Source organism: Pagrus pagrus, assembly GCF_965226575.1.
Source record: "Pagrus pagrus genome assembly, chromosome: 17".
Lineage (NCBI taxonomy): Eukaryota > Metazoa > Chordata > Actinopteri > Spariformes > Sparidae > Pagrus > Pagrus pagrus.
Window position 1 is genome coordinate 18,684,181 of NC_140201.1, and position 134,581 is coordinate 18,818,761.

Below are 134,581 nucleotides of genomic sequence, written 5' to 3' on the forward strand. Positions count from 1 at the left end.
TGTTAAGCTAGCAGTGCAGTCACTGTTTTGATAGGTTTTCACTTTAAAATAATGCCAACCTGTAATCCTCCCACCTCCCCCCAAGTGGAATCTAGTCTGTCCTCTGAATGAAAAGCTCTCGCCTTTCCCTCTGACTGCACCTGCCTGGAAAAGCTGGCTAAATATCTTTCACTGGGCTTCGAATTATTACTCAAATAAGCAAGATCGCATGGTTGGGAAATATTGAAGTTACAGAAAGATAGAGGAGGACTGACATTGATAGATACAAGCTGTCCAGGCACAATCAGTACACAGACTAGAATATGAAATGATCCTTGACAAATCTGTGGCTGCTTTGATGTGGAACAAAGTCTGTGTCGGTGCGGACGGGAGCGCTTGAAAAACAAAGGACTTTACCCGACATGAACCTGCAGCAAACGTTACAGTCCACATGCATTTTGTTAAAATACTTGGTCTGTGGCAAGTTTTGATTGAACCTAACAGGACCAATAAAACCCAAACAACACCCTGAACAAATTACTGGATTTAATTTGGCTTTATTGTAGAGAGTTGTGGATTTCTACTTACCCAGCAGGTGTCTTTCTCCTTATCCTGTTAGTTGTATGAGCACATGTTTTGCGTAGGAAAACTGGGTTGAGATAATTCAATTTATGCGAGTGCAAGTATTATCCAAGTAAAATATGTTCATATCCAAACTGGGGATGGAGGAAAATCCTCATTGGGTAGCTGACTGAAGTTTATTCATTCAACTTCTTCTGTAAATAGTTCTCTTATTTATGTGATCAAAAACATCCACCTGAAGCTAAAAGAGGCTTACAAGTAAATAGTTTTCTAAAAAATCGAATTAGAGTAACTAAACTAGAAATTCTGGGCTTAAATAAACAACTTTCTGCTTGTCCAAGCCACTTCTGGTCCTAACCCTGCCAATTCCAGGTACAGTTACAGATCATTTAGTTGGCTAAACTCCAGATCTAGCAGACGTAAATATGTTTTATTTGATATTGGTGCTCTAGTGCCCATTCTAGTTTCTACATTAAGTTCACCCATGGTTTTCCGTGTCTTTACAATTTTCAAACAAACAAAACTTGAACCCTCTCGGTTCAAACAAACATAACAATGTTCAGTATGTTGAAGAAAACATGTATGTAACACTGTGATCCTACCCTCTCACTGAAGTTACAGTGGGAAACGGGTGATAGGGGGTCGGAGTGGCTGAGACAGAGACACCATTCACCCTATAACAAAACACTGAACCATTAAAATGATTTTGAAACTGTTATTTTAAAGTAAAAAAGCTACATAATGTTGCTTTGAAGTGATTGATCATTTTCAATGATGGTCCTTGAGCAACACCAAATGTGATGTTCGAGGAACAACACCAACACCTGGATATCACATTGTGCTTGGTTGAACAGACAGAGACGTTGGATTACCCCAAATGGTCGTTTTCTTTCCCCAGTCTGACCAACAGATTCGATAAGAGGCTGAGATGGACCCAGCTGTTGCTGCATGAAATCTCAATCTGTGTAGGCACGGATGCCTACATAGTGTGTAAAACCCCAATGAAATGGGACTTAAAATGCTGCCTTCCACAACATTAGCTAAATGGTACCATTACTGTTTCGCTGTGCTGCCATACCAGAACACCCACGACTCTGCAAAAGGAAGGAAATGGAGCCAGAGGAGAGCCTAAAAACTGTAGGGTTTCAGAATCACTGGAGTCAGATTTATGATGCAATTTAGGTGTAAGAAATCTTAAAATATGAAACTGTATAAACACCACAGAGGAGCTTGAATTTCTATGTTTATCCATTGGCCTGCACGCTGAAATGTGTACGGCTTCGCTAAAAGGCTTTCCTTTCAGCATCCCTCGACCTGACTGACATGAGATAGCCTGTACTGAGTGGTTATCAGCTTGTGGAAAGAAAGAGAAAGAACTGGGAGACATGTAACCAAGATGGATTTGTTTACAGAGCTCTTGTGATTGGCACTGCTTTGTTAGAATTGTCAGTTTAGGCCTCAATCCAGCAATTGTAAGTTCAGGCTTAAACCTGTAGTCCCGTGGCATTTTCTGGTTTGATGGAAATGGAAACGTGCCACTGGTCATCACAGTGAAAGCTATTCCAAGGTGCTTGGATGGCGCTCCAGGGTGAAACAACAGCACACATACCCCCCAACCCACCCCCACCTGGCCCTGTTCTCTCTGAGAGACAGGCAATATGGTAATGAGAGGAATGAATAGTGAGTCTCTGGGAAGACTTTCCTCTTGTCTCTCTGTGTGTGTATGTGTGAGCATGTGTGTGTGTGTCCAGCTGCTCTCTTGGCCACTGCGGCCATTACTGAGCAGTACCAAGCAGCAGAGCATGACACACACCAGCTGGATGTGCACACACCTCCACTGAGAGACGAGGCCTGTGCCAATGAGACAAGGGGGGGAAGAGAGAAAGTGAGAGAGGAGGGAGGAAGGCAAGAGACAATGAGAGACAGAGGTGCCACGGCCAAGGAGACATGAGGAGGCCAGGAGAGATCCATCCTCAAGGTAAGATGAAATGGATTTAACACCGTGAGAATGACACGGACAAAGTCGCCAACGCCAGCGAGCCCCCCCTCACGCGCTCTGCGAGGGAACACACATGTAATTTCGCTCACAAATATATTATCCTGACCTCAATGTCAGATCGGGTGTGTGCGCTATACGTGTGACAAATTGTGTGGGTTTGTGCATATGTGTGTGTAGGTGGCCAGCTCCGAGGAAGAAAAATCTTCACCGTGTGTCATATTGTCATGGTGACCATCAGAAGAGCCATAAATACAACTCTGATCTGCCGCATTAGGGGCTGTCCAGATGTGTGTGTGTGTGTGTGTGTGTGTGTGTGTGTGTGTGTGTGTGTGCTGTATCTCCTAGACATATTGAGGCTGCCACCTACATCTGCAAGGCATTTTCTCTTACCCCTTCTCCCTTTTACTTTCTTTGCATCTTGCACAGATTTTCACAGGCACCTTTGCAAGTCATGAAGAAAAACATTATGCACGGTGGGATTGGAGGGTAGGGATGGTAAAAAAGATTATTCATATGCCAGAAGATAAATGTATTTTCTCTACTTGCCTCATTCCCTGCCCTCACTCTCAGCCCCTCTACCATCTCTCCCTCTTACCTCATTTCGTATTCCTCAGTCCAGCCACATTATTCCTGCTCCCTCTCTCCTCCTCGCCGCTGTCTGGCCGGCTGACACGAAACGATAGAGCATTCTGTCATGGTGTTTGGAACACACCGAACATCACTTGTCAGCTGAGGGACGACAATGGCTGGCAAGGAGCGGAGTGTACGCAGGCAATGCGAGACGTTCTCTCCTCAACCCACTTCCGTCTTTGTTTAAATCCCATTATAGGCGGACTGGAGTCTTCTTTTCTTGGCTGGGAGTCAATGAGTGCCTCACTCTGTGTTCAAAATGTTTTTGTGCAAGAGGCCAAAGATGCTAATTCACTAAAGTCTCTGCTATTAAAAAGCATCAAATGCATCCAATATTGTTTGGCAATAAAAACTTCCAAAAGCCTCTTAGAGAAGCTACTTACATCAATTAACTTTACGTGCAAGGAAAACAGCAACATATGATTTTTTTTTGCAAGGAAAGAAGAAGTATCAAGGCAGTTAAAAAACTAATAATGAAGCTTACACTGATCCTGAATGCCTCCCTCATATGAACTGTTTAACATGGTGTCTAATACATTTCTGGGAATTTTGCGAGATTGTTCCCAATGTTCCTAAAGATGGTCACGCATTAGTTTGACAGCTTATATAGTTCCTACACTGTCAGAAAAGAAGATTTATATTTGTACCTTGGGGGATACATTGGCTTGCTACCGGGGCAGTACCCTCGAAGGTACATCTGTTGTACTTATTTGTACCCTTGTGGTTTATATCTTTAAGAGCCCAGACTTGGACCTCTGGTGGCAAGTTTGTACCCTCATTAAAGGAGACATTTAAAAAAGGGTACATTTAGAAAACTTTTACTGCTTTGGCACTCAAAAGGTACACATGGTTACCCTGAGGTCCAATGTTTAGCCCTAGGGGGTACATTAGTGAAGATTGTACCTTGAGGGACAGAAATGAACTCCTACTGTGCACCTATTTCTGATCTACAGAACTTGATCTGCTGTTTTCTGTCGAGTTCGTGTCCATGTGTTCCTTGGATATGTCCAGTTTATTCAAGTATATTCAACTTTATTTTATCTTTGTAGAAAATGGCTTCAATAATAGGGTTCTGAACCTCAATCACCAGCACGTACATTGGTTATTAAAAATACAATTTCAGATTTTATGAAAATGTTTTCATGACTAAAAGAAATGACAAGGCTCCCATACTTTTAGACAAGGCTTTTCTGTTTTTCTCACATGAATGTGCAGTACACGACTGAAGGTTGCTCAATAAAACATCATCTTTAATACTATTTGCACCATTTGCTTTCTTCATAGTTTTGCTGCCGCACAAAGTTTCTTTATAAAGCGTAAATAATTCACTTCTAGCATAAACTGCCCTTGTTGCTAGTCCATTTTCCCCTCATATTTAAAGCTGCTTTACAGACTTGTTTTGAGAAAAAGCACAGCATTGCTAGTAACATCAATGATGGTTCCATTGTGGTCAAGTTTCCCTGTAAGCCAAGACATTACAAGGACCATGAAACAATAACAGCCAAATTAATTATTACAACCATTAATTTTATTACTTACACGTGTGTTTTTCCAAAGACATTATAGACGAGACCCCCAAAAGCCAATCTTGTTCTTTATCACAGCCAAACCGGAAAGATATCAGCCAGTCGCGTTGTTGCATTGATGGGGGCACACAGTTTGGATTCACAGCAGTTCCCACCACTTTGGTGCTGCTGCAGAGGGACTTCTAATGAGCATGGAAGAGGTGCATATCACGGGAACACACAGGATTACCAAGAAAGGTGAGGTTATTTAAAGATTAGACACTGAACTCGCAGTCGTTTAAGTTCTCCGGTGGGCTGAGCTGTCAGCTGTTAGTGTAGATAGGTAGGAACCTGTTCTTGTTAGCCTAAGATAACTACCCAGTGGCATTGCCAAGATGCCTAAAAGAACTTTGGTTTTTCCCACTGCAACATTGGATGGAATAATTTTCCATTGGCATGTTGTAGCATTAGAAAGCTGACATGGCTAACGCGGTAGCAAACTGTCGCCTGTTTACACACCTAGGAGACACGAGCAACATCGGCGATCATTTTGGAGTTGTGTTTTTGGCAGCCTGACTAATGTAAGTCCAACATTCACCCTCCTTTTAGCTCTGCTGTTGTCTTCGCTGAGCCTTGCAAAAATATCTAAGTTTTGTAGCTGCTAAAGGTTAGCCAACTAGCTACTAATTTACCTGTTTGGTTCTCTAGGCACGTACTCAGACTCAACCCAAATCATCTCTGAAATGTTGGGCTGTAGCAATACCTTCGGACTCTAAATCTATCCCATGTGAAGAGAATTTCAGGCTGTAACTCCAGGAATGTGTGGGCACTAGCCACATTTGAACCACATCTGCCTCTCTACTCACTGTATTCCCAGTTTCAATTTATTTTCTCATCTCCCTCTTACCTATTTACCTGTTCCGATATGTTGCAGCCAGTCTAGTGGTGGCTGGTGCCAACATCTGTGTCAGTCAGGACTGGCCTATTTAGGGCAGCTAATTCATCATGGCCTGAGAGCTTACATACGGTACATATAATTACCCCCCAACGCAAACAAGACCCTCTCGGTCCGTGTGATTTATAGTCGTGTCAAGGGAGAGGAGACATGGAAACAAGGAGGAGATAGGCACGAGGCGGGGGATAAGAGAGAAAGAAAGGAGGGAGGCACAGAGGTGAGTCTTGTGCAATAGGTGGAAATGAAGAAGAGGATTTTCTAAGAGGACAGGTGAAGCACGAGGGGCACAGAGAAGTATGAGACATCCGAGTCGGGATGTGGCTCAACAAATCCTCGGGTTAGACAATATTAATACTAGCTCTGCATGTCAAAGTCAAGGATTTCTCCTTACTTCCTTTTTCATTTTTATCCCTCTCAAACTATTTGTGAAGAATCCTCAAGGCTTCACACTTCTCATTTCAGAGTCATATCCACTTTGACTCTCGGAGACAAGTGGGGCTTCGCCATCGCTGCCAGGAAGACAAAGGTTCACCCTTTGTTTTCACAGATGCCCCCCAGGGGGCTTATTTTAAAATGCATCACTGGCCTGTTTCAACCGTGGCGGTTGTATTGTACGGCTGAAGGCCGATGAGGTGGCTATACGAGTGAAATGAAAAAAGAGGGGAGATGGAGGATACGAGCGTAACAATGAAAGATTTATGACAGGCATTGAGAGCAGGCGGTGGTTTTATCAGCCTATTATCAACCAAATCGCCCCCACTGAGATGTAGCACGCATCTACTCTGTTCTGCACTCTCTCTGTTCTGTATCCTCACTCACTCTCTTTCCAGATCAATGCTCACCCCTGCTGCCATCACCATACATAACCTGACTTCCCCAACCTTACCTTTTACCTCTGCTTTAGTATTTACTCGCCTCCCATCTTCCCCCTCGTCTTCCTCCTCGTCTCTTTGACTTTGTGTCTCTTGCTCAGTCGACCCCTCTTGCCTCTCTTTTTCTCTAGCTCATTCTTGTTTCTCTGCTTTATTGCTCTCACTACCCCCCTCCTCCTCCACTCCATCCCTCCTGTCCCCCCAGCCACTGGAGTATTTTCTGTCTACTTTGCTTACGCCGTCTGTTTTCCCCCTACAGCCTGCCTGTATGTCTGCCTGCTCTTCGTAATCCATGAGGGTTCTTAATAAAAAGGCAGTTCGCTCTCCCTACCTCCTTTTTGCCACGTCCCCCTCCCATTTTAACCCAACCCCCCCACCCTGAGCAAAGCAAGGCACCTAAGGGTGAACAGGTTAATGTTCTGGCAGTTTGAGATACACTTGTGACATTTCAATCCGGCATCTGTTTTTATCGCAGCTGATTTAAGAAGTGCGAGGGAGTGTGAGGGGGTAATGGAGGGATGAAAGGAGGGATGGAGAGAAGGAGAAGGAGGAGGAGGAGGAGGGAGCCCATGGGATGGTGCAGCTACCCAGAGACTGTGGACTGTGTATAAGGCGCAGCAGGGGCTGTGGACCTGCAGTTGCAGATCAGTTAATAAATGGAAGCATATGGCCATGTCGCCCCCAAGTGGCAGGTTGCAGAACTCTTGGAGCAGGGACAAACTGCGGCAGTGCAACAGACAAAATAACAGCATGTATTCTTGAGGTGCCGGAGATAGAGTGAGCAAAAATGCAAGCAAGCCTGAAATAACTTCCTATTATGTTGGCAGAGCACTACGGTGCAATCTGTATCCTCCCTGGCGTCGATCATGACCTTTGAAAGGAATACAAATATCTGCGAAGAGTTGATAAAGGCTGTTGGATGCAGACATATGATTACAGACGGAGGCAGAGATCATCATGTGAGCAAAATAGCCAGTGGCAGAGCGAGAGGCCAGGTGAGGACAAAAGCAGAGCGGTGGTGGAACCGCAGACCCCAGCTTTCAGGAGAGTAAAGCAGCCAGAGAATCCGATAAAGAAATTGAAACAGAACTCCAGAGGTTTGACCAAGTGAAAAGAAACGGATGAAGGGAAACTGTGTGTGAGAGAGAGAGAGAGCAGCCAGACTTCCAATGAGCAGAAATTGAGGGTGGTAGAAAAGAGTCGGCAAGTCAGAGAGAGGGAGCAGATATGACAAAATAAGTGAATTAGCAGAAACCGGGCTGTAGATGTGAGAGGGAGAAAGGAAGGACAGACGGGTTATGGTGCGGAGGGTGGTTGGATGGCTGGATTGCCACACGGCGCCGTCAGCCAGCGCTTTCTCCGAAGTTTTATTTGATATGAATTCAATAAGCAGCAGCCCATCTCCGTGCCCCGGGTGTAATTACCGGCAGAACAGCGGAGGCATTGTGGGCTTCGCCATCGCCTAAACGCCTCCCCGCTCGCTTCCAGGTCAGCACTGATCTTGTCTGAGAATGTCAATTATCGTCTTAAACGCCGTCTGAGGAGCAAGAGGAGGAGGGGGTGGGTGAGGGGGTTAGAACGATGGAGAAAGGCGAGTTAGGGTGGAAATATTTGCCCAACGTCACAGCTTAAGAAAAAGTGGAGGAAGTGTACAAAAGATAAGGCTACAGGCTAGAATACTAATGGGTTCCTCTTCATTGTTTGATATGAGATAGAAGGCAAGAGGGGAAGGCATGCTGTATTCCCTGTGCCACTTCACTTAATGTCCCATCATCTTGTTCCCTTTGCACAATTCATGGCACAGTGGAGGTGAAATGAGGCCGAGGTGGAGGGGGTAACGTGTGGTCTGTTTGCAACCCAGCAGGAATTATATCCATTCTGGATGATTCGCCACAATGCAAGTCTAATCCTGTGCCTACATTAAGTGCCAATGCAGGAAGTGTTGTGTACTTTATGTAGCAGGAGCGAAGGTAAGAGTGTGAAGGTCAGGGTGGTCGATAGGCATGTGGTGCATCAGATTTTCACATACTTGATTGGAGTCTGGGTCTCATCACAGTCAACACTTCATAGTGTTTTGATCTGCAGTGCGGGACTTGACAAAGATGGTTAACTATTGACATCCTTGTCTGGAAATAGCGTTAATGTATGTTGTACTTTGCTTTTAGCAACTAACCATGTCAGTACGCCACAAAACTGCTTGTCAGCTGGTTGGACACTGTCTCAAACTCCCTTGCAGCACATCTTTTTAACAGTGGAATTGAGGAAACCGTGTCTGACAATATTTCCGAGACTGACAATTCAAATTCACAGCCACCTTTCGCCGCAAGTTCCTCCCATATAGTCAGATTTGTTTAGCTCTCATCAGGTATGTTTACCCTCCTTCTCCAGCAGTAGGCAGATTTCGTATGTATACCTGAATCCTTCCAACCGTCCATTCATCTTTCATCTATAAACTATCCATCAAAGATTACTATTCATGGCCTCTGACAGAGCACTTTCACCCAGCAGTGCCTGTCAGCCTTGATGTTTTCTTCAAATGATTTGTGTTTACTCTGATTGCGCTGTTTAAATTCACCGCTGTGCGTCCTGATAATTCTTAGCATATGCACTGATAATGCATGCACATACTGAATATTGTTTGGCCCTGTATGAGGCCACCTGTCGGTAAGGTTTTTCATAATGAAAACGTGATCAATAACCACATCTAATGAATGTTATTTCACTTCGCTCAAGCAACGCGATCTCGGAGTAGCTTTCCGCCCGTACCCTAAATGGCAGCAACACATATGCATTACAGATTAGGTGTGATCCTGGGGTAATGCATGTCTGTATCCATCCCTCTGAGCATCCATTACCGAATCCATCCATCCATTCCAACACCAGTCCAGCTTTATAGAAACTCATTCATCCACCTCTGTTCCCTTCCCTTGCCTCCTTTGCCCCCGCCATCGCCCAACCCCCCCACCCACCCACCCTCCCCTTTGGTGGGTGCCAGTGGGAGTGGTCCGTCCTTGATCTGCTCTCAGAACAAACAGCCTGGTAAACATCATGAAACATTTAAAGGAGGCAGAGCAGCCTTCTCTCTAATTCACACAGGCAACCCGGAGATGCACAAAAACAGCTGCTCCCATAGCTCGCCCCTGCGGAGAGGTTTCACTGCGTGTGTGCTCGCATGCACTGTATATGCCTTTACATATGTGGAAGTTTAGATGTGTGCACGAGGATTAAGCATGCCTGTTTGTGCATATGTGACAGTGAAATGTATGTGTGTTTATATAGGAAGGCGCTTTTCTTTTCATACCACAAGTATCTAGGACTAAGTCGGGGGTCTTAACTGGAGAAAATCACACCCAGGCACTGTAGAATAAGTTGGCATATGTGGGCCGATTAACATATTTGGCAAGTGCCTCGTTGGGCGGGTGAGAAAACAAATGAACGGATTAGAATCACAACTCACTCAGCTGGAGGTCTGCGTCAAAGCCTTGTACAAGACAAAACCCTTTTCGCTGATTCCTTCTAACTCTGGCACAGGAGACTGTCTTGTGTTCAACATTTATAGTTATTTGTAGAGCTGGATTGCCTCGGTGGCTGGGCAAAATGGAGCGAAGCTGCTATGAGATCTCACCTGTAAACATCTCGCAATTTTGTACCTCCCTTAAGCCCATAGACGTTTACATCTTGTCAAAGTGTGATGTCCCGATAACACCATCCCTCGCCTTTTGCTGTACAGTATAGTTCCAAATGTGCTCTTGCCGGTCTCCCAAAACATCAGATTTTGTTGTCGTTTTTCCTGAAAATCAATAAGTTGATTACCGGGAAATACAGGTTTTCTGAAGGCCACATTTTGAGCCAGTGGACAGGTTCTCTGCTCTTTCCTCTCCTGTCTTTTCACTGTGAAATATCCATTAAAATCAATGAATAATGAATTAAGGCGTGCAGCCTCTTACTCCCTTTAATAAAATGTAGCAAGCGGAACAGCTTATTCAGTAATGTCACGCATAATTAGCCGTGCTGCCTAGACCACCTTCATGCAGTAATCTTTCGAGGCCTGACCTGCATTCTGTTTCCCCTCTTTTTTTCCCCGCTCTCATCCTTCGCTCATCTCCATCTCCTCTGTCACAGATCTCCCTATGTATTTCTCCATCTCTCTCTTTCTCTCTCAGTCTTTCCTTCTTTTTAGCTCGTTTGGATTTTGTGCTGAGATCATAAACCAAGAAAATCCCTTCAAGTGTGCGGCTCAGACGACATTCACGCGGGCACACTGCTCAGATGAAAACAACAAACAAGCGTGAGTGGGTGAGCACTTGCAATGATAATAGGCCCCCCGTGTTGTGCAGACTCCCATGTGGTGTGGCAAACTATTTACTCAGTAAATTTGTGAAAGTGTACATATGAGGGCATACGTTCCATATCAAGGCTGTGAAATCTCTTTTCAGTCTAAACATATGAACATTTCACGAAGCCAGAATGAAACAGTAGGTATTAAAACACCATCTCTATTGTGTATCAGTAGACCATTGCAGCAGTGCTGTGTGGGCTTCAGTGTAAGCCACAGCGCGGCAGCTACTTACACTACGATCAATACTACTAGGCCCTGTTAGGAGGGGATCGATCAGCTTAGGACTTGATGTGGAACAGTCTCTTTCTCCCTATATCTCTCTGTTTCTCTGTCTGTCCTTCTCTATTTTCCCTGACTCTGTTCTCTGTCTCACACCATCATTGATCTCGGGGCGATGATAGCGAGCATATCTTCTCTGTAGGGGTGAAGAGGTCAATGCTAAACCGGCCGAGACTCCTAATGATCGGGACACCGTGAGGAAAGAAGGATGGCAGAGAGGAACCTCCAACCTGAACGAATCTGCATGAGCAAGAAAGCACGCCATCTCTTTGTTGAGACGAGCTCCCGTTCACCGCTGACACTGCGGAGTCTTCAAGTTGAGAATATCGCCTGCTGCACAGGGTTGGGCTGAGGCCGGCTTCCCTCACAGCGGGGTCTGGTTAGTCTAAACTAATTGCAAGGACCACTGATGCATATGAAAGAGAGAGAGAGGGTACACACAGACAGATGCCAAATGAAAGGCACCATCTCCTGCTGCTGCTGCTGCTGGCCGGCACCTGGATAAGAGAATTTAAATCGCATTCTCTGACATTCATGGGTTTGAAGAATGATGTGGAGTGTTTACAACTGAACAAAAGCTGAAAGTACAACATGGCATCAGTTGCGTTTTTAAACTGAAAACCCTTCTCAAAACCGACAGACTTTACATGTGTTCGAAAGTGTCCGACTGGCAAAACACACACCTCAGGACTGGTGCAGCATGAATAGCATTCACTCAAGAAAGCAATACAATTTTGCTCAACGTTATTTTGATGTTTCAAGCCAGACAGCCAACATCACCACCACTACTGAAATAAAGTGTTCAATTTCTTTTCCTACCTCTCTGCTTCTACTTTCTGACATCCATTCAAAAATCACAGTAAAAAAAAAAAAAAAAAAGAAGAAATACAAGTAGAAAGGTCTTTGTCTGTCTGTCTCTATGAAGGAATGTAGCCCCGGTATTAACATCCATCCTGAGTGATCCAGTCACAAGTGGACAGCTTTAGGCCTGACAGTTCACACATGGCTCTATAGGCAAATAAACATATACATTAATGGGATAATAAAGAACTGTCCTCATGTATAATGTTTGCCGAATTAACAAGAAGGCCCGACAGCTAAGAATTTATTGCAGACGGCGTTTCACAAAGTGTAAAGCTTCTTCCAACTCCATAACTTGCAAAATTAAGCGATTTTTAAAGGAAGTCTGGGGACTTTCTCCACGGGCATCAAAGTAGTTGCCTATATTGGTTACAGTTAACTGTATTTGTAAAATTTGACATGTTAACTTCATTTTTACAGTCAGTGAAATGTTGTCTGCCTTCAATAATTAAGTGTAAATGATGAAATTAGTTTAAACAGCTTGTTCAAACAGCAGCTAAATGTTGGCAGGCAAGACACACTTCTGCACAACTCTCAAAATCACACAATTTGTAAGGGAGTCTGGGGATATTGCGTTTACAAGTTCAATGCCTAGTTGAAGCAGTGTGGAATCGATCCTGCCTGTTGTTGTGGTTTCTTCCTCATTTCACAGAGGCCTTCAGTGAAGTAAGTGGTCATTCAGTGTGGCGTACACACACTCGCGGTCACGTGGCCCAGACTATCTCCGAATGAGGTCTGAGTGATGGGATCTCAAATGTGTCCTCAATGCGCCACATCTGTACAGCACTTGCAGCCTCCATCTAAACATTAGTTCCAAAGGGACAGGCAGAAAAGGGTCCATCCACTCGCACTGGTCGCAACTAGCAGCTGTAACGTATACCTTATACCTTACAGTATTTTATCTTAAAAGATCCATGATGCACTGCTGCTATTGACGTAGCTCAACCTTCCTCTATGAATCAGATGTATTGTTAAGCATATTACAAGGTAACTCAAAAGTAGTGTAGAGTAAAAAGGAAACTCCACCATGACCTTCTTGGGATGGCGTATTGTGTCATCTCACTACATAGAATCACTGAATACCCTGTATATAGAGGATCCAACACAGCGAGATGTCCTTGACTGTGCTTTACTAGCATATCTACAACCCAAGGTATCATTATGGCTTCTGGTCTGTTTTGTCCTAACTTGTAGGTGATGTTACTTGATATTTCTATTGGACTGTGAGCTCAGTCAAACTCCTGCTGAGCACACAGAGGTACTATGAATTAACCCATCGAGTGTCGACACTGCCGGAGGACAGGCTGCTCCCGTTCTTCCGCTTAAGTGTGTGCAGATGTAGTGTGTCGCATTTTCTATTTCATTTTCTTCTCCTTCAAGGTTCTTGAGACAAACTAACAAAGACCATGCTTACAAAGTTATGAATTTGTTGAGTTTACTGCATGCCATGGATGGAGGAGAGCTAAGGTAATGTAGGAGGGATGGATTGAGGAGGGAGGGTAGTGGGATAAAAGGATGAAGGTTGAGGGATGAGGGGGGGATGGATAAGGGATGAAGGGGATGAAGGGTGAGGGATGAAGGTCGCTTGTTGAGGGATGGGCGCAGAGGAAGTCGAGTCGTGGAGGATGGATGATGGACAGGTGTCGGCTAGTAATCGGAAGACAGAAGGGAACCAGTGGGGTAGAGTCTCAGAGTCTATTCTCTCACACCAGATTTTCCTTTGGATGTGCCCCCATGGTTTCTGTATTCGGATGAGAGAGCAATCAGTGGGGGCAGAAAGAGTGGAGGCCTGTCACGTCTATCATTGGCTAACTTCAAACCATCAGCTCAACAAACCATAAGACATAGCCAAGGGTACAGTTCCATCCACAAAAGTCCACTTTGCTCTTCCTTCAGAAAGAACAAATACACTCTGATATAACTGATGTTATAGCAGCATCCATGTTCACCTCTTTTGGAGCCGCCATTGTTGTTTTCAAACAAACAGTTGCTTCTATCGCCGTCGCACACCTAAACCCAAGCCCGTAGCTTCCAGTAGTTCCTCATACGATGCTGGTTGGTCAGACCCACTGTGTTTCAGACACAAATGCACAACTTCTAGCCATGCAAGATTGTTTCTTTAAGGGATCTCTTGACCTTGCATGATCTCGTGCATCCAGTTGCCTCGAAATGTAACCATTGTTTAGGATAGTTTAGATTGTTTGTTTAGAACGACCAATATGGTCACCACTAAGTAGACACTGGCTATAGGATGATGGGTTCAACAATGGTGAAGTCACCAGATCTAAGGGCAGGTTATGGGATGAGGTACCTTATTGTGGCATTGTCCCGAAAATGCCTTCAAACAAACAACAGTCAGCGCTTTTCATCCAACATTCTGTAGATGCAGTGAGTGTATCCACAATCTGTTGAGGGACATAACTAATTTACATTGAAAAACATTAAGAGTGCTTATGTAACTAATCCTGACAGTTTGAATCATTACTGCCATGTCTTCTTAGCAGCACAAGTGCAACTGTCCAATAATCAGAGGTGAAGAAAGATGAATTAGAAGATCAGAGAGAGACAGTGGCTTACCAGATGTATAAATAAACTCTCGCCACACAGGCATGATATTTTGGGGGTTATGTAAAGGGGCTAATCATGGGTATGTCTGTGTTTTCACTGACCACTGACGAAAAATCTAAAAGCCTGAGGCTGAGGCAGAATGATACCTTAGCTTCCTTGGTCTGCAGGCTCCCCTTGACTGCTGTTGCAGATTTAGTCAACAGTTTGTCAGTCAGAAAAATAGCTGCAGCTCTTTCTCTTGTTTTCATTTTGGCCATTATTTACTTGTAAAATGAAAGGAAAGGAGAGGAAATATAGCGTGCTCCTCTGTCGAACCCATTTTCAAATCCTGTCTGTTATGCTCTGACACTCACAGCAGTCTAACAGAAATGAAAAGACACGGTAACATGAGTTTTGCTTTCCTGACAACAGCGAGCAGCTAAACAAATGTCTGACAAGTAGCTTACTTTGATGCAATTTTAGTCTACTTCTGAACACATGTATTTACTAAGACACATGTTTCCTGAACATGAAATAGTGTTTACATTGCATTACCAATTTTGAGTTGACTTACAGCAAGGTAGGACTTTTTCTTTTCACGTTTGCAGGTATTAGTACAGACGCAGAAAAGTGCCTGTGAGAGCCTGGGCAACATGGTGACAAGAGAGACGCTGCTGTATTGTAACCTCAGCAGAGTGCATTGTGTTTAGCTCTATTAATACTGCAGTCGACGAATTTCATGAACATAATGTACGGTTTTTGAGGAGGACGGCCGTACTCCCTCCTGTTTGTGTTCCCATCACTATCCAACTCAAACTTTCGCCCTTGCGCGAGCTTCATCATTAGGGTGGAGAAATTAGGTGAACCTGCGGCCATCTGATGCTTTGTATCGGCAGACCTGCTGATAACATGGTAGCGAGCTCCAAAAACAAACCCGCTCTAATGATCTCTCAAAATGTTAGAAGTGTTATTGCGCACTGAAGCCAATTAACCATGGATGTGGCGGATTGCTGTTGAGATAACGAGCCTGGAAGGGACAGCACAGGGCCACCGTCTGAGCCCTATGTTAATGAGCCAACGCTTTCATTAAACCTGCCACCATCGGCTGTCAGAAGTATCCTGAACTCCTGGTGTGCTTCGTTTACCTGGCGGACAGTTCGATTAGCCTAAAAGCCTCCGACTCAGGGCTGATTTACATTTCCACTGTCTGGTTTTTGGAAACGCAGCCCAAGATTAAACTTCTCAGAGATGTACAGTTGCTGAGTGTGGTCGTAAATCTACCCAGCCTGACTTACACTGACGTGCATTAGCCCGTTCCATGCGTACACACTTCTCTACCAAACTTTTTCATAGCCATTCAAGAGGAGTTTTGGGTCCCTATAGGGTTAAAAGAGTCGATATAACAGACAAGCGTATGGCAGACGGAGCACTGCGGTTACAGCTGAGATACACAGTGCTGATATTGCTCATATTGATTAGATTATAAACACCCGTGAGTGTGTGGGTGCAAGCATGTGTGTGTGAGCATGCTCATATTGATTGAGTCAGACACTTGCTGTGGTGTGTGTGTCGTATGTGCTTTATGACCCGCTGTAATTAGCTACAGAGCCACTGGAGGACATGCAGATGCCTCTATTTCCTCTTTATATTGGCCTGTAAAACTCCTCTTCATGGTGATGTTGTTTTGCCTCTGCTGGTGCATTCCAAGGTGTTTACCTGCATGCTCTGCTGTTACAGTGTGTGTGTGTTTGTTTGGGACGTGTGTGCACACATTTTCCAGGATGAGCTATCTGAGCTGATAAACGGAGGGAAAAGTCATGGGTGATGCTAACTGGTAATATGTATTCCAGGTGTGTCTCTGTAATCTCTTAAAGTGCAGTTTTGCATTTGAAAGCAGATTGCATGCCCGTGCAGCCCCTGGGCAATTACAAGGCAAGTGTCAACAGTCGACCTTGGCCAAGTCTTAATGCTCCTTTGGCCGTCTCCAGCCCTTGAACTAACGACATCACTTCCTGAGTCTTAAGAGACACCAAAGTGAAGAGTTTTTAGTTTGTTTTTCTTCCTTAAGCTGCTCCCAATAATAAATCGATTAACTAAATTAAGCAATACTCCTCACAGGAAGAAGTTTGTTTGCTCCTGTGACAATGAGCCAGTATTAATGATAATGATCCTGGAACTAACTTGCGTTTCTGTTGAAACACAACAGGCCCTCACACGCTATCCAATTGAAGTTGGATGTGGAAACAGACACATAACAAAGGTTCAGTTCCAACAGACATATTAACAGATTCCGACAAAAAAGCAATTTCATATGAGCTCCTTTTTATAAGAGTTAAGTTGTAGCAGCTGAAAGCTATAATTATTCACACTCCCTGATTCCCCTCGCTCAGAATTATTTAATATTCTCTTACAGAACGAAAAAGAAGGAGAAAGAAAAATAGAAAAAGACACCATTAATTCTGAGTATTACATGGGAATGCCAATGTCAGTCTGTTGGATTGAAGGTGTGCTACTTTGGCTCCCAGACAATAGATCCTAATGACTTTGTAGATCCCCTGACGTTTTATCAAGCCTAGTTAAGAGGTTTACATTTGTTGAGAGTGAAATGTCCCAATAACAAATGGATGGATTACCATAAATTGTGAAAATGCATTGTTTCATCCAACGGCATCATCAGGTCATCACTTTAAAGCTCCCCAATACCTGAATTTATGAAATTCCCATCAGCCTCAGTTGTAGTTGGTGTTTAGCGCTAATTAGCAAATGTTATGTTTTTAAAACCCTAAAATAAGATGGTATACATGGTAAACACTACATCTGTGAAACACCAGCTGTTTAAGGGCTCATTTGCCCAGGGCAAGTAAAATGTTGTTCACATCTATGACACACTGTGTTCTTGCTCTGATTCAGTTACTCAAATAAAGATTAAACATGACAATTATGTTTAGTCTTTGTTGATATTTGATAACCACTAAATATAAATAAAACAATTTGTAGAGCGCAAGTAAAAATTGACGTGTCAAAGACGATTTCTGACCCACTTGCCTGACCACGCAAATGAAAAGAAACACTAACGTTTAAACCCGATTTTCATTTTCACTGTGAGCACTTTGCCATGCTGGCATTAGCATTTAGCTCACAGCACTGTTGTGACCACTTTCACGCTCAACGAGCTGCTAGCATGCCGGATTTGTCTTGTTTTAGGTTGACTGCCATGATAAGAAAAAACAATGTGATTCCTAGTGAATGCAGCTGTAACTCAATTGAAAAAGGAATGCAAAGTATGGAAAATATGTTACAAATGGAGATATGTAATATATTTAATATTAAAGATTTCACAATTCTGTTGTGTCAGGAAGAGTAATGCTGTGTATTCTTTCAACTGTGGTGGTTACCTCCGGAATATGAATGAGCCGATAAGCCGCCTCACTCTGCCATAATTGTGTGTTTTGGACGGCACAATGTTGACACAGTGTTGTCGAGACTCAGGTAGAGGCTTGTTGGCTTCGCGGCTGCACAGGTGTGATCAGATACAAATTTGGATGGGTGCCTTAATGTGAGCATCAGAACATCAAGAATGAAACATATTACTCAGACATATGTGCACTCACATCCTGTGCATGTAAAAACGGGTCGTCGGAAATTAGACATCTAATTATAAAGCAAGGAATCTCTGTCTGTCTGTATCAAGAACTGTTCAGTCCACATCACACTTGGCAGGTTTGTTGCTGAGCACTCATGGAAGTGCAGTGTCAAATTTGATGCAATTCAATAAATCTTGAATAAACAACTAACTAACTAATAAACAACAGGAACAGCACTGTTACTCTATAATTATACACGTTTGCCACACTATCTTATAACACCAATAATCTTACTGAAAAAACACCTCTGATGATCTAGCCGACTTTATAATGACGGCTAAATCAACGAAAGCGACTAATACGCTAAATTTTTTAATTACTAACTTTTGCTAACTGTGTGCAGTTCACTTTGACAAATGTTTTTGTCCAAAATGAGTGTTTGGCTTCAGCTTCTAACAAGGTTTGTCAGCCAATAGTATAACACTGTTGGTATCACGCAGTATCTGTGTTTGTCAGCATCAAGAGTCTTGGTAGTTGCCAGTTTGTGGGGGAAAAAAACGTAAAAATGTGTGAGTTCTACAGAATGCAGTAGCTAGTCCGTGTTAGGGACGTTACCGGTAGCAACATTAGCGTTAGGTAGCGCAACAAACTGGCAACCACTTCAGGGGGCAGGTGATTGGAACAACAGCTGTGTTCGAACAGCTGTGGATGCAATGGTAGGGGAGAGATGGAGTGCCACATAGCGCCTTTAAATATACAACATTCACCCCCGCTAGCTCAAAGGAAGCAGCATCTGAACACACACTGTCCACCAGACTCAGACACTGTCAAATTAAGGATTCTGATCAAATATGAATCAAGGCTTTGTTACTACATGGCCTCGCTGTACTACATTTGTTGCTTCAAGTGTTATTGAATCATATCTCATATATCAAATGTTTATAAGACGAGTCGATCGCTTTTGGTTCTTTGTACGTCTTGGGTGAGTTGTTCAGGGGTGGATTGTTGAAGTCAAATGTCTGTTCGAGGTGGAGTTTTAGTCTTAATGTAATTCTGAATAGTTTTAATGAATAATAATGCATCACATTTGATATTTCTGACAGGCAGCGCACTAATGTAAAATAAATAGAGGAAATGTTCTAGGGCAAGCAGGACCACCGCTACTTCTGATTCAGGAAATAAGCTGAACAAGACGGTCATCTGTGTTACATTTGATGTGGAAAATACATTTGGCACGCTGCGAGACTCGTGTTAACTTTAAGCAGCATGTTTGAAAAAAAGGACTTCTCTTCCCTCCAGTTTTTCCAAAGTCCTGGAAGCAGCGAGCTCCCATAAACTTCTGAATAACGTGGCCTGCTGATCATGTGACCGCGCAGGCTCCAAGTGAGAGGAGCACACCAACTCTTTCCAGACTCCGATGGAAAACTACTGCCGCATGCAGCTACTGTATTACCTCCACAACTTTTCTTGGACTCTCGCCTTCTTTGTGTCGCTTTGTATGTCTCCCCCCCTCTTTCCCTCTTTCTAATTAGCCTGTGTCAGCATATTCCACAGAAAACCATCCCCCGTGTCTGCCTTTTGAACCTTTCTTCTGGATGGAAAGACTGAAAAGAGAGAGAGAAGGCTGTTGTTGGAATATGTGTCAGTTGGCCAACCAAATAGGCTCCACATGCTTGTAGTCATGGTGGAGGATGTGGCAGACTTAATCTACTCCCTCATCATCTCATTTTTTTCGCCTTCTCAAACCTCCTCTCCCGTCTCCCTCAGTAACTATCCTTCGCTCTTTTCTTTATGGATCCCATTTCTTCTCTTTATTGTGCTCTATTTCGTGCTTCCCCATCCCCCCCCCCCCAATGTCACGGCAGGCAAATTAGACTTTCATGACGTATTGCGGCGTCTCGCTCGGGCTTTAAATCCGAAGTGCGCTCGGTGTGTGGTGATGTTGTAACTTAAGTTGCCGGTTTGCTGCAGCGGTGGGAGCGTTTCAGCTCAATGCCTGGCAGTTTGACTTTATTCCATGGCTTATTGAAGCAATAACGCAGACCAGCAAACTGAGGAGCACACACACACACACACACACACAAACTGTTTTATTCATGCTGAAGCTGAAGCCTCGGTTACATTATCAGTCAACAAGAGTCAGTGCTGGATATTAAGCCAATTTACTAGTACACACCAGTGTACCAAGGCCTTTAATGACTATCAAAACAGGAGTCCCTCACACTAATTCACCGCTGTGTGCTGGAATCTGCTGTTTTGTGCTACTGCCCCTCTATAAGCATTTGTGGCTACCTCTTTCCTCATTGATTGACTGATTTATATCGGCACTCATGCCTGAAATAGAATCCACTCTGTCTGCAGCAGGGACGCAGGGACTCGCCGAGTGCAGCGACTGTATCCTCTCCACCGCCGTGTGTGTGTGTGTGTGTGTGCCAGATTTTCACCATGCATGTGCAAAGGTTCACCGATTGCAACTCTTAAGGTGAACGCAAAAAAAACAAACAAACAAAAAAAAAAATGACGAGAAGATGAAATACGCTTCTTGTTTCCCGTCCTCCCTCCTCATTCCCTCGTCTGCTCCCCTCTTTCAGAGCTCCCTCGCTCCCCCATCCCTCATCCTCTTAGGGGAGCACGGGAGCATGCAGTGGAAAAAACTGAGCCAATAAAGACACTGCCAGAATCCATCCACTCCCCGCGCCTCACATAGTTACTGAGGGAGAGAAAGAGTGGTGGTGGGGCTGCTGGAGAATAAGGCTGGATGAGAGAAGTCCACCTCTAACGTGACTACAGTTACGGATGGTGGCGGGGGATAGGACCAGGAGGGGTTGGCTCGGGAGAAGATGGATGAGGGAGGGTGGAGCGGAAGGGCAGCGTAGAATGAAGATGGAGAGACTTGGATTGTGGGGAGGATGGTTCTAGGAAGGAACATGTGGACACACATATGGACGCCCCTTTCCCTCGATGCCTCTTTCTTACAGAGGGGTACCTGTGATGGAGAGTCTGGCCGGTCCTGGAGTACCCCCTAGAGGGCATTGCAACAGGTGCAATCCTTTCAGCAAACACGTGAGACTTTTATGTTTGCGAGCAACAGAAAGCTCAAGAGTCCTCTGCTGCAATCAGACTGAATTGCCTTCCTGCTCATTTTTAATTAGAGGGACTTGAGAGCGCTTAAATTGCGGAGACCTACTTAATTTGAAAAGGTGCGTCCTATGAGCAAATATGGAACAGGTGCGTTCAAAAAAAGAAGGGCAGAGAATAGTTAAAGTTGAACAGAAGGTGGGCGAAACTTCCACTGCTGACAGAATAAAGCTAGTTAGAGCGAGGCCTCGCATCTCGTAAATCATGGAACGGTTTTGGACCACCATACGATGCCGGTTGACTAGCTCATTGATCCTCCTTTTCAGAGATGCTCCCCTGCTGAGAGCTGGAAGTGAGCCAAACCCACCCACCACGCACAGTATGTCTGATTGTAATGGTTCACACCATCATGTACGTGCGCACACAGCAAGCCTGTGAAACTTGGACCAGTCGAACCAGGCCACATTCAGAAGCCTTGTGTTCCCTGTCAATTTGTTTAACAACAGCACAGACTGATTTGAGAAGAGGCCAATTTCGCTGCAACCCGTACCTCCCCCAAGGCTCTGACTTTGATGAAAATGATATTTCAGCCGCCGATCCTTCACGGCAATCTATTATTTTGTTTTACTGTTTTTTGTTTCCCCTTTTTTATGATGAAGCATTTATGATCCCGTCTCTTAGGGTTGTCATCACAATTTAGTCCCACCAGGCGAGCATATGAATGGCTCATATGCATGTGAACTGGAGCATTTACATCAATTCTCATTGAAATTGTAGTCGCATGCTGCTGCGTGGCCTGATTTTCTTGTACGCGTAGAGGAGCTGTGAAGAATTGGAAGAGAAGACAAATCTGTTACCCGTATGTAGCTCTCATGAGGCCTCTGAAACAGCAGCCTTTCATGTATAATACAGAGACCTTCAAAATAATTGCATCTTTCTTGTCAATCCTGTCTCTCTTTCTCCCTCTCACGCACACAATCACTCACGGAAGCTTTGAAAGAAAGGTCGAGTAATTATTATGTGCTATTTTCCTCTTTGAACTGAGCGCTATGTGGAGGAAAACCTTGGCGGAGAAGTTTATTCTTGCTTCTTGATCAATGACATTTATCGATGACGGCAAGTGGATCAGGCAAATAGCTTCAAGTCGATTATGATGAAAGAGTGTTTTCTGCAGCAGCAAAGAGGAAGTTTACCTGAGAAAGTGTTTGTGCGTGAGACGGGAAACACGTTATCGTACAATAGGTGCCTGTAATAACTGTACCCATGGCAGCTATGAAGTGTCTCTCACATTAGCATGTCGTCTTGGAGATGCACTCAAGGGACTTTTATCATGAGGTGGAAAGATGAGGCACCTTATCCTTTTCATTCTATCTTTTCGCAGTAACAAAGTAATATAAGGCGTTACAAATAAGCTTTGGTCTTTTTCAGGTTTATTACATTTGAATGTCAACAAATGCATTACCGCCCAACCTCGTTGGTCATATGTCATATAGCCTTCTATGTCAAAATATGTTGTATACAACAACCTATATATCTCTGGAAAGCCACATATTAGTGACCTACCCCTAAATTCCACCAGATCCATGTACACTGGACAGCCAAAATCATTAGGCTACATCCTCTGAGGACCATGAATCTAGGAAAATTGCACTAAAGTTCTATTTAATTCAATTTTCCATTTAGCAGACACTTTTGTCCAAAGGGACTTACAGTAATTCATACATTCATACACTGATGGCAGTGGCTGCCATGCAAGGTGCTAACCAGCACATCAGGAGCAGTTTTTGGGTTCAGTATCTTGCCCAAGGACACTTCGACATGCAGAGCAGGGGAATCAACCCAGCGACCTTCTGATAACAAGACACTGGGTTTACTCCTGAGCCACAGCCGCCTCCAAACTGTATGCAAAATCCAAAAGTTGGATCCAAAAGTTCTGCTCAAGTTAAAGTGAAGCGATGAGTTTTTAACTGTATTGTTTAACTATATCATAGTTATACTGTTTCATTTTCATTGTATATTATATGTTTTGTTGTATTGTTAAGCACCTCGTGTTGCAATTGTGCACGTGAGGTGCTAGATAAACAAATAAACCTGAAAGTTGACGTTGAAGGTACACTGAAATTGTCATAATTTCATGTGGAGTCGATAACATACTTTGAGCATTGCTTTGCACAAACAAGTAATGAAAGCAGAGGTTGGTGGTGCAGGGTGGGATGAGGAGTAGACGACACACCAGGTGTAAAAAAAAAAAAAAAATGAGGAAGAAAGAAGGCCATTGCCAGTTTAAAGGAAATAAATAATAAATCAAGGTTGTCAAATTGGTTTGGTGAAATTCAGACGCATTAGGAATTCATTTTTTCTCAACCTGGCTGCCAAGGATAAGCAACGACCTCCGAATTTTCGATCAGAATTGGTGAACGGAAAAGTGAGATCCAATTTTTGAATTTGCATTTGACGCGACCCGCTGCACTGGAACTTTCAGAGAGGAGATTTCAAACCACATGAATTCAAATTGATTGTTTTTAAAGCGAACAATTTTGCTGCTTTTAATTCAGCGGTATTTAAATTTCAACACTAAGTATTCAGTAGTTGGAATATTTCAAAACAAGGCGTCCAGGTGCTCATAAAATTCAAATGATCTTTCTTTGCTTCCGTATTTGTGCGACCAGCTCGGCGCACGCTCTTTTCCAGATGTCCCGCAGACTGTGATCCAATGTCTTGGTTTCCACCAATGGTGTTAGGTCAAAAAGTTCACATCCGGGTGAACGTGCAGTTCAAAGGTCGCAGCTGTAAAATCCATTGATGGGGCAAGTCAAGAGAAGCTTTGCTGGGGTTCACCAAGTTGTTGTCGTGCCTTCTCTTATTATACTGTTTGCACTTAGCTAGAGGTTAAAGCTAATGAGAAAGGGAAAGATAATGACGTGGCAGAGGAGTTGACCTCTGAGCAGAGGACGGAAATAAATATCTTGAAGATGGGAGCACTCCTCAGTACCTATCCGGCCGCAGCAGCGGGGGAGGCACACATAAATCAAACGCCAAAGTGATATTTATTCGCCTCCTGAACTATTTGCTTACTGACAATAAAGGTGGAATTTATGTGGCTATTACGACGAGTGTTTCTGAATGGTCAGGGGCTGCAACCGAGGGCCACTTTATGGATTGGATGCAATAAAACCCAAGTGATAAAACAATATGGAAGCTGTGCGCCCGGGCCGTCAATCAAAGGTAAGTATGATGAGTAAGTTCATTAATTTTAATGGAGTAAATTCCTCTCAATAACGCACCAGGCCTCGCTGCCATTATCCCCATTTCTTGTCTTAATACAGCGCTTTAACCCAGACGGAGTGGAGGAGAAACTCACCTCGCCCTCAAGTTAGCCATGAATCAAACAGCGAGGGGGAAGGGATGGAGGGAGGATGAGGAGGCGATGGTGATGGTGATGGTGGGGGGTAGAGGGCAAACGGAGAGTGTGGAGGCCCTGGAAGAGAGATTGGAGAGATGGCCCCGGGGCTCCTTCTCCAGCACTGTGTGGACAAGGTGATGTCACTGCACTTCACTGGGGAGGGAGGAGGGGGGGGGGGATCTCCCATAGAGAGGGAGAGGAGTTAAGAAAGAGACAGGAAGAGAGGCAGACACAGAGAGAGAGAGGTACAGGGAAAGGGGAGAGAGAGAAAGGGGAAAAGGAGAGAGAGACAGAGAGGGGAAAAGGGGAGAGAGAGAAAGAGGGGGAAGGGGGAGAGAGAGGGAAAAGGGGAGAGAGAAAAGGGAAAAGGGGAGACACAGAGAGAGAGAGAGAGAGAGAAACTGGGGATTTCAATTGTGCAGCTGCGGGAGAGAGAGAGAGAGAGAGAGAGAGGGGAGGGGAAAAGTTGGACACGAACAATCCTGCAGTAACTTTTTTTTTTTCTCTTCTTCTTCTTCTTTCCTTTCTCTCCGTGGAAGAAGCCTCCAGAAGTCAAGGGGGACCAAAAAAAAAAAGCAGACAGACTCACACTGGATTTACATTTGCATCGCAACACAAGATTCCCCAGCCCGGTCCCTGGATACAAACACGCATTTACTGACGGACTAATGTGGTCGCATATTTGTGGATTCACCAGTAGTTGAAGGTATGTCTTTTATGGGCTTTGTTAGCGATGGTTGAAGAGGTCGCAGTGAATGCAGATCGTGTGGGAGTGAAACTTTGTGGCGAAACTTTTTGCAGTGGGTTTTATCTCGCAACAGGCTCGGACTGCATGGGGTTATCAGAGGCGTTTTTGCACAGCGGATGATGAAATAAACACCACAAAGTCAGTGTAAAGTCACCACTGGGCATCATGCAGCAGACGGAGTGCAGCTCCCTATGGGGTGATCATAGTGATGCTAAAGAAAAGTGTAATGATTTTAAGTGAGCATGACAAACTCACTCTCTCCCACTGGAGAGCATTAAAGCTGAATCTGCTGAGTTAGCAGTGCTGCATGTCTTTATTGGGTTTTGTGAGTAACTTTAAAAACCACAAATACCCTATTTGGTATAGCTGCTGGGCTCAAGTGATGCTTATTTTCCCCTCGCATCCAAGCCAGGCCTCTCTATACGACACATTATGGGGCTGAGTTGTCACTGTAAACCTCTGTGGCTTGCATCCAACATCCAACCCCCTGTGGCATGGAAAAGCCTCCCCTGAGCAGCCATGTGTTTGGATCTCCTACACGTCATTCTGGTGGAGTAATGTCTGAGCGTGGGATTTGCGCTGAGTCGATCAGAAAAATTAACCAACTTTGATCCTCTACCTGGGAATAAGAGGGAAAATGCTGGGGAAGGAAGCTCGAGTGCCACGGTCACATCTGTTTTCCTCATGACTCAGCCATCCCATGTTTGAGAAAGCCACAAGGGGTTCTTGAAAGTTCTCTGTGAGCCACCCCCCACTGCCCCCCCTCCAAATGTGGAACAGCTTAGTGATGCATCTGTTTAAAGGGGCCTCTATGTAGTTTTTGGGGAAAAAGCTCAAACTCAGAACTTTAATATTAAGAGGAAAATAAGGTCCCAAGAACACTGTTTGAAGCTAGAAAGGTGGCAGGGTCCGCCACATATAAACACAGTCAAACAGTATTGTGTTGTCCTTTGAGGTCAGTTTGTTTATTCAGTGTATTCATGAAAACAAAGGCAGTTTGTTTATTTAGTTTGTTAAGGCATAATAAAAAAACAGTCAATGAAGATCTTTCTCTTCTGAGGAAAATTTCTTAGTGCACCTTTAATTCATGGCAGAGGTGCTGCCTCTTTATTTCTCTGATTACAGGTGTCATTCTCTCTTCAGTACACAACATCTTTGCTTACGGGGTTATATTAAGGCAAACATGACGTAAGGACCCCGGTCATTAATAAGTGTGGAAGCCCTTGTACGGTGCAGTATCTCCAGGGATGCTTCGCTCCCCTGCAGTAACAGGATCCACTCCCTCTCCGGACTCTGGGGAATAACCCTGTAAATGTTACGGATCGGTCTCCTTGAATTTTAAGTGCATATTAAAGCAACACTTAACCTGTTGCAGAGAACACATGCAGTGTTTAGCTGTGGGCTTAGTCGTATCTGTTTCACCCGCTGTTTCCGAGCCTGTGCTGTGGGCCCGCAGCAAAGTGCATCACCCACTTGACTCTTTGCCATTTTCGGGTCAGCGGTGACCTGAACGTGTAGCTCATCAGAAATCCGGAGCTAAAGAAAGGAAGCAGGTCATCTCCCTGCTGAAGGATGAGTCAGCCATGCACAGCATGGGCTTGAGGCCAGTCTGTTCATGTCATCAGAGTAGGCTTCACTTTATATCATAAATGACCAAAAGCTCCCATCTCAGTGAAGCTGGCCCTGAGCAGAGATATGTTTGTATCTATTCAACACTCCCTCCTGTTGTTCACAGTCTGTAACTGTTTTGACCTGTTTCTCATTCGCAGACGTTCGAGCCAAACACTCCACAGAATGTAAGACTAGTAAAAACTTGCCTCAGTCTGCATTGAGTGTCGTGCAGTTTCCAAGTTTCCATTACTCTCGGTCAGTGGATATCTGGAGTGTCTATCAAAGCCTGAGGGCATCTTTAGATACTTTTATCCACTCCTAGTTCCCCGTTGCAACAGGCCTGCAGTGCACTCACAAGGTTTGGCCTGAAGCGCACCCCAAGTTCCAGGAGCCAAGAGTGTATTTGTACATATTGTTGTGTTCATGATGACATAACAGGAGTGCAGTGAAGGGAAGTATCTGACTGTCAGAAACATGCAACTGAAAGGTTTGAGACTTCCCACTCAATCTGGCAAAAGGAAGTCCATCTTTTTATTCCATTTTGGCAGCACAGCTCTGTCTGTCTGTGCTCTCTATGACCGTCAGAGCTCTCAGAGAACAAATCCTAATAACTTTTGCGATTGCGTAACTTTTCCAGGGCCACTAGCAGGCCAAATTGTTCACTTGTTATCTGCAATATCTCCGGAACTATTAGATGGATTGGCACAGGATTTGGCACCACCATTCATGGTTCCCAGAGTCCCACTGACTTGATCCCCTGACTTTGCCTCTAGCGCTATTATGAAGGTTCACGTTTGTGGAATTCAACAACTATTGGATGGTTTGCTATGAAATTTGGATCCAACACTAATGTTTGCCTCTGGATTCATTGCAATTAAAACATTTTTGTGATCCCCTGACATTTCTTCCAATGACACCATCAGGTCAGAATTTTAACTTCTTATAGTTAAATACCAGCAATCAAACATAACATTACCCTCTGTATCAAATGTACTGTGGTACTGAGGTAGGTGCTTATTACTACATACTGTACATGCTAACGTGCTAAACTACATTATACCTGCTAAACATCATTATATTCATGTCATTTTGACCATGTTAGCATGCTGGTGTGAGCACTTAGCTCCCATTGGGGATCCATCCAGATGCTCAGATACTTGGGCAGATGACAACATTTACGCCACAGACCCTAGCGACCAATGCCTATGCAGAAAATGTTACCCCGTTCACACTGGACACAAAACCCACTGACACCCACTAACATCTGGCTTTGTCTTTAATGCAAATGGGTGTAATCGACATTCACTCCCGCAACAGATGATCTGCTCAAGCTCCAATCGGCTGTGATGAAACCGCAACACCAGGGTGGATACGCTATTTTTGGCCCATTGCCAGGTGCGATGCCATGACATGCATTGAACCTATGGACTCTGGCTTGTCAATACTTTTCCATCTGTCTCTGTTCAGGCAGTGCTTAATCATTGCTCAGGCACAGAGTTTGAGTTCCCTACTTAACACAAACTTTAAAAAGTAGACTTTTAATCATATTGTAAAAGACAAGAATTGGCTTTGTGATTCAACACAACCTGTCCTGTAAATTAATGTGTCAATGTATGCATGCCTGCATGTCCATTTACTAATGATGCAGGTCTTCTGTCCTAGTGCTGCATCTCAGTCAACTTTTAGTGCACTTCTCTGCTGAGAAAGTACTTTCTCTGGAGGCTTCAGTCAGGGTCACAACCTCACAGACAGATCAGGAGATTGTTTTCACAGCCCAGCACTGAAACTGCTCTTGACTGTGTGTGTTTGTATGTGTGAGATAGAACGGGGTAGATTGGAAGCGGGATAGCCTGTGAGTGAGCTGTCCATCAATCTTGTTGCTGCAGTGTGTTGAGAGCGACAGCTGGAAGGGCATGACTGACACATTTACGCCGGGTACTCCCATTTAAACAGATGCAAAGTAGACTAAACAGTGGGCTTCTGGTTCACTGTTATTTAATCATCCGTGTCCGGGTGGCTAATAAGCAATTCTCTTGTCAGGCCATAGAGAGGACATGTTTCATTTAACTCTGTCAGAGTGTGTTCCTCTAAACATGCCTGTGCCGGGGCTGCTGTTCCATCTGTAAGCGGCGGCAATGATGATGAAATGCGTGACAACAAAAATTGCTCAGCACTGAACACAAATTACCTCCATTGTTGTGTACCACAGTATCAGTGCAGCTTTTGTTTGTCTATTCGAGCCACAGAAATGGCTGGAACTGATAGCTGTACTAGAAATAGAAAGCAGGCAATAGGTCTGGACCCAGAACCGAAGCATCTTCAAGAGAGACAAATAAACATAGATGTCGGTCAACACTTTTGTTCTGCTCCGGTCTTCAGGCTTGTTGTGCTGGAAGATGTTCAAATATGTCATTGTTTTCCTTCCTGTATTGACTTCATACTCAGTGACCCGGTGAATCGCAGGCCTGCTTACCGGGCTCATGGCCAGCCCAACAGCCAAACCCAATGGCCTAACCCCGTACTTCCTTTATCTGCTATAGCCAGCCGGGTGGCCGCGAAGCTGCAGATGGAGTGCAAAAAGAGAAGGAGGAAGAGAGACATCCATGGCAACACATATTAGGAAGCCTATTAAATTGTTTTGGATTATGGCCAGACAATAATAGCAATGAGCTGTAACTTTTCCCTCAGCCTGTGTTTTCTGGACTGTGATGCATTATGTATTATGTACTGTGTGAACTTTCTTATTATTGTGATCATGTGGCATGAAGCCTATAATAATGGCTGCAGCTTCAGAGTGCTCAAACCCAGCCGTCTAAGGCTTTGATTAACCTTCCACCCATCCAACTGCGGGGGGAAACTTTTTTCCTTGATGTGTAGCTCCCAGCTACTTTTAAATGAGAAGTGTCCATGTTGTCAAGATTTGTGAACACAGATAAATTGGACCCTGGCATGATTATACGGTATCTTACAAAGTCCTTTTCCTAGAATGACCCAGCCTTCTCAGAATGTAAGAAAACAAGGGAAGCGACTAAGCCCCGAAAATTGAATGCATAATTCACTATGTGGGTCATGTCAAGCCGTCCCGGTTATTTCAGAACATAATGTGAAACATTGTCCTCCACCACATTGCCTGTTAGCAACCCAGTCAGGTCAGGCTAGATGGTATTCATGCCGTGTCCTCGGCCGGGCAGGAGCACCACATTGTGTACCCCTCTGGGGAGCGTGGGGGTCATTTCTCCTGGCAGACAGGACAGGTGTATGCACGGAGACACAGTCTGCTCGCTGCCTGCCTTCAGGGCCCTGCTGTACCTGTAAACACTGCAGAGTTATCGGGTCCTCACACATGCTGAGGGCAGGTCCAGGTCAGCTGGGATGTGTTTATGCAAGTCAGAGTGGGAGGGTGTGTTTATGTGCGTGCATTCTTGCGTGTGTTCATGAATAGGAGCTGTAGTAAGAGAGAGGAACTGAATATAATGATTATTTAGACGTGGCACACATTTTAATCTCTGCATGATTGTGAGTGTATGTGTGTGTGTGTGTGTGTGTGTGTGTGTGTGTGTGTGTGTGTGTGTGTGTGTGTGTGTGTGTGTGTGTGTGTGTGTGTGTGTGTGTGTGTGTGTGTGTGTGTGTGTGCTTGTTGTTGGGCCACGTGGAAGCATCTGGTGCAGCACAACTATGGCTCCATCGGAATAGTCTCCAGATGTGTTTGTGTGTTTTGGCCCCACAGTCTGTTTGACTCCGGACCAACCAGCCTGCGTGTAAATCATCTGCATTGTGCATTTTGCTTTGCTGTCTTGCACGTGTGTGCATTAGGTATTTGTTTGAAGCCGTATGTGTACTTTCTTTTTGACTCCAAGAATGGTTTTCTAAATAAAGTCATCATGAGTGTGTGCGCAGTTAAGTGTACTTTCTAAGATATATTTACGTGCGTGCGTGCTTGTGTGTGTGTGTGTGTGTGTGTGTGTGTGTAGCAGCTGCCCAGTCAAAGGCCAACCAGATGGACAGGATAATGACTATGATCAGACTTTATAGAGTTACACTCCTTAATGAGGGACATTCTGGTTAATTCATATGCCACTAACAAAGCCCGCATCATACCACATAATTAACACATCAACTGTGACTGACTCATAAATATACATCAACGTCTATTTAGGAGTCAAGCATAATGCACAGCTGTCGGCAGAGTGAGCAGACTGGGTGGCACGCTGACAGAATGTTGGGAGGATTTGACTTTTTTGACTTTCCCTTTTTCTGTTTGTTCATCCATCAGTTGGTGGCTGTGGCGAGGTGAGGCGAGGTGAGGCGTTTTCGGAGGAGTGAAACCATGTGGCTTCTCTGCTCCTCTCTGACTCTGTTGGCCCTCAGCTTTGGATCATGTGACGAGCTGACATCAGAGCAAGGTGAGTTTTCCGATAAATGTGTTATTTAGACGTGCTCACCCTCGTTTCCAGTTTTGCAAGAAAAGCATGTTCCCCATGTAGCACCATTATAAAAGAAACATCTGTGAAGGACACCGCGTGCTGCAAACAAAGTCAATTATGACTCATTTTATTATGAACTTTTGAGCCATGTGGATTTTATAGTTGATTAAAAATCTGTGAAGTCATCACAATGTTAAGTCTATGGGCTCTTGGAGTCGTGTGCCAGTGGGAGAAACACATCTGCACATATTGGTGGGCCACATTTCCAGGAAATAAACCTGGCAGCCTGAGAAGTTTTTGGTGTAATGTATAGCATGTGTGCATGGCGAGAAAATCTAAACAGGCACTATCCTCATACCTGGTATCTAGTTGTATTATAAATCTATGGAGTTTCCTCTGTCATGCCAGTTTTTATAAATGTCAATTCCATTAGTGGTTATGCATGATATAAAAAATAAGTCATGTTCAGAACAAACAAAATGTTTTTTGCAAAGAGAAAGATGAGATGATGCACTCTCATAGCTCTCCTTTCAGTTAACTCCAACAACGTTATCCAGTAATGGCATTTTTATGCAAAAAAGTTACCGTTTTATCTGTAATGTTAATGCACAACTCAACTCAAACAAATTTGCTTAATATGTCTGCTTGGCTGATTAGACAGTGACCAGTGAGCTGACGTCAGAAAAACAGAATTACCTCTTTGATTTGTATTATTTCTGTTAATTCACCCGTCAGTCCACAATTGCCACATTAAGCTAGGACTGTCTGAATAACCGAATGGTAAAGCGCTCTGAGTTTACGAAAGGTCTAGTTTACACAAGAGCGACTCTTTACGAACACACCCCAAGTCTCATGCTAATGTACCTTAGCTATCTACCACACAGACGCTAGGGTCAAAGATGTCAGAATTTTATGTCAAAGCTTTATCAACTAAGATTTAAAATAAATTAAGTTGAACATTTATTCCAAATTGGATTCAAGAAAAGAAACTCACTTTCTTACAACCAAAGCGGCTCTAGAGCTCTGTTGAACTCGTTTGTTCATCCAATATCACTTCTGCCCACCACTAAGGCTGTGGATACAAAATCTTAATGGTAAAGGCCACAAATGACTAATTGCTTCTCAGGACAGAACACCTTCATTTAAATGCTAACACAGTCACAAAGCCATTAAAACCGCTAAGAGACTTCGGTTCAATGTGGAGTTGTATGCTTGACCAACTCGTTGAGCTTTGGAACCCGTCTGAGTTTGATAAAACTGTGTCCATTTGTGTCTCTTTGTGTGTGTGTGTGTGTGTGTGTGTGTGTGTGTGTGTGTTTGCCCTGTATGTGTGATGCGGCCAAAGGCTGGAATGAAAACGAACTGTAATTACAGCGTCTGTCTGTTTGATGCTGGTGGCTGTTGGTGGCATTGTGGTGAGACTGTGGCAAGGAGGCATGGTGCGTTTACCATGTGTGGTTGCGTTCCTCGTCACGAGCCATCAATCATTCATTTTTTTTCTTTTGAGATTCTGTGTATTCACATAGAGGAACCATGACTTTTATGTCAACGTCTGTACGCACTTACATGAGATAGTGAGCTTGTTCAAATGCCACTGTATTTATCTGTTGGTAGAGAATGTGCATGTGTTTCTATTTGCGCTCAGGTGTGTGTGTGTGTGTGTGTTTGAGTGCGACAGAGACAGAAACAGACAACCAAGAAATCAAGAGGCAGAGAGGTGAAGAGAAATCTCTCTTTTGTTGTCTTGTTTTATTTATTTATTTTGCTCTGAACTGTCATACTCCCTCATCGCACTGTCAGTGTGTTCTCGGGGGCCGGCTCTGTGATATTACTCGGGGGGCCGAGCAAACCTCCATAGCTCATGGAGCTCTAAAGGGAGCTTTGTGGAGGAGGGGGGGTCCTCTTGGGAGACCCTAGTCAGAGCTTTTCAGATGAGACTGAGTCAGCTCGCAGCTCCCCTGAGTCCTTTCCCCCAGTGTTTGGAAGAAAGTGCTTTTTCAAGTGCAGCTACAACACTTTGTCACAGCGAGCACCACACACACACTCGCACGGGCTCACACACACACACGATCACCATTCGTCTGACTCATCCAAATGTCGACTCGCTGGTAATTTGCTGACATTACAGCAGGGAAGCAAGTTTAAGTAAAACTGGTGTTGAGGAGTCGAGCCGGATGATTGCACTGCAGTTCTGCACCGTATCAGCCAGAGAGACTAGTCCCCATAGTTAAAATAAATTGCTAACATTCCCTCTTACTTGTAAAATGCTGCTGATATGTTTTGGGGGGTTTTTTGTGCAACACAGACCCTATGCTGTGCGGAGTAATGGATTTATGTATTGATTTTTTTTTTGTTTCCTTCTGTCTGGGTTTCAGCTGAGTTGTATGTTTTGTGGTGGTAATGAAGTGACGTAGTAATAAACACATTTGCACAGAAACAGAAGTTAGAGAAGACGAGCAGCTTGCAGCAAAAACAAATATACATTATACATTCTATCCCCTCACTTACGCTGATAACAAGTAAGTTTGACTTTCTACTGAAGTGGAATGAAAAGTGATCCTAAAACAACACTAAAGGGCGTCTTTACTTTCTTAATGCGATGGTATATGACTGCAAACAGGATGTTGGGATGGAACATCACAAGGTAGGACATGCATAGGTGTACACCAATACAATATCAACAGAGTTGCTTGTTACATAGAAAGAATTGTAAAATTACAGTTTTCCAGGAAAATTAAAGCAGCATTGGGTTATTTTTCTGGCCAGATTTGGTCGCCAGAACTAGCTTTCAACACAACAGTGACTCATACTTGTAAGACTGATGACCATGTTAACAAACATCTGCCTACGTACCGACTTCGGAACCCACTGGCTATTGACTGATGACGATTTATCCTCTGGAGCCGATGTTTCAGGGGTAGACAGTGGATATCCGGATAACAGATCCGGGGCCAAGACTTCCTCTACCATGTGCCAGTCATTGTTAACAGACCAACAGGCAAATTTAGATGGGGGAAACAACATTTCGGTTCTGGCTTGGCAGTATGGCCTAGTATTAGAACAGGTAGAACAGTCTGGTAAATGTAGAAAAATTACATTTTACTGTAATGCAGTTAAAACCAAGGAAAGATAACACTTATGCCATATGACAGTCCAAAGTCTATGACGACATTTAGTCTCATATCGAGATAACTATATAAATCATATATGTTGCTTAGCTCTAATTTCGGTTCATCTCTTTACATAAGTATAGATCAGCATATGAATGCAGACCAATTTAAAAAAGCTAATTAGAAGCTAAAAAAAAAGCTGAAATTGAATTTCGGCCAATCCATTCGGCCTTTCGACCTTTTGCTCTCCACACAGACTGTTTACCTGCATGCAACCAAAGCACTACAGATACCAAAATCTTGTCATATGCACATTTATAGAGATTGGTATTTTGGTATTCATCTAAAATCATGTGTCTGGCCACCCGACAAAGGCAAGTCTAATATAAAGCCTCCTTTTAGTCCTGTTTTGGTCTCCGACAATTCATCCTGTGAAAAATCTCTTCTTCTGCTAAATGCTCCACTTTCTTCCTCTGTCTGCAGTTTGATGCTGGGCTGTACTGCTGTGAGCAGAGGGTTTATCAGAGCTTTATAACTTAAGGCAGCACCCTGCTGCTTGAAACAACGTTGATTAGAGCAGTGAAACTGATCCAAAACATTGCAGGTGCAGGTCAGAAAACCAAAACAATGAGCCATAAGGTGTTTAAACCGTACATAGAGCTGACGGGAACTGCAGCGTCAATCGATTGTTATGTAATCACCATTAATGACCCCTATCACATTAGATGAAGAGTAATCATTTTAACCATTGTTAAAACCACAAAGATGGAATGGAAGTTGGAGAATTTGCCACATTTTAGTGCTGATTGTTGTCAATTGCAGCAATACATTGGTTGAGAAAGCTGAGTTTGCTGCTGCTTTCTTCCTTCACCAGCTAAGTAAGTGGTGTTAAAGAAGAAGTACAGGCTATTTCAGTTTGGAATTAGCCTCTTGAGCCAGGGAGTGTGCTGCCAAACAAAACTTTCTCTTGCCTGTAAACTAGCTTCATTTCTCGCAGCAAAAATGGCATCCCAAGTGCAGAGGATGTTATGGATGAAGATGCACAGTCGTGCGCGTGCATCCTGGTATATGTAGTGACTCAGCTTTTACAACATTTTCCATCAACACTGATTGGACATCGACATAAAAACGTCTCCTGTAAGTGTTCATTTCATGGTGTCTTTAAAGCGATGTCATTAACCATTAGTTTTGTCAAGACTGTGAGTTTGCCGTTTTATTTGAGGGAATCTGAGAGACCTTTCGCATAAAACTTAAGAAGCCTTAATTACCCTATTTCCACTGCTGATGGGCAATGTGTAGGGCTGATAAGTAACCTTCAGGGTGTGACTAGGCTGGTGTATAGGCTACAGCAGGCTGTGTCCTGAACATTACTGGCAAATGAGCTTGAGCAAAACACTTAAACTTGTAACTGCTTTAGTGTTGCTGCCTCATGAATGAACCTGTCCTGTGTTGACTCTGCTCAACAAAAGGAAAAAAATGTGCATTTGGAACTTCATCAGAATCCTGCTTGCAAAAAGCATAATGAGCAACCTTGGCAGACAGTTGACTCAATCAAGTTCAGTTCTGCACAGTGCATAAGAGTTACAGACAAGTGACCACTTTTCTCTGATGGTCCAATCCAGCCTCAATTCCCGCTATGTATACGTTCAGGATGCCAGCACGATCTTATTTGAGACGTGTACGGACTTCTGCACGTCATGTCGAACTTTACTGTTGTGAAAAGCTTGTAAATGTGTGTGTCATGAGTCCGGTCCTGTGTGTGTGAGCCTGGGAGAGCGTTGAATGTGGGCCAGAGGCCTACAAGGGGAAAATGAGTGAGCTCATCCCTCTGAAGTGCAGCGTTTTAAGTCTTTCCACTCCTCTGTGCTGCAATTTTATCTCTGGAAAACCACCAGGAATGTTCTCTCTTGTCTGGCTCATTTGGCCGAGAGGGCAAGTGAGACGCACACTCTGCCTCTGTCTCCCCTCCTTTTCTCTTTATCTCTCTCTCAGTTCATCACCCCCCCCGACACATCGGCTGCATTGAGTCCCCACGTGCACTGTGTAGTGTGACGTATGTCTGCTTTACAGACTGCACGTTCTTTTGCTTCAGGTGCCAACTCACATTTTCACCTCTATAGTTGTCTCTGTGCTTAACTTAGTTTGCTGTGTATATATTAATAGTTAACCGTTCGTAGCTAATGTTTTTAGCATTTCTGATCATTTTGTTTCCAACTGGCGAGGTTAGCCTGTCAGCTAGCCTAGCTGGCTTCCTGAAAAGCTCTGCATATAGACATAATAATAGAACCGTTCACCCTTCTCTCTGATTTGTGATTTAAATCCCTTATCTAGCAATGAGTTCGGAGCTTTACTGCTCGCTTTCACTTTCCTTTTTGGCACCTCTTCCAAGCATGTAAAAACGAGCCATGGCGACCTAACATTAGCATGTGGCTAGCTAAATTTGCTAACGGTTGTCTATCCACAGTATAGTTATCTCTGTGCTTTTCCATCCGTAACTCAGTTAAAATACTTAATTTTTCACAGTTTGCTTTGCATATGTTGTATATAGTTTACTGTTTGTTTTTGTACATAGCGTTTTAAAAACAAACCATGGCACGCCAACGCTAGCGCGTGGCTAGCCGACATCGCTAACATATGTCCATCTACAGTTTACTACTGTAATTATCTCAGTGCTTCATGAATCATCAACGACATTACCCAGCATGCCCCTCTCCTCCCTATATGTTGCATTAGTTTAATAGCTCTGGGAGATGGAGGACTCCGCCTCTGAGTTTGACTTTTCTGCTGATCAGCAGCCCAGTCCAATTATCTTGGAATGCCACATTGTAAAGCACATTCAATAACCACCATACCCTCTTATTGCTATCCACACACCACACACTCTGACACTGTGAGCACACTTCTGACCTCTCCTCCCTAATGAAAGCGTGCTGCCAAGTGTTTGCTGCTACGAAAACAGAATTAAAACTCAGTTGGTTTCAGCAGACCCCGGCCACAACGAGGCGCTGGTAGATAAGGCCAGTGAATCCTTAACACTCCGAGGGCTGTTAAATAACAGTCACGACGCAAGAAAGGTCACACATTACTTATTTTAGCTGGGACATTGCAGAGGGTCAGCTAGAGTCAGCTAGTTTTTCATAATATAACTTCCTGTGTGGTAGATCTTTGTCGAGTCATTATTACATTCCAGTTCTCTAACTTTCTGTTCCGTTCACTGCATTTCATAATCAGATCACCCAGGTTTGTCCTTCCCGAACACTTTTTACTCGTACACCCTCCAATTTAAGTGTAATAACTGTCTGTATACATCAAAAAGTAGTGCCTCACTTCTCTAAAGACCTAAAAATGTACTGAATTTTTATCTTTGGCAAGGTGGAAACTTGGGGGAACACTCACAGCGGTGTGCTGCATGAGTGCCAGTATGGTATCATTACCTGCTTTGGCAAGACTCAAACGCAACCCATCAAAGAGGAAGTGAACCCAGCCAAGACCATCCAATCTCTTTAAGGCTACATGCAGCTACTAGCGGGATCCTGGAGTGGCACTCGTACTATGTGCTAATTAGCTTGTCAACAAGCAAATGCTTTCCTTTGATCACAGCTTGAGAGGAAGTGGGGTTCAAGTTCCACAGTGTGTCCTCCGTCTTACTGCCAAAGTGCCTGAGTGTGCAACAGTCCACTAAAATATCATCCGTCCTCTCTGATCCATGTGGAAATGGCCAGTTTCACCCACGAGTGCGAGTGAAAAGTCTGATGGCAGCATTTAGCGTGATTCACAGCTTTCTGGGTTGTAATAAGTGTTTGAAAATTGTTTACCAAAGTGATTTACCCATGTGCAGATGCAAATCATACAGTACACAACCTGTTCTTTACTGTGAGACAGAACCTGAACTTGCCGGCAATCATTATGCAAAATAGGTTTTGAATACAGGGACCACTGCAGGACATCTTGGCCTCAGCTTTTCCAGCTTATCCTTACATTATCAGGCTTTATACTCAATATATATCAAGTGATATATGGCTTAACACACTCTCATTTGGTTGTTGTCATCTCTGTTAGCCTTAGGTCCCTGTCACACTAATGTCCGGGCCATCGGTGAGCATCTGAGACTTGTTGCAGTGTGTCTGCTCCATTGGCGCTGGTCGGCCCTCGTCAGCGGCTGAAGTGACTAAAGTTTAAAGTTAATCTTGTATATTGTTTTCTCCTCGGTTTTGTTTAAAGTTCCTTTACAAAGTGGAGTGGAGGAGAGGTTATACAATAGTTTGTCACTGTTGCACATCATCATTTGCATGAAATCAAAGTTGTCTCATCTCCCCCATGTCGTGCTGCTTAATGTTCGAATCTCAGCGGCTGACGTCAGCGTGCGATGTAACTCACTGTGGCCTACATCCCTCTCCAGTCTTCAGGACTGCATGTGTGTGTGTGTGTGTGTTTGTTAGCTCTTATTAGTATACTAACTTCTAGCTATGTTACTGAAGGATGTTGAGCTATTTAAGCGCGCTGAAATATAGCTCAGACCCATCAAAGTCGAGCCAAGCCGTGCGGTGTCGATCTTGAGCTCGACAGGATGTCCTAAAATGACACCAAATGTAACAGAAGTCTGAAGTCAGCCAGTCTTAGCATCACCTCAGAAAGGAGGGGGGAAAAAAATAGCCTCGAGAGCGCTTGTCCAGGTGTTAAGGGCACGCTGCTTTTCGTCAAGCAACACCTCTCTCACCTCCCATCCCCGTCTCGTCGCTTCCCCCCAGTTTCTGCCCTCCTGTGTCCCTTCTGACTCGCCTCCCCTCCTTCATCTGCTAACTTTTCATTCTGCTTCCCTCCAGCCACGATTCCTCCTGACAAAGCCTTTATCTCGATTGTGTCTGATGGAAATGGGGCAGTGGTGAACAACAAGGAAAAAAGTAAATGGCGTTGAAAAAGGTAGATCTCACCATCTCCTGACTTCAAAAACCTGCGATCGGGAGATGTGAGGATAAGCTCTCGGCGTATGTGAATATGTATGTGTCTTTAAAAAGGCGGCGGCGTCTTTGTGGGGCTGCAGAGGGTGTACTTTGTGCTGAGTTAGCAGATAAAGGTTTCGGGATGGACCAGTCAAGTTATAAATACAGTATGTGGGATTGTGTGCGTGCGTGTGAGAGAGAGAGAAAGAGTTTCCGAGGTCTCAGAACACTCTCACTCGTGTGTGATACTTGCTACTTTGTTCAGGCGCCACATTCAATCCGTGCAATTTCATTTGACTTTTCATCTCCAGTTTTTCTCTCAGCTTCCCGCAGCACTGCTGTTTGACAACTCTTTTCCACCCCTTGATTTGTACATGTAGACAACAACCAAGAGAACAACACACTGCGCAGGCAGACACACTGAAACGTGCAGCTGCGTTTTGAAACGGGCTCCGTGTTTGAAAGCCAACGTGCACAGAAGCTGCAGGGTGTCGAGTGATGAACTTGATTATAGGTGATGAAGCGCTAAATGTGATTTAATTCTTTCTTGAGCCGCATTGCGTGAAATTAAATTTCTTACTCTTAATTAAAGTCAGTTGGATGTTATTATTTGAGTAATTATATAATGCTCTTTCCCCCTCGTTTTGATGTGACTTCCAGCCTGGATGAAGCTAAATTGCGGCTGGGAAGGGTGTGCAGCCGTTGCATGCTCCGAGGCACCACGCAGCGCGCTCACTGTGTTCATCAAACAGACGACTTTATCACTCTGAATCCACAAAACTAGGAGACACAAAAACATTTCTCTATTCTGTTGAAAGTGTATTCAATGTCTAAGAAAGAACTCTTTTCCTTCAGCCTTTTGTCTCCTCTTCAACAGCAACAGTCAATAGCGACCTTCAAATCAGTCCCACGTCTGAATCTGCACCTCGGTTTTCTTCCTGCATACACAATTGACTGTCAGCTGAGCCTCATCCTTCTTAGTCACGGTTGCCATCCCTGTCAATCTTTCTGTCCTTGCACAGTACATATGCAATTTATAGTAATGATGTTACAGGTCATAAGTCTGGCAGATTTACCCCCTCACAAATTTGCAGTTATTTCTTAACTAACAGGATTTTGAGTGCGTACGCTTCTCATTTCTAGCCGATGATCAAAGATTATGTCGGCTTAAATGAGCCGAATTGAACAGATTTGACCACCTGTAGCTACCTAGCATCAGGACATTTGAACACTTAAACTGCCTAAACCCTTTTTTCAGCTGACTTTTTAATGTTTCTGGTTAATTTGTTTTAACACAAGTTGAATCCCTGATTCCCGTTAGCATCCCCATCAGCTGATGATCCATATGGTTAGAAGAAAAGGAGCATTGTGCCTGAATTAGATTTAAAAAAAAAAAAAAAAAATGTAAATACTTTTTAAATGAGAAAAGGCTGATAAGGAGCGAGGACGCAATCAGAGCTGCTATTGTTACTCTACACAATGATATATTAGTACATTGGATCTCAATATGTGTGTTCCAGTCGTAAAAAAGGTATTTTTTTTCTAAGTAATAATAAAAACAATTAGCTAATCATGACTCTTGCCTCTGGAAATAACACTACGTTGCTACATTAGGTTGCTGGTACGCCAGGAATGCTAATGTTTGCAGCTTGTGCTAGAGCAGATAAACAAGTGTTGTGGGCCATATTCGGATGAAAGGGTGGAGCTGGGGAGGATATCCTGATTGGATCTGAGTGAGAACCCAATGACAAGCCGTGGTAGCAGACTTCTTGTTATCATTTTTACTGTAAATGGAACCTTAAATAACAAAATGAACATCAGGCTGTGTTAAAGAAGACTTGAAACCATAAATTCATTAGGAAACTGTTATCTATGGTAATAAATATGGTAATTTTCTCATAAACTTCGACTAAATCCGACTTCTTTTTGAAACCAGTGGCGAGGAATGCAGGTTTAAGGCACTTCTGCACTGGCTTCTCCGGAACCTCCGTCCTTTTTTTTTGTCCAGTCAGTGAGTTCGGCCTACTTCTCTTCGAGCTCTTTGATTTTGGAAAGAGATTAAATTAGACATCAACCGTCAAACCCTTTGGATACAGAGATACGTTCTTTTCTGGTCCACACTGACATCTCTTCAGCACGAGGTGTAAAAGAGGGCCACTGAATGAGGTTATATTAAAATATCTGACCTTCTGCTCGCACATTAATGATTTAGAATATTACTGACAGCAACGCGGCTCGGAGGAAAATGATTAGGTTTTATTTTTGGTTAATGCGGAGCACCTCCTGCCTCCAGATTCTCTGCAGTGATTGTCAAAAAAAACATTTTTTTTTGAGAAACCATGCCCCGCAGAACGTCTGGCACGGGGCCTTGGTCCTTGGCCCCAAAGAGATCAATTAACTGTGGATCACAGTGATTCACAGGGTCCATGTCTACCTGTACTCGCCCGTTTTTCTTCCACACTTCTCACATCTCCCCCCTCGCTCTGACAGGCAACACTTTTCTCTGTAACCTCCCCTGACAGGGTGAGAACATATCCATCAAACAGAGGCTACCCCGACAGACAAGCTTGGTGCTAGACAACCTGTCAGACCGGGCTGTGTGCCTCTCTGCACAGCTTTGCCCTCATGTTATCTTGCTCTCTGTGTTTTACACTCTTTTTGACTCTCTTTCACCCCCGCCAACTTCCTCTGTCTGTCCTCCAGATCGATATATCTGTTACTCTCAAATGCACGCATGTTTGATGTTGCCTGCTCTCTCTCACGCTAACTCCGTCCACTCCGCCCAGCAGTAAGTGCGGACTTCTCCACAGACCGATGTGCTTTTCTTGACATCTCATGAATGCTTGAATTATAGTACATTCCACTTTTTGACCTTTTTATTTTATTTTTGCCTTCTTTTTTGTTTCCACAGATGTACAGTGCCCATCCTTGCAAGTGGATGAGTGGAAGTTTCCTCAGACCGCCAGGCACAATATCACTGGTGAAAAGAAAACCTTGACTAAACAGACACATATGCCTCTCTGAGTTTTATTCATGTGGGTGCTGATGGATGCCATTTGTTGTCAGGTTTTAATCTGGTGAGGCGATTCTCTCTGCTCAAGAGCGCAGATGTCAAGAAGATCCGCAACCCTCGAGGACCCGTCATCCTCCGCCTGGGCAAGACCGCACTCCTACGCCCCACCGAGTAAGTTTACAGCACATGTCCCTCAATCGCTCTTTTTTCCCAGCACCTGCAGACAAAACACGTCTCGTACAAAGACATTTATGCACAGCTTTAGGTGGTTGAGAATGCGTTACAGGAAGTGAAATAAAGTGTATTCTCTGCTGGATTTTCCGCTGGATTCTGCTGGGTCTATGTTGGCAGGCTCTTGCTTTTCATGCCATGTCTGAGCAAAGAGAAAGGCAGAGAGACTGAACGCCCTACGGCTACTCAGCCTCTGAACCCTCACTCAACATGTCAGCGCTGTCCAATGGCTGCTGTGTAAAAAGCAGACGCTTGGCAAGCGATGCACCACGGGTCATTCTCTGATTGCATTTCCAGATACACCACTTCATTTCTCTCACCACGGACACTGGCTTGTAAAGCTCAGCTGTGACAGCGTTTTTGGTTTTCCGGTTGTGACCGCGTGTACTTATTGTAAGTAGTTTTCATATGAAATGCCTCTCTAATTTGCTTGAGCGCGAGCTATGTGAGTGATGCCTTAATTAGTTGACATGATGCTGCCGCCAGTAAAAGAGATTTTTTTAAAGTTACAAGCATATGAATTTAATAGCAGTGTTTGGGAGCCCGAGCTTGTTCCCAACTTGTTTCTGGGCGAAGAGACCTGCAGCCATAAAATCCAACAGAGCAAAGCTTCCTTGCACAACACGGTTTCGCAGCCTGACATGTTTTAATTATGCTTTACCGGGTATTCATGTCGTTATTACACAGTCGGCGGGTGTAGATTGTGTTTGGAATTGCGTGACAAGTGCTTATTAGGCTCGTGTGCTGGCTGTTTCTCACTCCTCTGTTTTGTTTTTTTCCGTTCCTAGTGAATTACAGCCGTTTTTCAGGCGGCTGAGCCTCTTTCTACCCAGCGATAAAGCAGTTTTTCAGAACTTGCCAATTGGGTCAGCCTAGAGTATTTTATCACTCTGTCCAGCACTGTGAGCTCTGCTTGCTTGAAGGCCCGATAAATCTGTCTACAAAACAGTCTTTTTTCGGTAGAGACATTTTGTTCTAAAAGTGTCACATATATTGTTTGTCACAGGCTTACAGAGTAGTTGTCCTTATGAAAAGGAGGGGGGGGGGAGACAAAAAAAACAAACTGTCACTTCTCAGGAAATCAGAATCTTTGGAGCCAAAGTGGAAAATCCAAGATGTTTTTGTTTTGCCTCTAACCATACAAAAAGAGAAGGGGTGCACCATTCTCCCTCTCCTCTCTGCTGCTGGTTTGGGAGTTTGTTATGACGCAGCGTTTATTGAAATTGTGATGCCATCGAGAGCTCTGCTGTCGGTTTTGTCAGTGAAGAACGCTACCTGGGTGACTTCTTTTCAACTCAGACAGAGAATAATCAATGTTTGCACATCAGCCTTGCCCGGCGGCTGCCTTTCATTCTGCTTCCCTCTATACATAGAACGCACTTGTCTTCTTGTACGCGTTTCCCAAAATGACTAAACAGAATCAGAGGAGAAGTTTGCATGTTTTCCCCTCTCTCTGTTGCCTTCCTGCCTCACTGAAAAAGGCGGATAGAATCAGAGACGGCTGCCTATCTTTTAGTCATAACGCTCCCTTTGGTTAATTGTTTCGCTTTTATATTTCTGGGTTGTTTTTTTTTGCCTTCTGAAATTAGGTTGTAGTGAAGGGTTTCAGGCGTTTAGAAAAAGAAGAGCAGAGGCGGAGAACAGATGGGCGATTAAGGGATGTAGTGGCGAGGGAACAAGAGGGTTAAAGGTTTAAATCCAGGCAATAAGTGAATGCATCAGAACAAACCCTCAGGCTTGTTCTATGGCTTCTTCTCTCAGTGTGCTCAGCACTTATACATGTGTGTGCTGGCGGGTCTGGGTTTGCAATTGCAGCATCTTTTTTCAGTCACAGAGTACAAACTGTTGTTGCTGAAACTGTACTATACGAGGCGTCCACCCGGCCCAGGCCTCCTGTCACTCAGGCAGCTTTTTAATTCATCGCCAGTGAGGTTGACTGAAGTGTGAGACGTGTGTACAGTGATTGGAAAGCAGCGTTTTGCTTTGTATCAGGGGCTAATCCATTCCGTTAATCCAAGCTAACGCAGATGAGTGGCAGCCAGATGAAGCTACTTGTCTCTCGCCTCTCTCGGTTGTTTGCTGACAGTGAAACGGGCACCAGTCACAGCTGGTCACATGCATTTTAATTTCAGCAGAATTTGATTTGATTGCTTTGGGCCTGTTTTTCTCTAACGCAGCTCCGCCGTGTAGGAGAGAAAGGAAGCGATTGGGTGATACTATGACACGAGGCCAAGATCACAACAACTGTTTATGACAGAACTGAAAAGCACTGAATACATTAAGCACTCGTTATCACACAGCAAGAGTGGTTTGTAGATTTAGTTTCTGTTAAAAGATCAGAAAAGCTGAAAACAAGCAGAGACACGGAGTGCAAAGGTGGAGACACTGATGCGAGCGTGTAGGAGGTGAAAAAGAAGAGAGCTTGAGAGAAGAATAGCAATTTCATTTTTAGAGGGTAAATACAGAAGGCGGACAGGGGATGTGAGTCAATAGGGAGAGGTTTTTACAAAGATGTTTCATCTTACATCTGTGGGAGGGTGACTGACTAATGCTGACATGGCCGGAGGGATGGCGACCACAGTTGGTCAGCTGGGCTGTTATTCAGCCACTTTGGTCTGAACCAAACCATCTTAACAGATTGTCATGAAATTTTGTCCCGACGTTCATGGTCTGCAGAGGATACATCCTGATTACTTGTGTGATCCCCTGAATTTTCTTCTACTGCTACCAGCAGGAAGACATTTTGGGCTTTAATGATGTGCCTGACAACTACCAAATGGACTGACATGAAATTTGTATACAGAAATTCATGGCGCCCAGAGGATAAATTATGACATTGGCAATCCCCTAACTTTTCACTTTGTGCCACCATGACATTGTGGTTTTGAGGGAAATATTTCTACAACTTCCGGATGGTTTGCCATGAAATTTGGAACATTCATATTCCTCTCAGGATGACTTGTTATTACTTTATGACAAAATAATTGAAAATCGAATGACAAATGTTAAGTGCAGTTTCATCAGGAACATGTTAGCATGCTGATGTTAGCATTTAGGGTGACACTGCATAATGTACAAATTGTCCACAGGCTTGCATAGGCAACCGAGGGAGACGGGGAAGGACGCATTTTTCATGTCACGTTACAATCCGCTCACATGTGACTAATAAAAAAAGTGATTAATACATGAAAATTGCTGCAAATTGTTACAAAGAGCTCCTTTAACAAACAACAGAATGCTTAATAAACCATTCATTAGGCAAATGGTTACTGTGAAGTTGCAACTGATGTTCATGAGACTTTGTAAATGGTTAATACATAATACGTACTGTGTAGTTCATCTATAAACATTATCTGGATGGCCATTATAAAGTTCTAAATAATGTATATAAACTTTAACAATTGTTGAATAATAATAAAGTTTATAAAGCATTTCATTGTTTGTTAACCTTAAAGTAACTAAAGTTTCATTAACTGTAAATGCCATGATGGTTATTATAAAGTGTTTCCGCATGCTGCCCAGGTATACTCTTGTATTTTTTTGACAAGCGAATACAATTCTGCTTGAGGCTTGGGCCAGTGCTGACAATGGTGATCTGAGCCAAAGCAGGGCTTCATCAGCAGCACATAAATCTCCATATCCAAAGTATACTTTTAACAATAGTGGTCCAGGTTTGTGCTCTTGTCTGAACTGTTCAGTTTTTTCCTAAAGCTGTTTACATACTGTTTAAAATACATAATAGCCATTGGATAACAAGCTGCAATGTGCAACAACATTTGACCACTCCAGCATTTCTTTCTTTTAAGTGTCAGCTACGAGCTATTTAACATTCCTATCAGTCAGGTGTGTATAATACATTCACAGAGAGAAACCCTGTCCACTGAAAGCAATTGATTTCCAGCGTAGCCAGAGCCCGGTATAAGGGTGCCTATATACCTCTCCAGGTGATATTCCCATCTTAAACCAGAGATCTGTTTTTTCAACATTAGATTTCCTCTTCCTCTTCATCCCCCTGTGCCTCTCTGGCTTGCACTGACTTTCTTAAAAAAAAAACAGAGAGAAACAGAAGTAACTTTCAGAGTTTGGAGAGGCTAGATCTGAATCTGTCTGGCCCATACTGAGTGATTTATCTCCCCATTGCCTCTGTGTGTGTGTGTGTCGGTAGATGTGTGTCTGTGGGTTTTATGTGTTTTTTTTTGTCCCAGGACTCCAAATGTTATCAGCCAAGGTGAGGTACTTCCCACTTAAAACTCAATAGTTTGTGAGTGGTTTTGTGCCCCGCAGCTCATGTCACTAATCGACAGCAAAACAATTCTATTTTCAACATCGGTACCTCTCTTTCTTTCTACGTCGGCCCGTCTGTCTTTACACACACTCTCTCTTTCCGTCATCGTATTGCCTACCTACTTACTTTATTTGTGGATTTCAAACTTTAATCGATTTTCACAGTATATCCAGAGTGTTTTGATCCTTCACCATAGTTTTCTCTTTCTCTTAGTCCCCACGTTCAACCTTTTCCCTTCCTCACCTTTTCTCCTACTCATCCTCCCTTTGTTTTGACGTCCTGTAGTTGGCTGTTTTCCCTTGGATCTTCCCTCAGTCATAAATCACTGTCACCCCACTTCTAGGAGTGGGAAACCAGCTGCCAGCATCAACATTTCTGTGTGTGTGTGTGTGTGTGTGTGTGTGTGTGTGTGTGTGTGTGTGTGTGTGTGTGTGTGTGTGTGTGTGTGTGTGTGTGTGTGTGTGTGTGTGTGTGTGTGTGTGTGTGTGTGTGTGTCCAAAAGAGAGGGAGAAGGAAAAACAGAGCGAGAGAGAATATTTCAAAGTGTTCACCATCTCAGTGAGCATGCATTTCACTGGGCTTGTTTGTGAGCCCTTCATCTCTCAATACATCTACACACAGCCATGCGCTGAATATTTGTGAGTGTGTCTGTGTGTATATATTTGTGCGCTTAGATGCCCTTGACCAAAACTGAAGGATGAGGCTTACCGGACTGTATCTGCTATGAAAATTAATGCCAGGGGGTTACACACAGTGGGCTTTGCATTGTACTGCTGGCTGCAGTCACACAATGTGGGGAGACGAGCAAGAAGGGAAGAATAGGGGGAAGAAAAACCATGCGCAGAATACAAACAAGCTCACACAGGCAACACACACGAGATTACTTTGTCACTGCACCCATGCGGACATCAAAGGAAGACTGTAAAAACCAACAGTCGTTTTCATTTGTCAAAGACTTAATTGAATTGATGTAAGCTGTCTGGCTGGCAACCAAATTTATGTTAAAATAGTTAGCCTTCATTGTCCCGGAGTGAAATGAGTTTTTGCAGCTCGCACATGATGAAAAAACACTTAACAGTAGAAATGCACACAATAAGCACCTGTGCACGTGTACAGCACAGACGTATATCATACAAATAGCCCACAGTAGTGTTGTAACACTTAAGGAAGAGGCTAAACACTCTTCCGCACCTCCAGCTGTCAAGCTAACACATCCCAGACCGGTCTGTCCCTGCAAAAGCAAACAAGGCAATTGAAAACATGTCTAAGAGATCAAGCGTTACTGAGATTAGTAACTGAATTTCAAATTAAATCCCTCACAGCGTTTGTTACTAAATAAAACAAATCACGCTGAGAGAAGAAATGTGCCTCCCGGGCTAGGTAGCCACTGGTAAGCTTAAATTTGTCTGGCAAGCCTATAAATGGTATTTGTTCAGAATTGGAGGGTGTGTGAATGCCGCAACTTCACAGTAAGTCACTTTGAAACGTGTCAGGGAGCAGTTTTATACAGTGTGTAGGAGTAATGGAACAAGAAGGAGATGGTGGATGAAGAGCAACAGGCAACAGGCTGCACACCTCCAACTTCTCAGCGAGGTGACTAACCCCTTCTCCCTCATTAACATTATCAGGTTCCCTATTCCAATCCTCTGCCATCATCTTGCCGGTCAGCCGTCCTTGCTCTCATCAGGCTAGAAGCAAAATAACACTCCTGCTACTGATTTTTTTTAAAAAGCAAAACAATGGTGAAGGCAGTTGGCGAGTAATGAAATCGGTGTATGCCCGACCATACATACAAAACACCGGTAGCACCAACTACCGCAGCAAGCCTACTTTCCATTCCTGCTCCAAAGTCCCAAAAATCGTAGAGGGGATCCATTTCATGCTCTTTATTAGTCTCCTTCTTCTTCAATAAGTAATCTCAAAAAACAAGCGAAGCTATGAAGCTTAGAAGCATTCAGGTCAGCTCTAGTAAATACTTGGAGACTGTAGGCAGTCTGCATTTCAAACCAAAATCTCCACACTTTAAACACAGAAGCTGTCACATATGTGTGTGACGTTTGTGTGTAGGACGCTTTGGAGTTTTCAGCTAACTTGCCCGACATTATTCACCTCTACTAACAACGATCAGTAAGACATTAAAGTAAGGGCTGCTGCAACAAAAGCAGTTCCCTCTATCTGTAGCCAGAAGAAAGAAATATGAAGAGTGGAGTGAAGAGGTGTCATCTGTAGCATCCACTTAAAATAAAACTCTATACTCAAGTTTCTAACAAAGGGCTTGATGTTATAATTTGCATTCTCCAAAGCCAAGATAACATTATTTTCTCAGACTTGACAAACGTCCTCCATGGCAGAAGATGATATCAGACTGTTTTCACAGTGACTGGATGTCATTTTTGCACAAAGTTGGTGGAGTTCCACTGTAAACTTCCCCGCACTTAGTTTTCTCAGCTGCCACGTATCGAGGAGTGACGTGTCCCTGACCTCTTCCAAACTTCTGTTTTCCAGTCAGGTGTTTCCTCATGGCTTACCTGAAGAGTTCACCCTGATCTTCACCCTGGCATTAAAGAAAGCCGCCCTGAGAGACACCATCTACCTTTTCCAGATTTCTGACCAGCAGGGATACCCACAGGTGCAGCTCACACTCCTTCCCTGTCTCCATCCCTCCTTCTTTCTCAATCTCTTTCCCTTTTGTTCATCACGCCCTTTGTCTACTCATTCATCCCGTCTCCCATCTCTCTTTTGCATAGTCATCCACTTTCCCCTTCGATTTATTTCCCTCCCGTGACACCTTTTCAATTCTCTCTCCCGCTTTCATTCCACGCGCCTTTTGTCCCCTCTCATTCTCCATCCCTCTCTTTATCCGACGCTCTTCCCTCGATCATCTCCCGCTCTCCTCTTTCATTCACCTTCATTGTTATTCATGTGTGTTCCATGATGAAGCGCTAGAGTCCCTCAGAGTCCCCATAATCACTAAGAGTCTGAGGCCAGATTTAAATACTCAATGTGTATGATGGATGGAGGCCAAGGCGCCTCATTAGGAGTGATTGATTGGCTGTACTGCTGGCGTGTGTAATTAATATGTCTTCTCCTTTACCTCATCTCTGCGTCTGTGTTCTACAGCTTTGTTAGGTGGAGATATTACTCAGACAGCCACATTTTTCCGAGGCGTTGGCATGTTGAACACATTGTTTGGTGTTTAATTAGCACTTGTGCGTATTCATATATCACTTTTCTCTCATCTTCGTACCCTCCGCTCCAAAAAAACCCAGCTCTCTGTAGACTTCAGCGGCCCCGATGGCGCCTTATCCCTGCGTGCCAGGGCGGAAGACCCCGCGGCTGACCCGGTGAGCTGCGTTTTCACCGGCGAAGGCGTGGAGGCTCTGATGGACTTGCGCTGGCACAAGGTGGCCCTCAGCGTGCAACACGGAGCCGCCTCCCTCCACGTGGACTGCAGCTCCATTGAGACCAAACCCCTGGAGCCCAGAGGAGTTCTGCCCAGCGACGGCCACACTCTGCTGGCCATTCGGGCTGCAGATGCTGGGCCTGTGCAGGTATGGATACAGAGAAATGAGAGAGAATTTCAGCGTGTTATCGCCCTTTGTAATGGCTAAAGAAGAGCTTTTGATCAAGGCTAAGCTTTGCAATGTAAATGTCATCTAAGCTCACTATTTAAAAGTGTGGCGACCTTCGGTGTCTCTCTGTGTGAAGACAGAATGATATTTCTAGTGGACAAACATCTGATAAAAGCCTTTGTACTGAAATCCTTTATTCTCTCCAATGTGTGCATATTCATATTTGTGTGAATGCACGTGTGTTTTAGACCATAGGCTGCGCCCCCGAGGTGCTGTTTTTCTTTGAGGCAATCTCATTCAGTCCTGATTAAAAAAGCGAGAGCACTACCTGGGAGAATGGGCCTGTAGTGAGCCGGGACTATTAACGCTGAATAGATCCAGTAATCCGGGCACTTAGTTTGACGATCAATTAACTGGCCTACTTAGAAAGCAGGCAGGGTCTTTTGTTAGCGCAGGGAGGAAATGTCCATACATGCACACGCACACACAAACACGTACTACACACACACACGTGCAAACCTCCTGACAAAGCGCTTTCCTAATACTTTGTATAAATGAGAAATTAATTGGCTCTCAACCTTGTTTACTGCCTCATTCAAACTCTATTTACATTATTAAACAAACAACCCAGAGGACTTACGGAGACCCGCATGTTAAATCGCTATCTCTCTCTCTCCCATCACTTTCTTAGATGGACATTCAGCAGGTGATGCTGTACTGCGACCCCTCCCTCGCCATTCAGGAGGCCTGCTGTGAGATACCAGGGGCACGGGTAAGGCTAACCGCTAACGATGATTAACAATAAAGATAATAACGAATATGTGTGGTGCACGGATGATTCACAGCTGCACTACGGTGAATTCTGTCCTGCAACATCCTATATAATGCAAGGAATGGTAAATCTGAAATTTAAAGGGGCGCTACGTAACAATTTGTAGCATTTTACATGTATTAATAACTAAATTACTGGCCATGATGTGAGTGGATTTGAAAAATTAGACCTTCACCGTCTCTCTTGGTTCCCTTTATAAACCAGTGGATGATGTCACTGTAAGTTCACCGTGCGGGGGAAGAAACTCTTATTTGCTTTCTGGCAAATAAGAATGAAAAGATGCACACACTGCTCCTTTTTGTAAGGTATATATATATCTATATGAAGCTACAGCCAGCAGCTGGTTAGCGTAGCTCAACATAAAGACTGGAACCAGATGAAACAACTAGCCTGGCTATGTATGAAGGTGACAAATCCACCAAAACAGTTCTATTTAACACTTAACATCTTGTTAGTTTAATATAGGTCAAAAGACAGTTTGCTGTTTATGTATTGGATTATTTCTTGGCTCAAGGCAGTAACTTCTTGGAGCCTCTGCTGGCATTTGTATTTATGATATCATTATATCTATTAATATACTTTTATATACGTTAAACATTTGCGATAATGTGTTATTTGTTGAACTTTGAGGGGACAGTTGGCTCATTTATTTACCTCCGGACAGGGTTGGGCTCGCTGTTTGGTTTTGTTTCCAGTTTTTGTGCTACGCCGAGCTGAATGTTTGCCGGCTGTAGCTGTATTTTTAACAGACATGGGAGTGGTACCAATCTTATCCAGCGCTCACACCCTAGAGAGCAAAAAAGCATATCTCCCAAAAGGTCGTACTATTGCTTCAACAAGATCAGCGTGGATTTTCACCTGCAACTGTCCTGGAACTGGTGTGGATTCGCTGACTTTCACAAGGATTCTTCAGTGGTGCTGATGTTTCTCAGCAAGGGGCATGAACCTCTTATGCCAGCACCCACCAGGTGGCCCCCTTGCGATCCCAAGTTATTGGTCCAATCCCACTCCTGACATGGGGCAAAGGTGGGGGTATGAGTGTGGAACATCATCACAGGAGAAGGCTTTCCTGTGGATATATATATAAAGGTTTCAGGCTCACACAAATCCTTACTTTTCGTCAGTCGACGCCTACCCCACCTCAACCGATGCACTGAAAATATTTCCAGAGTAATTTGAAGCAGTTCAACCTAATCTAAACAGTCCCCCTGGAATATAACTCAACACTTGTTGCAGCTGCTTCACAATAAAAATCGTAGTTATGTGCTGGAAGGTTACCGTGCAACAGCTGCAAGAAGAGCTGAGTTTGCTTTATCAGAATTAAACAGCCTAAACAGTCTCTGCATTTGCTGTGGAGGCAGAATTTTTCCTTATAACTAATTTTAGGGGGTCAGAGAGAACTTAACTGCCCACCTTCGATGTCGATATGCAGGGGAAGCCCTTACCACAAAGCAGTTTGTCTGTTACTTGACTTGTGCTTCCACAAATATGAAAAAGCCTGTCTTATGTAGGTTAACAAAACATTCTTCAAAGGCTCTTCACTAGAGCCTAGGGTAATTCCATTGTGTGCAATTATGTCACATCAACTGTGGTTTGCTCATATTGTTTGTCCTCCAAAAGTGTGACTAAAAGCCTAATTAAAGGTATCACTTGTTCTCTCTCGCAGCTTCAGAAATAGAATTTTCAACACCGTTTTCCTCTGCTTCATATTCCTCTCTCTTCCTCTCGTCTGTCTACCTTCTTCTCCTCAGCCGAACTTGTGTGCAGACGCCTGATCAAAATAGAAAACAGATTCATTGGAACTAAATGCAACAATATGTTTCTGTCAGACAGGGAAAACAGAGCAGGTGATTGTTCAGTTCCGAGAAGAGCTGCAAGCAGCCAGTTCTCTGGCTTATTTTTGTGCTGAAGGTATTTTTGTGCTCAGCCAACTTTTTGTCAGAATTCTCCAGCGTGTCGGTGCTTACGTGTCTGCGTGTGCACGCATATCTTTCTGTCTCATTACCGAATTAATTTATTAGAGAAATAAATAATAGCTTGACAAGTTGTCTCGCACTTTTAAAACTGTTCGTCCTCTGGAAAAGAACTGAATGTTATTAATTGATCAGAGAGGTCGAAGAAGGACAGCTCTTCCTCCTCTGCTCAGGAACTGTGTGTTGCATTGCTCCCTACAAACGTGTTTCAATTTGAATTATTAAGTGGGGGAGCATGTGTGATCATATTTAGACACTCCCCTGCTGCACCTTCTCGAATCACAAAAGGAAAATACAGACCTGATCGCTGTCAATAGCTGTGACATTGTGATCTGACTGCTGCATTACATATTACATTAAATTGTACAGGAACGCGTGTTGCCTCTTTGGAGATGTGACATTTTAGCTAAATTCCACAGCGCTACATATTTCCTGCTTCTCTTTAACATGCCATTAATGTAGATGTGATTTTAATGAATTTTACATGTGCCTAAATTAGAAAAGATAATTTCAAATAAGCTCAGGTCTGAACGAGCACGGTCATTAGCTGTGCTGGCAGCATGGCTCCAGGGATGGCGGTGTTAATCGGTTGGTCCACAATTTTTGTTCCGTCAGCCTCAGATGTACTTTGTCTTTAATGCTCGACAAATGTTAGAACGCTGACATGCTAAACTAAAATCATAGTGTGCTAAATACAGCCATGATCCTCCACTTATTACCAGAATAAGTGTGTGTTGCAAAATTACAAATACTACATAATATGTTATCACTTTATTAATCCCGCTTGGGGTACGTCCATTTTTAAACTCTATTGTAAGTATATGCACAATCGTGCAAATAAACTGGCGCAGGGGTCCCCGACACGGTGACCGGCACCTGGTCACCCGCAGGGAGCATACGCATCGCCCACAGAGGACCTTAAACCTGCACTGTCTCCTAATACCTGTAACCTATTAAATGTAAAACGGTGATTCCCACACATATACTTTACTTTGGCAGGCCGAGAATATTTGGCAACCCATGTATGCATTTTATACTTCTATTTTTTTTAATTCCATCTAGAGAACAATGCCATCCGTGGTTGATTAACTAGTGGATCATCTGCCCTTTAAAAAAAGTTGCCACCCACATTACTCTCTCTCTCTCCTTGAGGTGGCTCTCGGTCTCAAAAATGTTGGTGACCCCTGGTCTATAGCCATGCATTAGTGGAGAGCATGTTTGTATTAAGGATAATGTGGATACAGCATCAGAAGCGGAGCTCCATTCATTCATTCGATGCATCTGCACTGTGGGGCAAATGCTAACTTCCAGCTTAACTTGAATAAGGTTAATCGTGCGGCTCTTCTGGACCATCCAAAAGTTATTGTACCAAATGGATCGAATTCTGAAGCCACTTCACAGGGGTCGTGACACTGAAAACACGTATCCACCTCTTGCAGCCACATCCTTCATAATGTAAGATTATGGGCTGAAGTCTCTTTGGGACCAGTGTGCATCAGCTGATGTTGTAATTGCATTATAGCCACTCTGTCAGGTTGGCTTCAAAGCTCGCCGCACATCATGGGGGCTTAGGGGAGAGTTGTCTGACATAGAAACAGGGCTGCCACATTTGGACTCTAAGCAGTTAGGAGTTCAGAGCATTGCTCAAGGGTACCTAGGCAGTGTCCAGTCCACACTCAACATGGTCCGAACCAGCCATCCATTTGGGTCCCAGGCCAAGATCCTACAGACAGAGCTGCTGCAACACAAAAAATGCACAGCACATACAGAAAATCAGGAAATATTGAACTTCCATATTTTAGAGCAGATCTCTGCTGTCTGTAAGATGAGGAGTCCAATTTAGCTCAACTAGCAATGAGAGGCACAAAATTCAGGGGATTTTTGTTTCACCTCCCGTCGAGGGTAGAATTATAGGATTCCGTTTGGAAGTCATCAAAGCGTTCTCTCACATTGTCTTAAATGATGTGTTTTCTGTATGTTTGCAGTGCCCACCAGACGCTCCCAAGAGCCGCCGTGCTGCTGAAAATGACCTGTTGGAAAACACTTTTAATGAGGTAAATCAAAGCCCACACCCACACACACATAAACGTACACAAAGGGAGCGATTCAACAAAAAGCAATGCCACCACATCCCACTGAGCAGGCAACGTCTGTGGATGTCCAAAACAGGTTGATATCATGTCTGTCGGGCCAGGCCATGATCTGGACGTCCACTGACAGCCAGAATTAGTCGATAAACAACATATAAAGTCCAGAAAAGACGTATAAAAAACTTTCAGTCTGGCTCCCTAGAGGACGTCTTTTAGACGTCTTTGGATGTCCATAATGATGTCTAAAATGTGATCGTGATCTAGGCCACTTTTTGCTCACTGGGACGTGATCATACACAAACCACATACACAAGATACCATACACTGAAAATACACGTACAATAGTCGTTTTAAAACCAATGACAAGCCAGTAAATCCAGTAATGAATTGAAGGGCAGTGTTATTGACTGTTCCACAAACACTGACACTTCCATCATGACTTCATCATCACTACACATGGTTCCTGTAAGACACAGACTCAACATGTACCGACACAGACAAGCACTTGGCCTACACGGCTTTGTTCTTGAGACAGTTTGAGTTGTCTTAGATGCTCCTGCTGGCAAGCAAACACAGGCCTGTAGGACTTAGACCAAATGCCGCGGTTGTTTTCCCTTGAAACTATGGAAAACACGTTTTGTACTCTGCTGCAGCCTGAGTTTTATACGACTTCAGTTCAGTTAAGTCTGCCGGTAGCAATCGTTCAAAGTGTTGGCGGGCAGTGTCGAATGCATGACAAATAGAGCCTTATGCAACACATGGGAGCAGTTTTTCCACAAAGTTCCATGGTGTTTTTTATGGTTGCTTCAATGCCGCCTGATACATGAAGTTTGCCCGGTATAACGTAAAGGCAATTTATTTTTGTTTCCACACCCGCTTGTTTCATCATTCATATTAATGGGATCTATATCCAATTATCTATTCATTAGGGCCTGGTGTTTGTCTTGTGGAGTGCTGGTGTTAACTTAGAGCTCTGGCAGACTTCAGGGCACAGTAATCAATCCCAGAGATGGCTTCAGCCAGACACAGTTACAATAACTCAGCCATCTCGCTCTGTGTCTCCTTCTTTCCCTCACCTGTCATCCTGTCTCCCCTTCTCCTTTGCTATCAGGTGCTGCAGACTGCCTGTTAGCTGACTGTTATATATGTATTATGAAGTTTAGCCTTCCATTTTCCTCTGCCGTGAATGCAGCCCAGACACATTTCTGTCCCCATTTAGCTTTTTATATCTCTTCTGGCTCTTTTTTCTTACGCTCTTTCACACCCATGTAGAGACATGCACACACATGCAGAGACTTAACTTGAGAGGCTTCAATCTGTATATTAGCTTTGTACACAGTAAATGAACAATGTAATCCGAGATTCCAGTGTGCAGGCCAGATGTTGGTGAGCCATTGCGCTGCTTCCATTAAACTAAGCCTCACTGAGTGGCAGCTTGTTAAACTCAGCATACGTGGAATGTCATGTGTTCTGTATGTGGAGCTGTACATTATGGCTATGAAGTTTGGACAGGGTAAACTGGGGTCAGCTATCGGTGAAACACCATCTCTGTGGATCTTTGCTCCTTTACAGTTTCCTCCCTTTTTTTTCTCCTGAAGTGAAATTCTGGTTTTACACAAGAAAGGTTCACAGGTCAGGAAGTACAACTGAACGTGTGGAAAAGGTTTTATTAAGCCTTTTGCAGCTGCAGAGGGCACTGCACAAAGTCTGATACATTGCCTCAAGTGATGTCACTTGGGTCAGAGCCATTTGGGGCTAAATATTTAAAGGTGCATTATGTAAGAATTAGCTCCCCGTTAAATTCATACTCAAAACAAACAGGGGGCAGCATACCACCAGAATAATCGCTAACCACTGCCAACTGAAGCTGCCGTTAGCTACTTAGCTCAGTTACTTGTGCAGCTAGCAGTCCAGGCTAGGAATTTGAAGCACTAGGGCAGCGTTGGTGTACGAGCCAGGGCTAGCTGGTTAGCGCGCTAACTTCAGTGCATGTCTCTGCACCAAATACATAAACATCCTGACGCCAAAACTGTTATTCCTTTGCTTCTTTTGACATTTTAATTATTTTTAAAATCTTTTTCAACTAAATTTCTTAGATATTGCACCTTTAAAGTTTGATGATGAAAAAAAAAAAACATCTAGGATTTGGAGTTAGAAGGAAGTAGACCTCTCCAGTCTGCTCTTCATCTCTTCTCGAAGCTAGCTGCTACTAGCTTAACACACCAAAATCTCTGACCAACAGTCAGTGGTTGAATTGAATTGTTATGTAGGAACCAGGTTTTGACAAGTGAGAGGAATTCATGGAATAAATAGGAAATATCTCTGTTTCTCTCTGATATATATATTTTGTCTATCATATTGATTGGTGTTGATCGATTGATGGGTTGAGATTTTAATAGGAATCCAATGCTAAATGGTATAAAGCCTGTCATCGGGCACCTATTCCGCCCCTTGTTTCAGCTATCTACGTGTGCTGTTTTCAAAATTCCTATTGCTGGATGAAACAACAACCTCCGCTGACACAGTGCTGTGGAAGTCTGGCTATGCAAGACTACTCTGAATGTCACACCACCTACCAGCACCTTTAAATCTAATTTTCTCTGAACACAGCCTTATATGTATTGATCCTCTTATGTAATGCCCAGCAAGAAAGCAAATAAGCATCTTTCCCAAAATGTTGAGCTCCTGTTTAAGGGCTGGAAAAGCCATCTCATTCCACACTATCAGATACTACTGGGCTACATATAAATTCTGTCACAGCTTGTTCCAACTCTTCATCAAAGCTAAATGATGCTTATGCTAATGAAATATTCAACTCAAGACTCAACCAATACATGTGTTTGATGTTTATTCCAAACACACCTCAAAATTAAGCCTGATATGGTGTTTTTTTGAAGAAGTCCTCTAGAATTTATATCTTAGGTTTAGCTGTACAGTACTAGTTTGTAACGAAGCTGGTCAGTGAGGATAACAGGAATTACTTAAACAATCTCTGCAACAACTAACCCAATCCAGTTTGGTGCAGAGGTGTGTGTGAATCATTGCTTGTGTCTGTGTGTGGAGTTACTGCCTTCCTGAGGTATTGCGAATCTCAACCACTGTTTGGTATCTTACCAACACTGTAAACATATTTTTTCTCGCTTTCAACCCAGGTCCCCGCTGAAAGGTCATCTAGTTCTCAGAAGACCCAAAGGCTTACTTGTGTCTTGTTTTCCTGGTCTCAGTGTGTTTCTGCTTTCAGTATGCTGTCCAAGTATAAAAACCAGCTGTTAAATGTCTTCTCCCTTCCTCCCTTTGCTGAAACTCATCCTTATTTCTCTCCTTGCCACCTTAAACAAATTGTTTCCGTTCAGTTTTCCAGTCCTTCCCATATGTTTCATGTTGTTGACTTTCTTTGTCTGATTGCAACTCTGCACAGCGGGGTCCATCTCTGCATTTCCCTCTGGGCTCAGGAGGTGCAGTACTTTTCTTCCCCCTCCTCTCATCTTCCTCTTTCATCTCTCTTTTTTTTTTTTACTCAGAATACAGAATGGCTGTTAATGACCCTTGTGTGAAACCAAGATGGCCCTTATTCCTCCGTTCTTTGTTTTGTATCTGATGCAACGAATTGTAACGGCAACAAGGTTCAGAGGGATGCACTGCACATGCAACATGAAAACAACAGCTTTCCTATGCCAGAGATGTCACACGATGTTGATATTATAAAGACTTTCAAATGTAATTGTTGCCATTCCAGGGAATGTCTTCAAGAGATTCAGTCACTGTGAAGTGCAGCAGAGCTGCCGGTGACTGGGGAATATAAACTATGTGCTCAAAGGTTTGAGAAGAATGTCGAAAATGTCTTGATACGATATGAGCAAAAAGTAGGGCTGAGACAGGAAGTAGGTTACAGCGCTGCCACAATGGAGAAAAAACAGCCTAAATAATATTTCTGCATGGGGCCTTCAAAGCTATTGGATTCAGCATGCGTGAATGTTATTGGAGACAGTTTTGGCCATGAAACTGTCAGCACTAATGTCCAACATAGACAGACACCAATTCAGAGCCAGAAATGATCATAATATTGAGTTCATCTTCAGATGTGATGTGAAATATATGTCCTGACATTTATTTTCTTCCTTCCTTCCTTCCTTCCTTCCTTCTTTTCTTCAGGACATTTTCGCATCCAAGGATCTGGCACAGAAAGTAAGCCTCTCACCTCACACTCACACTCACACCCACACACACAATATTGAATTTCAAGGACACTCGTGGGGCGTCAATGTGGCTCGGACCAAGATGGTCGTCCTCAAAGCGAGCCTCAAGCTCCGACTCTCCATAGACGTGCAGGTTGGCCTGGCTGGCCACTGGTCCGGTGTGTCCCCTTCCATTGTCCCAGTACATTCGATATGGTTCAGCATTAGCAAGCACATGGGTGGAAAAAGACATTTCCAACGTGTGCTGCTGAAATTCAAATAGCAAAACAATATGCAGGCCATCTGTGTGTGTGTGTGGATGTTAGAGAAAGAAACAGTATACGTCTATTTCCCCCTCCCTCCCTCCTCTCAGCTTGCTGACTGACCGCGGACTGATTTACACCTCATTATGCACCGAGTCTCAGTCGGGAGTTGCTGCTGCCTATTAATTTTGTCATTCACCTACAATAGGAATGTTCCGTTCACAAATAGAAAACGGAGCTCCAGACGCTTCATTATGTTGCTCCTGTGTGTGCTTACTAATGCAGCTGGTTGCCTCCCTTGACTTCCTCAATGTAGGTTATTACCTGGGTTGGAGCACACAGCTTGCCCTGCCGCTGGGGGCACACACTTGCGAAGAAAGAAAAGTGACTTTTCTTCTGTTCTGTGGATTTAATTTGCTTAGATTAAACAGGCAACTATCCATTCAAGGTTAAGATTGGCATAGAGGGAATCAGTTGATGATATTACCTGACATTATGCACTGCAACACCGATACCAGCAAGCAGGCCTATGTATTAATGTGATTATGGTTATACATTTTCTGAATAAGGGGTATATCCGGCTTCCGCTGCACGATCTTAAAGCTCAGTCAGGATCCAATTTTCATCTCAGTGTTCGTGTCATGCCGCTTCAGCTATTCCTCTAGAGTTTGTTCCCACAACACCAGTGGCATCGTGGTTGTGTGAGTCTAAAGGCTCAGCTCCACCAATCAGCAGAAATGTATTCACATAAAGGGCTATTTCTGAGCTGAAATCCCAGCATCAGCATCCTTTATTTGCCATTAGCTCACGCATCAGAATAAGTTATCAGGAATTTGAGACACTTCAACTGAAGCCCCAAATATAATTGGCTTTGCATACTTTGAAACATTGTGTTTATACTGATATTAGATTTTCATTAGTGTGTGCTGGGTCTTGCCCTTGTTCTGTCAGTGCCTGGCAGCTAGACAGACAATGCCAAAAACTGATCCCACTGGGATGTTTAATACCAAAGAACAAGGCTCGCTGACAGGATGTTGGTGCCAAAAATCCAGCCTGTCTTTTCAGATGTTTAAGCTAATAAATGAGCATAGGTGTTGGCGTGCATAATGTTGAAAGAGTTCCTATATATTGGGATGCTGGATGTCAAAAAGGGGACCTATTTGTTTGTATGTACTTTAAAATGACAGTGCTAATTAGGAGACGTCTGCCAAAACTTTAAAAAGTTGTAGTGGAAGGCCAAAAGAAACTAATCAATATTTATATAATACGAATGTATAAAATGACTGTGTAACATGAAAGGCATTGCTTATACTGCCAAACACACAGAAAGGCATCACTGGCAAGTTGCCCTCAGCTCTAGATGTGTAATGGGTAGATGGTTAGCGACCAGCTGGCGATCATAATGCAGCATTTAGCAGCTAAAGAACAAGGAGTCAGTAGAGACCAAAACAAAGCTAAAAGGGTTAAGTGCTGGACTGAAATATGAGTCCAAATGCATGTTAATGTAGCTCTGTGTCTGCTGGCAAGTGCTTCTAACATGTTCTAGGTATCAAATGATTAAGTTGGTAATATAAATGCTGGGGGCAGCAGAACAAACTGCAAACACGAGTGGCCAAAAGAAACCGAAGCCATTTCCACACATCTGATTTAAATTTGGAAACTGGGATACCGGCTACCCCCCTGCGGCATCTCAAAATAAATCAGGAAATCAATACAGGACTGTATGTTCTCAAGTGATCAGATCGGATTTTTGGGTCCAGACATCACCATTGTCTGCATGTGTTGCTATGGTAACGACAACCACGTCAGTAACTTTCCTACATGGAGGCGTCAATCATCTCTAAATGATCATGTGACTCCACAGACAGTTGTTCTCTGTGACGTCTTCATGCCATGGATTCTGCTCAGCCACCTGGATGCTCGGTCTCTTTGGATTTGACATCGCAGCTATGTGTCGCACTGCGAGTGACACAAAAGGCGCTTTGAAATGCCATATAAGCGGATATTGATACTGAGACGCAGCTGTAGAAATCTGATTTGAATCGCATTTCAAACCACCTCCAAATGTGGTTTGGATCTGATTCGCAAAAGTATTCATGTTCGCAAAGGTTTTCATGTTTCAAGCCAGTTTCATGGTTTTTTTTGTGGCTGTCCAGACTTCCTAAAATCAATCTAATATGCTAAAGACCAGATTTGGGCTGGTGGTCTGAAAATAGCCTTAAGTGTTTCCATTCCATTCCAAATGAATTGGTCGTTATCAGGCTTCAGCAGAGTTTGATGATGAGCTGATTATTTGACTCGTGTGTTGGAACAGGGAACATCTGACCAGAATTTAAGAACACTGCACACTGGAGTCTATAAATTGGTCTACCAAATCACACACACACGCAACTTCGCCTATAAGGGCTTTATAGTATGTACAGCATACACCCTCTGTTTGGACCCATTCAGATAAGGAACAACTACTCCTTAAAAAACATTTCAGGGGAACAAAATGGAAGAAACCTCAGGAGGAACAATAGAGGAATGAATATGCATCAAGCTACTTCCAGGTGCCACCAAACAAATAGGACGTGAGCCACACGACCTGCTATCCAACACGCAGACCTGGAAAGGCGACAGACTACACAATCACACAAGCGCAGGCACACCGTTCACACTGATAGGAGAGAGAAAACAAACACACTCGCAGGGAGAGAGTGAGAGAGAGGGGGGGGGACAAAGGAGAGGCCGAAGCTACTGGAGGATGAAGATCTATATCCAAAACATCTGGACCGAGGCTGACAGCCAGGAGACAGACAGAGAAAGGTCCCGGGATGGTCAACGGTCACGCAACAGAGACGACAGAGAGGGCAAACTGGGAACAGAGAGAGGGGGTGGGATAGACACTCACCACAGCTGAATCTCATACAGCAGAGACAGAGATAACTGCGTGTTATACTTTACAGTGAGCATAGTGTTCTGACTGTCAGAGATCTTCAATCCTGCCCTCAGGTAATTAATCTAACTTAATTAAGAATAGCAATGACCGCAAAGTGGGCTCAATTACAAGGTTAGATGGACTCCAGCAATCTGCCTTTTTCCATTTCAAAGTTAAACGCAGAGAACAAACAGAAACGCCAAAGCCACCGAGGTATTAAGTGCAACTACACAAAGACTCGACTAAGCCCACGGTCAGACGGGAGCTCGGAAAGAGTGACTCGTCATTGCAGCAGGCCGAGCCAGCCATTGATAGATTTGTAGCTCGTACGAGGGAAGGGGGCGTGTGTGTGGAGAGAGGAGGGGAGAATTACACATTGTCTCTGTGCTCGCCGCCACTCGCCCGCTTTCCTAGTCTCAGCAAGCTCATAGGCGCTGCTGCAACATACGCAAACTTCCTGGTGTGACTCCCAGAAACACCGGGTGAGCGATTCGGCTTTAATTACTCGCTTCCGCTAAAAATGCTTCAGTTATTTATAACGGTTATCCCTATTTGGTATGTGTGTGAGTGTGTGTGCCCTCCTGTGAGGAGCAGCTGGTCTGCTCACTCCTGTGCTGTGGGAATCAGACATTCCTATTGATCTCCGTCTCCCATGGGATGTGTGTGTGTGTGCGTGCGTGCGTGTGTGTGTGAATATGTTTGTGTGTGTGTGCGTGCGTGTGTGTGTGCCCACTTGCCCACCTCCCATCCGTTTTAACTGCATACTGTAGCAGCACAGGGGCTCAAGCCCTCAGTTTAGTTTTGTGTAACAGTGCCACCACATGGCGACTACGGGGACTACACGTCATTTACACAAGCCCCTCCACAAACTCCTCCAGTGGATATTAAATACAGTCTGATAATGATTCTCTCTCTCTGTGTCTGTCCGTCTGTAGTGTGCTGGTTGTTTACTGCTGAATAGGGAAGAAAATGTAAGGATCGCTGATCTTTACTTTCACCTCTTTCCATCAGAACATGTTCGTAGCGAAACAACGCCGCAGAGTGTGTGACTCTGTGTTTGTGTGTTGCAGGTAGTAAACCCTGGTGGAGTTTCTGGGATGAAAGGAGAAAAAGGTGACCGGGTGAGTGCGACAAGACAAAACATATACAGACACACACGTCTGCGTGTGTGTAGTGAGAGTTAGAACAGTGGAATGTGTGATGCCATCACATCGTCCAGGCATGCCTAGCACTGAACAATCATTAGACCCTCACACACACACACACACACACTTTGATGTCGCTATAGTCTGATATGATGCTGGCTGTGGACCAATCCACACACTCAAAATCCTCGCACACAAGCAATCAGTCATCTTTTCTTCTTCTCTCCATCGCAGGGTGACGGCTGCTCTGGCTCCCATTCAGGTCCAGTAAGTAACTTTTCCACTGCGTCTCTTTCCCTCTCTCTCTCTCTCGCAGCGTGCCTCGTTTTGCCAAAAAAGCATTGTCTCGTTATTTGGCACGCTGCGCAGTATGAACCTGAAATGTGGCCAAAAAAGTGGTCTGTGATAATGCATGCCAACCAAGTGTCTCTGACCTCAGTGCACAGAGGGACCCAAAGGCCAGAAGGGAGACAAAGGCGAGCCGGTGAGTGCCAATCTCCTCCACCAGGTTACAGTATCGCATCCCACTGCCTCTCAACCCTGTAGACCCTTCAGCTATTTAGCTTGATCCGTATCCAAAGCCTCATTTGCAAGCATCCAGTCCCAGTATTAATTATGCAGAGGGAATGAGTGTGTGCTTACTGGTGAGTCATTGTGTGTGCATGGATTTATGTGAGCAGGTGTCTAAGTCTGATGTATCTGATTCGTATATACACATCTGTAGTTACCGCAGATTATTGCATCCCTAATATTGATTGTTGCTCAGACTGTGTGTGTGTGTGTGTGTGTGTGTGTGTGTGAAAGAGACCAAGTGGAGCATATGGGTCCAGCTGGTAGTCCACACGGGTTGCTGACTGGTCACTGTGTTGTTTGCTATGCTCCAGTGGTGTGTGTGTGATGTCTCTTTAGAGCCAGGTCATTGATCTGGGACTTGTCTCCATCCCCTCTCTCCACAGACGCTGCCTGCCAACTGGGGCGAAGCAGTTGGGTACAAGGTGAAAGGTTTAGGAAACTTTCTGTGATGAATAATGAAGATATGACCTTTTAATGGTCCTCTAATTAATTTCTGACCGCGTGTTAGTTTCACTTGTCTCTCTCTCTGCATGTTTCTCACCTTTTTATTGTTCCGGCTCTGTCTTTAGGGAGAGAAAGGTCAGAAGGGAGAGCTCGGCCCACAGGGTCTCACAGGCACTCCGGGGATGGACGTAGGTGTTTTTTGTCATTTTGTCATTTTAGTCTCACTGAGTTTGTGTATGAAGAATCAGCAGCTATGTTAACTGCAGAAAACGATCAGGTGTGACTAACATGGACAACAGCTCCGTTCTATTAAGTGTCCCACTAAGCCATATCAGTGAGCAACATGCACAATACCACAGTGCTGGAGCTAGCTCACCTAAATGGAATGCAGCCGTTTTTAATGTTAGACCGCCTGTGATTTTTCCTGCTTTGACAAGTCAGAATGTTTTCAAGCATGTTTAGATTAAACCTTTGATTATCAGTTCAAATGGAAAATATGAGCATGTATTAACCATGTAAATGCTTAATCTGATTTCTGCCTTCTGTGCATGTGTGTAGGAGCGTTAGGTGATGTGAACAATGGAAAGACACATGGCGAACGTATAATGTGATGATACCATATAGACATTCCTCTGTGAGCGTCTCTAACTCGTGAAGGATGTTAATATTTCATTCAAATAATTGTTTCAATGATATTGTGTTTCATATTATTAGATTATTAGATTAGACGCTTCGTAACGTTAACTCTGTAACCCCTTTGCACATCTCATGGCCGATATACACAAGTCTTTTGCAGTGATACCAGGAATGTGGTCATCAAACATACTGCAAACTTAATAGATATAAATGATCTTGAGCATCTTTTTCTGCATTATGTTCTGCAAAAAAGAGATTTCCCACATTGGCACATATCGGGCAACACATATGCCGATATATCTTTGATAGGCCAATATTGGCCAATAACACTGGCCAACCAATATATCGGTCAGGCTCTATTGTCCGTGTAGCAGCTAGTGAAAGTGTCTTTCAGGGATGAGTTTGCTCGGAGGTTAAGTCAAACATTTAGCTCGATTTATATATTTCCAATACAACAAATGCTAACGTGAGCGTGAACTCTCAATACACACACATATGCACTCACACAGCCAGTTTTATCGGGCTAAGGGGGGATATTCAGTAAACTTATACGGCATTACTCTTTTAAGCTCAGACTCCCATTGATATGTGTTCTCCCCCCTCCTCTCTCCCATGGCGTTAAGTCAGCCTGTTAATGCCTGTTAGATTAGGCTAGAGCAACAAAGCTTGCACAATCAATGCTGCCTCATTGACTGTTGTGTTCGTCTCTCACACAGGCAGGCGCCTATTCAGGAAGACTTAAAGCTTATAATCTTCCCTGTTCAGCGCTGTGATCCTGTAGACGCATGAAAAGTTTTGAGGAACAAATTACAACGTGTGTGTGCTCCGAGATATTCCCCTGGTCTTTTCGGCAGCAGACACTCTCACATTTAGCCGTTCGCCAGGCCAAGCGCTTGTCCTGGACAGATGGATTTGGTGGAGGATAGATTTTCTTAAGCCTCCCATCCATCTGACATTGTGAATATGAATGTGCTTGTTGATGTGACTTGAATCAGGCAGGCAGAAAATATTGCATATGCACTGCTGAAGATAATACGTCTCACAGGCTCTTCTATTCTCCGTCTTTCTTTAACCAGCGTTAAACAAATGAGGGAAATCAACAAGTGTCTTCAGTGATTTATGAAGACATATCGGAGGGATAATTAGAGATTATTCTCGGCTGATACTGATGCTGTCACTCCCCTCTCTGTCTGTCACCGTTTCTCAGGGTCGAGCGGGGTCCATCTGTGTCGTCGGCCCCAAGGGACAGAAGGTCTGTCTGCATTAAGTCTGGCCGTTTAGACCGTCAACCTGTCTGTCACCTACATTTAGTTCAGTTTGGGTTTAATAGAGCTGTTTTGAACCTGTTTTCCCAGGGTAAACCAGGTTTGGTGGGTCCCGAAGGGTTGGCTGGGGAGCCAGGGAAGCCAGGTTTTCCAGGCCTGCCAGGTATTGGAAAGCCAGGCCTGCCAGTGAGTGTGATTTTTAATTTAAGAACTCTGGAAGAACAAAAAGGGAAGCCTATATTGGATGGTGTCATTTCACTGATTATTTTAATGCCCTTACATAGCCCAAAAAGTACTTTTAATAGATGCTGCTCTCAGATCTGAGGGCAGGACTTGGCAGGATATGGTACAGCATTCATTGCCCTTGACGAATGCCCAAGAGTGTCTAAAGAAAGGAATTTGAAAATATTTTTTTTCCTGCCAGGGCCTTCCTGGTGAACCGGGTGGTGCGAAAGGAGACCAGGTAGGTTTACTATTACTGTGATAATATTCTTTAAGTGAGCTACAATAACCAGTTAGCTGAGCTGTAAGCTGCCTGTCAACCCGAGCCAGTTGTAGCACATTAACACAACATGTTGTATTTGAGGGTGCACAAAATATTGTTTGCAAGTGAGCACACAAGTAAGCTAAAAGGTAATGGTTAAGTAGTTCAAAGTTAATGCAAATGAAAACGTAGCAAATTAGCTAGCTGTTGAAATAGTCAAACTGGTTAGCTAAAAGTAAGAGATAAATGGTTGAAATAGCTGGCAAAAAGTAACGTAATAAGTAAGTAAGTAATATGAGCTAAAAAATAATGGACAAACAGTGAAAATAGTTAGCTAAAGAATGGGTATGCCTAAACATTCGAAATAGTTAAAAATAATTCACTTGAAATTCCTAGCTAAAAGCCACGGACTAGCTGTTGAAATAGATGGCTAAAATAAGCAGATAGGATACATTAATGAAAAAGTTAAAAAGTTAGCTCAAATGAATGAGTAAACAGTTAAAACGTTAGCTTAAATGAATAAGGAAAAAATAAAAAATGTAGCTAAAATTAATGGGTAGCTAGCTACAAGTAACGTCAATGGTACAGCTGCAACATCCAGTTTAGCATCCAGTGCTAAATGAGCTGGTAAGCATCCAGTTTGTAATCCAACTTTTTGAACTTGGTGGATTAGGTGAGTGATGAAGGAGCACTTGAGCTCATTGAGAAGACTTTAAGGAACCCCCTGTTCTCTTTTTTGTGTGGTTTAATGTATATGTAACATAACTTAAAGGATTGCATGGAATTCTTACCATTCTTAGGCTAGCAAACCTGAAAGTGACCAGTACTGAATAGTACTCAACAAGTAAAAAAATGATGGTTTTCACGGTAACTGTAGCAATATTCTTGAGACAAATGCAGTGACATGTGTTTACAGGGAGATGCAGGACCTGCAGGAGAAGATGGATTGCCAGGGGATCCCGTAAGAGACTCTTTTAGATATTGATTTACATTCAGTAATGTATGCATGAGATTCCACTGTACAAACTGTGAGCTGATCCGATCAGTGTTCAACTGGGATTCTGCTGTTTTCATAGGGACCAAGAGGACCAGGAGGGTATAAAGGAGAGAAGGTACCCACGCTGTCTATAATCTCTTTTTCTGCATGCCTGTGTCTTCTCTCTCATCCACATATGACTTTGTCTGACTTGCGTTCAATTTTCAGGGTGACCCCTGCGAAGTGTGCCCCGTGCTGCCTGCAGATATGGGTAACACAGTAGCTCTTCCAGGGAAGCCAGGCCCTAAAGGAGAGCCTGGATTACCAGGAATCGGAGAGCTAGGTCTTCCTGTAAGTAACAACAGTTTGACCGTAATGTCATACTGTAATGTATTCTGAGCGTGCCCTGAGTGTTCAGCTTAACATTTTTACGATCTTGCTGCCTGTTTTATTAGGGAGTCGTAGAAACAGTCTGAGCTGTAGCCGTCGATTGAACCTTGAGCACATGTTTGATAGTGGATGTATTTTATTTTTCTTATCATTCCGAGGGAAGGTATGGCGTTTACTCTTACCTTGGGGTTGTATTTGGCCTTGTAATTCTCACAGTTCTGCAGCAGCCCGAGGAGAGAAAGCCTGATAGGCTGTCAAAAGTTTATTCTCCAAGGCAAAGGTCATTTTGTGAATATAATCTTAGCGCCTCTTTCTTTCTCTCTGGTGAGCCAGGAATCGACATGCTTTGCATTGTATTTCTCTTTCTGTTCATTCTGCATCTTCCCACTTATCCCAGCAGGTGAAATGGGGAATGATTTGTGGGGGGAAAAGAATATAAATCTAGAGCCTTATGAGATTCTCTGTGCAACGATTTCCAATAATGTCAGCATCCATCTGTCATACCTGGTTAGGGCATAAGGAGAAGCAGGGAAAGGGAGATATCACCGCACTCTAACAAAGCAGAAAGAACTAACAACACGCTTACTTTTAGCTCATCCCTGCTTCTCCCTTCCCCTCTTCTTCCTCTCTATCTACTAGGGGCCTGAAGGTGCTGAAGGCAAGGCAGGACCAAAGGTAAGAAGTTCGCCTCTCATTCATGTACAGCTATTTGTGTATAGTGTATTTATATTCTGTGAAAGCGTGACCTATACACGCTCATCTGCATTCCTACACATTTAGATATGCTAACATCAGCAGTGCAGAAGGCTCTCTCCTAAAGCAGATGCACTAAACTCCACAAAACAAAAAGAGACCAAATTCAGCACTTCTATACACGAACACCTCAGTAGGCGCTCAGGTCTACTCACCCACAACTACCCACTCACACAGTGATGGTATATGCTGCATGTCTAGCGCCATATGACGTCAGCTTAGCAAACTTGTGTACCAAGAGTTGTTGCTCCGACTCGAGGGGAGCGTTTATGTGAATTTTCCCGGTTGGAGATACGTTCTTCCGATTATTCCGACAGCACATGAACGCACTAATACCCCAACATATGCCTATGTATGCCTCCAATGCCATGTTGAGCGATCCCAAAGCAAACACGCTCATAAGGGTGAGCTGGAACTAATTTGCCTTCTCTGATGCTGTTTGTATTCTTCAGGGAGAACAAGGATCAGATGGCGCCAAAGGAGAAAAGGTCAGCCCTGTGTCTTTATTAGGCTCGAGGTTAAACAATTACTTGTTAGGACTACTTTATTTTGCTGTCAGCTTGATGGAATACCCTAATTAGCGGACTAAACATTGTTTTTATTGCTAACGCTGTTCACATAATCTTTTACGTAGCATTAGCTGCACCTGTGTTGGAGCACCAGAACGTTTCTGGGTTGATTTACATCATTTGAATGAATCTTTGTGTGGATAATTCTTTGGAGACTCTCTCTGACCTACCTCTGATCTGCCTTCGACTTTGCTTTAGGGGGAGCCATGTTCTGTGTGCCCCACTCTGGGAGAGTTGCCCGCTAACCTGCTCCCCGGTGTCATGACCCAAACCCTGCAGCAGAAGGGCGAGAAGGGAGAGCCCGGGATCGGAAAGAGAGGGGAGAAGGTTAGCGTGTTCTAGTAAGAATTAATGTGATTGTTGTGCCGAACGAAAAGCAGAAACACAACCAAGGTGAAAACAACAACAGTCTAAACATTATTTAACACTCATGGTAGAAGAAAACTGCTTTTTTTGACTCTACGTCTATTCTCTGATTTTGTTAACGTAAGTGTGTTTGCTTGCATGTGCGAGCAGTGATAAGCACCTTCATTAAAATGATGTATCGTTGGCTTTTTTCTGCTCCACAGGGGGAGCCAGGAAAAGTAGGATCACCTGGCCTTAGAGGAGAGAAAGTAAGTAACATAAAAAGAATCAGAGCTGAGAGTAGGTGACCTCAATAGCAGACTGCGCTTACGTAAGGGGAACTCACTCAGTTGGCTGCTGAATGGGGCTCTTAATAGACTTCATGAGGAAGATAATCACAGCAGCGCGCTAATTTTAGGGCCCAAAACTGTCTGCCGTGGGGATTTTACTCAGCAGGGAACTTATTAGTGCAAAGCTTAGGTAGTGAAAAACCTCAATCATTTGACGTGGCTGCCCGTAGGGTGCTCCTTGCTATGAAAAGCGAATTACCAATTTAAAAGAACCATCCATTTTTATCAATTTGTGAAATTCAGACTGTAGTAATTTTTTTTTTTTTTTCAACAAAATTTGTCTTCAGGGTAACGCAGGCAACAAAGGAGCTGACGGTAAGCCGGTAAGTTCAGATTTAGTTCTTTGGGACAGAATGTCTCGTTTCACATCCTAATTCGGTGACGCTGTTAAATGGACTGTGTCCACATGACAGGCAAAACCTGGACCGAGGGGAGCCGCTGGCAAGGATGGACAGAAAGGCATGAAGGCAAGAGAATACAGTGATGAACTTTGCTTTGTGGTTTTTTACTCTCAATGGTTTTAGAGAAAGAAGGGTCTAGTGTTGTCTTTTGGTAGTCAGGATATTTCTATTAAGTCAATAATGTTTGGTTTTAGAAAATGATCTACATGATTAGGACAAGTCACGATTTACAAACAATCGCGATGGACACCATTTAAATTAAGGTTGAGCGATATACTTGTACGTGGCACCCATCCTCTTATTTTGAAATAATTTCTACCGCACTTTTACACATCTGTCAGGCTGCAGCTAGCTAACATGACCCATGGAGTTCCAGTGAGAAACATGTGTGTGTCCCAAATAATCAATGTGCAGTATGTGGTTAAAAGCACAGAAGTTCAAGTAACATTTGTCCCTTCATTCTCAATATATATTGGTACATATCAGCATTTAAAAACCTGCTGATTGCCATCAAAATTTACCAAACACAGTTTATGCTGGATCTATTACATTAGTGCAAAACAACATATAATACTGTATGACTGCAGTATATACAGGAAAAGCTTCACCCATAAGAAACCATCTCAAACATAGGAATTTTTATTTTCAGCTAAAGGGGATCATGAAATGAGACTCTGCAAACCTGACTGAGTTTCAATCCTGCTGAGTTTCTTCATTGGGATATTTAACATTTTCTACGTGTTGTATGTGCAAGCATCCCACAGTGTTGTTGCTTAGAAACGCATCTACATGTGCATATTTTCTGATAACTCCATTTCATTGCACTTTAATATTATATTTATCTTCTGGCAGGGAGAGCAAGGGCTGCCTGGTCTCGGTCTTCCTGGCCTGAAGGGGGAAAAGGTAATCATATGACGTATGCTTTGCTCATTGCATCCTTCACCTTCATTCTCATGCATATTAAACCTCCTGACTCCACTGCCCCTACCTAGGGCGAGTGTGATATCTGCCAGTCGGCAGAGGTTGGTAGCGGACCTGCCGGCATCAAAATGCCTGAGGGAACACAAGGCAAGCCAGGAGAACAAGGCCCTCCAGGTCCACCCGGACCTCCAGGTCTTGGAGCTGATGGCAAACAGGTGAGATTGTGATAAAAAGATGGCCTGTAGAAGAATATCGAGAAGCTAAATCAAATTGAATTTAGGTTCTTTAAATCTGCTTTAAATGTTTGTGTTCAGAATCAGAATTCCTTTATTTGTCCCGCAAATGGGGAAATTTCTTAGTCACAGCAGCCAAAGGACAGTATCACACTTAAACAATAATAGAAAGTAAAAAATAAACAATATAATAAGAGATAAGAAATAGAATTTAGCTCGTATATACATAGTATCTACAATATGAACTTGGTATTTACAATGTGACATAGTATTTATACTATGTGTTGTTGTCTTGCTTGCAATGGAAGCAAAACAAGGAGATTGGTCTGGCAGAAGAAGGACTAGAAGCATCACTTATGCTATCCTTGAACTCATGACACTGTATACTACAGACACAGAGAAACACGCAGTATGAATTGTTGGATTCATTCAGATTGTTCAGATTTCCTATGATGAACGGTTAGGCTCTCTTATGACTTTCTTGTTCCCTCCTTTAGAGGGCAGTATGATGCTCTCTGAGCTCCTAAAGAACCAATGGCTGTTAATTCCTGCTGCTAAATTGATGTGAGATTGTTTCGGGTTTGTACTTCCTATGTCACACTGATAACTCACGTTATGTTAGAGTTATTTAGTTATTGACGTCCCGTATGATCGTACATGATTATATAAATTGTCACCACCTTTTTTGTTGTGCTGTTAGTTATTGCATATTATGTTATTGTGCTTTATTGCATCTGATTGTTTACTTCACTCATGACTGTGCATTTGTTCTTTAAAACCTGAAGGAAACAATACAACCAAGCAAACATATAACAGTGCTGCAGCTCCCTTTGAAGCAGAAACATTATTTTTTCACGGTTTAGTTAAACGGCAGAGTCTACAGTATACTGCACGCACCACCACTGTCAGAATTATCTGTCTTTATCTTCATGCAAATTCTACATAAGCGAAGCAACCTCTCGCTGTCTCATTTTGTTGCCACATTGAAAAAGATTAAGCAGCATCTCGATGAGTGAAAAGTATGAGATGCTGAAAGATTTCATCCCAAGGGGGAATCAACCATAATGCCTATTGTACAAATAGGATATGCAGGGATTCTCCTCTTACCGCAGAATTTTTACTAAGTAATAAATCTCTACTGGCTTCTGTCACCCCTCCCCAGTTACATGCTGTGTGCCTCTGTGGTTAGCTTATGTCAACAGTTATTTTTACCTGAACAGATAGAGAGGCTTGCCTGATACTTGTAGCTGACAGCACATGTGTTTGAGAGTCCGGGTGTGTGAGAATAAGCTGTGCGTCATGTATCCGAGGTAAATCAGCTTCTGTTTGCTTACACAGGGCCCACCGGGTCTTGCCGGTGCACCTGGAGACGAGGTAAGTTTCCTGTTAAAGTTTTGTGCAGATCTTGTCTATAAAAAACAAAGTCACACCACATTAAACAGCCTTGATGTTTGCTTAGAAAATTAAAACCGATTAAGATGAGTGTCTGTTGGGCAGTTTGCAGTTTTTTAAATACCCAAAACAGCCCTAACCTATTTGGAGTCACCGCTGGCATTTTGAGACTGACTCAGACTTTCTTAACTGATCTGACATCTACTGGGACCAAGGATGTCTGCAGGAAAATCACCCCACATACTGCTGAATAATATTTCAGGAGATCACAGGCACTCCGCTTTATTTCAGGTCACAGAGTCTTTTGGAACGTTCGGATCACTTTACCTACAAACTGGGAAATAAATCTGCCATCAACAGAGCCAGGCTGCCTTAGATTACATTGAAGCTCTCCCACAATCACTTTGCTGGGACTCCAAAGCACAGGCAGACCGATAGAGGACTTTTGAGGTTGATGCCATTATCAGCATTTGGGAGTTCAATAAATCTCCCAATAAAACACAGAAACTCAAATTAGCCAATAAATATAAAAGTATTTGACTTTCACATAAACAATGCAGCTACAGAGGAGATTGCTGAGGGAATGAAACAGTGCCCTGTGGAGTTCTCTATACAAACAAAAGAAGTGTTTACATTTAGTGTTTCTCACCAAAACGTATTGTTTGTATCCTTGAGGTATAACAAATGGGTTCAGTTTATTCCTTTCTAATTAAAAATTTGCATAGCCACTTTTTTATACTTACCTTAACCTGCTAGCAGTCTTTTTAACTGCCTTTGCTGGTGTATAGCTTCATTTTTTTGGGTCAAACAGGGGAGTGATGAATAACAACTACTGACGCATGACTGATAAATGATTTGTCCAATATTGGTAATTTTATATTATCGGCTGTATATTGGTCGACTAAAGTGCCAGACATGTTGTCACCAGTGTGGATGGACATCATAGTCATTCTTACCATCAGGTGTGCAGGAAAACTACATGTTATGGACTCATTTTAAACACAAAAAATGTGAAATCATCTGTTATCTTATTAGTATTGGCTTAGCAAATCCATATTGTGCACCTCTGCTAAAAACAGTGCTCCATAGCACTCCTAGTGGTCAAAAACTCAAATGTTTACCTTTAATGTAAGCATTGTGAGAGCTACAGTACAGACGAATTCACTGTCAGGGCCCCTCATCATCATGTTGCAATGTTAACAGGGTGAACAAGGAGATCGAGGGGATAAGGGAGATGATGGTGCTCCCGGAGCCCCAGGACTGCCCGGAGAGCCTGGTCGGGACGGACTAATGGGTTTCAAGGGAGAGAAGGTACAGAGAACCTGACTTGTTGAGTCAGATCAACTTTGCTGTTCCTTATTTTGCACCTGACTGGTTTGATACTGACATTTACTGCATCAGTTGTAAAGGGTCTAGAGTAAAAAAGTAGCAGCCAAGTTTTCTGCGCAGTCCCTTTTTCTTTCCGCGGACTGAAAGGTCTCTGGGTCATGGTTTACATTTGCTGTGTTTTCCCAGGGTGATGCTTGTACCAGCTGCTCTTCTGTGGGCACTGCGGTGGGTGATGGTGTAGTCGTGCCAGGCCCCAAAGGGGAGAGAGGAGAACCCGGTCCCCAAGGAGAAGGCAAACCTGGCAAAAATGTGAGGGGATTGTGTTTCTATTTATTTATCTCCTCGCCTCTGCCTCTCTGTACTATGAGAATTACTGATGATCATCGTACATGTTTTCTTTCCAGGGAAAACCGGGCTTACCAGGTGTTCAGGGGCCCGTGGGTCCCAAGGGAAGCAAGGTATGAATGCCCATTTATTGTGTTATCAGATTTATAAATACATGCAGAGGACTGTGTCTCTGTCACTAACAGCTTCTCATCTGTGTTGTCCTCTGCCCCCTCTAGGGGAATGCTGGAGTGGCAGGCGTTGGCCTTCCAGGACCACAAGTAAGGCTGATGTGTCTTTATAAAAAAACATCTGCATCAATAAAAAGTTTTATGTTGACAGCTGATGCAGCTCCGACATACACAACAGTTCCTTAATGGATGTGGTCCTGCTGTGATCTCAGTAATGAACACCATATCCCTCCATGCTATCACTGTTTTCCTGCCTCTTAGATCTAACAGTAAAGTCATGAGGTTGTGAATAACGTTATATAATCTGCTCAAATCCTTTGATTTGTTTTGGAATCTTCATTGCTTTGTTGACACAAGGAAACCAGTCCTTCCCCATTTATCCACTGTGAGACATCATCTTTTAGACAGGCTTCCTCGCTCGAATCTCCACTCTTTGTTTCCCCGCCAGACTCCCGAAACCTGCTGTATTTCATATCGTTTTGTCTCTTTGATTCGTGTCATAGGGTGAAGAGGGACCAAGAGGACTACCGGGACTTGCAGTAAGCTTCACTTCATATTTCTCAAGTCTTTTTTTTCTGCATACAAAATGAGATTTCGGTCTAATCTGTGTGTTTTATGCAGGGACCTCCTGGAGGCAGTGGACCGCCTGGACCTGTTGGCCCTGCAGGGGATAAGGTAGCATTAAATAGAGCCGTGTAAGCTCATCTTACTGTTGCAAGTAAATGTAGCTCATTTTGTCTGATACGAAGTGTTTATTGTTCATAGGGCTCCAGAGGAGATGGCGGGCCTCCAGGACCACAGGGGCCTGAGGGCGTTGGAGTAGCAGGACCCCCAGTAGGACATGAATGCATCTTTTTATATGAGCACATGGGCAAACACTGTTATGCTATTATATTGTCAAACGCTGTTTCTTATTCTCTTATTAGGGCAGAGATGGATCCCCTGGCTCTCAAGGATTGCCAGGAGCTGATGGCAGACCTGTGAGTTGTCTTGTTAATTTATTTACTTAAGTGTGTGTTTCATTTGCATGCTATTGTAACTACATATGCATCACCAATGTGACAAATTGTTAAAGAAATTTCTGCTGCAGACTTGAGTTGTTGGCCTCTGTGTTAGTGTCTGTTGCAAGTTTTAATTTTCTTTGAGCTTCTTTGGGAATTGTCCTTGATTTAGGCATCATTTGTAACCAAGGATGTCTGCCTCAATCCATAACAGAGGCAATGTCTGTTCCCATCTCATCCTCTGTCCCCTGATCTACGTTCAGCTCACTGCCCTGTGAGCTTTCTTCTGGAACAACAAAGCAAGAGTAACTAAGTGTTTGTGTGTGTGTTTGTGTGTGTGCATTTGTGCTGTCTCCTCCTTTTGCAGGGATTTGACGGAGCTAAGGGGGACAAGGTAAGTCTACCGTTTTGTTTGGATGAAGGGATCTGGAGGGGTTTGAATATAAGGGGGTGGAACAGATGGTAATCGCAAGAGATGGTTCAACAGGCCCCCCCTCTCGCGCATACGCACACACATACATGCGCCGACACACACATGCACACGCCTGCCTCGGGGCACAGATAGAGTAGCAGCAGAGGTGACGAGTAGTACTGTTGCTGGCAGACAAGAGGAGTTTCAGGGGCCTGAAGAGAGAGTGTGTGCGACTATTAATTACCGCATTCATCAGAGCCACCGGTCCAGACTGTCACTGAGAGGGTGGGAAAGATGAAGAAGCGGTGGAGGCAGCGCTTAAGGGTCGGGAGGGGTGTGCGATGTGGGACAGGAGCCCACGGTTAGAGAGGAAAACATTGAGAAAACAAAGCTAGGGAACACGTAAAAATAGGTAACATTTTGCAGAGGATTCGGAATCTGTATTCATACAGAGTCTGGAGCTATCCTGGAGAGCTCATATATAATGTGAAAATCTGATTTGGATGTTAGTGGAAAGTAGTGAGAACATGTGTGATAATCCTATTATAGATGTTAGGAGAATTGTACCTTCTATCTCATCGTAGTACCATACATTCATTGTGTCTTCGCACCACATTAAGGTTTAAGAGACAAATCCATGTAATGCAACGCTTCAAAGTTGATGAAAAACAAAATCCCCTGTGGTCCTGAGTGTCTTTGTAATGCATAAGATTGCGGGATTTAGCAAATCTGCACAAAAAGTGTCCTGAAAGCTCAAAGAGTTCTGACTTCCTTACAGTAACAAGAGCGGTGTTAATGTTGAATGAGGACTCGTTTTTCTTGCAGCATGTGCTTAAAAAATGTGCAAAGAGTTTCACTTTCACAGCTTTTTTTGATGTATATTTTAGGGGGAACCTGGAGAGTGCAACTGCATAGCCCCCGTACACACGGGTGTAGGCGGACCTGTGAGTACACGTATGCACATACACACACTCAAATAAATACGTGTAGGCATGCAATTATTTGAATTTAGAGAATTGTTGCCCCACAACAGGAGTCTGAATACACGTTGAGTTTCTAAACACAACTCTCAGAGGGTTTATTGTCACTCCACAGGGGACATACTGATAAAAACATTTATTTTCCACATTGGTTGTGATTATTCTTAACTTCCCACCATGAGCTTTCAGTATATCCTGTTTGTGCTGCTCTGATTTGACTACTTGCCTTCCAGGGAGCTCCAGGAACTTCAGTGCACCCATGGCAGCCCGGGCCTCAGGTCTGATCTGTCAGCCAGCAGTCCTCACTGATAACTTGCGCTTTGTTTGAAAGCTTTCTGTTGTTAACTTGCACAAGTTTATTTGGAAAATCACTGAAATATTCAGTTGTGTTTGACTAAACATTAGACTTTTGTGGCCATGTCTTTCTATGTGGTAGGGCCCACCAGGACCTCCCGGCCCCCCTGGCCCTCCTGGGCCTCATGGTGTTATGGGCGTCCAGGGACCACAGGTAAGACAAAGGGGCAGTTGGACGGTGAAGGGGGTCACTCTTTAGTTCAACTCAGTTGCTGCTCAATCAGCCTGGATTGAACTATAAGCTGCCTATGATGTAGACTTTCAGCTTAAGCGTTTGGGATACTTCAGAAAGGCAATGCTCTGATGTGCTTTGCAACTTGATGGTTGTCCAAAATATGCATGTAGAAAATGGAATGACATATTATACTGAATGTGTGCATTGGTTTGGTTTAAAATAGGTTTGGAGAACCAGGATCAAATGATGAACGCACTAACCACCTGGTGCTTCAAGCTTTAACCCGTGTGGGAAGCAACTGAGCAAGCTTTGGGAATGTCTGTCAAGACATGAACAGTTATTTGAAGGTCCTGTTTAAAATATGAATTCAAAACAATATTGCAAAGCCCATTGAAAGAATCAGTTTCACGATTTTATAAAATTTGTAACTCAAGCATACCTTCAAATAATGTGATCTGTGTTGCAAGAGTCAAAGGTGTAACAAAGACATCAGGAGTGGTGATGGTGACTAGATGGAGGAGGTCATGTCGTTGATTGGGTAATAATTGCTGAATGAAAAATCAGATTTTGAGATTTCTGAAGTTTTATAAGATGTGGAAGAAGGAGGAAGAGGTGTTTACCATTTTGACTCTGACCCTTTGACTCTGGTGGAGATGGGAGTGGTTACCCCTTGATTGGCAACATATAAGTTCAACCTCAGTTCCTTCTTTCAGGGTATCCCTGGAAACGACGGGATACCGGGGAAACCGGGTTTGCCTGGATACAGCGTAAGTAAAATTAGAGAGAAAAGGAGGAGAGGCGGCTTGTATCTTCTGATCGTGATCTGGGGCCTTATTATAAATGATGCAATATATAAATGATTTGTCAGGAGCTGGTATTTACTGTACTTACTTAGTTTACTTAGTAACCTAAACGAAATTGAAATTGTACTATTCAAAGGATGCTGCTGATGATAGACCAAGCACAGAACAGGTTGGTTTTATGTCAGACAATATTACAAAGAGGTTGATAAAATGTTGATATCTATTTATGGATTATTGTGTGGGTGTACATAACGCTTATGCAAGTGTTGTAAGGACACCAACAAAGTGGAGAAATGAGGCAGAGTTTTGTGAAGTTATCTTTGGATTCCTTTCTGTCAGTGTTGTTTCTTTCAAGTCTGCTGGCTTAATTTCATTAAGGGAACATCAATGCTGATCTCCAGCCAGCACTCAAGGGGAACTTCACCTCCAAGACAGGAATTAAAGTAGTAGTTCAATGGAGGAAATGGAGGTCCTGGAAAATCAGTTGAGAAATCTGGAAAGGATCTGAGACTGATCTTATAGAAGCTCTCTGCAGAAAGGTGTTGATTGATTGCATATTAAGCAACACCTCAGTAGTTTAAATGACCACAGAGTGTATAATTGAGTGCATCTATGCATCATGGGTGCAAAGAGATGCACAGAAATGAGCAGTTGGTAGTGTGAGCTCTAACCTATTGCAGAATAATTACTTTCCGCCTATCAGAAGTGTGACTGCAGTGGGAAAGTTGGCACCCGCTGCACTCCATACACTGAGGTTCACATTCATGTCCAGACTTAGTTTGGCCTTAATATTTGAAGAAGGCACTTTTTTTTCTTCCATATTGTTCTGCAGGTATTATGTCACTCAAAGCAATATAGCTCTCAGGACCCTCAGGAACAGCTCTGTCTTTGAAACATAGCAGCATGTTGCTCAGAGAAATCACAAAGTCAACAACTGGCAGATCCCTTTAGAGTGTAGCAGAAGTGAACATTGTGCGCGGTGACATATAATTATAGAGAGAACCTTCTTTTGAGCAAGGCCATTAACAGCCAATAGCGCACAGCATAAAATAGCCTTTCTAGCTAATGGCTCCAGTTTGAACAATGTCAAATGGGATAGTAATGACTTTGAAACCAGGCCAGGTGCTATTGACAGACTCTCTCAGTGGAAAGGGTCCCACTGCTTTGACAGGGAGCAGATCGCCTTTCACAGTAAATGTGATTAGGCTTGCGGACTTAGCAGTTTTATCTGAGAACTTGCTATAAATAGACGGCAAAACTCCATGGTGGCATTTGTCTCTTGTTTTTGTGTTTTATTTATGTGTACTTGCACTTATCCAGTCTGTGTGTATATGTATGTGTGGGCAGAGCCAGTTATGTGTCTGCTCTTTCAATTGTGAACTTTTGTGGTGCAGGCTGGAACTGTCGACAGCAGTTTTTAAACCATTAGTTGAAATGGGTGCTGCTGAGGTTATTCATGTTGATAATGTACTGTATGTATGTATGTACTGTAGAGCCTAATGGCAGTAAACATTGTATTTGGTGCAGTGAGGGTATAATAAGCCTCGGCCACTGTATTTTGATGTGTGAATTAAGTTTGATTTTAAAAGAAAATGTGTTATAAAAATATAATTTTAGTAGGATTAGTAGACCAGGGTTTATGTAAGTCCCTGTTAGATGTTCTGTCACTGTAGAATATTGAATCTTAAATTGAGACAAAATGAAGCAGCACAATGGTGCGAACAAAATTTCAGCTCTAAACTGAGGAGGCCTGTTGGATGAGGGCTGAAATGTCCTCAATTCTGCCACCTCAGTAATTCATTTTGTCCTGACAGTGTACAGAATGAGATGGGCCTGCACAGACATATTGCTTGGAAAGGTTGTGACAGTTTGTACCACGTTTTTTGCTGTTGATAAAGTGAAGTGTCTGATTTTCAAGAACATTCTGACAGACTCAGCAAAGTGCAATGCAAATATTGGATGCCATTGTATAGAAGGACAAATACAGCAGATTTAAATGTTTGTTTGTTTTTTTTGCTATTTGGTATTTGTGATTTGTGTTAGTATTGGAAATTGTTTGTGTCTTAAAGGTCCCATATTGTACAAAGTAAGTATTGTATAATTGCTTAGAGAGACAGTCACTGAAATGGAGCGTTCAGGCACAGGGTGAACTGTTTCGCAACAAGTTTTGCAGGAAATGGGCAACATGAGAAAAATAATGTGTTTTTTAACATTAAAGCATTTAAACATTTTCTAGTAGACACCCATGTAAGAAATTAAAAATAACTATTGGCGTCAGTCAAACTGCAACCCTCGAAAACTCCTTTCTTCATTTTTTTTTATTTAGCTGACCTGATTAGTTTTCCATTCGTCCAGCTATGAGTACTACTAATCGAGTAGGTCCCCTATTCATCCTCAGTGCATCTGGACATTGCATGGAGGAACAGTGTCCATCACCCATGTGAATGGACAAACATACTTCATACTGGTCTTCATCATGTTGAGTCATGTGTGGAACTCAAAATCCCCCACAGGATTAGTGACAGATTTATGCCATAAGTTGCATAGAATTTAGAGGAAACCTTTAATTTAGTCTCATGTTTGATTGAATATCCAGAAGAAACCTTACTGCTGTCAACCATAAGAAGACAGAAGACACTATAACACTGCATTTGAAAGAAATAATTGTGAAACTTTGTTTTGGTTTGTCAAATGTGGAAGAGAAGAGCTGGTTTTGACACTTGAAGTTTCCCTTATTAATGGTCATTGATGCAACAAAGTTATTAAATGAATATTAACTTTTCCATCTCCCTGCCCCTTCTGCAGAACCCCATTGGACAAGACCGGCCGCATCAAGACACCACTTCTACAGTGGATTTAGATGTGAGTTCATGGGTAAAAATGTGTTTTGGGGGATGGGGGTTTATTGGTCTTTCCTTTCTTTCTGACATGCCGGTTTTGAAATCTGCATGAAAACTGTTGTGTGCGTATTTCTTCAGGAGGGCTGTGGTGAGGGCTGTTCCCAAGGGTCACCGGGGGTGCCAGGCATGGCTGGTGCCAAGGGAGAAAAAGGAGACGATGGCAAGCCTGGTGTAACCCCCTTGGACAGCTGTGACAGGGTGAGAGTGGATGTTTCTTGTTGAAACATTTTCAGCTTCACTTGATGATTCTCCGTATCCAGAATCATACATATTGTCACTAATGGTACAGTTGACTTGTTTGTTGTTGTGCTTTGACAAATGCAAAATGGCAACCCCTCATTTTGCATTGCATTCAAGTTTGCATGGCATGATGTGAGAAGCTATCAGTCTGACATGATGCCAGCAGTGAGGCATTACTCTGATAACTTATTCTCTTGTCTGCTTCCAGTGTTTGGAGAGACTTCAGAGAGAGCAGGCGACACAAGCAGTGGTCAGTTGAGATCATTTTCAGATTCCAAGGACATGCACACATTCACACAGACGTATGTGCATATTCCTGGTGTTTTTATGTCTTTGCTTCGTAGGGTGACCGATCCTGCACAGGAACACCCGGAATTCCAGGATCACCTGGATCACCGGGAGTAAGAGGAGAGACGGTGAGTCTGTGACTGTGTTTCTAATGAGCACACTAAGGCTGGGAAATTAACCAAAGCTTATTTTCAGTATTGATTTCTGACTTTATTTTTCTTATCTTCATCACAGGGTCAACAAGGAGAGAGAGGCCCAGCTGGATTAACTGGAAACATGGTGAGGCTTCTTCAAACCTCAGGATTCAGTAACATATCTGCCTTTTGTTGATTCATTCCAGGCTCAAGCTGAACTCCCATCAAGATTGTTTATAGTAGAGAAACCTGAATGTTTTGCCACAGTTTGATTTAAGACACATTTTGTACTGTTAATGGCGAGACTAGAAGGCTCTGAAGGTGGTCTTACTGTGTGGATGTGACTGCAGTGCTCAAGTTTTCCAACACTTTTTCCAACTTACCACTAAAATAAAAATGCTAAAATGTTTAAAAACTATAAAGTGAATTCTACTCACAGCCACACAGTAGTTTGTCAGTACTTCTGTGAAGGAATAAAATTACATTTCATTTCTATTATGATTGTTTTAGAGCAGCACTTTTGGGTTTTTGTCTCAAGATTTTAGATTTGAAGTGACTTGAGAGGGCCTTGTAATTGAAGCTTTCCGTGACTTCACAGCGCCCCCTACTGGTCTCAGTGAAAATGTCGCACACTGGGACTTCACACAAACCCTCTCAGATACTGATGACAGAAACACACACTAGCTCCCCTGCAGTGCTTGCAGTGTTAACTTAATTGGCAGGAACAAGTTGAAGCCTGTTTGAACTGAAGGTGTGAATTGATTTTAAATTAATTAAGTCTCACAAGTTTTCCCTTCACTGTTTTCTTTCCACAGGGGCCACCTGGTTTCCCAGGTCCTCAGGGCTCACCTGGTTTAGCTGTAAGTTTTATTCACACTTCCAACTACATGTTCTTTTTTTCTTGTCTTACTCTATTTAAATCTGTGATGGAAGAAGTACTTAGATTGTTTAATAAGGCACTAATACAACAACGTACAAATGATAATACAATAATAATAATAATATATGTACAGATGGTACAGATATATTCAGATTTATTTAAGTATCAAAGTAGAAAAACTTGTTCTGCAAATAAAAGCCCTCTCAGACTAATACATTATTTTATATGACATTATCTAATTGTTAGTAATGCATCAGTGCGCACTCTGCATTTCACTGTTGTAGCTGTTTGAGTCGGAGCTAGTTTTATCTAATTTATATGCAGTTTAGTGCAGTGATGCTAAACATAGATGTCAGGCCAAAGGTCCAAAGGGCACAGAAACAAATCTGGGGTTGTAGGGTGACTAATTGAGCATGAAAAAGGGAAAATAAAGCTCTGCTACACAAGTTTATATTCATTTTTTGCTTTCATCTTTGCTTTCCTCTGAAATATTGGATAATTTTAAGCCTTTCGGGCTTCAGATTGTTAGTTAAATGTAACCGTCTGAGACGTTTAGAGGGGAAATTACTCTTTGGTAACTGAAAACAACTCCTACAAGGGAAGGAAACCGCTATGATATTTAACAAATTAGATCATAATTTGAAAAGCAACCAGTAACTATAGCTGTGACATAATGTGCTGAAGTAAAAGCACATTTTTTGTAAATGAATGTAATGAAGTAAATAGAAAAAGTAAAGTAACAAAAACTTCAGAATTTTGCTCAAGCACAAAACTTATACTTCCTTATTTTACAGCCCTGATTTTAATATCTTCATCTAATCTACTTTTCCTCCTTTCTTCTTTTCTTTTTGGCTTTTTGAAATACAGATCATCTCACTTTTCAATCAAGCCCCCCTTGATTGTACTGTCTGTGCCATCCCTGCGTCCTCCCTGCCGCTCTCTGCAGCTCTTTAATGAAAGTTATTTCAGATGAGGAAACGGTTTGCTTGTCTCTTTCTCGGGTTGTTCAATTATTCCCCCGTCTAAGTGATGGAGAGCGGGACTGCTGTGCAGACAGAGCCGCCCTCCGCCTCCTCCTCCTCCTCATACAGATTTATTGTTTTCGGAGAATAGAGATGCTAAATGGATGAGCCATGTGAGCGCTGCGTGGAATCCATTTGCGGCGTAGCAGCACTTTGTGGCAGGTGTTAGCTTCTGCTGTGTGTGTCCATTTGGACTGTTTGTGAGGGAGAGGACCCTGCCGCTGAATATATTACTCATATTCAGTGGTGAGGAAGTTACTCACAATGATCAGCTACTAATTAGTTTCTCCTCAGTATGATGAATTTGTAATTACTTTCTCTAAATTACAACCCTCAGTAATCATTCTAATAACCAATCATACCGCTAAATCTAATCTCACAGTGATATTCTTAGCATTTTTTGAAGTTCGTTTTTATTTATTTAAAAAAAGACAATTCAAGTGAAATGATTGCTCTCAGATGCCAACGTTATAAAATAATAGTCCCCCACTTTTAAAAGCTTCCAATGACATTCTCATTTTTTTTAAAAACTTCTTTCTTTTCTTCCAGCACTCATCTGTCTTCCGCTTACAGCAGCTGTTGCCCGGCAACAGAGCACACTTGCACATGCATATTAATATTTATGCCAAAACACCATTCAATATTCAATTTACAGAGTGAGAAATAAAGGTTTTCAATACATCAGGGAATCAGTGCGTAGCGTTTTTCCTTTGTCTTTTGTGTGGTCTGAAAGAGAAACATAACTAAGTCAAGATGTCTGCAGCTTTGGTCAAATGTGCATCTGAATCTGCAACACAATACCCCTATTCAAGAAGGGTGCAACATTTGGACATCTGTATCATTGGAGGGGGAAAAAAATAAAATTAATTCACCAACCCAATGGACCGAGCGGAGAATGTTCAGCCTCTGGATATCACCGTCACAGGCCTAAATCCCCATCCTGAAGTCATCCTCGTAGAGGTGTAGAGCAGAGGACAAAATCAAATGTAGACAGTCCCTGAGGGGGAGATGGAACAAGCCAGTTAGCTGTTTCCCCTCTTTGATATTGAGTTGCCTTGTCCTTGGCTCATTTCCACCAGGGGAGACTCTCTCTCCCTGACATACCTATCACATCCTCCCCTTCATTTTCTAATCATCCCTCGCTTCCATCATCCGCAGGGTCAGCAGGGTGAGCGAGGGTTACCCGGCCTCCAAGGAATGAAGGGCGAGCAGGTACATTTCTGCCAATCAAATTCCCTGGAATTACATCCTGTAGGAAAAATAACCGCCCTCCGTGTTTGATTGATTGTATGATCTTACCTCAGGGCCCTTCGGGGACGAGCGGGTATCCAGGTTCCATGGGAGCGCCCGGACTGCCTGTAAGTGACTCTCACCGCCTCATTATAAAGGAACTATGGGTCTGACAACAATCTGACAGCTTTAATGGATGGATGGACAGGTGGTCACACTGGTATGTGAGCTGACATTGATTAACTGTTTATATGTATTTGACAGGGACTGAAGGGCGAGCGTGGGAGCTCAGGAGGCAATGGTCAGAAAGGAGAATCAGTAAGTCATCGCACCATCACTGTTACCTAACACACATAAATGAATCTCCAGCTAGTGTTATATATCACTGGCTAACATTTCCTGCCCTTCTGCAGGGTCCTCCTGGTAGCCCTGGGTACCAAGGACAGGCTGGCTCACCGGTCAGTGTTTCATCATAAATTTAGTTCTATAAGCAATATTTAGAGCCTCGCTTCTTCATTTATCATCACAGACTTCATAACTGAGAATAATGTGGGCTGTTCTGTGTCTGCAGGGCATTAAAGGAGACACAGGACCGGCAGGGCCCGCTGGTCCCAAAGGGGATCAGGTATGTATAACGCTCAATAGAAAAATATGACCATTATAAACAAATGAAACACTGATTATATGCTACTCTTTTATATTTCAAGGGTTTCCAAGGACAGCCAGGTTTCCCAGGACCACCAGTATGTAAATGCTTTGTTTTTGTTTCACATACATGAATACAAAACACATGAAGGAAATATAAATGCACATGTCTCATTACATCATAACAATGTTATGTGTTGAAAACTTGTACGTTGAAGTAAACATGTATGTAACGCTGTGATCCTACCCTGGATCTACAGTGCAGAAACAAGTGATAGGGGCACAGAGTGGCTGTGACGCCATTCACCCTATTACAAGACACTGTACCATCAAAATGATTATGAAGCTGTTAGTTTAAGGTAAAAAAGTTACATAATGTTGCTTTAAATGTACATTTTCATTCCACAAGATAACGCCACAATATATGTGATATAAATCAGACCACGGGATGGTCAATACAAAGGAAGATGAAGATTCTTAGCCTCTCTAATTGGGTATTATGGGATTATCAATAACACAATATCGAAAACTATAAGGTTAATCTGTATCCTTATATCTCACTTAAGAGAAAAAGTTGCAGACCTGAAGAATGTTGATGTCAAAAAATAGTCAACAACTGCAATTTAAAAAAGGACGTGGGGTGCATTTGGTACAACGGCTTTGAAAAAAGTTGCTAATCTAATAAACTGTTTCTGCAGCAGCAATATTTTGTACAGATAAGTCTGAAACCTATTTTCCCATACAATATTACACTATATACAATATGGATAATATAAGCTATAATATAAAGTTAAGAGAAACATACTGTGCGGTGTATGAATCCCCTTATTTTTCTCAGAATCTCCAGACAGTGACCTTGTTGCAGACAAAACAGCCTGTTCTCTCTGAGAGAGCGTATCATCGATCAGAATAGCTGATGCCTACCTTTAATTTCTTTATGACGAATTCCTGTCTTTGGAATAGTTGAAGCGATCGTTGTTTGTTTCTTTGTGAATTTGTAGGGTCCACCAGGTATTGCTGGCAAAACTGGAAGAGAGGGGCTCGCTGGGCTCAAGGGTGAAAAAGTGAGTACAAATCAAAACTTTACCTGTTTCTAATTAGCATCCAAAGTTCTCATTTGCTGTACTGACAATCGCTACTTTCAAAGGGTAACGATGGCACTCAAGGCTCTCAGGGATCAACTGGACCTCCAGGCTCACCAGGCTCCCCAGGGCTGATGGTATTTGCATGTTATATTTCTGCATATTATGTGTCACCCATTCCAATATAAACTGTATGTTGTATCACACTGTGTATTTGCAATTAAAGGGCCCCCCCGGTATCGAGGGATTGGATGGAAAAGATGGGAAACCAGGGTTGCGGGTAAGTTACACACATGCATCACATGATTGGCGTGCACACACACAAGCTGAATATCCAAACACATACTGAAGAGATGTTACATAGTATCGTTTAAGACATCCATCTAATAGTTGACCTTTGGCGCTGGCTATTTTTTCGTTATCAGGGAGAAGCAGGCCCTCCAGGCCCAGCAGGACCACGAGGAATCCCAGTGAGTATAACCTCTGACATCTACATGACCTGATTTGATTCTCTATATCCATTGTGGAAAACAACATGAATTAGGCATGAGAAGTACAGCCTGCTGTGTATATCCCAAATAGTTAATGCAATCCAAAAATGTAATAATATGTTGTACATACATTCATTGTCCCCAGAGGTTAAATACTGATCACTTTAATGTTCCCCCACTCTTCCTATGGTACCACATTTAGATGTTTGACTTACACTAAAATGTGTATTGTTTGGATTGCCATGAAATTTGCTACAGATTTTCATGGTCCCCAGAGGATGTTTCGTACTGACCTTCCCTGACTTTTCCTCAACCAGCAGGTTTTCACTTAACCAGTGAAATATCTCATCATCTACCGGATGGATTGGCGCAAAATGTTGTACCTACATTAATGGTCCCCTGAGGATGAATACTGATCACTTAAATTACCCCCCACTTTTCCCATAGCACCATAATCATATTTCACTAAAATATCTAGAATTGTTGAATGGTTTGCCATGAAATCTGGTACAGATAACCATGGTTACTAGAGGATGTATCATAAGCACTTTGGTGATCCCCTGACATTTATTATAATGCCACCAGCAGGTCAAAGTTTTCAGTTATGCAGTCTAAATGATCTCACCGTAACTGAGGGACTGGCATAGATTCTTGCACAGACATTAATGTCGGCCGGATGATGTATTGTAATGAATTTGGTGATCCCCTGACTTTCCCTCTAGCACCACCATGAGGTTCACATTTGTGGCTTTGAGTAAATTGTCTCAGCAACTATTGGATGGAATGCTGTTTGGTGCAGACATTCATGTCCCCCTAAGGATTAATTGTAACAACTTACTGAACCCTGAACTTTTCCTCTGGTGCCATCATCAGATTTTTAATTTGTCTGGTACGTTGGTTTATGACCAAACACCTGCAAAATTAATGACATTCCATCGTCCTCAGAAGCACTTTGTGTTGAGTGCTAATTAACAGATGCTAGCATGCTAAAATTTTACACAATGATGTGTTAGCAATAAGCACGAAGTCTAAGTGCTGTGTCACGGAGCATCTACTGTGGCATGGCTTTGAAACATGGAATCATTTCAGATACACATACTTCTGTGTTCCTCCAAACATTCACATCAGCAATGCCCTCATCGTTTTTCACCACAGTAGCTTGTTTTGGTAGTTAAAATCTGGAAGCCACTCTTTTTATACAGTGCATTAGAAGTGCATCACCATGGCTCACCTTCAGTTTCACAAACAGCAAACTAGTATGCAAATCAGCCTGCATGACTAAACCTTTCTCACTGAAAGCCTATCTAATGCTCTTTATGGAGAGATGGATGAATATTTTGTGCTCTTGGGATTGTGACTTGCATTTTGAATTTAAAATTAATGCGTATGTGTAGAATTTGTATATATATATATGTGCGTGTGTGTGTGTGTGTGTGTGCATTGTTATGTGCAGTCATTGTTAAGTCTTGTTAATGTCGCAGATATAACTGGTGATGTGACCCCGTTTGGAAACTCCAAGCCTTCTATTGTCTTCTAAGATCTCTCTAACTCTCTGTCTTGTATATCAACACAGCAGAGATAGTGATTTTCACACACTGTTGTCAGCTTCGGCGAGGCAACGAGTAGCTGCCTCTCTTTCCTTTTTATTTCCCTCACTCATACTCTGTATCTCAGTTTGTGTTCTACCCGAGAGCAGGTGTTCAGGATTTCAAAGACACGTCTGCCCGTTCTTTGGCAGCCTCGACTTTGTGAATTTTGATACTGTACCAATCTCATTCTCTTTGATGTCTCTCCTCAGGGATTCAAAGGGAAAACTGGCCATGTTGGCTTCCCTGGACAGAAGGTTAGCCAACAACTCATTGCTGTACCATCACACCATCTCTGTCTGTTTGTCAACGTACAGTTGCTTGTGCATTAGACCAAGTTGTTTTATCAAACTGATAATTATGAAAAGTGTCATGACTCAAGTGTGGGTTTAAGTACTGTGCCGTCTTGTTGTTTTCAGTCTCCACTAGCAAAAGAGTGATGCATTATACTCATGTTTCCTCAATTACCTTTTATTACCTTCAGGGTGAAGCTGGACCTTCAGGTCCACCTGGATCATCAGGCAGACCAGGTCACGATGTGAGTATTCTGCTTTCCATGGTTACCCCAAGTTGATTTGGATAAAGATTAGAGAGCACATTCGTCATCTGCATTCAAGCCCAAAGCAAGTGTACATATATATATCATAGTCAGTGTAACCCTGGAGCTCTCTAAAGGTCAATATGTGACCTTTCCAGGGTGATCCCGGCATCCCAGGACCTCAGGGACGACCTGGACCCTCAGGCCACGTTGTAAGTTCACTGCCCTTTTCACCTCATGCGTGTATGATCTGTTGACATTGTAGAATGTTAGTGTGTAAAATCTGAATAATGTGAGTGTTTACTTTCCGCTTTAGGGTTCTACAGGTCCAGCTGGACCACCAGGACCTGCTGGTCCATCAGGAGTGGTAAGAGAAATGCTCTGAGCACCATCATACTTTTAATCAACAGGAAAGGGAGCTGGTAATATTAAATCTGGAAAGCTGATTAGTTAACATTCACCAGGGAGAAATGGTTTGTTTTTGTAGCCAAATGCTTGTTGGAGATAAGAATGAAAAACAGTAAATACTGAGCACTGAGCATGACAAACAATACTTGCATGAATTATGATTAGAGTAAACTATTACATGGTGAAAAAAGAAAATATTTAATCAGAGACAAGATATGTTGTCTTAATTTTATGGATCAACCAATATGTTTTTTTCATTGCGGAAACCGATACCAATTATTAGAAATGAAGGGGACCGATACCAGATATTTGTTGTGCTGTAGTACTGTTTTTAAGCACAAAGGTAGGTATTTCCATGTGCTGCTACTTTATGCTTCCACTCCGCTACATTTTGGAGGCAAACATTGTTTATTTTACTCAATATTACAATACAATATTTACTCGATAGCTCAAGTCACTCGTTTCTTTGCAGATTCAGATTATTAATTCATTTTATCTGCAAAAACACACTGACGGCAGGAGAAATATGAATATCAGATCCAATAATAACTTATGAGAGCAAACAATAGAAGATAATCTGATTTCTCCATCTTCCCTCTGTAGGGTATAAAAGGAGATAAGGGCCAAAGCGGTGAGAGAGGTCTCCCAGGGATGGGAGGAGCCCCTGGACCACCCGGGCACCCAGGTCCCATGGTTAGTACCTCAACCTTTGTTGACTTCCAAATTTTTCCTCCGAAACCACGTAAATTAAATGAAACATCATTCAAGCTGCGTCCACACCGATATATCTCACTTAACCTTTTTTCTCCTGCTTTGACTTTGTCTTTAAGGGCGAGCCAGGCAATGACGGTGCTGCTGGTAAAGATGTGAGTAATGTCTGGGTGTGGTGTTTGTCCCCATTAAAGTGTAATGGAGAGCGATGGATGTGGCGATGTGTATAATTCATTCCCTCTGATGGATATTTCTCTCTTTGTTTTGACAGGGAGCCGCAGGTCTACAAGGGGACAGCGGGGCGGCAGGTCAAAAAGTAAGAGTTGACTCAGGGTGGTACAGTATATTGTGTGAGTGTGTGTCGCCGGGCAGAGCATCAATCATCCATTACCTCAGCAGACCATCTGATTTCGGCGCGATGCACCCTTTCTCTGTTCCGTTTAGCTCAGGGAGACTGAGGCTAGTGGTGCTGAACACACTTGCACTCTCCATTTCTGCCCTCTCAGCACCCGCACTTAACACAGTCATCAGTTCACTAACTCTCCGACCCACCCACCGACGCCCTCCTTCCTCCTCACCTCGCTTCACCCCTCTCAAGCCAACCGTCTGCTAGCCCTCTGTAGCTGCAGAGCCTGTTGGATCTCTCCTTAGACACAGGCTTACAGTACTGTAGGTGGATACAGTGATAAAGTTATTCCCTGCCTCTGGGATAATGCTATTAAGCATGAGGGGAGATGCTAGATGAGGCTATTTGTCACGCTGACAGGATGGCATTGTCAGGGTTTTAGCTGCACAGAAGAGGAGAACAGAGGAGAAAGACAAGAACGGACTCCTCTATTCTTCTCCCTCCTCTCTATTTCAAGAGCCGCTTGTCTGTCGGTGACGTGTAAACATTAGACGTCCATTATGGGCTGCTTTGTCCTCGATAAATCACTGTCGCTAATGCAGCAAGGCTGTTTTTTTGAGTGTATTTAAACAACCCCGAATGGTGGGTTGTGTGGAAATAGATATAGATGCAACCAAAAGCTGTCTGTGAGGCTACTGCGGCTGCTTCTTCGTCTGAAATGGGGATGGTAATAATCTTGACATGCGTCTCAAAATCTGCAACAGATGAAAACAGAAAAGGAAGAGCGTGATAGTGAACAGCTTGCTTTGTGTCTGAGAGTTAGATGAATAGATTGATACCACTATCATTCCTCTGGAGGAGAAGAAAGCTGGGAGACGGTTAGTTTAGCATAAAGAGTCGCAGCAGTGAAAGATAGTCACAACTTGTTGTTTTCACACTAAGAATTTGTATGGATTTAACAAATGAGATAAACTGTGTGAAGTAGTGAGTTTAAACGTTGCATTTCATTGGGTCACCTGTTGCTATAACTTCTGGGTAAACATCAGATGAGCAGGTATAATAGTGAGTTAAAGAAGCGATAAACGCGGATAATGCCAAAGAGTCAAGTAAAACTTTTTATCCGCTCTCTAAGCAACAAATAACGTGACTGACATTGTCTTTTATCTCCTAATATTACCTATGTGTGTCTATTTCCCAGGGTGAGCCAGGGGCCCCAGGCCAGAGGGGTTCTCCAGGAGAGAGAGGTAGACCAGGGCCCCCTGGTGGGGGAGGTTACCACTCCAAGGACGCACAGCCCATGATGGGCCCAGTCGGACCCAGAGGAGAGAGGGGAAGCCCCGGCCCTGAGGGCACCGCAGGGCTCCCAGGAACTCCAGGGTCACCAGGAAATGATGTGAGATTCAGTTTCATTGCACTTACCTCACCGCGGCTATAGCTTTTATCTTTAATCCGCTCCATCCCATGCAGTATCCAGGAGGCGATGACACACGGTATAGTGGCCAAAGGCGCTCACTGGCGCCATCTGCTCTTCTAAATAATGAATATTTTCATTATCTACTTTAATTAATGTTTGCCCTTTTGTGTTCCCTCTTTGTTTCTCTGTTCTTAAACAGGCTGTAGTCAATTATGATGAAATCAAGAACTTCATCCGCCAGCAGGTCATCAAGATCTTTGATGGTGAGGGCATGTGCTAATCTCTGGAAATGCATATTGTTATGTGAGACTGAGACTTTGTAGACTAGAGCAACATTTTCTCTTCAGATGCACATCTCTGTTCCATTTCTGGATTTCTGTTATCGCATGTTTCCCCTCCCCAGAGAGAATGGCCTACTACATGTCTCGCATGCAGATGCCAGTAGAGATGGTGGCATCCCCAGGTAGACCTGGGCCCCCAGGGAAAGACGGAACGGCAGGTGTACCCGGGAACCCAGGTGCACCTGGACTCCCAGGACAGATAGGTAGACAAGGGCGGCCAGGAGGCCAAGGACCCCCAGGTGAGCCTTTTCAGGGATAATCTTTCAAGCATCATGACAGTGTTGTGACTATCTAACTGTGAACTGTTAAACTGTCAAGCGGTTAATGCGTGTGTCTCTCTGCCTGTAGGACCACGAGGACCACATGGAGAAAAAGGAGATAAGGGTATCGGAGAGATGGGAGATATAGGACCTCCCGGAGCACCAGGTAAAGTACCACACTGGTCCATGGATCAGTAAGTAGTGCAGTGGCAGCCACTGGTTTCGTTTGAGCTGATCATCAGTAACAATGGAAAGCAATTAGCAAGTGCAATGATTAGCAATAGTTAGCAACTTTTGGCATATTTAACAATATCAATTGACTTGACTGACTTTTTTAGACATTAAAACATTTGAATTGTAATTGCAGTCACTGTAGATCTCTTCTCCTGTCATATTTTGTTGTTTGTTTCCATCTGCAGCAATCCTTCACTACATATTCAAAATGCTTTATGCACATTTGCAATCCACACTAAATGCTAAACCCCTAAGTTTGCTTTTGCTTTTGATTACTAAATTGCCAACATTATGAAACTAATGTTTCATCATTCTTAAATTGCCGTGATTAAAATGATCTGTCTAATTCACACCACCCAAATCATCATCTGATAATCTTTAATCATCACGGAGTTCAGATAGCTTTGGCTTAATTAGCGAAGTAGCATCTGCAGTTTATTTTATTTGTTTTTTTTCTTTTGGGATGGCAGGCAGTTTTGGTTTAAAAAGCAACCGTGCTCGCATCCAATGATTAAAATATGATTTTAATGTTTGTTTAATGTTTCCCCCATGTCCAAGGTTATAACCATGGTAATGACATCCCCAATTAGAGATTCTCCCATGGTGGTTGGTTTACTCTTCTACTGGTGTGCAATCTCTTGACATATTTTCTGATGCAGTGTGTAAATCAACTTACTATACTACCCAAGTCCTTCATCTATATTGTATTGGTGCTGCAGTACATCAATGGCAACTTTATTCTATGGTTTTTTATTCTAGGTTCTATGACATAAATGAAAGTGAAAAACACTGTTATTGCCTTTTCTTTCCCAAGAATTAGATGAGGAGATTGATACCACTCTAATGCCTGTACAGTAAATATGAAGCTCCAGCCAGCAGCTGGTTAGCTTAGCTTGACGTAAAGACCAAACAGAAGAAAAAGATCTAGCGTGGCTATGCCCAACTGTAAAAAAAATAATTCACTTAACATTATACCATGTTTGTTTAATCCATTCAGAAACTAAAGGTTGTAAATTACAACTGTACCTCAAATTGAGGGATAGAGGTACCAACACTCCCCTGGCAGTCTGGCTAGCTGCACGGCTACCCGAGCTAACAAGCTCACAGTAGCTACGTTGATGGATAAAAAGAATAAAGTTAGAAGCTGTTAGTAGTTCTGGTGATATGTTGCCCCTGTTTGTTGGGATGAATTCAAACTAGCCAATTCTCACGTATTGCACCTTTAAGTACCTTAAGTACCTTAAGTACAGTGACAATGCCACAATCATTGCATTCCTTCTACTTCCTTTCTTCCTTCAGGTGTCCCAGGCCCCCCAGGCTACGGTAAGATGGGACCCCCAGGTCCTGTTGGCCAGCAGGGTGTTCCTGGGATCCCAGGATCTCCTGGACAGCCTGGTTCAAAGGGACATGATGGCCGATGTAATCCTGGAGACTGTATGAGCCATCAAGTAGAATACAGCCCCAAGGGACCACCTATCAAAGGCCCCTGGTAGAGGGACAGAGGAGAGGGACAGAGGGGACTGAAGCAAAGAAACTACAGAAAACATGAAGCCAAAGACCGTGACCCAAAGTTATTAAATCTGATCACAGGATGAAAACAAGGAGCTCCTTTGTTGTTCGGTTGTATAGATTTATTCTCACTTATTTCTACTGTAGTTGTGAGCAAAAATCCACAATTTCTTTCTAAGGGCCCCGCTGGAATGAGGCTTGCAGAGACGCACCGGCAGCAGCACATTTTATTGCATCATTCTTTTTCCCTGTGAATGCCAATTCATTGCTATATTACTGCCTCTATATTTTGGTCTTGTCTCTTTTTTTTCAGTTTCGCTCCTTTTGTACATTTTCAAACAACCCAGGGGGAGGTGACAAGAATCACAACCTGTATTTTCTTCTCCTTGATTAATACTGGCCTCTTCTGTTTCTTTTATTTTTCATTTCCTTTGCCTAAATCTCTAGGAAGAGCATACACACAATTATTGTAGCACTCTGCTTCCACCTCTCATATCTTTTTTTTCCTTTCACACAGAATCACACTCAGAGAGCATCCCATGCATTTCTAATCGTCTGTCAGTGCTTATGGTGTGATACACATTTGAATTTGACTTGTAAGCGAATACCCAGAGAAATGTATTTCAGTTCTGTAGGAACAGATGTCAGAAACTTGCAATCATACCCTCTTTGATGGATTGACTGTTATGTATATATTTATATTTATATATAGTGGCTTTTTATACTTTTTCAAAAGATTTGATAAAAAGGCACACGCATGGTTAGCCACTTATTTTTCATGCATACAAAGCAACAACAAATGTCAAAGGGCTATTTTTCTAAGGTGTATAAGCTTTCAAAATGGAATAATGTGTTCGGTAAAAGACAAATTATTTAAGAAAATTGTGTTCACACAAGAAAGCATATTGGTTGTTATAACCATTTTGTGTCATTTTAACTCAAGTCTTTCTGGAAACGCAACCTTTTCAAGGCATCTCATTTCATTTCGTATTCCAAAGTAAATGTAATATCTGCCATCTGTCTGCTTCACCGGGCACTTGTTTGAGAAAATATGAGCAATATTTGAGCCCATTCACTGAAGGTACTGTAATGCAGCACGCTGGGCATGGCCACCGCGCCCACACTATCACGTAGCGATAAAGAAAATATTCTGAAAAGCATCACTAACGGCTCTTGTAATGTTACATGTTACTGTATTTTGGGTTTTTTATATTTTATTTTTATATCTGGAAGTCTATGGAGTTTTAAATCACCACCATCTCTTTCCATCTCTGTCGTTTAATTAACATTTGTTAAACTATGAGTCGTGGTCAGACTAATGTTTCTCGCAAGCTAACCCAAGGGAAATGTTCAACTTAAGACTGAATTAAATTGCTTTTCAAAGAAGTTGTATCCCGTGGTTATCATTGTGTTGTATCTAAAATGATTTAAATGCTGTCGTCCACCCAGGGACAGATTATGAGACAATGGGCCCCTGGGTACAGACGTGTAAAAGACACTTCTCCTGCAGAGGAGCAGAGCCAGATTGAAGTTTAACTTGTTTTGTGTCTCATAGCAGTTGTTCTGCATCTCTTATAGTTTAATTGCCTCTCTTTGTAGTTTTTGTTGCTTCTATTTGTAGTTCTCTTTTAGTTGTTGCTCCTTTTTGTAGTTTTGTGCCTCTCCGTAGTGGTTTTATGTACCTTTGAAGTTGTTTTGTGCCTTTATTCAATTTGTGTCTCTTTGTTGACATTATGCACTTTTTGTGGTCGCTCTATGTCTCTCTGTGGTTGTTCTGTGTCGCTTAATCGTTTGTTTGATTGGTTCTCACAAAAGAAAAAAGAAACAGTCACTTCAAACAGAAGCTCTGGCCCAGGGGCCCCTGACCCTTTTGCCTAGTTGGCTCGTTCAGTAATCCCATCTGTGTCCACCAACTCACCAGCCTGTATATACTGTATGTTTCTTTACTGTAACACGTGCCTTACATGTTCTATTATGAAGCATTTGAGAAAAAAAAAACAAGTTTTAAAGCAAAACTGATGAAGTGTGGTTGTTTTTCATTGCAAGAGACGTGCGCCGATGTGCATTTGAACAACTTTATTGTGGAGTCTAGTGAAGTATGGTGGGGGCATTTGGCCTTGGTGCTGGAAGAATGTTTAAAAAAAGCTGAGCATCTGCTGCCATAGACGCATAGGAGTTTATTTACATGCATGAACTGTTGCTATTGAAGACTTGGAAGAATAGCAGAAATGAAAGGAAAAGGAGCTGAAAGAGTAAAGAGACTCATTTCCAACCCCCACATGATAAAGAAGAACATTACATTTTAGAAAAGGTTCCTCTTTATTGGTTTGGGTTGACCTGAACAGCCAGGGAAAAAAAAAACCTTCTTTACAGATGATTATATAAAGAACAATAAATAATTTCTGTTGATGAGAATAAATCAGTCATTAAATCGCTGACACCCTGTGGAAAGTTGACAGTGGCATAGGAGGCACATTCGGACTGATTCGTTTCGAGGAAAAGTCGTTATATCTGTAGGAACTTTTTATTACTCACTGAATTCATTAACACAGGATTTTTGCTGGTGCATATCGTAACCCATTTCTTTTTCTCTACATAATAATCAACACACATTTACAAAGATTTACAGCACTGCATTGTGGGAGATGGGAGTGCCCATCGGGATATGCTGTTGCCAGGCAACAAGAGGAAGAGATAAAGCTAGTCGTTAGTTTCTAAAATGAGACTTGGGTAGAAAGCGTGGATGGGGAGGGGTAGCGGAGGGAGGGGGGGGGGCAATGTACACATGAGGTAAGTCGGGGGGTTTCAGTCAGGCTTACATATGCAAAGCTACATTTTACAATACATTACAGTACTGAGTGTAAATTTAGGCTTCAATCGTTTATTGCTCCTTTTCGTACACTTTTCAGGCATCAGGTGTGATGTTGCAAGAGAGGCAGGGCATTAAAATCTTCAAAACACATCTCAGACAAAAATATTGTTTGTGTTATTAAAGTGACCACGATGTAAAAGAAAAGCACCTTTCACCACACTTGGGTTTCAGCTCCTCTCAGCTCATAGATACTGTGGTGGTGGCGGCGGGAGACGAGGAGATGCAATATAAATCTGTTCCTCTCTCGCTGCTGGAACGGGGCTGGGATATTTGGATGGGACTGACACTGACATCATCCAAAAAAAACCACTAGAGAATTCAGAGGGATGTGGGTGGCTGTGAGCTGCTGTTGTCATGGTGATGTGGGGGATTAAGATCAAGAGTGTGTCCCACCCGTCAAAACTTCAGGTTGTCAGTTTCAGGAGGGGGCGCGCTCATACACCCAGTCGCTATTATTGTCCCCCACCCCTCGTTCTCGATGTTGGCCTACAGAGAAGAGTGGTCTCTCGCCTTCTCTCTTCCTCTCTCTCTCTCTCTCTCTCTCTCCCTCTCTCTCTCTCTCTCTCTCCCAGGTGTTGTGAGCTGCTAATGGAGAGACGGGGCTCTAAACATTGGGTCCTTTAATTCTTCCCGCCTCCTGTAGTCTCGGTGAGGTGTACGCTGACGCAGCCAGACACATCGCCGCCTCGCAATAGCCTGGGAGACCTGCCGGACCCGCCTTACCGGGGTAACCGGCCTCTCCGGCTGATCCTTCGGGTCCTCTCTCGCCGGGCCTGCCTTCCCGAGCCACTCCATCAATGCCAGGAGGACCTGTGGGCAGGAGAGGGTTCAACATCAGGTGGGGATTTTTTACTGATTTCCAGGGGTCAAGATGAGTCCACGTCGAGAAGACCTCTCTGAGCTCTTCTCTGCAGTTGGATTACACATGAATGCTCTATCTATGTATTGAAATTGAGTGTATGTGTGCACAGAGGTGTCTGTTTCCCCCAGTTTGAATTAGTGTGTACTGTTGCAATCCTATTACATTCTCATTCAAGAGCATCTGTTAAATGACTGGAGTTAATGATGCTTTTAAAATGCCTTTGAGCAGCCTCTCCCGTGGCAAGAGCTGTAATGCCAAGTCCTTCACTTTCTTATTGTCCCCTTCCTCTTCTTAACCTTTGGTGAGTATTTCGTACTGTTTTATATTCCATGTGTGTGCGCATGAAGCTTGGGAGGCTTCAGCTCTTACCTGGTATTCCTGGGGGTCCTGGTAGTCCTGGATGGGGTTTACCTGGATCTCCTCTGTCTCCCTTTGGCCCTCTCTTTCCTATTGGAAGACAAAGTAGGGTGGGCTCAGATGTACCCTAAAAAGCTTTTTATTTCGGTAATCTTTTAATCTTTTCATTCATTTTTCAATGATTTTAATGTTTTGGACCGTTGGTTGAATGAAAGAAGGGGGGGTACCCCGATTCTCGAAAAAATGCTGCGAAAGTGCCCTCTAAGGTGCTCTTCCAGTGGACAAAATGTGGTGAACTGCCCTCTTCTATGAATATGTCACACCTTTCTGCACACTGGTGCTCCATCGCACACAGCTGCAGCTGCTGCGTACAGAATTTCAGCCAAAAATACTCTGTTTCAGAACACGCAAAGTTGGTTCCCATCTCGAACTTTGATTCCACCAAAGACTGATGGAAACGTGGGCTGTTCGACTGGATTGCACTAAGAATCTTGAGTGGGACCAGTTCAAGAACCAGAGCTAATTTGGCTTGTTTGGGCCCAAGAAATTGTGGTGAGCATTTTTCATTGTTTCTAAATAACAATCAATTAATCTTGAAAATATTCTGCAGATTAATCGATAATGAATATAATCTTTAGTTGCAGATGTATTGATCGATACTCTACTGCCTATGTCTACCTTTAAGTCCTGTGTTTCCAATCTGTCCAGGTCCTCCAATCATGCCAGGAATGCCACGGGCACCAGGTAAGCCATGTGGCCCCTGAGGTCCAGGTGACCCCGGAGGCCCAGGAGGCCCAGGAGGACCCATCACACCAGCTCCGCCAAGCACAGCCCTCTTGGCACTCACTGCCACCGCTGCTAGCCGCTCTGTAACAGTAGAAACAGACATCATCATTTTGATTAAATTACCTTTGATGATGGGCAACTGATGGCTCAGGAGATGAAAGTAGGGAAATTAGCTAATCTAATCTCCCCTATGGACATCAGAGGTGAATATTCAGGTCAAGACGCTCACCCTGCAACATCTTCAATACCACTTCAATAATATGCTGGTCGGATGCATCACGTCCCTGGAGAGGAGAAGAAGAGGAAGCTGAGCGCTGCAGAGAGTCGGCGACCGACCAAGTGCATCGATCAATGTGTTCCATGCATCATAAATGTGAGATGGACTCACCGACGATCCCTGAATGCCTGGCATACCAGGAACTCCTCGCTCTCCATTGAGTCCTCTAGGACCAGGCAGTCCTGATGGTCCGGGGTCTCCGGGTTTACCTGGGTCTCCCGTGGGTCCATTGTGTCCTAAGTCGCCCCTAATTCCTTGCTGCCAAGAGAGAAGCATTAAGGAAGAGTACATTTATGAAGAGATAATAAAAAGGCTGATTAAATCTGATGATATTAAAAGAAAGAAGGGAAGGAAGGAAGCACAATCTCACCTGTCCTTTGGGCCCAGGTTCACCAGACAAACCCTGTCAATGCAAACACAGAGACTCTATTGTTTTCACATTCATCACTTCCATCTATCATTTATGCCTCAGAGACACTCATTGAGCAATAATTCAAGAATGAATCTTGTAAATGAATGTCTAAGAACGCTGCTTCAAAGAGCCAACGTGCATCATTGCTTCACTGTCATGTAAATAGCTCATTTGCCATCTGGATTATTATGGGGATTTGTATGCAAATTCAAAAACAGACTTCCTCTTCTTCTTAACTTCAGCATGTTATGATATTTTCCGCTATAAATCACTTTGCTTTGATGCCTCAAAGAGCCAAATGTTTAAACCGTCTCATCCAAATCCTGCAAGTTTTAGTAAATATATATATATAGACTCAGAGACTTGTGTGGTTCCCTATAAGAAAAAGTTTGAAACAGCTTTAGGTTGTGCAGTAAAAGATGTTTTACCTTTTCACCTTTCTCACCAGCCAATCCCTCAACGCCGGGGTCACCCTAGGCGAAAAAGATCAAGAGGTTGAGAGAGACTGAGAGGATTTTTGTAGAAAATATGTGTCAGCATGGAGCCGAGCTACAACACACATCAATATGAGATACGCTTGTGACAATCCAGTTCAAAGGAGTAAAACTTCTACTCACAATGTCTCCCTTTGACCCAACTTTTCCTTGGAATCCCTGGAAAGAAAGATGGATTGAGTGCATGTAAATGTGGTCAAATGTAACTTATAATATCCTCCAAAGTAAAAGAAAAGACACAGAACTAAATGTTGATTCAAGTCGGTGACACCGCAGATCACAAAGTAAGAGAGATGTCGTCTCATTTCTGAAACATGGGAGATGAGGATGCTTAGATTATCATTTATATTGCTTATTTATATTGCTTGCCTCACTCAGTGATTTACTGTGGACTCATGGCTTTTATTCATGGGTAAACACTGCCCCCAACGGACACGTCTGGGTAACTATAGTGTGTTGGAATACAAGCAATGCAGCACATGTTTGACAAAGTATTAGAAGTATTATTTCATGTAAACCTTGTCTCCCTTGGTTCCACTTAGACCCTGGGCACCAGGAACACCGATTGGTCCTCTCTCTCCTTTGCCTCCCTGTTAAAAGACATTAAAATAATTATATATATGTGAAAGCTAAAAGATGTTTTTAGAGAAAAAATATCTAAATAGAAGCAACTTACAGGCTTGCCGACTACGCCCTGTGGCCCAACTTCTCCACGCTGGCCTCGGTCGCCCTGTAGAAGTCAGACGAGGTGAGTATTTGTGGTTCACAGATGCAGTTTTCAGTGCTTTCATGTCACAATCGAGGATTTTACCTTAGGTCCAGGAACTCCTTCCATACCAGCCTCACCAGGGACACCAGGCTCACCCTAGGAGATCGCAATTAAAGTACAATTATTCAGCCTACTCTATAATTGCAAAAAAACTGCCAAAGAAATCCATATTTTGGTATAAATATGTATATCTCTGTGTGTTACCAGAGGTCCAGGTTCACCAGCCTGGCCAACATGACCCCTAGATCCAGGCTCGCCCTAACAAGGGAAAAGAGATGGTAAGAGGAGGTAAACACTTGAGACTGTTTCAAGATCATTTGAAACCATTTTTTTTCTTTTGAATGAGTTGTCTTAATCTACATTCTGTCAACAGGAAAGTACAAGTTTAAAGTAAAAGGGCAGTCTTAAAGGGCAACTCCACCAATTTCACACATTAAAGTGTGTTCACAGGTCTTGCGGAGTACGACTGCACATGTCAAAAACGTAGCATAAGGCCTTTGGTGGCTCCAGAGGACGCGGCATGTAATCTGATAATTGGCTCCTGTGATGTCACCCAATGGCTAAACTGCATTGTGGTAAATGTAGGCACCAAATTAGCAGATCTGCATATCACTCCTGTTGGACTAATTATGGGCAGTTTAAAAGCAAATGATCAAAATCAACACAAGAGGGCTTGAGATCACCTTCCTTATCCCACACATTATTTTTCCTTTTCAAAACCTAGCACCTACATTACCCATAATGCAACATCAACTCCAGTCAATTTATCAGATTGCATGCAGGTTTCTCTGGCATCACAAAAGGCTTAATACTACTTTTTCCGCATATGCTGTAGTACTTCCTAAGACGTGTCAACACTATTTAATGTGGTAAACCCTAATGTGTTACCCTTTTAGTTCATTGGTAGGTTTAAAGATTTGTATGATCAGAAATGTGGACTTTTACTAAAAGAAAAAAATTAAATTTGATCAAATGTTTGTGGCAATTAAGACCTCACAAAGGCTATTCAAGACTTTAAGATCTAATGTTTATGAAACTGAATTTAGATTTTATTTCAAGAACCTGCAGCCATCCTGCTATACGGTAAAAATGTAATCTGTTAATATGATGTAATATGAATTTTTAAAAGACTTACCTTAGCTCCAGCTCCTCCCTTTGACCCTGGACTGCCAGGCAATCCCTACAGACAGAATTAGAGAATGAAATTAGCGCAAAGCAAAGTCTGTATCTCGGGTGGCCTCGTGGTAAAAACGCAAACCACATAGTCTCAATGTCACTGGTTTGTCTACAGCTGGACTACTTTGTTTTAGGTCTTATTTCCCCCCATGTCTCTCTCTGTTTCTGTACTGTGCACTATGTAATAAAGCCGAAAATGCCAAAGAAAAATCTTAACAAGACAAAAAGTTACACCTGTACGGCTGTACAGTATACTTCACATGGTGGAAATACAGAGAGTGACCCTGAAAATGGAAGTGGTAATGAATGTGGATATAAGTATGTGCTGCTCGTGGGAAGTTACAGTGCTGATCCCTTCTACAATAGTAATAATAATGAAAATAGGCCGAGCTGCAGTGCCAACTACCAGCAAATACTTTGCAGCAGGTTTCCTCGCAGTGATCTGTGTGTGTCTGTTCGTGTGTGTGTGTGTGTGCGTGTGCGCGTGTGCTATGCTATATCACAGTAGGGTATCAAGCAGACGAACTTATGGTGTTTGAGTTTGCAGCAGTGTTAGTGTCACCGCAATGACCACACAGCATAGTGTGCATCTCATGCTCCATTACCCTTTAGTCAGAATGACGCGCACACAAACATCACACACACACACACACACACACACACGTATGCGTATACCCACTGGTCTGATTGTGATAAATCACTCGCAGTGGGAGGGAGAACGCTTTTTCAAGGTGGTTGAAATTCTAAAACAGCGTGGGTCACGGGGTCACTGTTAACCTGGATGAGTGCCCAGAAAACAAAACATACCAAGCTTTACAGGTGGCTTCACATTGCTTCGCCACCGTCGCTGTTTCAGGCTTTGTTAAAATGAGGAGGAGAACAGATTGACCCCCCTACGTGGTCTGAGTGACAATAAGTGTTTACAGGCAGGCTTATTTGCATGTGGCGTCAATCCTTGAACAAACACATTTCCTCCCCCTGCTATACTGAAGGATCACTCACCGCTGCTCCCTGAGGACCAGGAGGACCAGGCATCCCAGCCTGGCCGGGGCCGCCCTGCAGCACAGAGAACAGAAGAAGAATAAATTGCCATCTTTTTTTTACTGAGATCGAACGTTCTCATCATTATCATGGCTGGCGGCCCTTTACCTTTATTCCAGGAATACCAGGTGTGCCATCTTTTCCATCAATACCCGGCAGACCCTGAAAAAGCAGGCAGATGAGTCAGTGAACTTCATTTGGCACGCTCTCTGAACGCCACCTCGACTGTGTAGTGCACAAACAAAAGTGCGTCACTCACATTCTCTCCCTTTTTGCCAACCGCGCCCTGTGGGCCCTGGATACCTCGGCTGCCCTGCAGAAGATAACCAAACCGGCGTCAGTGTATTTGCAACGCACATCAGGATCACTGTGCCCACTCAACTTCTGAGACACGATTCATCTTTTTTCTTTTTTTTTTTTTTGTCTTGTGCCACTGCTTTGACACAAAACTTCAAGGGAACAACACCAGAAGAGTCACCTACTTTGTCTCCCTTGTCTCCTGCCTCTCCGGGGGGTCCCTGGGGTCCCTCCTCACCCTGCGAACAACAGAGAGAGGCTTAGAGAACCTTAATGTGGGTACCTATTTTTCTATTAGGAGTCTACACTGTGTGTGCGGGTGTGTCTGTATGCGCGTGTGCGTGTGTTCTTACAGGAGGCCCAGGAATTCCTACAGGTCCGTTGATGCCCTTGTAACCACGAGGACCCTGCGGGAAAACAAAACATGTGCCATCAATCACTTCAGATCAGGGAGGATGCTAAGTCACAGTAGCCTACTATTCATTGTGATAAAGGGGTAATTAGCGCTTAACTCACTTCGCTAATGGGAGCTACACAGAGAGCCAGCCACTCTTGCTTTGGCACTAAGCCGGGGCGCTAACTTGGCTAACGCGGCTAATGTTAACAGTAAGACGGATGGCTACAGCGGATCATTAACTACAGATGGAGGCACCGCGGACCCAGACAACCCCAACTCATTAGAGGAGGGGAGAGATTTGTGTTAGCATCATTTCCATATGTCCCCATTGCTGGTAATGGATGATGTTTGTATAGTGGGGGCAGGTCTGGCTGTGCCTCCTTGGTGCTCATCTAAGAATGAGAGCAGACTCCTACCCAAAGAGAAAGAGGGCGAAGAAAGTAAGACGAGACAAAAGTAAAGAAACGGTGGTACTCACTGCTTCCCCTTTAGGACCCATCATCCCTGGATAACCCCTCAGACCCATCGGACCCTTAGAGAAAAGCGAGGAAACACAGGGTTAGACAGAGAATGACTCAGGTCTAGTCATAACAGCATGTCCTGTCAAATCAACATAATACCATGTGAAAAAATACAATCTTATTCTATGTGTCTAACTTTGTCAAGTGACCTAAAAAGTTCACAGCATACCGGAGGTCCTGGGATGCCCTGTTCCCCGGAGATGCCCACTTCTCCCTTGGTACCCTGGTGGAGGAGAGGAAACAGAACAGGCTGATTAGTTTTCTCATTCTGTGCTGCTATCTAATGCACAGCTGCTACGAATCATGGCACATTCAGACATATTCACAGAGCTGCGAGCTGCAGGTCTAGCTTTTGTGTGCCCAACCGCAGAGTTGAATCCAGTCTGTGATGCTTGCTGGTTTCTTTCGATGTCTGAACTGGTCTTTCATGGTCGTACAGTATACAGGCATGTTTCTGGTCAAGCTTATCAAAAATTTAGCCCCAAGGCAGTCAGCCAGCTAAAGCTAGCTGTAGAAAACCCTACCAATGTAATGGAAAGGGTTGGGTAGTAATGGATCGTGCCACGAATCACACACATGTTTTTATTAATTTAAAAGATACTTATGCAAGTCAAGAAAGTCCCAGTTTGTTGTAAAGATAGTAAAATATCATCTAGTTTTGTGTAAAACCACTCAGTGAAATACATCACCTCGCTTAATATACCACAAACACCAACGTGACGATCGCCTTAGCAAAGGAAAAGTATTCAAAGCAATAAATCTGGCCATATTGACAACTGCAGCTATCTGAAAGGAGAGGTTAGTCAGTTTTGGGTGCTAACTAATATACAGGACCAACTCTGCAAGGCCTCAGTTATGGGTTAGTTTCGCTGAGCATTAAATGAGATGTCACTTAGACGTCTGTTGTGTGTGTGGTCTTTCTAATTATCTAATTTCACAGTCTTATACTTGATTAGTTTTATGGCAAACTGCGACTTTGGCAAGCTTAAAAATGATCTTTGAAATTGACAAACTAACTCCTGGCACAATTCAAACAGCATTAAAAAAATGTGTTTCTCGTCCTTTACTACCATATATATCTTTGTCTGAAATAAGGTCCCATGTTGAAGAATACAAGCAGTGCAAGAGTGAGACCGAATTTGCTGACTGCATTTTATTTGCATTTAAAATATTTTGAGACGTTTGAAGAGAAAAATAACGTTTGTGAAACTCAATTTTTTATGGCTGTGTCCATTTTTAGTATATGGTGCTGCTGTATATTAATATGGGGCCGCAGTGGTTCAGGAGTTAGAGCAGTGGTTCGATCCACGGATCCCCCGGCTGCATGTTGAAGTACCCTTGGGCAAGATAATGAACCCCAAATTTCCCCAGACGAGCAGGTCAGCCCCTTTCATGGAAGCCTCTGTAGACTGGAAAAGTGCCATGACCATATTTTCAAGGTTTTATTTTGACGTAATCCTAAAGTATTCAGCTTAGGTCGATTTATAACATGTCTTGTAATTTGTATTCAGTAACTGACTACATTTCAAAGTAACCTGACCCGACCCTGCTGCTGGGAGCTGAACCAGTTCATCTTGGTGTGGTTTATCCATGTTATTACAGGCACAGCTTGACCTGTTGGAAAACACACTTTCTGCTTCTTTCTGAGAGCTGGACGAGGAGATCAATAGCAGCCTCACATCTGTTTGCTAGGTATGGAGCGGTAACTTGGTGTGTTGGGTGTTTTGAGCGTATGAGGCTGCTTGTGCGGGAAGATCAGAGGCTAATTCCTGAGGCCTGGCTAGCCGCTCCCTTGGAGCCCACTGTGTGCTCATTAGCTCTGCTTAATACAGCAAGGTGAGAGGGCTGCGCGAACCCTGACTCTCTCATCCTTCCCTTCATGTACCTGGCTCTTCAGCACCCCTTTCATCTGGCTCACTGCACGCTGACTGCAGGGCCAAGGCCAGGCCTGACTAATCGCAGCCAGATTAGTGCCAGTCATGTGCCTCGGGGGGCTTCATTAGAGCTAATCCTTGCCTCTGCTGGTCCAGAATGGTGGGTGAGTGTGCAACACTGTACAACATGTACATGTATGGATGTCTGAGTGCATGTGCGGAGCAGAGATAGTGCAGCTCACCGTTTTTCCTATGCTGCCAGGATCTCCGAGAACACCAGCACGTCCTTTGTGTCCCTGGAGGGCAACAATCCGTCAGAGGGGGTGTCAGAACTACTTTGTGATGCAACATAATCGCAGATGCTGAAAGAGGCAGGCTTCTACCTTCAGGGCGACTTGAAACAAACTCGACTACTCACCTTGACTCCCAGCAGTCCCTGGGGGCCTTTCGGTCCTGCTGGACAGTTAAGAGGACACTGTTGTCGAGAGAAGGAAATACACGGATTATGAAAAGTGAAGTCAAAACAGATTTGTAACACGGGGGCATGTCGTCAGATCTTACCTGGAACTCTGCGCTGCCTTCTTCTCCACCAATGAACTTCCCTGGAGGACCCTGGACAGACAGATAGATGGTTGAAGGGGCAGATAGATGAAGAAAGGCACATGGCCACTACTCCCATGAGCTGAGCCAGCACTATCTCTCCCTCTCGCTATCTATATCTCCCCCCATCTTTCCTTCTCTCTGTTTATAGATTGAGTTAGAAAGTAAAGTATCTCTACAGGGGATGATGTATTCCTGCAACAGTCAGATGAGACAACCCACTGATCTAATGGGGGGTTTATTTACCCTAGGACAGCACTAAAGCTAAACAAATACACTCCCCTGGGCTGGGAGCATCACTCTCAATGAGGACACCTCCCCCTTCTTGGAACCACTCTGAGATGCACACAGGAGAGTACATGTACCACTGAAAACAGACTTGAAAGTGCACCGCTCAGAACTGTTTGTGATGTCTGCTGGGACGCGTACGAGCCGCAGTGCGCTAGGTGCTTTTGTTATCATGCAGCACATTTAAAAAAAAAAACACACATTAATTGCTGCTGGTTTTGCAGAACGGAGCAAGATCGCACGAGAAGATGTTGATTTTTACACCGTGATCCCGTTCAATAATATATAACTTCACTGCAATTATACTGGTGTAACTATATGCTTGATTAAGCTCAATAAACTTTGTGCAGCTCATTTATGTCTCCCTCTGTTCACAGCTGTTCTCGCCAGTCTCGCTGAGAAGATGTGAAAAGATTTGCTGTGACATCAATTAGAGCTCGACTGATACGTTTGCTCAGCCCATATTAGCTTTTTGCAGATCGTGTCAACGTCTGCCGATACAACAAGAAATTACAGCACGTATTTGGCAAAGATTATGTTTAAAGCAGCTGAAGGAAAGTGTCAGAATTTCATGGAGATAGACCAGAGAGACGTTTATTTCTCAACAGCGAAGTATTTTGAGCGGTACCTGATCAACAGCAGGAACAATTATTTGTTAGGATTATCAAATTACTTATTATGCACTTATCACCAGCAGCCCTCTGCTCTGCTAATAACAAATGAAAGTATTCTTTATAAAAATATGTTACGTAGTTGCATAGTCAACCTCTATTTGAGGCATAATAAAGTATGTATTAATCTTAGTGATGGAATGTAACCAAGTACATTTATTCAAGTACTGCACCTAGTGCAATTTCCTGCAACTTTTATTCCACTACAATCCACCTTGGAGACAAACATTGTACTTTTTACTCCACAACATTTATTGCATAAAGTTATATATATAATTGACTTTTACTTGTACGTAACTTGTGTTTGTTTATTGTCAAAAAGCTGCTTTCGATACTCAAGTACATTTACTATCAGATACTACAGAAACTTTTACTCAAGTACTATTCGTACTTTTTACTCAAGTATGAACCTTTGGCACTTTTTATAACACTGATGGATCTTAATAAAGCAACAAAATATCAGTAAAAGTTTACAATAGCATTAGTATAGTATAGGTAAGTTAAACTCAATAAATGTGTTTATAAACTGTTACCAAGTGCTTATAAATGTAATAGTTATTTGTGGTAGTTATTGCCGTTGCTATTGTTTAGAACATGGACTGATCCAATTCAGTATCATTATGAGGTGTCAATACTGACGTAATTAGCTTATTGTGACGTCACTGATCTAAGTCCTGTTGGAGATTCCATAGACTGATTGATTGTCAGTTTCAAACTTAAGTGTAGAGAACTGCTTACTAATAGTAGATAGAGCATAGCTGCTGATTTGATGTGTTCAAGTAATTCTTTTTCTGTCCTACACCTGTTTATATGTGAAGCCTACTTAACCTACACTTCAAATAAATTGCTGTGGAATACTGAAATGTAATATTTCTTTATTTATTGTTTTCCTTTCATAATAAGCACTGTGTGGTTTGCTACAGCCTCATGTAACCGACAACCAAGGAAAAAGAGTTCTGGTATTTTGAACAGAATCCAAATTCAGGTATCGGATCGGAACTAAAAAAGAATTGGATCTATGCAGCTGTACTCCTGTTGCTTATGCTTACTACCCATATCTTTTTCTACTGTAACAAAAGTGGGGAACTGTGTCTAGTTTCAAAACATGCACAGCGAGCTGTCAGGAAATTATGGATGGATTTTCGCAGCATGTACAGTATCTCTCCAGAAAAGATCCTGAGCTTAGATTGATGGAAGGTGGACAAAATAACATGGATACCTGCAATATAAAGGGTCGTATGAATTGTTAGTACCGATATACAACACAATCTACAGTGATGTATTGTGTGTTCCTGTTATCCCATCGTTCAATAGCAGTCCTACCTCTAAATCTCAGGTTTGGCATTTGAACAAAATCAATAATTGCTGATATTTCCCAGACAACTAATCCTGGGTGGACACTTACAGGTTTGCCAGGAGGTCCAGGAAGTCCTGGAGGTCCAGGTGCTCCCAAGATACCCTAAATGATGAAAAGGAAGGAAAGAAACTGTGAATAAGGAGCTGAAAATGTTATAGTCTGGTAGCTTATAAACGTTTATAAGTCAAGGCAGTTATTAAAAAAGTGCGGCTGTGCTACCTTTGGTCCATTTGGTCCAATTTCACCTGGGAAACCGATTGGTCCTGGAGTGCCCTAGACAGAGAGACACCGAGAGCAAGAGAGAACAATGTGTACACATCCCAGCAGCCTCCAAATTATTTCCACACCTCAAAGCGAAGCCATTAAGTGATAAGAGCATAATTGTATTACACCATACAAGCTACTTACAGCCAGTCCTGGAAGGCCGGGTCCCTGTGTGGACAGAAGGGACGAGGGTTTAAATTACTGTATAACAAGTGGAACCAATCCGTCAAAGTATCAATTAACGTTTGCGAAAAGCCAATTAATAACGGCAGCAGTAATTCAGTAATATGTGTGTACAGTGTCAGAGTGCAGGGTAAACAGTGCTCGAAAAGAACAAAGCGACAGGACGCAATCAGTTTGTGTTTGCTGTGTCTTCTGCTTGGAATTAATTATAAACACAGTAATTGAGTAAGTAAGCCTTGTTGCAGGAAGAGCAGCCCACAGGGCAGGATCTCCTGTCTGTGCAGCAGGAGGCAGCTGGATGTACAAGCACAGCCCCCAGACAGGACGCCTGCTAATGCTAAACAAAGGATTTAACTAATAGTGTTGCGTTCAAGCGTGACATTGGATGACTCTGAACTTAATGTTTGAATATATTGGATGATGTCTGATAGATGGAGACTGAGCACCACCTAGTGGCGTCAGACTGTGCTACAGACGACGTGCAGGTGTGTGCACATGACACTGCTGAATTGATTTAGGTGCATGAATTGCATGTAATGATAACATGTATGTAAACTGTGAATCATGGAGAGCATGTTTCCTCTTTATTAAGGGGCTGGGTGTGGGAATAAGGCTCGTGTCGGCTGTAGAAGGCATATGCCACATCTGGATAGACCAAACCCAAAAGGGGGGCACAGCTGGTCAGGCATCCAGGCATGAAGTAAAAGAGACTCTGGAGGTTATCTTATGAGAGCAGCTGGGTTACAATATGTTTGTTATGAAAATGAGTTATGACGGGCTGTATCAGGCATCGTTTGAAGCCTATTCCGTTCGGAGTATCGTGACAGCCTTGTTACCTACAATGTCATCTAATTAGTCAAAGTGCACCTTGTGCAAGATTATTATGGTAAGTATATTAGTTTTTACAGTCGCAGATTTTAAACTTAAAAAAATGCAATGCACAAAAGATTAGACCAATGGTCTGTAACCTTTTTGGCTTGAATGGACCTTCGGTCTTCTTTAAAGTGGCACTAGACAACTTTTTACTTAAACTTATCATTCTGAAGAGAATACTGAGAATACTTTCAATTTGCTATTCAATCTACTACCAGGCTCCTTTTCCCCAGACAAACAAACGTCGAAAGGGTTTAATAAATTGTCTATTTCCACATTAAATGATGAGTAAAGGCTAAATTCTTCAACATTTCATAGAAGATTAAAGATAAAATATGAATAGAGTTTTGTACTGCAGAATTTTATTTCCTCTGTCATACAAACAGATCGTCTAATGAGCACTCAGATTTATCTTGTGAGCCACTCGTGGAACCGCTGCACTCAACTAGCTATTTTAAAAAGAAGCTAAAGCTAGCCTCAACAGTAAAATGCTACTTACAAATTGACACATCAGCAGCAATGTAATAACGTGATATATAACAATGCATCACTCAAAGATTCATTTTACTTTTGGCACTTCTTGATACATTTGGCTGGGTAACACTTTATAATAACCATCATTAATAAAGTAAATTTATGGTTAATTAAACTTTAGTTAATACTTACTTATGTTGCAACTGGTGTTTATAAACCTTCACAATTACTTAATAAATGATTTATAAAGCATTTCATTGTTAACAGTACACTAGCTATTTCCTAAGGTTATTTTAATGATGGTTTTTTTTGTACCTATACCTACCTGGAGTATTTCTACATTGTTACATTGTTATATGGTCACTTTTTTAATTAAGTAAAGACTCTAATAAACTTCTTCCACCACTGTATATAGTATAAGAAAAGAAATGATATACATTAACACATCATGCCTACTTTGTAGAGACTAAAGGGTGATAGATAATCGTTGACTTACAGGAGCTCCAGGTTCACCACTCGGTCCAGGCTGACCCTGCAGACAAAACAACAATGTAACTAAATTAGCGACATGCTAGAATCTTAGACAGATAAATGAGGACAATATCATCAGGGCAAGTTCAATGCTATACTAAAGGTAAAATGCAGTTTTATTCTTCTATTTTTCTCCTAGCTCAGCATCATGCTCAACACAACAGTGACAGAAACATGACCCAGAGACCTTCTTGTCATCAACTGGACCTCATGAAATATGAAATCTGTTCTCATTGTGGAGGTTCAGACACTTGCCTTAGGGCCGGGGCTCCCAACAGGACCTCGATCACCCTTTGCTCCGATCAAACCCTGGAGACAGACACAAAGAGATATTGGCAGGCAGATATGCTCGACATGTATATCGGGGTCAAAATATTGCAGGAGGTTCGAAAGGAAATTGTGGGTTACCACTGTGCTTTCCACGGGCGATATATGGGGCATGAATCCTACCAACAATAGGGCTAATCACACATTTGATCGAAACTGACACTGTTCTTGTTAGTAATTAGGAAACAAACCTGAGATTTGAGATTCCAGGGCGGATTACTGGCTAAATCTCTGAGGAATGCATGTGAGTGTGTGTTTGTGCGCCTCTGTTAGCATGTGACACTCAATTCCCCTCCAACCAAGCCTGAAGCAGCAACTTGTGTAAGCACAACTGAAACCAGAAAAGCTGCACCACAATTAGTATCAGGTGAATCCATAACTGAAGTGCCTCAAAGCTATGAAATCATTTTAAATTCATCTGCTTGTCTTTATCTCAAACTCCTCGCTACCTGTGATTACCAGAGACTGAATAGATATAATCAGCAAGGGATTATGGGTTCGACTTAATGTATATTAACCTTGTTGAACACTGTTTAATACGCTTTAAATACATAATCACTTTGCTGACAAGAAACCAGCAGTTTTGAGGTCAAGGGTCAGCGAGGCAGTGTCGTGACTGTCAATGTAGAGTACAGAGCAAGCCCATAGAGGGAAGCTCTGAAGGCTTTAATGTGAAATGTACAGTAGCTTAATGTAGCTTATCAAGCTTGTTTTCATTTAAAATCCTAAAGTGGAAAAAGGAGCTATGAGACATTACAACCAAAATGAGCACAGCGAAATGGGAAGCACTAAAACGCTCTAAATATTACATTAAAGCTACAAACAAAGGCTGAACACTAATGACTTTATAATGACTTAAAGGTACTCTGTGGAATTTTTACTATAAACAGCTTTGTTAACGTTCAACATTTATCAGCTAAAGTCACTGTGCACATCCTTGCAGCAACATTGTAAAACATTTTCTCATCTGCCAGGCCGTGTCAAGGAGACAGTGGATATCTTCTGAATAACCTAGTAGGTGGACCTCGAGTTTTCATTGTTTGGAGAAACTACTTTCATGCCCTCAGGTTTGAAATGTGCAATGATTTGAAATCGTAACAGCAAGCGAGCTGACATGTAAACAGTTATATCTTTATGACAAGTGAACACGCTGAATTGCTGCAGAGGACAAGGTGACGAAAAACAAACACACATTTTCCGGAAAATGTTAATTCTGTAAGTGGACATTGAGTCGAGATTGTTCTGTCAGACTCCCAATGTGTTCGGTTTCTTTTTAATAGCCCTTTCCAATCAGCGCGGATTTTATCACAACTAGGGTAGCAGCGATATATCAGTTTCAAGGTACACTGTGGTATGAAACTTGATGGTTACCGTACAGTGTTCATTTGCTAATCTGAATTATTGACTTCTACCATATCAGTGTTACTGGGAACATAATATGTTTTATTCAAGCTGAGGATAACAATAATAACTGTGCAATACCGTATACTGAGATAGCATGATATTTTCTCAGATGGTTATCATGCTGTGAAAATCTAATACCGTTGTTGAAACCCTCGTCACAGCACTTCACACTCATGGTGTATATGTACATTGTCGTACAGGTACAGGTGCGACAACTGATACAAACAACACAGAGGCCCACTCATCAAAACACTGCACTATAGCACCACCAGTGGCCAAAAGTACCACAGAGTACCTTTAAAGTTTTGATCTCATTATGCTTTCTGACTTTTTATTCATCATCATATTATTTATGATAACCTTCACCGACCCTTTCTTTGCTTTTACTATTGTAATAACTTCGGGCTTCAAACATCCCTATAAATATATATTTTTTTAATTAAATAAAATAGAGGTCCTTTAAGGTATTTGTCTGTTCTTTTTACAATGTTCATTAGAAAATTAGTTATATTAATTTTTGTTTCTTTCATTTCTATCAAAAATACTTTTCCTTTTTATTTGTAAGGCCCCATCTTGCTATTCCCATTTTCTTTCACATTTGTTACCAGAAAGTTTTTTTTTACTTTGCCTTAGTAAGCTGTTTTCACATTAAGCCTCTCAGAATGTTTCTTGTGGGAGGCAGTGATTGTTATCGCTTCATTCACATTTACAAAGCCCTTTCTCTCTCTTATTTCTCTCTGTGTGTCTCATTCTTTTTCTCAAACACACACCAAATACGACATCACTCAGTTTACTTACGTCAATACCATTCTCTCCTGGTGCTCCATCAGGACCTGGCTCTCCCGGCTCTCCCTTTAGTCCCTACAAAAAAACACACTATTGTCACAGACTAAACCAAATCTGGATGAATCGAACACGAAAGTTTTTGTAAACTAAATTCTAACAAGCAGTAGAGTACAAACTTACTGGTGGACCAGGGGTCCCAGGAGGTCCTTTATCTCCCTGCAGGGAGACAGAGTGGAGAGGTTAGCTCTTTTATCTGGTGTTTGTTAATTTAACTTTGGACATTTGTCATCTAAGCAACATGACCAATCAAACTCATTCATAAAACTCATTATATCTGTGTCTATCTACCACCACCTTGTCCTTCATCACTTTCAGACTTGTTTCCGACCCCTTTCCTTGCAAACAGGGTTCTGGACCTTATGTAAATTACCTGATTAATTAAAGCTTTACATAAAAATATTAAATATGGATTAAAATAAAGAAATTAACAAAAGCCTGCCTATTCAACCAGTTCTAATACATCATTAAAATGGGACAAGTTGAGAAAGTTATACTGCTACTGAGATGGTCATCGTAGCTCTGCATTAATAATGCAGAGACTGAATGCAACATTCATGAAAGGCTGGAACATTAATATCATGTTCTACCAGCCTGGACACATGTTCAAAGACACCAGTGATTAAACAATCTTGAGATGAGGCACAGAGTTTTTCTACAAAGGCTGAATTCTCCATCATGTTGACATCCCACCTTTCCTGTGGCAGAGACCCAAAAGGGAAAAAACCACAGCGTTCGAACTGGAGGGCAGGCTACACCTTCAAGTGTGGACCAAGACACATTGCTCTTTTTTCTTACAGCAGTAACTTGTCTTTGCTGTATTCTGGTGACAAACTAATACTGAGAACTCAGCAATGGATCAGTCACAAGTGAGAATGCACAAAGAGATTATCTGCGAGACACATATAAAAAAGTTGGTACAATAAAGTTTAAGATCATAAACCTTTGCAAATAGTTTAAACATATTAGCAGATCTGAACAAGGCTAAAATCTAATCACATTTAATTCTGGATCATGGAACAGACACCACAAAGTCTCTACAGGCAGCCTGTTTCCTGCTCCAGTGGCCCAGCAGCCTCCATTTACAACATATTTATCCAACCTGTGTGTAGTTAACCCCGAGAATATCTCAAATGTATCACATTACTGTGACACAAACTCTGGATTGAGGCAAGGGTCCCGTCTCAAAGACCCCTCTCTCTGCTGGGAACAGAGCTCTTTTGTGCCGGTGTGTTTTCATTTTGCAGTGACCTCCGCTGGTAAGACTGCGGTACTGCAGAGCAGCACAGGGTTGGTATTTCTCCAGCACAATGATGGTCTTTGTGACAAACCTGCTGGGCAAACCTGCGTGGATACTCACATCAATGCCGTCTGATCCAGGGATGCCAGAGGGGCCTGGTGGGCCGGGCTGGCCCTGAGGTCCAGGTGGACCCCTCTGAAACACACACAGAGAGAGATTTTAAAACTGTTGAATAATGACAAATAACAGTGAACCCTGAGCAATTCTTATAGAACTGTACAAATATCAGAACAATATTAAAAACATTAATATGACTATGATGCTGATATTGTAGGCAACGTATTATATTTTAACAAGCAAAAAGTTATTTTCTTTATTGTGATATAATTGTGCAGTTTAGACTTAATATTTGGGAATTTAGTTTTATTAAAGCATATTTTTTATAGTGGATAATTTAATGTAATACAATGTAGATTAAATGACTGAATATGCATGTCACAACTATACCAATGGACCCATTTGCCTGGTGTTGGGAAAACAATGTTGTCAAAGCATTGAAAATCACATTAGATAGGCTAGACGTGCTGTACAGATCACGCGATCGGGCCATAAAAAAAAATGCAGAACTGTAAATAACACGCATATAAATAGAAAAACAATAATTGTTAACTTGTCATATAATGTTAGGTTGACCAACATCCAATTATGGTTGGTTAAATGCATCGTGTCCACTGACATCAGCTCGTATGAAAGCATCATAATAAAAAAATACACACAAAAATTAACCAAAATTAGGAAAAAAGGACAATGCTGTATTAAATTGCTTACGAAGAGGGGTAAAAACAAAGGGCTGAGGAGGAATGTGGAAGGAGGGATCACAAGACTGGCACTGTTTACCCCCAGCACCCCTGCCTCGCCCCCACCTCTCCATCCAACTTCTCACTAAGAGTCTTTAATATCACCTCAGTGGGTCGCTCAGTCCGACAGATGAAAAAAGAAAATTGGATCCAACTTTAAACTTCCAGGTTTATAAGAAAAAATGTGTAAAAACAAGAATAATCCTGAAGACACACAACTGTTTGACATCCAGTTAATAACGTGGAGGTGTCTTGTTTGAACAGGGGCTTTCACGCTCAGGGGACAAAGCTTGTCTGTTTCTGTGTGTGTCAGTGTCCACTGACTTCCATCTCTGTCATGGCTGCCCATGAAAAACTAAAAGAAAATCCTCCATTCTTCGATTGATAAAATCTTCTCAGCCACAAAAAGGTAACCCAGGTAATGGCGAATCCTCGCCTTGAGAGAAGAGATAAGTGTCCATGCACGATAAGGATGATAATCCACAGAAGATAGTCCGGTTTCATTTGTCTCCACAGCAGAAAGAGAAAAAAAACACTTTCTTTTACATGCTATAAAGCCAAGTAGTCACCACAAACAGGTCTGTGTTGGCTTTTTGATCACTTTAACCAGAACCATGACAGCACAACCTAAAACATCATCTCAAGACATCAAGAGCCCTTTCCAGGGGCCCTTATCCCAACTGAACCCCAGATAAAGCAGGTTTCAACCTCCCCTGTCCACTCACCACTTGAGCCAGAGCCAGGCACAAGGTCTGCAGTAACACCCAGGTCTTCAGCAAGGCAGAGAGCGCAGCCATGGTCCCTCTCCCCTGTCTGTCTCTCCTCGGTTCACCAAATCCTCTCTTCTCGCTCCTCTTTCCGCTCCCTTACTCCTCTCCAGGCCGGCACAGTGCAGAACTGGTGGAGCAAAGCTGTCCGAGGGGAAGGAGGAGGGGGGTGTTGTGGTGGGGTGGGGTGAGGGGGTCTATGTGCACTGCCCCGAAAAAAATCCACTCAGGAGGGAAGGCAGGGAGCTGAGAGTGGAGAGGGGGGTGGATGGAGGGGTGGGGAGGGGTGGAGAGGACAGAGAGAGAGGTGTAATAATCCTGACCTGAAAGCAGAAGAAAAATACACTATCAGCGATGTGGAAAACACACACGAACACACACCCACGTGTAACTATATATAGTTACACACACACACAGTATCTCAAAACGCCTCAGGTTTTCACCTCAGATTTGGGGCAGGAGAGAACTTACTGAATAAGTGCTCAACAGGCAGCTGCAGACACTGTGATTGGATGCTTTAGGAGTAATTCACATATTTTCTGCCAAGTTATGAAGCCAGTTGGTCTGAGCAGCAATCAGGCTCCTCCCAAAGCTGTGGGAGTGGACCAATGAATGACACCTGGGTGTAAAGACAACTCTGTAAGACACCCAGACACAGGCCTTTGAAAAGCTCCCTTTTTTTGCTTCTGTCTATTGTTGGTTTTTTTGTATGGCGGTGTTAACATCTGCAAACATCTCCCATGTGAGTGCTGTAGTGCACAGAATGGAGGATCGTGAAAGCTCCTTGGAGGATAAAATGTTTAAATGAAAGAGATTTGAACAGAAAGGGGATCACATATTAACTTTAGACATGAAGGGACAAGTAAAAGAGAGCTTTAATATACCTGATCAACACAGCAAACTGAGCCCTTTACTGACATCTAGTGGTCGTTTCACTAAGAGCAGGTTGGTTCCCACAGTAATCAAAATGGGCCGAATAAACAAAACTCATGGCAATGTGAAAGGGGACCTTATAGTGACCCCTATTGTACAGTCATTACATTACAGCTAATGCAGCGATTCCACCTGTGTCCACTAGATGGCAGCAAATACATATGAACAGATGCCAGTGTGCAGAGCAGCTTGATTGCTGTGGAGGCCTCCACTGCTACAACTGGGGATTATACATTTGTTCTCCTTAGGGATGATAAAGACAGCGGTGAGGATGCTGAGCAGAGATGCCTTTATTAGTAAATTGAGATTTATTGCACACTACAGGGAATCTCTGCAGACCACATTACACAAATTAGAAGGCCAGCTCAGTGGTGTATCTGCTTCACTTACATTGATCACACTACATTAACAAACTCAAATTTCTTATTGCCTTTTTCATAGTTTGCACACAATGATTAAATATGAACTGTTGCCTTCTTTTCCTTTGTTATATTTATTAAAAAACAGGTTATAGTCATTAAATGGATTAATTGGAGTGAATTATGCAGGAGCAGAGTGTAGTTCTGAGCCTTTTTGTACAGTTTTCTTTGCCAAGAGTCTCTGGGGTTGAATCTTGTAACGTAAGCAGTCTTTGTATTCCCTTTGTGTTAAAGAGTCATTGCTTTAACTAATTTCCGAAGCCATAGTTTTCATGCTTTATGTCCAAGAACTGTATGTTCTCTGCATCCATAATCAGGTTGATCTTGTATGGGGAGACTTGTGCTGTTGGTAGTCGTTTCCGCAATGATTTTGTCAAATTTGCATTTTGTGGAGACCGCGAGCAGACACAGTTAATGGTCTTCCAATTCATTTTGCTCTGCTGAGCTGTGAAGCGTTTGCCTCACTGCCACTTCTCCAACAAGTGCGTTTCAAAAGTGACAATGTCAGCAGAGTTCCGCGAATCCAAATGACAGAACTGTGCTTTCTTGTAATCCTTATGAGTCACTTCCTTGAGCAGTTGGAAATTGCGACATCAAGGAAGAGTGTGGTTTGGATCCCACTAACCCTTCGATGCAGTTTAACTGATCAAAGAAACAGAACAAGCTTAAATAGCTTTATATTGAAGAGACAAGATTGGTATCAGTCTTCTCATCTAACTCTTGGCAAGGAAGCAAATGGTTTTCCGAAATGTTGAACGATGCTACCACACAAAGCCAAAACACAGTAACTGTACATCTGAAGTTCAATTAAGAACAGCTAATTAAAGCTAGCCGCTGACATTACTACAATCGCCTTAGCTACAGCCAAATTCATCAATTTTTTCCTGACGTGTTTTCTGTAACTGAAAAATCAATTTTGATGATTCAACATTTTAGTATTTCAAGTTATGTAATCCCGTCTAAATGAGGTAGTAGCTGAATCAAACTAGTCCTGCAAAGATTAGGCACCTAGCCTAGCTTAGCTGAGTAGCTGTAACCAACATCTCAGTCCCTGACACCCTAAAGGTTTTCCCTAAAAGACTAAGAAATAACCTGCTTGAAAATGAAAAAAGGGCTGGCCTCTTTGATTACGTTCTCTAGGCTTGACTCAAAACTGCTAACTCACACAGTAGCAGTTTCGGAGGTATAGCTTCGCGGGTAAACACACCGACCTCTTTGGCCTCTCTACTGGTCCTCTGCTGCTCCTCTTGGGGTCACTCAAACTCTGGTAATGTTCAGCCGCCGAGCTGCCCTGCTGCTCTGCCAACTGTCCTCTCCGCTCTACCCAATGAGCCCAGAGACTGCAGGGGCGACAACCGAAGTGGACGGTGTGTTTACCGGGGAAACTACAGCTCACAATCCACCTTATCAGCTCAACCCATTAACACCAGACAACCACTGAAAATACAATTAGGAAATAGAGTGCTGGCCAGCTAATTCTTGTCTCTTTTGTGGTCTGATTAAACAGACATTTGAGGATGGCCCACAGACCCCCTTATTGTCCAGCAGACTACAGGATACCCGGAGATGTGTGGACAATGGAGGATCTTTAATCATCCTTCTTCTTGTTTTCCAGTGGACTACCAGGGCCATAAAAATCTCAGATTTCTTTAGTTTTTTCATCAGGAAGAAGGCGTCTATCGCTTAAAACAAACAACAAACAACTTAAAAAAACGCAGGCAGCTGTCTGATACACCCACTGAGCCTGTCTTATTACTGCTGCTATGTTGTTATGTGCAAATCTGCCACAGACCACCAATTCGATTTCATTTTGCATTTTTACACATCACAATCTCACACACAAAACTGTCTAAAACACTGAGAGCACAGGCGCATCGGATTTCAGAAAATTGAGAGATCAAATGCATGGAAATGCGTCCATATCCAAAATCCTGCTGTGCTGATCTTCTCACGGGGTGAAAAACTGAAAAGAATCATCATGCAGTTGTTGTCTTTCTCATTATAAACGAATCCCCAGCCTCCTCAAACTTCGAAAACAGACAAGGAAAACATTGGCCTCTCCCCACCGCCTCAGAACCGCTCTCTTTCTCTCTTCCTCCCTGCTCATGTTTAAGTTCTCGGGGGAATATGACTTAACTGTTATTTTTTCTAAATGAAAGCGATCACATCTTGTTTCGCGACTGGATGGCATACTTATCATAGCTCACTGACAGACGCATGAGGCAACATGCCACCCAAATTCAACCAATATGTGATCATCACACATCCTCACCTCATATACCCGCTCAGTCATTATCTGGCCACCGCACAAATGCACAAAACAGAACAAAGCGAGCACACACACACACACAATCACACACATGCTCATGCATTTAAGCAGCGCCTAATTGAAATATTATGAGTGGCCAGGGAGGTTTTGGTTCTGCGCTGGTATTCAGCTCTCAGCTCCTACTTTTCCTGAGAAAGATCCGTTTCACACAGACAGGCTGTGTCCATCGAGAGAAGGGCTGAATGGAAGTCGTCATTACAGTCTGACGCAAAGGCAGGAAGACGCATGCAAACACACACACACCCAGCGCATGATGATGACAGACAGGGTAAATATTATTCTTGAGTGCAGGTGTGAGGAGTAGCAGCGGAGTGATAACAGAGGAGGTCATTAACAACCCAGCGGGATTCGAGGCCGACCCCGAGGCTCGCACTGTCAGGCCTTCCATTGAGAAGGCGTAGTTTACAGTCGGAGCGGAGGGAGGAGAGGTACACACTGACAGGATGATGATATACAGGCAGAGGATATGAGGCTGTCTGGTATGAAACATATTCATTAGGGTGTTTCACGGTTATTCTTTCAGTGTGAAAATCTCTCTAGTCTAGTCAAGCATCCTTGACATGTGAAATTATTACGGAATTCAGCGGATGAAGACATTTCGTGGTGTGATTTGGTTGTCGATCACGACGCGCACGGCACGGTGCGTCACAGGCCTTCAGACTTTCTTTCCTCTTTGTTCGCCGGCTTCGATCCGAGAAGACTCAAGTGACGGTCTTCACCTGTCCGTGCTCTTGCCGCTGCAGAACCACTTTCGAGGCACCGATCTTGTGAAGTGAAGTCACTGAGAGTCAGACCCGGCTTTCTCGGCGAGCCTGCCACCTGAGTTGAACCTGATGAAGTGGCGAGACACAGCCGTACAGTGAGAAGTGACCCTGAGTCACAGGCTGACAAAGCGATGACTGCTGGGGAGAAAGAAAGAAAAAACACCGTTTAGCAGGCGCTGACCCCGGCCTGAGCTCGGTGAGGTGTTTCTAGGCGACAAAGCACGGCACACACTCACATAACGGACCGAGGCCAAATGAGGGGTGAGGGGGAAGGGGCAGCAGATTGTTACTATTACTTTAATATGTTTGCATTGGCTAATGTATAAGAATATTTCATGTTCTGACACTATTATGGTAGCTAGATACACTATTAAAGCTGTATCCCCCACAGGTTTTCCCAGCACTCCCCTGAATTTGATTTAACTTTTAGGGCGATGAAACGCTTTTTTCAGCGAACGCAACTGGTGAGATATATAGGCCCGTGAAGGTGGTCTGGCATGAAGCTATGTAGTCTTTAAATCCTATCTGAGCTCCATAGTGTGAGATTTCCAAACCTCAAACATCATAAATAACAAACAGTAAATCCAAGTTATCACAATAGATGTGCTGCAGATGTAAACTAGAAACAGGCAGATTATGTCTACGCTTTTTCTTTTTTCAGGGATTTTGCTTTCACGTGTTGCACATGTTAAGCTGGTGCACTCTCATGTGGCACTTAAAGGAATATTTCAACGTTTTGTGTCTTTGTTGCCAAGAGTTAGATGCAAGTCAGACGATTAGCTTAGCTCAAAGATTGAAGGCAAGGGGCAACAGCGAGCCCACCTCAGACCAAAGTTAGCTCAAATAATCCACCTACCATTAGGGGTGTAATGATCCATCGATTCGGATTGATATGTCGGTTTGATGATCAACGATCCAATATCATCGATGCGAAAATGAAAACATCACCTGTAAGACACCCCTTTATTTTGAAACTCCCATGCCCCGCCTGTGACGCCTTTTCCCCCCCAAGTGCACCTCCTTCCTTAACATTCAAACAGCGCTAGCTCCAGGCAGGTGATGGCAAGCAGCCAAGAAAAAGGACAATGAGGATAATGACTCCCCTCTCAGGAATAAAGAAGGAGATGGGTAAACAGACAGAGGACATTTCACTCAGAAGTTGGCTAACTTATTGCTCTTGCTACAGCAGGATGTGTTTCAGCAATGTCATGCTGAAATCTAACTGTGGTAATGTGTCGGGGGACGCAGTGACTTAAACCAATGGTGATAAAGAAAAGTAGTATAAATAATGAATGTAATTTGTTAAGCTGTGATTAGAGAAAACGTTTGCTAACCGCTAGGCTAATTTATGCGGTGTAAAACGCCAGAAGCTTTTGCTAATAATGGTGACTAGCATGGTGTCTTAACCATTATAATGAGCTGTATGTTTTACTTTTGTCCTTGTTGTTAAGCCAGGTTGACGTGTGTTAGGCTTGACTAAACAAGGCTATGCTAGCTATGTCCTCCTCCTCCTCTTTTTGCTAAGCTAAGCTAACTGACTGTTGGCTTCATATTTGGCACGAAGATATGAGAGTGGTATTAACTTTTAACCCAACTTTATGCAAAAAGTATGGTTGTTTTCCCACACTTCCACAAAAAGAATTATTCAAGAGTTAGTCATATCATAGTCATATGTTTTGATGAGAAAGGGTCTGAGTAATGTCACTTAATCTGTTCTGTTTTTTTTCTAAATGTTCCTATCCCTCCATATTTAACATCTACTACCACACAATAATGCCTCATATTCTTTCATGGCTCTGGATTTATAGCGTGGAATCAAATATGAGGCATTTTCTGTTCACTCTACTATATATAACGCTGTATAGAAGCCAAACTCACAGGCTCAATAAGCTAACCTTTACTCCCCTCTGTCCTGCTCAAGCATAATGGAGCACTAACACCCTGCTGTTAGCTGTCTACACTGTTTTCTACACCAAGCCAAGAACTAGTCCCAGTACATAAGCTGGGGCTGTTTTGGACCTGCGGTGCCCTCTTACTGAAAAATGAATGAGAAATGTAGTGTTATTCTGACAAGCGAGCAGCACCCAGACTGTCAGCTCGCAGTGATGGAATGCAAAATAAATCATAATAAATCCACAACGGAGTGCTGGCCAATACTGTCTCAAAAAGCCCTGCACCCAAAATGAGCCAAGACAACCGAACAATGGTCCTTAGCAGTCCAGCTCTGTGCCCCTTGGATGATCCAAAAAATGACTTAAAGGGATATACCCAGGTTCATCTGTTTGTGCTCAGTTTTAAATGTGTGTCTGTGGGAGAGAAAGGGGACGTTGTCCGTGTTCCCAACACAGCGGTTTGTCTCCTTTAAAGTTAAGATGACATGTTCTTCATTAGCTTAAATGTCAGCAATATTCCTTAAAGCTATTTATAGTATGTATTTAATTAATCACTGAACGTATGAAGATGAATGTGATGTTACTGTGGTGAAGCGGTGCCGTGACATAACAGGAGGCAGGACAATTTCACGCAGTTTTTCTGTAATCAACTTCATTTCCTGCATGTAGGCTTGGAGGAGTTCTGCGTACAGTAGGCTGACATGTTTTTACAAGGGCACATTACACTTGTCATTCCATTTCTTTTTTTCTCTTTCTCATAAACAGATAGACAAATAGATAGACATCAGAAATGCAGCAAACGACGAGATGTCTTTCGCACAGTAAGAGAGAAAGCAGCACAAAGATTGAAAAGCAGGAATGAGCACAAGAAGCTCAAGAAGAGAAGTGAAGGGCAAAAATGTGTTCCTACTCCGACTGCTTTAAAAATCAATTTAGAATGCCATTGCTTCTAAAATGTAGCGTGCCAGACTTCTCTAATATATTGCTTAAAGCTGCATTTAATCAATATTTTTATATAAAACAATGCCCCTCCCCATTATCGTTATTAAAACATGAGACTCTGCAGTTTCCCTCAGCTCTATTTAGCGTTTCAACATCATTGTTTTGGTCTGAAATTTTGACATTTCGGTTCACTTTCATCTTCCTCATTAATGTCATTTTCAGTCGTGATAAACCAACTTTTCAACCTGCCCAGCACCAAACAGCGACAGAGTAAATTAGTGACAAGCTGGTGAACATTGTGAAAAATTTGGTTGCGGCAGGGCCATAAATATTTCCCCGGGACTGAAATATTTTACTGACATTCATTAGGTGGTCAGAAACATGACTCCAAATGAATGCTAATGTTGCACAATGTCTGTCAGATGTCTAAATAAGCATCTGTTTGCGAACATGTTTGCCATATTCACTTCATGGGGTCTGCAGTTTAGTTTGTTATGGAGCCCGGCCCCAAGTGAGAAAAGAAAAGAACAGTTGGGGAAGCTTTAAAAAGAACAATCATGCTAGCAGAACTGCTCAATAGCAACCAATGACACCGTTATACCACTTTTACACCCCTTTTACAAAGCCAGGAAGAAACAATGTTCTCTTCCGGAGCTGATAGCAAAAGAGTGAGACATCTCGCTGATTTTCTCATCCTAGTTGAGAGCTGTACATGTGCAGTACCGATCAAGCAGCTGAGAAGCACGGAAGCCACTTACAGCAGTTACTTTTCAAATATCTTTTACTCCAGTCTCCCTTTCAAACTCACTGACTGAAGCCAGAGCAGAGATATACCTGTGAATACTGCAGAGTCAATTGACGAGTGAGCACATGCTGATTATACACATTTGCATTGAAGACAAAAGCCAGATGTTAGCGGGTGTTCGTGGGTTTTTGTCCATTGTGACAGGACTATTAGTGGGTCAGTGAGCTCAGTTTTATCTGCCTTCCAGCCCATGATGAGATTTTGAGATAAGAAATATTTGCGTATTCTGTCAGAGGAAAAAGAGAAAGGGAAATAAAACGAGGACTCAAACATGTCTGAGAGATATTTCCTCTAAAACAGCTGTTCTCTGTCCACTCCTCTCCACAGGGATCAGATATGGGCTGCTGTGACTATGTTTGTATAGGTGTTTGTGTGTGTACAGACCGTCAGTTTCTGCATTACAGTTATATGATATACGTTTGTTAAATGGGAAAGATGTAGCATAATTACTGTATTACATCTGGATGGCATGCACAAATGGATTGTTAACAATGGCACATTTAAACCGTTAAAGAGAACTGTAATTAAATCTATCGCCTGCTGTGATGTTCCAACATCAGCTCTGTATTGGATTAAGTGGAAAATAAAGCAGAGCATGATTCATCTTTACAAGCAGTAAACACAAGCTCTTGTTTATCTTCTAGCATTCATCCTTTTTCATACACATACTTAGGGACAAAGTAGTCCAAGATGGCTCAGGTAATCGCACAATTGTACTAATACATGTTTACACAACAGAAGAAATGTACAGCTGGCTGCTTGAGCCTGCAGTAACATATACGCTGACATACCATGAGGTAAATTAGAGGACACAGAAAATATCTTATTGCTTGCATGTATCAAGGGCTCTGTCAAACTCAGAGCCCCGTCAATCCCCCAGCAGCATCACTGACAAGCAGACACACCGTAAACTCAATTGTATTTGCAGTAACAGGGGATGACTCTCAACTATATTTCAAAAATACATTAAGTGCACTTTAAATGATGATTTAAAGTTCCTTTTAGCTTGACAAAGCATTTTTAAGGTATCTTTCAGCTTTCGGTTTGGTCTGATTGCTCTGATAAGCCTAATATACAGCTGTTTTCAGTAAAAAAAAAGAACAATACAATTCAACTGTGTATTTGCAGCCCAGCGCCAAACAGCAGACGGACAATGTTAGCAGCTAGCTTTTAAACATAGCCGAAAACTTGTGTTTGGATGGAGGATGGGTCTCAGAGTAGACCCTGTTAACTTTTGGTGCGGATCCAGATGAAAGGACGGATTCTCACTTTCTTTAACACTTTCTTTTGTTAATTTCTCAGGAAATAATGCACAGATCTTGATTTCAAATCAGCTGTATGCGGGCTGGTATCTATGAGTGAAGACAATATGCTTCGGATCTAAAACAAAATCTGGATCTAGTGGGTTTAAGTATCTGTAATTTGATATTGGATTAGGCTTGATTGAATTACAGGGGACCGTTAGACCTTGGCGGGGGTATGCATTCTACTGAGTACCATTCTGTTTTTTTATGAGCTGTTGAGACAGCACTGTTTTTCCTACTTGTTGTGGTGCTCCCAAGTGGCCAAAAAATAAAATAATGCAGGCTAATATTGATGATACACATTTGGAAACTATATGGTAAACCATTTAACAGATCATAAAATTAAGGGACAACTCTGCGTATAGTTATCTGTGGCATTGATGGATGCAGCGCTGTACACGGGAGTCCTTATAAAGGCAGAAAACAAAGTTGATATTCGTCTCATGAAGTGAATGTGCATTTGGCACTTTGCTATATTTGGATCACATGGCACTGAAAATGTCAGCATTGTTTCTTGCCATGTGCAGATTATACTGGGTTCTGTTTTTGTTATTGGTCTAAAACCAATAGGAAAAGATCATACAAACTGCCAATAGTCTCCAGTATGGCTCTGGTTTAGTCATCTGTACCTACGACTGGCGTGTTCGGTCCAACTTATAAAAGAGAAGTGATTACATTGTAACGTATGATATAAAGCACTACTGACAAATAGGGCGCAGTTGGAAACCATCATGCTCAAATACTTAACAATGTGTATCTAACTTCACTAAGCACCTACTCATAGACTTACAGACACACACTCACCTTCTAATTTTCAATAAGTTGCCCCACACCCCATGCTGACATAGTCTGACATTTCATTTCTAAGTAAAAGCATTAAAACAGGCTAATAATCAACATTCCACACACAGCACACACACACACACACACACACACATTCAGCCTTCTTGAGTAACACCAGATGCTACACGACCAGCTTAATATCAAGCAGCATTTAGGTTTTGATGCTGACTTTTCCTGCGTTGCATGGTAATAAAAGCGAGAACATGCACTCCTCTGTTCGAGCAACGGGTTCATTCAGGCAAGACACGAACACACCTTTCTTCTACAGCCACGCCATATTGCAAAGTAATAACAACAACAAGAGTTCATTTTCTTTTGGATGTTTTCCTTTTGAATTTTTCTTAGATGTTTGTCTTTAGGTGCTCAGGGAGGAACATAGTGAGCCAGGACGAGCATATGGCTCGCTGCATCTCCTCTGTTTTCCATCTCTCTCCTCGCAGGTTTCTATGAAACAGACCAGCTGTAACATTCCCATCATTTCCTCCTCCTCTCCTCGTCCGGACTCCACTGTGGAGGGCTCCCATCCCTCAGGCTGATCTTGTAAGATAAGACTCCAGCTTTAAACCCAACCTGTGGCTTTGTGTCCTCTTCTAACCATCTTCTCCTTTATTTGGACTCTGTGAACTCTTTCTCTCTCCACTCCTACTTGTCTTCATTTGCGTTATCTCGACCATTCCCCTTTTCTGTCTCCTGTCCGGCTCCATCCATCTCTTTATCTTCCACTCTTTCATTCCTTGTCATTCCTCCCTCTTCTCCCAATAACACGCAACCTTCAGAGCTCTCGGACTGCACATTTGTCTCTGACATTTTGGGGAGAGTTGCCGTACCTTTTCCGCTCATACTGCATGGTTGATTGAAACCCTCTGTGGCCGGTGATCCATATTGTTGACAGCGTTTTACTTTAACACCTCCATCAGAATTGATACTTCCTCCACATAAAGACCTGTGTGGCTCGCCATTGCAGCACAGCGAATGGTTTCTGGGTCAGAGCACTTTTGCGTTTAACATTTTCCAGCTAACATCATGCAGAGCTGCGCAACACGCGTAACATTTAACAAAATTGGTACCAAAGTAAAACAACGTTCTAAGTTTAAAAAAGGGCGAAAAGCAGCTAGGTAAAGGGTAAAATTGAGAAGCAGCTTCCCTGAAAACACAATTTCCTTCTGCTCCTGATTGCCAATCAAACAAGACAATTGTTTGAGGTGTGCTCTTCTTCCAGCAAGAAGCTTTCAAGGTCTACTATCAAGGCTGTTTGGAAGTAATCACCGGCTGCAGAAATGGAGAATTCCACGTGCCTGTGATCTACAAAGGGAGAATCGGTCATGGAACGAAAATAGTTTTACATGATGGAGGCATGTAGTTAAAAAAGACCCCATATTCAATCAGTGCTGATAAGCTACCCAGAGGGTTAATCACATGTTTGATAGAGGGGCCAGGGACAATTTCATGGCACAAGTCATCATAATGAGCTTCCATTATAGGACACATTTGTGTGTGTAATTGTGTGCTTCCTGATTACCTGCATTTCTAGGACATTTTGTCCTCGCAAACAGTCCTCCGTTTCCTCTCCCTGCCACCTAGAATGCAAAATGACTCAGAAGCACCCCAGGGACCTAGAATTGAATTCCGAGACAGTGCTGAAATTGGTGTTTTCATTCATGCAAGTCTAAGTAGAGCAGCGTTTGTGTTTTAATATTGTTTGGATCCCACCTGATGTCAAGGCCACTTTTCCAGAGCTGCTATTGCGGCGAGGGACCGTGCGATGAGTAAATGAGAAAAAACAAACACACACAGAGCCGCACACAGCCCATTTTCTGAGTCGTGAGTAGTTATCAGTATTGGAGGGATCTCAAGCTCTGCCTCATCACCATCAATCTGTCTAAATGACTCCTCTCCCCTGCCCGCTCTCCCCGCTGTTGCTCGCCCATTTTATCCACACATTTTATCTCCCTCCAGGTCACAGCAACATCTCTCTCCCCAGCTATCTCCCTCTCTTTAATTCCTTCGTTTACAACCACTTATCTGCATGCTTTTCTTTTTTTCTGTTTTTTTCTTTTTCTCCGCCCTCGTTGCCATTCCTTTCCACTCCTCTCTCAACTCTTTGCTCTGTCTCTCTCAATCATCCGATTTCTCCAGCTTGATCAAACTGCTCCATGACTAAGCGAGCCCCGGCGTGATGGATAGCCTAATGGGAACCGATGAAGCATTAAAACCATAATTCACAGGGACATACTGTTCCGAGGGCTTCAGTGAGATCCACTCAAGATGGTCCTGTGCGTGTGTTTGTGTCAGATTGTAAGATTATGTTTGTGCACACGTTTGTGACTGGAGTTGAGTTTGTACTATGTGTGCGGATACACATCTTGACGCTGTGTTCAAATGCAGCCGGTGTTTTTTGTGCAGTTTCAGTTCGGCATCCAATCAAAAAAAAAATGACGTGGAGGATCACCGTTATTCCACTGTGAACTAACTGTAGCACAGCTGTAAATCAGGGGTGAGCAGGGTATCTGTATCTGTGAAACCCGAGCCCCCAGGACAAGTGACAGTGCTTTGAAGCTAATTTACACCATGTAATTACATACATAAGTAATTCCCATAAGCTTACATTGTGAAAGAAGTGGCTGTAAAACAGTGGATATATATTTTCGAGCATCCCTGCAAACTGACTCGTTTCACTTTCGTAACTTGATCCTAAACACTTGAAACGTTGAGAAGAGCTCCATTCAAGTTTGCTAGCTTGGCCAATGGAACTCTGTGCACACTGTGCACACTCTTTGGGCCTCACAATGCAGAAGATCTGGGTAATTTCATACCCGGGAAGCCAAGCTTTTTTGGCTTTGTGCGCCATTGAGCAGCTTTCCGAGGAATAAACGCAGCTCTGCCTCTGAAGCTGTATCCACTTGCTATCATACCACATCCACGGTTAAACCAGCTAATGTATCTGTGTCCATATCCGTACTGGGAATGGGCAGGGCTTAGAGCAGATGTGGGTGGTGCTTGAACCGGAAGTGGGCAGGGCCAATCAGAAGTTGCTAAATTAAGCGTGAATTTGAAAACTATTTGAAGAACAACCTTCGAACTGAGCTTCAGATTACTGTTTTTGGCCGCAAGAGTAAGAGAGCTATTGACAGAACACGTTTTTTATACACTTGAATGAATAAACCTCTGTCAGCAACCCAATGATGACACATATTACATATAAGATACTTATACTCGAGTACAAAATCTTGTTTCAGCTGAGTGCCTGCTCAACCCTCCTGTAAATGCTCAGCCTCGACAAGGCATCCTCCACTTCCTGAAGCTCGTCTAGAGGCCCAGTACTCTATCTGTGTTCCAACATTTCAGTCTGTTATGCAGTTTGCCAGCCAGCGTAAAAACTTTAAACCTTTTTGTCTCAACTGGAGTGTTTCTGGACTAAGGGCTCTTTGCCATTTTTGGCCAAGCTTTTTATAATGGAAAACCTGCAAGTAGGGCAATAACATAAATTCACATTGACACACACTCTCAAAGAAAGCATTCACACAAACAACTCCATCGTGGAACTGACGTCCTCCGTAACGCTGAACACTAATGAGCTCTAATCAGTGACCATGTTACCACCCCCATAACTGGACGTTAGGGGCCTGAAATGTACATGCACACACCTAAACAAACACATGTACACTACACACACACACACAAACACAAAGGATACCCCCTGGGGTGAAAATGTGCAAAGTGGAAAAGTGCACCCAGGTGCTGTTGTCAGGAAAAGGAAACTGACTGCTGAGTGTGTGAGGGGTCAGAGGTCATGTTGAATATGTTCCACGTGAAAGCTAATGTAAGTACACACATGCAAAGCCATGTGCAGTGTGTGCCTAGTATCCAGTATCTGGAGTATCTGCAGCCATCCCAAAAGAACTCACAGACATTCAATAAAATCAAACAGCTTCAAGCCTGCACACCCATAACTATATATTTTCATTAGCGTGGATGGTAGCAACGGTTGGGCTGTTAGGGTGGACTTCCTGATTCTCAACACACATCAAGGGCGATGCAATCACAGCTGGTGAAAAGCAGCTGCTTCCAATATGCATTTATCCATAAAATGCTTTGTATTACCTAATCTCACTGCACAACACGAGGGGTGCCTCCTAACCACGCACACACTCGCACCCTCACACACTGCAGTTTGAAATCACATATGAAGCACATTATGGGTCTTTATAGTTAGATCACGTGTGTGGAGCCACTGGAAGCCCTTTTAACCAGAGGTGGGGATAAGAATGGAAACAGACATGTCGAAGGCGCAAAGGTGCCATGAACTGTGATTGCATGAAGCAGATGATTTTCTTGACGGTTTACAGTTAACGTTTCCACACAGCTTTGTGTCTGTAATTACGGACGCATGCCCTTCTCCCTCAAAGAAAAGCTATTCTCTGTTTGTAAAGCATTATCAAGAAAATAACACGGTGAAGTGCCCTCTAATCATGACTCTCTGCGCGCTGGTGCCTCGCAGCACACAACTGTAACCCTTTTCATTTTCTTCCTCCTGCCCCTCAAACAACCTGCGTCCGCCACTGATGCATGGCAACAAAAAAGTGATGAGGTTGGCCAGCCAGAAGTGTATCCAGTTTGGTGAAATATTTTGTTGAAACCTTTTTTCAACATACTCGAGAAGTTTCGTTATCACAGAGGTTCCCGTAAGGGTTCATTGGCAAACGCACACAGAGTTATGTGGAAACGAGGCGTTGGAATCAATGTGCATTAGATCATTCATTGCCATCATCACACCCTTACCAAGCCTTTCTGTTAAAACTCTGCATAAGTCATTGGGCAGGAAGCAACAGCGGTAAAATAACACCACATTATACAGTGTTCATCTGCCTATTTCTCTAATTAATTGCGCCCAGGCTTCGAACAGGTTCTTGGTGGTGTTTTACAAGAGACAGCTTGCTATGAATAATGGTCTCTGGGCTGCGTAACAGGCAGCTCTCACATAGCAGAATGTATGTGTCACGGAGCGATAGGAACGGCAATTCAGAGGGTTAAATTTATAAAGGGGAAAGCGAAGTCGGGACGTTTTTCATTCAAGAGAAGTGGATCAAATGGGGAACGAATGAGGAAGGTCGATGAGAGGCAGACGTGGATCTGGACCTGCTTTGCTTAATGTTCTTGTTTTTATGAGGGCTGTTAAATTGTCTATGTAGAGTGGTTGGCAGGCCCAAACATACACTGAGAGCTACATGCTCACAACTCTTTACCTGTCTGCCATTACATTCAGCTGAATGCTGGAGTTGGAATCTGTTAATTCCCAAGTGCCTATTTGTCAACGCCAATATTTCTTCTGTCTGCATCAGCCTGGATCAATTACAGTCAACTTGCATTTTATTTCTTAATCGCAGTGAGGTTGGGTTTTATGGCCAATAATAGATTTTTCTTGCCAGGGCAGGAATTTCCTCTCTGGGCTGGCTGCGTTACTTTGATCGGTGGGTCAGGAGAGGTAAAACTTCCCTGTAACGTGGAACGAGGAACACCAACTGCTCTATTTGTTTAGTCTCCATGGAAATGAATGTGTACATGATTGTGTACACAATCAAAAGGGTCCTCGGGTGAATCACTCTCCATGGCATTTGTGGTACAATTCAGTCTGGAGCTTTGTTTGTCCTGGACCAGTCAGTTTGTGATTATGTCATCTTCAAGCACCTTTGCCCAAGTGATCTGTACCACAAGAGAGTGAACACATCAGGAGTTTGATTTAGTTGCCCTGCATGTCTTTAATGAACGCTGACTATAGCAGGACATGTCTCGGTCTTGTGGTTCGTCAGATGTGGTTCATCCGAGTTCATCTCATTTCCAGTTCAAATTAGCGTAGCTAAACTTTGTTTTCTCTTCAGAACAGCTCCCCGGGGCTCCCTGTTGCCTAGATGCCTTGTTCTCCCAGAAACAGCATGAGGGGAAGCAGTAAAGCTATGCTAACACCTTCATCATTGTTATCATAATCATTATCAACCCACTGCAGACAGCGGCTGGGCAGCTTGAGCTGGGCACT

At 43.0% G+C, this 134,581-nt stretch overlaps 2 protein-coding genes across 4 annotated transcripts; one reads left to right on the plus strand and one right to left on the minus strand.

The window, feature by feature from the left end:
- Positions 1-25,001: 25,001 nt before the first annotated feature.
- col16a1 (collagen, type XVI, alpha 1) lies at positions 25,002-96,897 on the plus strand. Of its 3 annotated transcripts, XM_084379771.1 has the most exons (71): positions 25,002-25,319; positions 31,246-31,375; positions 42,358-42,426; positions 42,513-42,630; positions 49,481-49,604; positions 50,245-50,526; positions 51,239-51,319; positions 55,338-55,406; positions 59,595-59,627; positions 63,736-63,771; positions 63,871-63,921; positions 64,180-64,212; positions 64,385-64,429; positions 64,902-64,940; positions 65,088-65,150; positions 66,806-66,850; positions 66,954-67,049; positions 67,288-67,326; positions 68,264-68,308; positions 68,424-68,459; positions 68,552-68,674; positions 69,353-69,388; positions 69,919-69,954; positions 70,234-70,362; positions 70,605-70,649; positions 71,018-71,053; positions 71,144-71,197; positions 71,984-72,034; positions 72,124-72,267; positions 73,624-73,659; positions 74,881-74,988; positions 75,193-75,315; positions 75,411-75,464; positions 75,570-75,611; positions 76,025-76,060; positions 76,143-76,196; positions 76,287-76,355; positions 76,448-76,501; positions 76,890-76,916; positions 77,822-77,878; positions 78,148-78,192; positions 78,351-78,422; positions 79,157-79,210; positions 82,052-82,108; positions 82,225-82,344; positions 82,595-82,636; positions 82,731-82,802; positions 82,909-82,953; positions 83,624-83,668; positions 85,869-85,922; positions 86,015-86,068; positions 86,205-86,258; positions 86,354-86,398; positions 86,512-86,565; positions 86,648-86,683; positions 87,587-87,649; positions 87,733-87,804; positions 87,894-87,947; positions 88,093-88,137; positions 89,957-90,001; positions 90,229-90,282; positions 90,441-90,494; positions 90,599-90,649; positions 91,294-91,383; positions 91,521-91,556; positions 91,673-91,717; positions 92,946-93,140; positions 93,361-93,424; positions 93,565-93,741; positions 93,851-93,928; positions 95,296-96,897. In XM_084379771.1, the coding sequence occupies exons 2-71, from the start codon at positions 31,300-31,302 to the stop codon at positions 95,487-95,489; spliced, it is 4,860 nt and encodes a 1,619-aa protein (XP_084235897.1). In that variant the 5' UTR covers positions 25,002-25,319; positions 31,246-31,299; the 3' UTR covers positions 95,490-96,897. The 3 variants fall into 3 exon arrangements, with proteins under 3 accessions (XP_084235897.1, XP_084235898.1, XP_084235899.1); XM_084379772.1 differs by lacking the exon at positions 63,736-63,771; XM_084379773.1 differs by lacking the exon at positions 79,157-79,210 and having other exon boundaries at positions 25,003-25,319.
- Positions 96,898-97,566: 669 nt separating this feature from the next.
- col9a2 (procollagen, type IX, alpha 2) lies at positions 97,567-118,642 on the minus strand. The gene is made up of 32 exons (XM_084379774.1): positions 118,278-118,642; positions 116,816-116,890; positions 115,579-115,614; positions 115,411-115,473; positions 113,137-113,190; positions 112,847-112,882; positions 110,965-110,988; positions 110,776-110,829; positions 110,605-110,658; positions 108,202-108,252; positions 108,059-108,115; positions 107,883-107,936; positions 105,936-105,989; positions 105,724-105,777; positions 105,202-105,255; positions 105,034-105,087; positions 104,811-104,864; positions 104,660-104,713; positions 104,513-104,566; positions 103,470-103,514; positions 102,539-102,592; positions 102,377-102,430; positions 102,242-102,295; positions 102,084-102,155; positions 101,689-101,724; positions 101,500-101,544; positions 101,030-101,062; positions 100,771-100,917; positions 100,612-100,666; positions 100,275-100,463; positions 99,609-99,686; positions 97,567-99,187 (listed from the first exon to the last, which is right to left on the minus strand). The coding sequence occupies exons 1-32, from the start codon at positions 118,347-118,349 to the stop codon at positions 98,982-98,984; spliced, it is 2,076 nt and encodes a 691-aa protein (XP_084235900.1). The 5' UTR covers positions 118,350-118,642; the 3' UTR covers positions 97,567-98,981.
- Positions 118,643-134,581: the final 15,939 nt, after the last annotated feature.

What these genes read in the sequence shown, in the direction of transcription:
- col9a2 (XM_084379774.1), bottom strand. Translation starts at nt 118,349, where the DNA reads ATGGCTGCGCTCTCTGCCTTGCTGAAGACCTGGGTGTTACTGCAGACC. An exon ending in TAGGAATTCCTGGGCCTCCT is followed by an intron (nt 105,088 to 105,201) that starts GTAAGAACACAC and finishes TGTTGTTCGCAG; the next exon opens with GGTGAGGAGGGACCCCAGGG. An exon ending in AACCTGGGCCCAAAGGACAG is followed by an intron (nt 100,918 to 101,029) that starts GTGAGATTGTGC and finishes CTCTCTTGGCAG; the next exon opens with CAAGGAATTAGGGGCGACTT.
- col16a1 (XM_084379771.1), top strand. Translation starts at nt 31,300, where the DNA reads ATGTGGCTTCTCTGCTCCTCTCTGACTCTGTTGGCCCTCAGCTTTGGA. An exon ending in TCGGCCCCAAGGGACAGAAG is followed by an intron (nt 66,851 to 66,953) that starts GTCTGTCTGCAT and finishes CTGTTTTCCCAG; the next exon opens with GGTAAACCAGGTTTGGTGGG. An exon ending in ACACGGGTGTAGGCGGACCT is followed by an intron (nt 77,879 to 78,147) that starts GTGAGTACACGT and finishes CTTGCCTTCCAG; the next exon opens with GGAGCTCCAGGAACTTCAGT.